The sequence below is a fragment of the Saimiri boliviensis genome, chromosome 5 (genome assembly GCF_048565385.1).
Source record: "Saimiri boliviensis isolate mSaiBol1 chromosome 5, mSaiBol1.pri, whole genome shotgun sequence".
Lineage (NCBI taxonomy): Eukaryota > Metazoa > Chordata > Mammalia > Primates > Cebidae > Saimiri > Saimiri boliviensis.
Window position 1 is genome coordinate 7,649,306 of NC_133453.1, and position 109,793 is coordinate 7,759,098.

Here is a 109,793-nt window from a genome sequence, read left to right on the forward strand (position 1 = left end):
GGTTAACTTCATGTGTCAACTCGGCTGGGTCATGGGGTGTCCAGATACGTGGTTAAGCATTATTTCTGGGTGTGTCTGTGGGGGTGTTTCAGGATGAGATTAGCATTTGGACTGGTGGACTCAATACAGCAGATCCCTCCCAGGTGTGGATGGGCACCACTCAATCCACTGAGGTCCTGAATAGAACAAAAGGGCTGAGGAAGGCTGAACTCTCTATCTCTGCCTGACTGTTTGAGCTGAGACATTGATCTTCTACCCTTGGACTGGGAGTTGCACCGTCAGTGGTTCTCAAGCCTTTGGACTCAGATTAAAAATACACACTGCCATCTTTCCTGGGTCTCCAACTTGCAGATGACAGACTGTGGGACTTCATAGCCTCCATCATCATGTGAGCCAGTTCCTCATAATAAGTCTCCTGTTGTTACTGTTTCTCTGGAGTCCCCTATGCCATGACCATTATACCTATTAGACAGGCTACAGGGACTGCAGTCAAGTTTATAAACTGGGGTCTGTCCTCACATGGGGCAGGACTGGTGGCCTCTGCCTGGGTTGCATGGAAAGGATGCAATGGTGCTTAATTAGGGATGAGCAGTATTTCAACCAGACAAGAAAGGAGAAGGAATGTGAATAAAGAAATCATATAGCACTTTGGAGAATGGTGAAGAATAGTTCGATTCAACCACATAAATATCCCATCCAACTCCTGCAACAGACCAGGCACTGTCTGGGTGTAATGAGTTAAATAAACCAGTAGAAGTCTCTTCCCTCAAGAACTCCCCAGTCCAGCAAGGGAGGGAGACACAGAAACAGATCATTATGGGATTTGGTAACCACGACTGCCTGACCATGAATTGGCTACATGAATGTCAAGGCACTGAGCCACTAAGTAAGACCTGGCCGGGGCCTATGACCAAGAGAAGTCCTTGTCCAGGTGACCTACAAGTTCTTCTATTTTCTGCACATGCCATGAGTGGGAGAAATAGTCAGGAAGCCCTCACAAGACATAGCTGCCAGAGGTTGCTCTGGGAGCAGAGGATCAAGGCAGGCTTTCAGGAAGAGGTGATTCCTATTTGGTCCTGGATGGTAAAATAAGAGTTTGCCAGAGAGACAGGTGGAAGAGACATTAGCCAGAGAGAACAGTTGAAAATGATGCTGATGGGGACAGCTAACATTCACTGAGAAGTTTTAAAGGGCCAGCCCTGGATCTAAGGACTCCTCAAGTTATCTCATGGAATCCTTCCAGCCCTCTGAGAAAGGGGGGTCATTTTACAGATGCATAAATCAAGGCACAGAAAGCTCATGTAACCTTTTCAAAGTCACAGAGCTTTTGAACAATGATGCACACTTGTCCTACAGTTCTGAAGTAGAAAACTACGCTGCCTCCTTTTAGAAAACCTCCATAGGAATAAAACAAAGGCGAGAGGAAAACCACGGGGAAGAGTGATCAACACAAGTGGTTCGGTTTCCCCCGGCACAGAGTGCTGGGCAGTAGGTGGTAGGAAGGGCCAAAGGGGGACACAGCACTCAGCTCAGGACAGGAGGGCCATACGGCCAGTTGGCATGGAGTCTGTGCCCAGATGGCTGTCCTTGAAGTTTGGAAACTAGGCAGGGAGGACCATATGATGCATCTGCAGAGGTCAGTAAGGACCAGGCTGCCCCATTTTAGGAGTTTGGCAGGGGTTATCACCTAGGGAGCCTCTGAAGACTTGTGAGCAGGGAATGGTCAGCTCCATCCTGCCTTTCAGAAAGATAGCCACAGAGCAATGTCAAGAATCAATGGGAGATGTGAGAATTTGGAAAGGTGTTTGAAAGATCTTTCTGCAATCTAGCATGATGGGGGCTGTGGGGGGCTCACAGGCATGCCATGGTCCATGTTCTAGAAGGTCACAGGTGTTCTGATTATTCCGGTGCTTTGATTTGTGTATTTCTTTTCTGAAGATTTGTACCATCCCATGGAAGGGGTCCCCAAAACACACTCCCCCTAACACATTCCTCTAGCCTGCCTCTTTTCACTGTTCTTATTCTCCCTGAATCCTCCTCAATATTTTCTCAGCGACTTCAAATGCATCCCCTTTGCCTAATGCAGAGCAGTTACTGACCGTGTGCAGCTGCCTGTGTGTTGCCCTCTACCTTGAGGAGTTTCTTGGGGCATTTCTGCTCTACAAATACAAGATTGGTTTCCTTGGGAGGAGTTCGAGAGAAGTCAACATTCTCCGTCTTATTGCATAAGCAAAGATGAGTGTCCCCAGCTACTTCTCTCATCCTCTACCTCACACAGGAGAATCTCCGTATTCTGCATGTGGATCTGCAAACTAAGGAGATACACATGCACTTGGCACTCTGCTTTGTAGTGTTAATTTCATTTCTTAAATTAACTACTCAAACAGATCTTAAGATGATGGAAGGCACAGACCGCCAGTCCTTTTCATTTATTTTGTACCATTCTTATCACCAAAGAAGTGCCCCAAGTCAAATTTAGTGACAACAGATTACACATATAAAGGAAAGAAGGGAATTTCTTTCTGTCAGACAAGACTTCTGCAGGAGAAAAACTGGTTTTAAAAATGTGATGTTGTAAATGTATACATGCAGTCCCCCAAACCCCAGCTGACACCTACTAAATTAATTGTGGTTCAGAGATGTCTGTTTGGGTCTGATAAACAAATGAGGCAGGCCAGCAGCCACTGTCTCTTTTCCCACAAAGATTTCTATCTGCAGGGGAATAAAGGCTTGCTCACTCGTGCAGGGCTGGGGTTGGGAAAGGCGGTGGGATGTGTGCTTCCCATATCCAGCACCAGCTCAGCCCTAAATTCCGAGCCTTTTATTTTGAGACTGAGGCTGCAGCCAGCTACTGTATCCATGACAACAACACACTTCAGTCCCCAGGTGGACCAAGAAGCAGCAGCATGGGAAAAGAGGCATTTCCCAGATTCTTCCTGGAACGAATATGTGTTTGGAGCAGGAGGACCCAGGAATACTCTGGAGACAGACAATACCTACAACAAGGAAATCATGTCGTTTGCTGGGCCCGAAGCTCCATCGTCAAGTGGTTTGTGGACAACCGACAACCATGCTGGTCCCAAGAAACAGCAGGAGCTCCTGTTTGTGAGCCCACGTGAGGCCTCAAAAAAGACCCAAGACACATCGGGGTGGCTCTGAGTCAATGAATCTGCCCCCAGGGCAGATGGGTGCCTGACTTGGGGGAGACCAAAAAGTGGGCCACAGAACCAGAGTGGGAATTCATCTGCTTGCATTTAATCCGAATGCTCTAGTCATCTGCTTAGAGAAGTCAGCTCATGTAACTCTGGGAACCAAATCCCTACAGAAGTGAATCTGACCAAATTAAGGAATTTTATTTCTTCACTCTCAGTAGAATGACAAAAGCAACACATGGCAATTCTTCCATTATTTATTTCATGAACACACTCATTAAACCAAGCTGCAGGATTCTCAGTTGTGCACAAGTACCCAGGACACATTCAGTGCCATACACAAGGACGTAGCACCTTTGATTAGAGGTATGTTCAATGCATTATTGTGAACGACACTAAAAATATGATTTTTCATAAGCAAAATACTCAGAGCAACCTGCAAAAACATCCACCAGATGAACTGGGTTGAAAACATTTAATGGTTCCCTCTCTACAGCAGGTTTTCTGTCTTTAGTGTCAATGGGAGGATTTCTTCTGCAGCTGATACCAATGTGCTCACAGGCCTATTTCTGAAGCTAACAGAAACAGTCAATGGAAATAGGAATTTAAGGACAAATTCATTCAAAGGGCATCATCAAATAGGTTATGCTAAGTATGCCTTCTGGAACATTTTAAATTTAATTTACTGGTTTTATTCAAATTTCCTATTTGAATTGAGAGTAAGAGGTTGAGGCTGTTGTTCCTGCACAATCTTATGTACAGCCAAAGACTTTATTTTTTCCAGTCAGTGTGGAGATGACATTACCCTCTTCTGGTTTCAGAAAAGGCAGACATTTTAGTTGCTATGGCAAAGTGAAAGTGGCATTCTCTCACTAATAGAGAAATTTTGAATATTTCATTCATTGATGATTTTTGTCATGTAAATTTTGCCCATCCACTGTCAGCATCTGAAACCATGGATCGATTGGCCTGATAAAAAAAAATTCCCTTTTAGGTCATTATTGGAGCGTAAGTAAAAAGACATCTTTATTTGGGTTAATTCCCTGTAAACATTGTGAATGTTGTGAGTACTCATTTTCACTACTGCACAGACAAAAGGAAAATAAATTTTTTTAAGTTCATGCTTTTGTAGTTTTTCTAATTAGATCTTTTAGTAGCTTCCATCTAAAATTTCCTCCTTCAGCCACTGAGCTTATAGCATATTCAAAGCTGAAAAACTAATTATGGGCATTTAAATTGCCTTGCATACGTATATCCTGCTCAAATGCCACCACTCCCAGAGAAAGCTGGAACTATGAGTGTTCAGTAAGATAATCTCTCCAATTCTATACTGCTGCCTTCACCACCCATAATATTTATTTATTTATTTACTTATTTATTTTTAGTTGGAGTCTCAGTCTGCCACCCAGGCTGGAGTGCAGTGGTGCAATCTCGGTTCACTGCAACCTCTGCCTCCCAGGTTGAAGCAATTCTTGTGCCTCAGACTTCTGAGAAGCTAGGATTGCAGGAGTGCACCACGACCACCCAGCTAATTTTTCTATTTTTAGTAGAGACGTGGTTTCGCCATGTTGGCCAGGCTGGTCTCAAACTCCTGACCTCAAGTGATCTGCCCGCCATCATAATATCTGAATAAGCATATTGACTTCTTCTTAAACTAAGGGTTAAATATAATCTTTTATTTTAATAGTTTAGGTTCATGTATCTCATATCTTATGCTCACATTAATGATTCCTATTTGCTATACATTTATGGAAAAAACCTTATAAATGGTTTAATAATAAATAGATATTTCTTGGAATCTAATCTTGGAAAATTTTCCCAAATACAGCAAAAAGATTCATGCACAAAGATGCTCATCCCAATGATCAATTGGAAATAGCCTTCGATGAGCAAAATTATGGAAATCACTAGAGGCTGCATACTATGCAATTATTGATATAAGTTTAAGAAGGCTATGAATATACTAAAAACATCTTTGATAAAATATTAAGTGAAAAAGTTTACATAAAAGTATATATGTGGTATAATGACATTCTGTGAAATTTTAAAAGAGAATTGACACATGCACAGAAAAACATAGACTTGAAAAAACATCCAGAAATTGTTAGCAGTGATTACCTTTAGGCAGTGGGGGACAATTTATGTTCTTTCTACATCTCTATGTGGTCTAAATTTTCTATAATAGCAGCTATTATTCTAGTGGAAAAATAACAAACAAGAGGAGAAAGGGGAGTATGCAATGAGAACCAAGTCAAGAGTGTCTTTTAAGGTTGCATTTTGGGAGACTTTTTACGTATTTAGGAATAGGGATGGTTCTTCAATAGGAGCCCGATGAGTCCAAGAGAGCAATAGACTGCCTCATCACCTCCTCTGACAGGTAAGAAGCATCCTGAGAAATGAAAACGCGTCTCCTGAAGAGAGTAATGTCCTCTTGCTATAGCATGTTTTAGAATCTGGCCTAATTTGGGAGACCTTTAACAATATGCCAACTAACTAGTCACATAATACAAAAACGGGGAAAAGTAGAGAATCCATTGGAAATAAACAAAACAATTCAGGAGTGAAGCGTGACCAGGTTCTTATTCATAGAGAGATGTTCTCTTATAATACGCATTCATCACAAATAAGATTGAAGGATAAAGGAGGTGGGAAGAACAAACTTAAGCTATCAACCTCCAGTCCCAGACATTGAGACACAGAGAGAAACAGGCACCATTCTGCACAAACTCATAAGGGAAATGTTCTTCCTTTATATCCGTCTTCCCATGTGAAACAAATCACACACTTTATTCTCAAGGTTTCACCACACTAGGGTGATTAAAAATCATCCACCATGTACCCAGGGGCCTGAAAATTTCTCATTTAGTAGTCGATAGCAAAATTGTTCATCAGCATTCTTTAATATGATCTGTGAAAACAAAGAAAGAACACTATGTTAAGAATAGATTTCCCACTTCCATTCTCAGGCAGGATATGGTTTGCTTCAAAATATACTGGGAATATACTGGGAATAAGTCCAAATATACCACCAAAGTTGAGAGGTTTTTTTGTTTGTTTTCGTTTTTGTTTTTGTTTTGTTTTGTTTTGTTTTGTTTTTGGTGTAGAAGCAGCTCTGAGAATGTTTTTTCTCTTAAAGATGTGTGTTCTGACCAGTTTGTCAGTGTGAGATGCGTGACTAAGATTGAATGATAAAAGCTCAACTCATTCAATCTAGGTTAAAACCCACAACATTTCTGAGCATTTTATTTCCTCAGTGGTTTCTGCATAAATTTTAAAAAAAGAATTAAAAACTAAAGTAACTTATAAAAACGTGGGTTTCTGATTCCCCAAAAACAACCTACCTTCTTTTAATGAACTAGAATGTAAGGGTAGCAAATGCAGAATCAACAGATTATTATGCAGGAAATGAACAATTTCCAGGGACCTTCCTTAAGGTAAGGTTGATTCCCATCGTCCTCAGGGAGGATGCCCAATCCTTAAGTATAAAGATAGGAGAAAACAAATGGCTTGCACTTACCCTGGATTCTTATTTCCTTTCAATTTTGGTGTAGGAGAAGGGGAAAAAAAATAGGCAATTATCTGTTTATTTCATCCCAAGTTCCTGGATCAAAGGCTGATTCAGGGATGGAGATGGAGAATCAGTGAAGACTTGCCCCCAGGGTCAGCTCCCCACCTACCTCAGTGGTTGCCAGCTCACTCCCACAAGAGGCTGATACTCTCTTCACTACCCCAGGGAAAGATTATCCTCACACTTCTAGAGAAAGAAGCCTAAGAAGGCACAGGCAAAGTATACCTAGCTGGTTGTCTATAAATATTTTCAGTGACATTCTTAAAGATATAACAAACACACCATTCAAAAGAAGATCTTATATCTAGAAGTAAAAAGCATACAAAAAATTGGACATGCCAAATTTGTTGTCTCTAAGGCCACCAGTGGTTCTGAATTCTGGGGGCACGTGTTTTCTCATGGGCTCTTTTGCTTCTCTTTTTTTCTTTGTAGTGCAAATATCTATACCCACACACGTGCACGCGCGCGCACGCACACACACACACACACACACACAAGTAATGACCTTCTCTTAGTTCCTTTTCATTCATCAATTACTTACTTCTCAATATGTTAATAAAAGTTTAAGGTTAAACAAAGGGCAAGTTGATAGAAAATCTGTCTGTCTGCCCGTTTTACTCAAAGTCAGCACACCTGAGAAAGAATGAAGACGAGAAGTTTGGAGATTTAAGAGGGGGATGTTCGTGTTTGAATCTGACTGTCTTTTGATTATTACAACTCTTAATCACTTTTAGATTTGTACCATTTTAGTTGTTTTATCTGTTGGCGATTTTTTTTTCTATATTTCAACTGATAAATTAAACAAAATGGCATGTGTTTAAAAATCTAAATTGTAATTTATTATAAGGTTTAATAGTGTTTTCATTAAACACTATTATGAAAGAGTTGAAATAAGTTCTTTAATATGGAAGGCTTATTTTCTTGAGCACAGCAGGAAGCTGTACCTCCCTTTCAGATTACATTGAATGTGTACCAGTCTTTCCCTAACAAAGCCCTTTAAAATACAGTGCTTTTTATATGAGCTATCACTGTCAGAACCCAAGGAAAAGTACTCTGAGACCAGAAAGACTGAAAGAAACCTGATGCAACATGATTTCCCCCACAGCACAATCACCCCATGAATAGAAATTCTGCAGCTTAAGTACTTAATGCATGGATAGTGGTCAGTGTATGAGGTCAGTGCCAGGGCCAGCACAGTTCAGAGCATGGAGCAGGCACTCAATAAATACTGATGGAAGGAAGGGAAGAGAGAAAAGAGAAGAGAGAATTCTTACTTGTGTTTCCATTCCTTGCCATTTGCTTTCTCAAAAAAAAAAAAAAAAAAAAAAAAGTCTAATCCAATGGAATGCCTACGGCTGTTCTTTCCTAACTCAACATGTCCCTAAAAACATTTTTAACATTTGGTTTGAAGATTTGGGCAAGTAATGAGAAAACATAACAAAAGCAAATGGTAAGGCCAGGGAACAAAGTCTTGGGTTACATTTTGCTAGTTAATTGAATTACATTTTTATTGTGCAAAAGAGCTGTTGTTAAAAACCTGAAATGCCACACCAAAACATTTTTTGTTAGTAAAAAGATGATTAACATATTTGTATATCCATAGTAATAAATATAATATTATGAGAATAAGACATTTTGGGGTGCTGATCTGTGAACACATCCATGATACAGAATTAAGGAAGATTTAAAAATGGCAGATCTTGGAACAGTGTGACCTTGTTTCAATTTATGTCAAAATAGCTGCATAGGCTGCAAGTGTTTTAAAAGGTCTTACAGGACAGGATACTTATACCCTGCCCCTAGCAATGCTAACCCCCGGTGTGGGGGTAAAATGAGGAGGAACTTCTACTTGTTTCTTTCTCTAATTCTGTATTGCTTTTTTTTTTTCCACAATACATTATTTTCAAATTTGGTAATATATGGAAATAAAATAACTGAGAAAAAAAATCATGATTTTAAATTAGTCTTAAAAGATGCACATTTTCAGAGCAAAGTAAAAAGCCATTAGAATGACTCACCTTGCTATAATTAGATTTTTCTCCATTAGAGTTCATACAGTTTTATTTGATTTTATTAGCAATCTCTTTCAGAAGACCCTTGAGATCGTTAAGCTTGGAAAGAGAAAAAAAAATAGAACTGGTCTTAAGATACATTTTCCAACTTTCATTTTTAAATTAGCGCTCCATGCCTTTTCTAAGAAACAGGCATGTCTACTAAACAAGAAGTATGGTACATCTGAATAAGGCAGAATGAGAGCGGCATGTGCTATTTCAGATCCTGAGCAATGCTTACTTTCTGAAATCATATCACCAGCAATTAGTAACCAACTAGTAAACCAATTAATATTATCTTTACTCAAATGTAAATCATTAGTGGCTCCCAAACAGAGAAAATAGATTGCAATAGTACAAACCAGTAATATGTAAAAATAATAATGTTCTATGTAACTAATGTTAATAAAATTACAAGATACTAATTAAGTTTTGCTTTGGTAAAAGTATAATACTAATAAAAATGTGATACTAATAAATGAAATTTTTGAAATTAAAAGATATCCCTACACACACAAAAACAGCACACAATTTAAGTAAAAGGCATAATGAAAGTATTCTTGATCCATGCACATTTCACAAATTTATTACACAAGATACATGAAACTCATTTTAAATTACATGTCATATTAGCACATTTGATAAAAGCAATTTCTGTACAGTTTGGTTTCTAATTTGCTGCATCACTCACTCAAGAAAAAAAAATTCTGAATTTAAGTTGAGCTTAATTCCAGTAGTAACCTTTTTCTTTTAACTTTTTTAAAATAAAAGAACAAAATGAAACTATAGGTGTTAAGGGCTTTCTAAAATAAATAAGGCACAGTAAGATCCATTGTTACAGACTTAAGGTAAATTGTGAATAACGTTGTTTTCTGGTAGTGAGATAGAGAATTTTTTTATTCCCTATGGGAACTTTTGAGAGAATCTTGTATTTGTTAGCAGTAAAATGACTTTAGTAAGCTGCTTAAAGTAGAGCATAAGCCTTCAAGAGCAAAACGCATTTAAAAAAAAGAAAGAGAATCGAAAAACAATGGGGAAGAAATCATTGAAAGTAAGAGTTGGTTTTTTGAAAAGATAAACAAAATCAACAAACCTTTTAAGAAGAGGAAGAAGACACAAATAAATACAATCAGAAGCGAGAAAGGCAACCTTACAACAGAGGGCATAGAAATGAAAAGGATAGGAAGGGGCTAGTATGAACAATTATATGCAAAGAAATTGGATGACCTAGAAGAAATGAAAATATCCCAAAAATGTACAACTTAAAAAAACCTGAATCAAGATAAAATGCAAAGCCTAAATAGACGAACAACAAATGGAGAAAAGAAAGTCAGCGATCAGAAAGCTTTCAACAAAGAGAAGCCCAAAATCAGATGGATCACTGGTAAATTCTACCAGACGGCCAAAGAAGAACCAATGCCAAACCTTAGACTCTTCCAGAAAACAGAAAAGGGAACACATACAAACTCATTGTATGAGGCCAGCATTATTCTTTTACCAAAGCCATAAAAAGGTAACACACGAAAAGAAAACTATAGGCCAATGTTCCTGAGGAACGTAGATACAGAAATCTCAATAAATTCTAGCAAACTGAATTTCAGAGCATATCAAAAGAATCCGTGGAGACACCACCACCCAGTGGTATTTATCACTGGGATGCAAGGGTGGTTCAATATATGAAGATTAATCAGTGGGATACATTGCATTAACAGAATGAAAGACAAAAACCACATGATCATCTCGACAGATGCAGGAAACGAAACTGACAAAATTCAAGGTCTTTTAAGGGATTTAAAAAAAAAGAAAAAAGAAAAAAAAAAGGCCCTCAACAAAATAGGTATAGAAAGAACTTACCACAAAATCCCCAACTAACATCATATTTAATGAGGTAAAACTGAAAGCTTTTCTCTAAGATCTAGAGCAAGGCAAGGATGCCCATTCTTACCACTGCTATTTAACATAGCGTGAGAAGCTCTAGCCAGAGAAATCAGACAAGAAAAAAAGAAAAGAAAAGGCATCTAAATCAAAAAGAAAAAAGTAAAATTATCTCTGTTTGCCAATATCATAAACTTATACGTAGAAAATCCTAAAGCCACATACACGTGCGCACACACACACACACAGTTAGAACTAATAAACAAATTCAGTAAACTTGCAGGATACAAAGTGAAAATACAAAAATTCATGGCATTTCTATACATTAACCAAGAGCTATCTTTGTTTAATTTAGTCAGTTTAGATTAAACTGATTAAAAAGTGCACAAGAACTTAAATACACACTTCTCAAAAGAAGAAATTCAAATGTCAGGCAGGTATATAAAAAGGTACTCAACACTTAATCATCAGGGAAATGCAAATCAAAACCACAGTGAGACAGCACCTCACACCTGTTAAGGTAGTTATTATCAAAAAGGCAAATGATAAGTGTTGGCAAGGAGGTAGGAAAAGAACTCTTGTACACCGTTGGTGGGAAGGTAAGTTGATATAGCTATATGGAAAACAGTACAGAAGTTCCTTAAAAAAAAAAAAATATATATATATATATATATATATATATATATATATATATATATATATATACAATTACCATATGATCCAGCAATCCCACCTCTGGGTTTATATCCAAAGGAATTGAAATCAGGATCACAAAGAGATATCTGCACTCCCACATTAACTGCAGCATGATTCACATTAGCCAAAATACGGAAACCACTTAATGTCCATCAGGAGATCAATGGATAAAGAAAATGTGGTCCATAATGGAATATTTTTCAGACTTAAAATAAGGAAAGAAATCCTGCCATTTTCCACAGCATAAGTAGAGCTGGAGGACATTATGCTAAACAAATAAGCCAGACACAGAAAGAGAAATACTGCGTGATCTCACTTACATGTGACATCTAAAAGAGTCACACCCATCGAGGCAGAAAGTAGCACAATGGTTGCCAGGGGCTAAGAAGAATGGGGCAAATACGGTGGTATCGGTCAAAGGGCAGAAGGTTTCTGTTATGCAAGATAAATAAATTCTAGAGATCGACTGTACAGCGTGGTGACAATACTTAACAATACTGTCTTATACCCATGAAATTTGCCAGGAGGAGACATTTTAAGTTAATCTCACTCCCTCACACATACATACAACACTCACAGATGGTAAATATGAAGAAGCAGTAAGATGTTAATTAGCTGGGCTGGGTTGTAGTGATCATTTTGCAATGCATACATGCATCAAAACATCAAATTGTACACTTTAAATATAATTTGATATGTCCATTGACATAGCTTAATAAACCTGTTAAAAAATAAATTTTTAAAACTCCAGAAGCTTTCTTGAGAAACAAACGATGATCCCTAAAATTCTATGTGAGTAAAAAGGAGGGGTTTTTTTTGTTGTTGTTGTTCAGGCGCGGAGGTAAGAGGACAGAGGAGGGAATTTAAAGAGAGAGAGAGAGACGGAGGGCAGGAAGAATGGGAGGAGGGCAGCGAGGCGGTGGGCCCTCCTGCCTGACGGCCGAGGCTCTGTGCTGCACAGGGGAGGTGGAGGCTGCCGAGCATCCTGGACCCTGGGAGTCAGGTTGGCTGGTCCTGTATCCACAATTCTACCTCTTCTCCTTTGACCTAGGGCCCAGGCTAGAGCCAAGGCTCCCACTCTGTCCATCTCTTCCTGCATCCGCTGTCGCTGCCCTCCTCTGTCACTCGCTGCCTGTCCCACAGCAGGGTCAGGACCAAGATGTGGCTTGGGGAGGCTTTGGCCTAAACCCTGAGATGGCTTTCCATTAGCTCCCTCCAAAGTCACCCCAAATAAACTCGCAAGTGAAAAACAAAACGACAAAACTAACTAAAACAGACTATTTTCTCTACAAACACACCACAGAAGAGTTCCTAACACAACTAACTTCTCAAGCCAAGTGCTGGCGCCTCCATGACCATTCGGGTCACTCAGGGAGCACTTGGAAAGGAAGATTCCAAATAGGTTCCTCTTGAGTGTTAAAGCTCCCCAAACCTTTCCTTGCATGAGAATAAAACCCAACTTATAAAGAGGCAAGCCAGTTCCCAGGCAGGATGACCCAGACCCACGTCTTCTTCCCGCTCGGCTCTCTCTTGGTTCATGCTGCCCCTCATTTCAGCTGCTTAGAACAATCCAGAGTTCTCTAGACTTACAGCCTTCGCAGCTGCCACTACTGCCTAAATTTTTTTAAATGTTGGGGGTAAATAACCCATAAATAAATAAACAAGAAACTGTAAAGAGATAAATTCTCATATGGAAGCTCAGCTAAGGACCCCTTTTGTTCATTTATTCATTCGACAAACATTTATTAAGGCTCTACTGTGGACAAGGTACTGGGTGCTGGAGATTTTGCCAAACCAGATGAGATCTTGTCTACCCACCAAACAGCCACGATACTGGGAGGTCTATGAATGTCATCATCCAGGATGCCATTCTCAAAATAATGTGGTAGGATACCAAATATCATCTGCTCTCCAGAGCCTGGCAGGGATCTAGCATTTGTGAATGGAATGTGATTTCTGATTGTGATTTGAACCTGATTATAATTTCAGCTACCCCGCTCAGAGTGAGCGCAGACACACTCTGTCTAAGCCTGGTGTTCATATGCGTACTCACACATTTGCAATGCCCTCCAAATAAAACAGGCAACAAATCGGAGTGGCTGCAAAGGCTAGCATCCAGGCACACAGGCTTCCAGAAAGCTCTTTTGAGCCTTCTCTATGTTCCCTATAATTGCAAGCATCTTCACCTGCCTCCACAGCTAAAAGAAAGAGAAGAGGCTCTGACTCAGATAAGACAGAAAAGATTTTAGATATCATGGAAGTGGGACTTCAAGACTATTCCCTGGGAGATGCTTAGAGCATGAGAAGCAATTCCATTCCAGCACCCAGCTCTTAGACAGTGAATTAAGAAGGTTGAATGTAACTTCTTTTATTTTCTGACCATTAACTACTGGCCTCTAGCTGAAAGCTCAAAAATATTAGTCACCGAAAAAAAAAAAAATCCAAACTACTAACAGAACCATACCTTGGTGTCCAGTTGTCTAAATCGATGCCTCATTCTGCAAGGAAGTTAAAGAAAAAGAAAGTAAACAAGAGAAAAAGAGATTGAGAGAGGGCTATTAGGTTCCATTTTGCAGTCTTTTAAAGTACAGAATACAAGTCATTGTCACTCAGCTAAATCAAGACTCAGCTGCATTTACCTTTCTTTCTGACTTTCTTCCTAGTACCCAAACAAAACAGAACCCTCTCACATCACAATTAGAAGCCCAGCACACAAATGCTATCTCTGTTGGTGGGGTGGTGAAAAATAATTTGTAAGGTCTGTCTCTCCCTTACAAAACCAAGATCTCAGAGTCTAGGGACAGAGGAGAGCTTACGGCACCACGTCTGTTGTTAAAAGAGAATGAGCATCCCATGCTTCTTTCAATGGCTGTATTGAATCCAGCAAAGGTATTCGTTGTGCTTATATATACTCATACTTTGTTAGAGTAAAACTTGAGGTGTTGAACACTCAGGAAGAGTGACAGCTGTCAGTGAAGAACGTTAACCTTTACATAAGAGCATCCGTCTATAGACTTCACAACATATTACTTGTGAGCCACCTACAGACTTAGCTATTGCTTATCTATTTCTATAGGATGTTTAATCAATGAATTTATTAATCACAAGGATTTTTATAACAGCTTCATGCGATTCGTAAATGAGTTCGGGATTTTTTTAGGGGCAGCCTGTAACAGAGCAAAAAAATGGCTTATCTCTCTTCCAATCTCTGTACTTCTTCACCACAAAGGTGAATAGGTGTGTGGCACTTGCAAGATAACCCCAATGGCCCATGACCTGTGAGTCTTACCAGAACCCGCCTCTGTAGCTGTAGCAGGGGACCCACACTCTCATCACCTATTTCCACAGCCCTGCACTGCAGGCTCCAAATACCTCTTTCTCCCGCAGGACCTTCAAGGACAATTGAGATAGTAGGTGGGCGGCTTTTTTTGTTCCCTTCTCCAAAGCCTGGCACACACTTCTGTGTTTGTCATCTTTAATTGCCCGGGTAATATCTTTGTGATGGTATTGCTCTCTGTTGAAAATGCTCTTTACTGAGTTTGCTCAAATAAGCTGCCTACGTTCCTTGGGCTCATGCCTACAAAGGGAGCCTCGCAAAGCAGAAAGGGGTGTCTGACATACTCCTCTGAGGTGTCGTTGGCTTTCGTGTTGATCTTGACGAGGTAATTTTCCTTCATGACACCCTCCCACGCCAGAGTCTCGTTGTCCTCATTTTTGAAACCTTGAATAATGAGAAAAAGAAAATATTCAAATTGTTTCATTTTCCCCTTGCTTCCTAAATTGGGATCCTCTAGGCATTTTGTGAGACTCTGGAACTCAGAATGCAATTCGTCCCGCAGAGGCTGGTCTGACTAATGCTACTTCCTAGTGGCAGCATCCGAGTGATGGAATAGTAATGGCTTTCTCTGTAACAATGAGGAATCGGAGCTGCCTGCGTGAAATAGGAATGCAATCCTTATTCTAAATAGACATCGATCCAAATCCTATCTGTGTGTTTTGTGACTTAGCAAAATCATTCCACTAATGAAATTAGTTCTCACATTTGATATGTGTTTTTCTTCCATCTTGATGACACAAAAATGTGAAACCATTCAGCTGGATAATTGCTGATGAACTGTATACTTACTCTTTACCTAAAACTGGGCTAGGAGCTCTGTAGGAAAGGAAAATAAGCCCAAAGCATTGTTTCTGTCCTTCTGAAACATGAGATGTGGCCCTCAAAAAGAATTCACCTAAGATAGGGCGAGCTGTAAGATTGGTCTGGGATATATGCCAGTAAGATTCTTAGTTCAATTTCTTATGGTGCCTGAGCATTTCAGATGACAGGAAAAAAAGAAAAAAGAACAGATCCTCATGTCACCTATATTTCAGGTATGAATGCAATGGACAGCAAACCTCCATGCAAATTCATGGGGACAGGAGAGTACATATGCTCACACAGGTGTCCACTTGGAATAAATGTACATAGTTTTTAACTTTTGCATTGCCATTTAAATGTATTCATCAACGTGTTAGAGTTTAGGAATAATTATAAGATTTCTCCAGATTGAAAAAGAATTAGTTGGGGGTCAAAGACAGAAACAATACCCACGTGGTTGAATTTAAGCATCTTCTTTTTTCTTTTTTCTTCTTTTTTTTTTTTTTTTTTTTTTTTTTTTTGCTGGAGATGGAGTTTTGCTCTTGTCGCCCAGGCTGGAGTGCAGTGGCACAATCTCAGTTAACTGCAACCTCCGCCTCCTAGGTTCAAGTAATTCTCCTGCCTCAGCCTCCCGAGTACCTGGGACTACAAGTGCATACCACCACACCCAGCTAATTTTTGTATTCTTAGTAGAGATGGGGTTTCACCATGCTGGCCAGGCTCGTCTCGAACTCCTGACCTCAAGTGGTCTGCCTGCCTTGGCCTCCCGAGTTCTGGGATTACAGGCTTAAGACACCATGCCCAGCCTAAATTTAAGCAAATTCTACATAGCAAATATGGATTTATTTTTAAGTGTGGTTATTCACTTTACAAAATAATTCTTAACTAATTTTTTTAATTGTATTTTTTCCAACAAAGAAGTTTCAATGTCTTTTCTTCAAACAAAATCAATGAGGGAGTTCAAAAGGAGTGCTTAAAAATCAGCATGGAAAGGGTAGACACTCCGGGACACAGTCAGAGGGCAAGGATGACGAATTACCAAAAAAATAAAAATAAAAAATGACCAACCTCTGTAACAAAGAAATGCTGATTGAAATGATGAAATAGCATTTTCAATAACCATACTGGAAAATCAGCAGCAAAATAATGATTATATCCTGTGTTGGCAAGAACATAGAGAACAGGTCTCCCATACCACAGGAAAAATCTATCCGTTGTTGCTGCCTTAGGGTAATGGGGGACCAGAAGGTGGAGGAGGAGGAACAGGCAATATACAGAGACTTCAGAGGTGCATACCCTTTATTTAGAAATTTCTCTTTAGAAAGAACTCAAAGGAAAAAAGTATTAATGTGCTCAAAAACAAATGCATAGAACTCTTATAGCATTATATGCTAACAAAAGCAATCTACATGTTTAATAAGGAGCTGATTAATTATGGTGCATCCATAAGCTGAAATACTACTCCACAGTTGAAGGTTGTCATATACATTAGATTGTTATTTGTGGATATGGAAAAAGTTTGCAATGTATTATTAAACAAACAAGTTAGATTATGGATGTGTGTGCATAGAGCAATCCAATTACTATACACCCACACAAGAATGATATAATAAACACCAGTGTGTTGACAATATTTACCTCTGGATGGTGGGTTACATGTATATCACATGCTCTTAATCTTTATTTGTGCTTTTCTATATTTTCCAAATGTCCTATTATGAATATGGGTTGCTTTCCAAACCATACAAAAATAATACATTTTATGAAAAAGTAATTAATGGATAGTATAGTTTTTTATTAATTGAAGATGTCACCAAAAAAGTACCAAAGGTGAAACTTTGGATTCTATTTTTCTGAAAGTCATTTGAAAAATCCTGCATTTTTTCTCCAAAGAAGAACAATGTCAAAATTAAACCCATGACGTCCCTATCGTTTGGAAGCAAAGCAAAGTACATTTGGGAAATGAATTGCCAACGAGAGGCTCTGGCAACTGCCGAGTGCTGTGGTTTCAGGCATTAGTCATCTCCAAGGAGAAGCGAATGAGCAGGCAGTGACCAGGCACCCTGGAGAGTCTGCAGTTAGTAAGTGGAGCTCTTGGCTCTCTCTGTCCCATTAGCACCACACCATCTGAGGGTGGAGAAAGATCCTGTCCTTCTGCCGTCTCCTAATCTCGCTGTGTCTTCGTTTATTCCCGAGAATAAAAACTGTCTGAAGAGGGATAATATCAACAGTTACACCATTTCTCTGATTATTATGAGATTGCCACCCTTCCAGGGGCCCACTTGGGAGACAGGTCCCAATTCATTCATTCACATCTGATTTATATGGTGGCTTCCTTGAGCTGAAGCCCCTTTTCATTTGCTGGCTAAATTGGGGGATTTGCTTCCATTTTATGTTCATATTGTGCTTAATCATTAAATAAGTTTTAGGGGAATATAATGAATATTTTCCTGCCTTCTCAACCCCATCCCTCATCTGGAGTGCTGATTTGTCCTTACTTAGACACTGAATTTCCTGATTCCCGTGATCCTGGACTGAGTACAGTGTATCTTTGGAGAATGGACCTTTATCCCATACAGCCTCAGCCCCTCCTCCCACACATCTCCAACCTGAATCCCACTAGCGATGGGCAGTTAACTAATTCCACAGAGTAATTAATCTCATTTCCAGAAAGCCCACACTGTTAGACATTATTCTTTTTACAGAATCAAAATCTTCCTCACTGCAACTTTTATCCATTGTTTGTCATTTCCCTGAATCATTCAGAAAGAAGTATGATGCTCGTAGGGCTTCTGTTACATGAAGGCACAGAATGGCCCCCTAAGCCTTCTTCCAGATCCTGTAGCCACCAGCCATGACATGGCTTCAACACAGAACCGAAGAGAGTCCTGAGGCATGTCATTAAGTGTTTCTAGTACTTGGGTGCCATTTTTGAGTACAAATTCCACATCTGAACTTCCAAATCCTATGCCTGATATAAAGACTTTTGTGCTTTTAGTTAGAATCAGCTCACTTCATCTTTCAAGGCAAAACGATGGGAAGAAAGACGGCAACTTATCCAAATTGTCAAAACACTTTCTTCATTAAGAACGGCAATTACGCATGTGTGATCGTTAATGACATCCCCAAAGTGACATTTAACATTCTTAAAATAATGCTGTTAAAAGACTTGACTATGATAATTCTTTAAGGTGTGACAGGAGTTGGGGGTTGTGAATACATTTATATTCTGAAAGCCAGACTTTAGGGCTCATAGCTATAGGGAGAGCACAGAAATATGTTATGATCAATATTTAAAGTAGTATTTATGAGTACTTTGTCTCCATTTCTAAGTAAAGAACCCCACAAAAAAAGATGGTTCTTGGCAAGTTAAATGTTTCTTAATTGCCACCAATTACCATGTCTAGGTTAGCAAAATTTATATTTTTACTTTCTGAATCTTCAAAATATTTGAGATTACACTGAAGGCACAGGCATAATCAGCCCCCTGTGGAACATGAATCCAGTGGTGGCAGTCAGTGACCATTTTGTCAAATACCCTGCGGATAAAAACAGAGGGCAACACCTGTCCAGCAGCCACTGGAAGACACAACACCTGTGAACAGTAGAAAGAGGATTCAAAAAGCAGAGAGAAGAACCACCTAACCCTGTTCCTTTAGTCACGTGTACTGAATTCATCCTTAGATTTTCCACTTCCAAATTGCTCTTGACTCCAAATTTCCTATCTAACAGTGACTTTTCTTTTTTCAGTAGTGTTCCAGGTTGGGGGTGTGGGGCACATCTCGCCACCCTCCCCTTCTCCAGCATCTTCCCCTTCAGTCACAGGAGTGAGCATCAGGACCTGTGAAGCCTAATTCCACGTGGTGATCTGTGAGTCTCCCCAAACCGGCCCTGGGAGCTTCTTTGGTCACTTCTGCCTCAAGGGAAACAAGTCCAATCATCAAAGAGGTATCATGAGGTATGTTTCATGGTTCATGTCACCGTTTCTTGCACTGTCATGTCTCTTGTCTACATTTTTTCCTTCCTCTGGGATTCAGGATGGCACATTGTAACTTGGTGGGCTGGGGACGGGGTGGGGGAGGAGGAGGACTGTATGGAGCCAAAACTCAGCTGTAGGATACAGCCCAAGCCTTACATTCATCTCCTACAATCCTCAGTCCTGAGGACTCCTCTCTCCTGTCCTCCTACCTCTCTCAACTCCCTCCTCCCTCCGCCCACTCCTCGCTCTGTGGCACCATCTCAGCCTCTGTCCCTTGGCCTGTCTAATTCCAATTCATCTTTTGGGTCTCAGCTTGAGTATTCCCTTCCTCCATAAATCTTCCCTGATGCACTCTAGTCAAGGGTTTAAATGTCTTCTATGTGGCCATCACAACCCCTGCACATTCTCTAAAATTACTGTCTCCCACACTTTTTAATTAAGGCTTTTTGACTTTCATTCTCTGCTCCCCACTACCCCAGATGATGAGCCCTGATCGAGGGCACAGATAGCTTCTATCTTATTTAGCACCATATCCACAGGGCCCACTATCATGTGACAAGCTCTTGGCACACATTTATTGAACCACCTCTCCCAGACCCCCTCACTTCCTGCACCACAGGCTCTCTGTGAAGTTATCTACCTCACCTCTGGACCAGCTCCCACTGAATCATGGCCCCCAACCCAAGCCCATATGCCTTTGTTCATGGCGGCATCCCCAGAACTGAGAGTTGATATTTGTGCAGGACTGACCCCCTCCTGCAAGAGGACTGCTTTTACACTATTTATTTTTATAGGTGCTAAGGTGGGAGGGGGAGATGCTGTTTTCATGCTGGCCTTTTCTGGCCTATGCACAATTTCCACCCATCCTTGTGCTCACTCAGTTTTCCAATTTAGATCTGTGGGTAGTGTGGGGTGCATTTTACAAAACTCTGCCAAAGTGGACTGTGGCAGGAAATGAGGTTGGTAGGTTTTGCTTTTGAAATTTACCAGAACTCAGTGATGTTCCTCTCTTTTATTCCCCTACTTAGACATTTTATGAGAACTTTTTACTGGTTTCTGGGGTCTGTCCAAAATATAAGTGATGATAGGGTTTAGGACACACTACCCCAAAATATGGCACCATGGCATATTGAATATTTTAAACTGAAAGAATTGGAGAAAAGCATAGAATCAGGAAGGTTTCTCTGATCTGGCTTTTCCCTGACCCTCTCCCCTGAAGCAGATCATATCACCTAGGAAAAATTTTCTGACTTTCCCCTACAGCAGGTCATAGGATCCTTATGTGAGAGGCACCCTCCTTATACCCAGAGGAAAAGAGTGTCCTCATCTCCAGAGACACAGGTGCAGAAAGAAATGTGAATCCATGGGCCATGCTGTTTCCCAGTTTATTACCATGGGATCATACTCTGTTTGCCCTGTCCTATTTCTCCACAACCCTCCGCTCTTCAATAAACCTACTATTAAAAATGCTCAAATTTGACTGGGAACCGTAGCTAATGCCTGTAATCCCAGAATTTCGGGAGGCTGAGGTGGGCAGATCACTTGAAGTCAGGAGTTTGAAACCAGCCTGGCCAACAAGGGGAAACCCTGTCTCTACTAAAAATACAAAAATTAGCCTGGCGTGTTGGTGCACACCTGTAATCCCAGCTACTCAGGAGACTGAGGCAGGGGAATCGCTTGAACTCAGGAGGTGGAGGATTCAGTGAGCCAAGATTGCACCACTGCACACTGCAGCCTGGGGGACAAAGCAAGACTCCATTTCAAAAAAAAAAAAAAAAAGTTGTTTCTTTGGATCTTCCTTTCCTTACGAAGGCGCCTATGTCACATAAAACTTATAATAAATTTCTATGCTTTCCTCCTGTTACTCTGTCTTTTGCTATAGGAATCTCAGTTGTGAGCCTAAGATGGGTAGAGAAAAAGATATTTTTCCTCCTCTATGGTAACAAGATAACTGAATAATTTATAAATATCAAGGAAACCATTTCGATCCCAAATTAACAAAGGTTACTTTCTGGAGCCATGTTTATGCATTTTCAAAACATCCGCATAGGGACGGGCACAGTGGCTCACACCTGTAATACCAGCACTTTGGGAAGCTGAGGCTGTGGATCACGAGGTCAGGAGTTCAAGACCAACCTGGCCAACATAGTGAAACCCCATCTCTTCTAAAAATACAAAAATTAGGCAGGCATGGTGGCAGGCACCCGCAGTCCCAACTAGCTCCTCTTCAAGGAGCACAGGCAGCCAGCCCAACACAGCCCTGCCCTATCCTGCCCCAGGAGGGACCCACAGGATCATGGGCAAATAAATGGTGGGTGTTTCAGGTCACCAAGTTTCAAGGTGACAATAATATATAACTGATCCACTTAGAGACCCAAAATGGCCCTCCTTTTTTTTTTTTTTTTTTTTTTTCATGAGAAGGAAACTGAAAATGAAAATTGTGAAGGTACCAAAGTGTGGTCCAACCTGAGTCATTAACTCTACAACACTTAGCACACAGAGCCTCGTTAAGACTAGAAGGGTGACCAGCAGTCCCTGAAACAAAGGAGGTTCTTAGAAGATAGACATTTCTGTTACAATTGGGATAGTCCTGGGAAAATGGGCACAAACTGCTCACCCTAACTGGATGGGCACAGGCTGCTCACCCTAACTGGATGGGCACAAGCTAGCACCCTAACTGGATGGGTGCAGGCTACTCACTCTAACCGCATAGGCACAGGCTGCTCACCTAACTGGAAGGGCACAGGCACCCTAACTGGATGGGCACAAGCTGGCACCCTAACTGGATACCAGGATGCAGGACTCTCAGTACTAAGATGAGGAAGTCTTGGGCAGACCACAATGAAATGATCACCCTAGGCCCTAGGCACATTTGCCATTCTGAGTCCTTTACTTCAGAAAAATATATTAAAAATATTTTATGACTTAGTTTGTATAAAACAAATATATTAATATATATGAGAACACTTTCTTTAATCTAAAAGCTCATTTTTTTCTTCTGGTTTTTAAAGAAAATTTGAAGATGTTCAGGAGCCCCTGAGGTCCTGTGGGCCCTGGTACTGTGCCTGATGGAGGAGCAGGCCCCACAGCTGCCTCCCCGCCCCAGAAATGGATGCTTGGGTTAGGTCTGAGGTTAAGGGGTGAGGAAAAAATCCCAGGGTGCCCATTCTATCTTCACTTTTCTGTCCAAACATCCAGACAAATAAAAGCAGGTCTCTTCCTCCCTGCATGCTAAATCTGGTTGAGGTGTAACTGGGAGCCAGAAAGACTGTCTGGCTTATTGGCTTGGGAGAAATGCAAGCCTGATGTGGGTTCCTACAGGCCCAGGAAGACAGCTGGGTGCCAGTTCCCTTCATTCAAAGGACATACGGCTGATAGCTGCTCCACTTCTGGGGTAGGGAGAAGCAGCTGGGTGCTGCAGTTTGTGAGGGCTAAGAAGGCAGGTGACCACACAAGAGAGAGAATGATCCACAGTCCAATGTGTGGATGGGTGGACACCTGCCTTCCTGAAGAGGTTAGTATGTGGAATGTGTGGGGTGGATCTCTGGGATGGGGGACAGAGGCTGGGGTGGGGGACATCCATCAGAGAAAGCATAGCCAAGTTCTAGGAGTTGGGGTCAGAGGGGACAGCCAAGGACTCTCTGAAGGACCCTTTTATGCCCACACAATCAGGATCAGTTTCAAACATGTACCAAGCCAGGAGACACGGAGAAGCCCAGAACAGCATCGCTAAAAAGGGGCTTTCGGCTCCCTTTTCCATCCTGTCTCTCTGTGCTTCAGCTGTGAGCGTCAGTCCCCACAGAGAGAAGGGAGGCACCAGAAGAAGGAACAGCCCACTGCCCATCCTTCCTGGCAGCTCTGCCAGCTGGGAGGGGTAAGGCGGAGGGGAGTCTCAGCTCTGAATAGCAATTAATAGGCTGGTTAATACACTGAACTGCACATTCCTATTTCTAAACTGACATAACGTTTTCTCAAGCAAAACAATTGTAAGATTTTCTGTTCCTAAGCAGAGTCACAAACCCTCCTGGAATCAGGTTTAAAGGTTCCTAGAGAATGAAATTCATGGGAACAATGAAAAACAAAAACAAAGTCATGATCGGACCCTAACCCATGAATTCTGCCTGTTCAACATACCATTTACATTATTATTACATCATTTGTCCAAAAGTCGTTCATTCTCCACAAATCAGAATACCCAGTAGATCTACAGGCTTTCTTTATCTACAATTTCTCTAGAGCAATTCATTGGTTGGTCTGATGACTGATCTTTACAGATGTACAGATACGAACAGTGGAATAACTGTGAATACTTCCTTCCTATTGAGAGACAGACCAGGCATCCTTCCCTGAAATTAATCACTGCTTCTGATCCCATGCACACATGGATGAACCACTCACAGCAGACAGAAGACTCCACGTTTTTCTCCTTGCAGCAACACTTGAAGCACTTCTTCACCACCATGTAGAAGTAAGCGAAGACGACAAAGGGGAAGGGGATATTGAGGCGGCTGCAGTACTCCTGCACCAGGAAGTACCTCTGGAACTTCCAGACCTGGTCATTGTTCTCCTGGACGGTGCCCACCGTGTAGCTGATGAGGGAAAAGAGAAGACCAAAACTTAGCATTCCACATGCCTTATGACTGAATGGCCAAGTATGGCAATAGTGGTATCAAGCTATTATTGCAGTAGCTTAAGTCCACACAGGAGAGAAGAATCCAGACTGATACAAGAGCCAAAACGACTCAGCAGCAAGTGAAAGTGATCTTCAGTTCGTGCTGGGCCAAAATATGTCTGGCTTTTGGTGGGTTTTTTTTTTTTTTTTAATCACAAAAAAGTGCTCAACATACTTTAAAATTATTTTATTTCAAGATCTTTCAATGATTCTTTTTTGTTGTTGTTCATTGCTTATGATGGTAGATACAAAGTGGTGCAAAATATCAACAGTCATAGGACTAGCATGGCAGCCGTCATCCATGTCTAAGTGTAAACAGCCTGGCAGGAAAGCAGCTCATTAGTGTTTATCAAGAGCCTTAAGAATGCTCAGCCCTTTGACCTGGTGACTTTACTCCTGGGGGTTTACCCTAAGAATAAGGAAATACTAAGAAAAAACGCATATGTAAATGAATATATATACGTGTCTGTTGGCCACTAGCACCACAGGTAACAGCTGCTGCCACCCCTACTCAAAGAGAAGGGAAGAAACTACACATTCATCACTAAGAAAATGTGTCACACATTATGGTTCATCAATATGATTACATTATGCAGCTATTAAAATTATGAATAATTGTACTTTGGGGAAATGCTTATCATATATGTTATATGAAAATAATTAGGCTCAAACTTGTACTTACAATATGGTTTCACTACGCAAATCTCAATTCACAAAGAGAAACAGATCAACCATGTATGGTGGTCACCTCGGGCATCACATCTTGGGTGCTGTTTATTCATTCTTTTCCATTTGCTTTCCAGCATGGTGCAATGAGTATGAATTATTTCCATAATTATTAAAATGTTTATTTTGTGTCCTACTCCAAAACTGATTTTTCTGTTACAAATTAAACCCAAATTATAAAATAGCTAACATTTATTATATGCCACTGTTTTAAGCAGTTTGCTTAAATTAATTGTCTTAGTCTACAGACAACTCTCTGATGTATGTCTATCATCTAAAATGTCTATTATCGTCTACTGAACAGATCACAATGGAGAAACAATAAAAGTAAGTAAATTGTCCGAGTCCCCCGGTTAGGAAGCGTTGAATCCAAGATTTGGACTCTGCAATCCAGCCCCACGTCTACTTGCTTCACTGCTACACGATACCACCTCACAGAGGGGAGTGGAAAATGTTTTAAGCAATGCTCTGTTTCAAAAAAGGGGTTTGAGATGTGCTTCATTTCAAAAGGTTTTTATTGGGCTACTTGCCACCTTAGCATTTTAGATAACTACAAAGTATATTACAATTTGTGAAGTTCAACCACCCAAGACATTTTTATTGCTAATATCAAATGATCCCTTCAAGAGCCAAAGAAGCTGCAATGAAGCATTTGAAGGCTATGAGCAAATCCTGATGGGAGGAGCATTAAATTCTCCAAATTCTGGGGAACATCCTAAATGAGGAGACCAGGAAGAAAAATAGATTACATATGTTGTAAGGCCTCATTCTTGCACCTTAATACATTATATTTTATTACATTAGACTTAAATATCTTAAGCTAAAAAAAAACAGACACCTACACAAAACACTGTAAAATATCAGATACTATGCATAACACCATGGTTATGGCTTTGCTTAAAGTTTAGCTTTGTTTATTTTGGTGTTTAATGATGAATGGGACACCTCTGCCATCTACACTAGGGTCCGGATCCTGTGTAAGGCAGACTTGTAGCAAGTGGCTCTTGAACAGGGTGAGATCTTTCAAGGGAAATGATTCATGTTTATTGAACATCTTCTATACGTAAGCTCTTATACTAGGCATGTAAAATGGTTACTTGACTGATCCTTACATCAGCCCTGAGTGATGGATTGCTTAGGTGAAAAGCAGCCACGACTGGGATGTATTATAATGCAGCAAATCGAATCTAGCAGCCAGCCTGGCATTTCTTCCAAATGTAGGTCAGCTTGCTTTGAGGCTAATACCAAGCATCATTATCCACCCTCCCTAGTCCCCAGCTGGTTCTGTTGCCTACAAAATGCACTGCGTGCTTCTGCTGCTGCAACGAGACAGGTGTGCCTGCAACAGCCCCAGATTAGAGAAGTGCAGGCTAAGAACTTGCCAGAAATCACAGTTTATGACGTGGGCCAGAACAACTATTACCGTTCAAAATATTGTCCCTGGAAGCAACTTGAAATCTTAGAACCGGGGAAATTTAACCTAAAAATAAGAAGCGATGAACACGAAACATTTTAAGCAATGTTGTATTTCAAAAAAGAAATAGATGCTCTATTTCAAAAAAAGAAATAGAAAACTTTGACTATATATCTAGTCAAAAATGGATTATACTGACTTCCCAAAACTCTAACAGCTAAGAAAAAAAATCACAACAACTGCATCCATTTTCACGCATTGATGTTGTTTTCCGAGATATTATTCAAAAGCAAGTCATAAGTCCTGTGGAAAGGAGAAGCTTCCAGGATGCTCAGAGAAAGGGAAGGCATTCTCTCTGGCAAGTGGGCCTCCCCTCTTCCTCAGAGAGCTTGGCGTGGAAACGCAGCCCAGAAGAATTCAAGTAAGAAGAGATTTATTGCACCATGGCTTACGTGCAAAAAAAAAAAAGAAAGATAATTTAATGAGGAGACTTGTTCCAGAATAAATAAGGAAAACTTTAATATCCTTCCTATATACCAAAAAGTAGCCACTCAGAGTCAAGGAAATATGTATCTTCTAGATCATCCAAAGTAGGGATTAGAACACTGCAACTTGGAGGCCAAGCCCCCAACCTGTTTTTGTACAGCCCATGAGCTAAAAATGGCTTTTACAAAGCAGGGTGGTATGGGTGGGTACAGCATTGGTGAATACTGCTTCTTTCGACACAGCTGACCAAAGAGCCTAGCTGGCCCTTACAGAGAAAATCTGCGATCCCTGCGCTACAGTGCATGCAGGCCAGTGCCCACGAATAAGGCCTTGTGTTTATATTATTCCCTGCTTTAAAGAGCTCTGCCTCGTATGTCACTGATCATTTGTTCCTCAGGACAACCGCGTTGACTACACGGGTCCTCCTGCTGGAAGGGCAGATTCCTCTGTACTTCAAGGGCAAAGGTAGATCCAGTGAGCAGCAATGCTTTCCCAGACAAACAGCAAGAACCCTTATGGGCATCCCAGGGGGGCATGAGTGAGCCAGCTGATAACTGGACATTAATACCTAAAAGCTGCTTTGCATAAATAATGCATATTCATGATCGGCCAGGCTGAGGTTTATTTATACACCAAGGTCCACCTTACCCGGACGGCAGCAGCTTCCAAAATGTTCTTTTTCTCTCAAGTCAGTCCGGGCCTCAGCCAAATAGACATGAGGGTTCTCCGGGGGGGGCTCCTAAATGGAACGATGCTTCCACCTGCTTTCCTAAAATAACGTTTATATTCTGTAGTCATTGTTTTTGAACTCTGTGAAGGAGAGACTGAACTCTGCAGTAAAGGACTTTCTGGGCCAGCACATGCACACCCCCTCAGCATAGCCAGCATTGGAGTGGCTTAGAAACCATCTCTCGTGCCCAGGGTCTCACCCGCCCCAACTCAGATGGTTCTTGAAGTCTCCTTGACAACCAGTGGCCATCTGGTGTCGTCCCTGAGAGAATTCTGCAATTGTCCCTGTGTGCATCTCCAGTACTATCTTGTGCCCTTGGCGTCCCGTCCCTGGCAAACATCCAGCTGGCTGGAGATTTGCAATGACAGCTGAGGTCCATCTCCTAAAACTGAGCACCTTCAGCTGAGCAGGAGAGGAGGAGGAAGGGAGAAAGGGGCAGCAGTTCAGAAACTCACCGAGAGTGGAAATAGTCCTAAGAGGGAACAGACATTTAGAATTCAGATAGCTTTGTACATAAATGAAGTCTAGAAGTATGTCAAAAGAATAATACACCGTGACCATGGGATAGGCTGGCTAAATATTAAGAACATTTATATCATTCATCATTTGTACAATGCATCACAATACTAGATCAAAAGGAAACATAGCATTTCAATAGTTGCTAGAAAGTCTTCTGGCAATGTATAACAACCTTTTCTGATTAGGGGAAAAAAAGAGAGAAAGGGAGAGGAGCTTAATAAACAAAAAAGAGGAGGAACCTTCTACGACATGATAAAAAGAAAAAAAAAAGGAGAAAGATAATTTAGTAAGGAGACTTGTTCCAGAATAAATAAGAAAAACTTTAATATCCTTCCTATATACCAAAAAGTAGTCACTGAAAAAACATAATAGTAAAAGTACCTTACTGTTTTTAAGTGTCTGGAAATAAATTAACAAGAAATCTTCCAGATCCATATGAAAAAGACCATAAAACTTTACTGGGAAATTATATGTGTCTGAATAGATGAAAATCATACCATTTCTTCCAGATAGTAAGATGCCAAATTCTCTTAAATGATTCTACAAAACTAACATCATCACAATAAAATTCACAAGAATTTTTGGGGAAAGGAGAAAGATAAAAAATTCCCAAGTTAAGCCTTAGGCTCCTCTGTACAATTAAATATACAAGAACAGCCAGGAAAGTTTTGAGTAAGAATAATGAGGAAAACTTGTACAACAGATGTTAAAATAATTTTTTTAAAAAAACTTCAGTAATCAAAGCCATTTGGTAGTAAAAACCAAAATACAAAGACAGATCCACAGAACAGAATGCAAAGCCTGCAAAAAAATTCACAAAGAAAAAGTAGATTCTAAAACAATGGCAGAATTTTCAAATGCATTGAAATAGGAGAAACTTGTCAGCTAGCTCTCTATCTGACGGACACCTCCTTTAAACTTTGCATAGGTGTCTTACTTTTTCCTTTATCACTCCTTCCCTGGCACACAGGCAATACCTAACCAGTACTGCCCCATGGCCCATGGTGACACTGACTTTTTGCTCTCTCTGATGCGCCAGTGTGTATGTTAAACTGTGTAACACATCCTGGTTCCCCTCTCATTCTGCAACATCGAAAAAGCAGGCACAAAGCCAACAACAGCCAACAGTAAGACATGACCAGCGGTTGGATCACACTGATTTGGGGAGTGATCATTCAGGTTAGCATATTGCTAACAGGGTAACCAACAAAGGCTGTGCCATATACCTGCACAAAGACGCATGGCATTCTTCTTCACCTTCAGGAAAATGTCCAAATTCTTTAATATGCCATAAAAGACCACACCCTAGCCCCTGCCTAACTTTCTACCCTCCCCGGCTGTTGATTCCTCCCCAGACTAACATTATCTCCCTCCCTTCTCCTTCTCCTACCAACACTCGCAGCTCTAGGTACATGATCCTCCAGGCAAACATCACCTCCATCTACCAACTGCTGCAGACCCTAGTCACCCCTGGCCAACACTCTCACAATTAATAACGCCCTCCTCTGCAAATAGCCTCTCCATGCTGCTTATATTATATATATTATGCTCACACGTTTCCATGTCATCTCTTCCCTCAACAGCAGGGACTTAACCTTTCTCTGCCTCCAACTCCTTATGTGTAAAATGGCAATAAGGCTGCACCTGAGGCAGGTTAGATGAGGTGGTCAGAGCTTCCCTTGACAGGAAACAAGAAACTTGTCAAATTGATGAAGAGAAAAAACCGCCTAACAGTGCACAGCTCGCATCCTGAGCTCGTGATTAGAACATACTACAGCAAAAAGGCAGGAGCAGAAGGGAAAAATCTCCACATTTGTACAAGCACAGAAACCCCTGCTTAGTGTCCCTGAGCTGACCTAAGCTCATTGTAATAGTAAAAAACACACCCCTGGGTAGAGATTTAAAATGCTCATGAGACACGATAGATGTACTAGCATGTATACCCACTGCACACGTGGGCCCAAGAAACCACTCATAATATGCTTAAGCAACATCCCTTCTACCCCTTCGTGAATAATCATGCAAATTTCCCATTAAGGGAGATCCCCTAGTATCAGACGCGCTGTCTTGCCTTTGAGCAGCCCGTTCTGACTGGCTGCCAGAGTGTGCTTCGGCTTTGCAATCAACTCTTCTGCTTGCTTTTACTTTTGACTCACTTTCAAATTATTTTCTGTCCTCAAGTCAAGAACCTGAACTAGCCCACCAGCTACACACCTACACAAAAATGAGTAATCATTAAATGAGGTGACCCCTGTAAGGCACTTGAACCTGTGCCCAGCATGGGAAAGCTTCAATAAATATTAGCTATTGTTACTATAACAATTATCTGCACTCTTCTTTTTATTCTTTTCACCCCAATTCAGTAACCTCCCTTAGACTGTTCACACAGCACTCAACCCTTTAGTTTGTATTGGGTCGTTATATTCTTCTTTCCACTTTTCTGCATGTTTATATTATTCCTAAGATTAAAAAACATTGTTAGAAATTATTCTACATCAAGATATGTTTGACAAGTCCTTTTTGGAACTGCATGGGGTAAACTGATCTTAAGGATACAATGCTTGTAATTGCCCTAGCTGCTGGTAGGTAGACCTGGAGTCATTTGCTGACTTTAAGTTCACTTCCTGACTCTGATAAGCCACACAGGGCCTGTGATCGATAATTTTAGTGTAGAATAATCACAGATGTTCACATCCATTTCCTTTCTCTGTTGAATACCATCTAGAGAGCACTCCAATACTCCCTCAGAATTCCCAAGAGTGCATTTGCATTGCAGTTAATAAGGTTGCCATTGTGTACGGTTAAGCTTTTAAATGAATATTTTGATGTGGTGCCAGGGAAGGGTCAAGCCTGGGCCATCTGCTTGCAGAGTAAGCCCTGAACAACTTTAACAATGATCAGAAATGGTGCTCCAAGGATTTAACCCAAGGATCACAACGCAGCGTCTCTTGCTGTTCTGGAGTTAGCAAGGAAAGGGCCTCTGGTTTAAGCTGGGGCTAATCGAGGAGGCTCCCCAAGGGAAGGGGTGTCACAAGTTGTCACACTTAAGCACCGAATGGGACAACAGTGGGATGTGATGCAGTGGCTCTGGCCTCATGAGGAAGAGACCCGAGTTAAGCCAGATAACACATGGCCAGGACCACAGACGCTGAGCTGTTGGAACTTCATCTCCTTCATCTGAAAGTGACAGATGAGGCTCCCATCCCGCTCAGCTCCCAATTCAATCATTTCATGATCCAAATGCAGGTAATGGATTACAAAAGTACCACAGCTTCGGACAGCTCACAGTGCATCGATTGAAGACAGCTCTAAATATTCTACCATGTACCTTGCTGAGATGTATTAAGTCAGCATAGCTCAAAGGCCATGGCTTTAGGAGCTGTTGGTCTTTTTGTCTAATGTCTGTAAATATAGTTGGTGATAAGTTCTTACAGGAATTTCCAGCATAGCTATGATATCTTATCACCATAAAGTAAGGCCTGCAGCCATCCCATGTCCCCCTCGCCTTTGCTTCATGTTTCGGGATTGGTGTGCTTTTTCTCCCTCTCATGTGGAAACACGATCACCCCTCACCTGCTGCTTCTCTCTGCAGCTCAGTTGTTGGCCTCCTCTGATGTTTGGATACCATTTGGACATCATGACATTGGCCGGCTGCCTGTGAGTCACACAGGCTTCTGGATCCCCAAGTCCTGGCCACCAACCCAGTGATGAGGGAGATAGTTTCACCTTCCCTCTGTAGGGCCACATGGAACTAGCACCCACATAATCTTCATGGCCCAGGCACCTGGCACACAGCAGATGTTAAACATTTACCTGATGATTCTCTTACTGATATGTTACTCGCCATTGATGCGTCTCAGTATACAATACACTAGAAAGCTAAGCTCATAACTAATAACTAAACAATGAACTAAACATGGATGAGAATCCATTTTTTTAATTCTTTGAATAAACCCACAAAGTGCCAGGTGCTGATCTTCATCCTCCAGAGTTCACCGTCCGCAAGGAGAGAAGATTGTCACTATGCAAGTTAAAGAATGTCACGTGGGCTCAAAGAGTCTCTACGTGAACTGGGGAGGCCATCAGGTACCACTTTGGCAAAAGGCGATCCTTGGATCTGTAAAGAGCAAGCAGGAACTGGGCAGGAGGAGAAGTTTGGGATGGAACAGGCAATCCAGATGGAGGACAAGTACGTGCAAAGCATCAGGCATAACGCGTCACCCTGTTTAAGGACGAACATATCGAAGTCCTGCCAGGCGACAGAGGGCAGGGGATGAAGACGGTAGGAAGCTGAGAAGCCTGAAACTTATCCAGAATGCTGTAGGGAAATACTGAAATCCTTCCAGAATTTTAAGCAGAACAATAACTGTATTCGTCCATTTTCATGCTGATAATAAAAACATACCCAAAAACTGGGCAATTCACAAAAGAAAGAGGTTTTAATGGACTCACAGTTCCACGTGACTGAGGAGGTCTCACAATCATGACAGAAGGCAAGGAGGAGCAAATCGCCTCTTACATGGATGGCAGCAGGCAAAGAGAATGAGAGCCAAGCAAAACCATCAGATCTCGTAAGACTCACTACCATGAGAACAGAATGGGGGAAACCTCCCCCATGATTCACTTATCCCCCACTAGGTCCCTCCCACAACACAAGGGAATTATGGGAGCTACAATTCAATATGAGGTTTGGGTGGGGACACAGCTAAACCGTCATAGTAATGTTTTAGAAACATCACTTTTGGTCACAGTGTAGAGAAGACTGGAGTGGACTAGAGAAGGACGTCTCTGGACAGTGGGAGACCAGATGGCCACACACTGCTCAGTCTGTTTGACATGTGAGGTTCCCCAGAGGTATGTGCTTTCACACAGCCCTGCTCAGAGGGAGGCCACAGGCCAAATAAGGCAGGTGACCCCCATCTGTAGACCTTGGGCATCTAGGAATATCAGGGCTCTATTTGACAATTGTCTTTCCTTATATTCTTTTCTTAATTATGAATATAATGTGTGATCATTGTAACCACTGAAATATATACTTGATTTTTATTATGTTCTTGTTTTTCTTGTTAGAAAACAATATTATACCATAAAATTAATTTGCAATTTCCTTTTTTTTTTTTTTTTTTTTTTTTTTTGAGCTAGAGTCTTGCTCTGTCTCCCAGGCTGGAGTGCAGTGATGCAATCTTGGTTCACTACAACCTCTGCCTCCTGAATTCTCCTGCCTCAGCCTCCTGAATAGCTGGGACTACAGGCATGCACCACCATGCCTGGCTAATTTTTGTATTTGTTTTTTAATAGACACAGGCTTTCACCATGTTGGCCAGGCTGGTCTCAAACTCCTGACCTCAGGTGATCCACCCACTTTGGCCTTCCAAAGTGCTGGAATTACAGGTGTGAGCCACCACACTTGGCCATGAAATTTGCTTTTTATATTTAACAAATATCAGCCTTTCAAGTTAATAAATATAGATCATACTTTGTCTCTTTAAGAGCTGCATAATATTCCATACTGTGGATATACCACACTTTCTTTTTTTTTTTTTTTTTTTTTTTGAGACAGAGTTTCGCTCTTGTTACCCAGGCTGGAGTGCAATGGCGCGATCTCGGCTCACCGCAACCTCCGCTTCCTGGGTTCAGGCAATTCTCCTGCCTCAGCCTCCTGAGTAGCTGGGATTATAGGCACGCGCCACCATGCCCAGCTAATTTTTTGTGTTTTTAGTAGAGACGGGGTTTCACCATGTTGACCAGGTTGGTCTCGATCTCTCGACCTTGTGATCCACCCGCCTCGGCCTCCCAAAGTGCTGGGATTACAGGCTTGAGCCACCGCGCCTGGCCCAGATATACCACACTTTCTTTGACCATTCCCTTGTGATAGACATCAAACAGTAATCCAATAAACATCTTCCTATATACATCGTGAGGATAGATTCCCAGATGTGAAAGAGTTTGACAAAGGTTTGCATCACTATTTTCAAATTACTTTCCTAAGAATGGGAGGCAATTCAGGTTCCCAGTAGCCATGTCCATTTTCCAGCATCATCCCAATATCAGAGACTCCCTTTAACTTTCGCTCATCTCCTGGGCTCAGAACAGCATTTCATTGTTTCAATCTGAACTTGCCTATCTACAAGATTGAGAGTCCTTCTTATATGATTATTGGCCATTTGACGTTTCTTTCTCTCAATTGTTTGTTCGTTTTCTCTGACAAGTTTTCTACAGGGTTGTCTTTTTCTTGTAAACTTGGAGGAGCTCTTTCTGTATTAGGAAATAAAAGCCTTTGTTCGTCATATGCAAAATTGCAAATATTTCCCCTGATTTATGATTTATTTTATTTGACTTCATTAGAGGTATATCTTACCTTAAAAATTGTTTTATATAATCAAATATGTTTATCTTCTCATTCAGCGCTATCCTCCCACCCCAAGATTTAACAAATTCTCTCTTAAATGTGCATATTTGTTGGTTAATTGTCTTTCTGACTGCGATGGGATTCATGTACTTAAAATGCTGATATACTTTAAAGGAACAATATAAAACTAAGGCTCTCCAACTACCACCGGGGCTCTTTGAAACCCTCCTAAGAAACATGGAGAGGAAATGAAAAACTTCATTTTCTAAATACATAAGGAGAATTACCAAAGCCAATAAACATATTTTAAAGTCATCATATTATTCCCTCCAACCTCATTAGGCGTGAGCCCTAAAGGAGAGTCACTCTCCAATCTCTGCTCTTCGTATTTTAATTTAAACTGAAAATTTTAAACTAACTAAAGTCTGAGTCCTGTAAATCCCAGAATCCATAACACTGAGCCCCATAACATATAAGGCACCTTGGAGATGAGTTGAACTATGTTTCTGTCACCAATGGGTGATATTGTCACCAACATCATGGAACTCCAAAGAGCTTGCCAAATGGATGTCAAATATGCAGTCTGCATTTGATGGAGATTGTCACAGATGCTTGTCTTCAGGGTCAAAAACTCAATGCACAGCTTACAGGCACACCCTGTATTTTTAATATGATCCCTTTAAAAAGGTCCCACCCTAGGCGGGGTGCAGTGTTCAGACCTGTAATCACAGCACTTTGGGAGGCCGAGGTGAGCAGATCACAAGGTCAAGAGATCAAAACCATCCTGGACAACATGGTGAAACCGCATCTCTACTAAAAATACAAAAATTCGCTGGGTGTGGTGGCATGTGCCTGTAGTCCCAGCTACTCAGGAGGCTGAGGCAGGAGAATCGCTTGAACCCAAGAGGCGGAGGTTGCAGTGAGCCGAGATTGTGCCACTGCACTCTAGCCTCGCCAAAAGAGCGAGACTCTGTTGCAAAAAAAAAGAAAAGAAGTCCCACCCCCTCTAGTCTACCAATCCCCAAAAGACCTCTAAAGTGTGTTCCTCAAGGATAAGACCATTGCTGCTATGCTCACAGCACCTCCAGCCTGTCATGGGGCCTGGCCCAGGGTGGACATCAGTGAACACGTGACTGAGCACATACCCAAACATGGCGACCAGCAGGTTAACCAGCAGGATGTTGGTGGATAGCATGTAGATGCACACCAGGGGGATTGTGATCCACTCAGGGAACCGGGGCAGGTTGTGCTCATCCAGCTCCACGCACAGCGGCTTGGACTCGTTCCCAGTGAAGGTGCAGTGGGCAAAGTCATACGTGGTACCTGAGAATGTAGAAAGAAACCAAGAGGCAAAGTGAGGACCCTGTAGAGGTGTGAGAGCAATGGCATCCCCAGGGCCACAAGCAGCCTGGTCTCGAACTCCTGATCTCAAGGTGATCCGCCTGCCTCAACCTCCCAAAGTGCTGGGATTAAAGGCATGAGCTGCCATGCCTGGCCTACTTTTAAAATCTTTACACTGAAGAGATAGGAGGCGATGAGGCTGGGTTGTTTTTTTTTTTATGCATTTTAGGTTTGGGGGTACATGTGAAAGACATACAAGATTGTTGAATAGGTACACACATGGCAGTGTGATTTGCTGCCTTCCTCCCCATCACCTATATCTGGCATTTCCCCCCATGCTATCTCTCCCCAACTCCCCACCCCCTGCTGTCCCTCCCCTCTTTCCCCCCGACAGACTGGACATGAGGCTGTTTTAAGCAGAGGAATGACACATTAGATTTCCTTTACCAAAGAATCGTGCTGGCTGCAGCACAGATCAGAAGGGGCCCGAGGGGAGGGAAGGTAAGGAGGTCATGCCTAAGATTCAGGCAGGCGAGCGATGAGGATGGCTTCGGGGGGTGGCAGTGGTGATGGAAAAAGAGCAGATTTCAAAAAAAAAAGAAATGTTAGGAGATAAAAATAAACAAAACTAGTGGATGAATTGAACAGGAGGGAATGAAATCCAAGGTGTTAACGGTGCTAAAGATGACATTGAGGCTTCTGACAGCTGTGTTCACACAACTGAGTGGATGATGGCAGCAGACCCTCACAAGGGGACACTGGGGGGAGTCTGGGTCTGGAAGGGGCATCAAGACTCTTTTATTAGGATGTGCCAAGGTGTGTCTGAGAAGTCTCAGAGGACAGGGCAGTGGGTACAAACATCTGGCCTCAGAGACCTTCTCTGTGCCAGAGATCCTCATCTGAGCACGTGTGGGGTCACGCCAGCCAGTGAGAGACCCTGTAGAGAAGACGGTGTGTTCTCAGTTTTGCCCATGAAACAGAGACAGCAAGGTGGAGTCTCTTCCTGGGGGCACACAGCACCTGAGTGGCTACCCTGGCTCTGAACCCCGCATGCCACTTCCTCTTTAGATCCCCGTGAGACTAAAACTGTGGATGTGGAGGGCTGTCATGAGGATGAAATGCATCTGTTTCTGTAAAGTGACAGGCATGGTGTGCAGACTGGGTGTGATAATACCAAGGTGCCTTTCCACTGCTGCAGGGGAAAATAGCTGTTTCTAAGGTCTTGGAAAGCGCTTCAGCAGATGGGGCCAGAGAGACTTATGAGGCCAGGAAGATAACAGAGAAAACAACAGGAACAGAGAAATGTGACCAAGAGAAGCAGGCTCTGGCTCAAGGAAACCATCAGGATGGTTTTATCACGGCAGGATAGGAAATGACAAGCCATGACTATTGTCAGCATCTGAAGATGCTTCAGCTGGTCCACCCAAAACACACCCAATTTACATAGCCCCTCACTTTCCTTATGCAAATTGGGTGTGAGCAAATTAAAGCCATCTGTGCCACCATCAGCCTCCCTCCAAAAACCAGTTGGCAGTGGGCTAACTAATGCTGGAAGTCTAAATTCCAGGTTCCAATGTGGATTTTCCAATGTTGCTCTTTTTGAAAGAAATGGGAAACCAGTCACTCTGTTATATCAGTGAGTACAACTCAAAATTCTCATTTCTAAACTAGTAAATCTTGTTGCCCTCAATTGCCACATTGCTACTGAAAATATCAGAATCACTCGTTTTAAAAAGATTTAAAAATTGAAATCTTAGTCACCATCTGCAAGGCTGATGTAAAATCTTGCCTAAGGGCAAAGAAGAGGTGTCCAGGAGTTCGTTTTTACTCTGTGGCATTGGGCTGTTTCACATGCATGCTTCTGAAGTGTGGTCTCCGGGGCAGCCCTGGACGTTGGTCCAGGGAGCAACTGCCTCCTCCCAACTGTTTCCACCTGAGCCAAGTCAGGCTTACCGTCCACATCACTCGGCACCTGGCCGAACATGGCTAGGTAGGGCTCGTAGATGACCGAGCGGAATATCCACCTCCAGCGCTGCTCATTCTGCCTGAGGATCCCTTGCCTGGCCACACCAAAGGCCACCATCCACACCGCAAAGAGGAACAGGAAGAAGAACACATCGATCAGCTGTTAGGGGAAGACAGGAGAGCAGAGTCAGGACTGCAGCCACAGTCAGGAGTCCCCCGGCCTGGCCATCCTCAGTGGACCATGGAGAAGGGCGGCAGTTCCAGGGCTCAGAGCATCTAAGTCACCCAGAGTTCACGGACTAATTGACAAAAGTGGTCATCATCCTCTTTGGATCTTAAGACATCTGTCCTCCAGACTTAAAACCAGTTTGGTGCGTTTTTGCCTGCTGTTCTCCAAACCAGCCCAGCAACAGCAGCTTTCTGAGTGGGAGGCCAGCTCTAGAGCAAAGGAGGAATCTAAGTTTTGGAGGACCTCTCGGTCTCTATATCTCATGATTTTAATGCCCTTGTAACCCCTAAATTATTTTTGTTGTTTGTTTGTTGGGTAAATAAAAGCTATCCTTACTAGACAAGAAAAGACAGTTTAATTTTTTTTTTTAATTTTGTGCACACATAGCATGACTTCATGGTGACTGGATGTCCCAGAAATGCTTTGAATTAAAACCACAAACTCAATCTCAGTGTTGGAAAAGAGCTTCCAGATGAGCTCATCCAAACGCCCATCTGATTTAAAGGCAGAAACAGTGGTGGTTTGAGTCATCTGGAAAACAAGTTCAGGAAAGCAACACCATCGGTATGTAATTCTTTCTATTACATGTATATAACAAGCCTGCTATAGCCTTTCCCTATGTCTATATTACATGGTTGCATAATTCGGGTTCCAATCATCCCTATGCATCTAGCTCACTGCTTTTCTCAAGACAAGCATAGTCCTCCTTGGACTCAACTGTCCCCACGTATAAAATTGGTATGAAAATCCATTCCCTGCCTACACTCTTAGCAAACTGTCAAGACTCAAATGAAAGTATGCTGTGAAGTGTAAAATCCAAATAAGTGTGAGGTTATTTGTTAGCAATGCACCGAATGACAATGTTTGCTCCTCACAACCATCTTTCATTAAATTTTAACCTGGGAGAGGCCCCTGATGAAATACATCAAAGAAAGTAAATGTTACCGATTGTGAAATGCAACAGTCATTCTAAGGACAAAATCCTCCTATCAACAACTGAAGGAACTCTGGGCCCAGCAAGAAAAATGATGACTACAAATATTCTTGACTCTTACCATCCTCTGCAGCATTATAATCTTGGGTCCTAAATTTCTGCTTACAGTAAAAATGTGGATCAATCTTAGAGTGAAAATAATATAGTCCAGACAGAAAATGACTCGTCCAGAATACAAAGAGCTTTTATTAGAAGAGTGGAGCCTAGGGAAAAAGAGGGAACAGAATTCATGAGATATTAACAAAACATTCCAAAGTTTGGTTTTTAAATATAACCAAATTTCAAGAAACAGGCAAGAGCTGGAAGGTTGAGTGAGTGAAAATAGGCCAGAAATGCCACCCAGCAAAGGCCAAGATCTTCTGCTTTCATGGACTCAAGGACAGTCAAGGACATGAAAAGACATGAAAAGCAAAGACAGCTCACCAAACTGAGCTCTCAGAAGTTCCCATCTCTTTAGCCTGCCATCTTCATACACTGCTGCAGGAACCTAATTGCATTATTGCTAACTTCCCTGGCTCACAAGGCTTCTATAACGATGCCAATCCCCAGCCCACCCCCATGACCACTTGGGACTTCACCCTGCCAGCTTTCCCCTAATGAAACTTACCTCATTTGCACCAGATCATTTGACTAGCTAACCACCTGCTAATGTGCTCATTGAAAGCCATATGTGCTTTCTAACTGGAATGGTCTAGAATTGTGTCCAACCAACTGTGGCTCAAATGTTGGAACCTTAAACCCAACCAGAAAGGGGGGTTCTCTGAAGAGGAAATTGACATTTTTACCCCATTCAAATTGGAGCATGAACACTCATTGTAAATCATCTCATTCTGCATAAGTGTAAATATGAATGGTTAAGCTTCTTTACAAAGTGATGCCACCTGAAAGTACTACTCATATATAATCGCTAGCTTTATCTTTAATAAAACATTAAAACAGGGTCTCACTATGTTGCTCAGGCTGGTCTCGAACTCCTAGGCTCAAGCGATCCTCCCACCTCAGCCTCCTAAAGTGTTGAGATTACAGGTATAAGCCACCATGCCCAGTTGCTAGCTTTATCTTAAAAGCTATCTGGGGAACACAGGCCAGTTGGGATGCAGGCTAAGCAATGCAAGCCATGGTTTGGGGCATACCCTAATCTCTATGATGAGCAATACACATTGGTTTTTTGGTGGTAATTTGGGATTGGCTTTCCTAATCCCACACTCTGGCTGTGACATTGAGGAAATATTCTTGTAACTGGAAAGGCAGACTCCACAGCCAGCATTCAAATCAAAGTTAAATGCATATTAGAAAATCATATGGCCCAACATGAAACAATACTGTATGATATTTAACATTCTCAGCATCCTCTCCTCTCTTCAATCTTTCCTTTTTTAAAATAGTTTCAACTACCATTCAAGCCAGCAATCCCATTATTGAGTACATACCTAAAGAAAATAAGTTGTTCTACCAAAAAGACACATGCATTCATATGTACATTGCAACACTATTCACAATAGCAAAGACACGAAACCAACCTAGATGCCCATCAATGGTAGACTGGATAAAGAAACTGTGATACATACGCTCTGTGGAATACTACACAGCCCTAAAAAAGAACATGGATGCAGAACATAATGCAGCCATTATGCTAAGTGAATTAATGCAGGAACAGGAAACCAAATACCACATACAAGTGGAAGGTAAACACTGAGTACATATGGACATAAAGATGGGAATAATAAACACTGGGAACTCCAAAAGGGGGAAAAGAGAAAGACATGGCTACCTACTGGGTAGGCTCACTGCCTATTGGGTACTATGCTCGCTACCGGGTTGGTTCAACATATGCAAATCAAAATTGTGATTCACTACATAAACAGAATTAAAAACAAAATCTATATGATCACCTCAATAGATGCAGAAAAAGCTTTCAATAAAAGCCAACATCCTTTCACGATTTAAAAAAAAACAAGTGATGCCACCTGAAAGTACTACTCATATATAATCGCTAGCTTTATCTTTAATAAAACATTAAAACAGGGTCTCACTATGTTGCTCAGGCTGGTCTCGAACTCCTGGGCTCAAGCGATCCTCCCACCTCAGCCTCCCAAAGTGTTGAGATTACAGGTATAAGCCACCATGCCCACCTCAACAAACTAAGCGTTGAAGGAACAGATTTCAAAATAATAAAAACCATCTATGACAAATTCACAGCCAATGTCATATTGAATGGGCAAAAGCTGGAAGCATTCCCCTTAATAAATGGAACAAGACAAGGATGTCCACTCTCACCACCCCTATTCAACATAGTACTGGAAGTCCTAGCCAGAGGAATCAGACGAGAGAAAGAAATAGAAGGTGTCCAAATAGGAAAAGAAGTCAAATTACCTCTCTTCATCAATAATATGATTCTATACCTAGAAAATTTTGAAGACTCTGTCCAAAGACTCCTGGAACTGATAAACAACTTCAGTAAAGTCTCAGGATACAAAATCAATATACACTAATCAGTAGCATTTCTCAATTTCTATTTATATCTCCCCATGACCAGGTGCAGTGGCTCATGCCTGTAATCCCAGCATTTTGGGAGGCTGAGGTAGGTGGATTGCTTGAGCCCAGGCATTTGAAATCAACCTGGGCAACATGATGAAACCTCATCTCTACTTAAAAATTTTTAAAAAAAAATTATCCCCAAAGTCCATAAGAACAAAGAGAAAAATCATGCATGACCCCTTTAAATTACATATCACTGGGAGGGGAAAGAGAGGAGACTCAACTTCATGCCAACCAAGCTGTAGCTCTAAAAAGCAGACACAATGGCCTTCTATAATAATCCCTAGTGAGGAAGCAAAACAAAATAGGGTTCCCTTGGGTTTGAAATGTCTGCAGAGCTTTTCTCCACTTTTATACTCAAAACACCAAAAATTAAGAAAAGCGATGAGACTACTTACCGAAATACAATTCCTGCTATGAAGTAAAAAAGCCCCAGTGTGTCCATGACATTCCACAGGTCAGTAAAATAATTCACCCCATTGATGTACCACTGCGTACAGAAAGGGACAGAGAGGGACATCAGTGCTCGGAAACTTCAACCACTTCCAGGTTTTTCAATGTCCACTCATTTTCTTCCAGGTCCTTTTTGAGCCAATGACGTGTTTGTTTATTCTTTCATATGCCAAGTGAGCCCTACCACGTGCTCCATGCTAATCCAGGAGGATTGGAAAGTAGGTTGCCTACTGGCTGTTCTGTTCTTCATGTCTTACTGGCAAAGTCAAGAAAAATGACTGATGTATCCTCACTGCTTTCCAAAGCAGAACCCCACAGGTGAGTACAACCTCTGTAGGCAAATGTAGACTGTCCGGCCACCATGTACAATGGTACAGGCTGTGCGCTACACAATCCTAGAGGGTATTACTCATATTGTTGTCATCATAGATTTATATAATTACGGTAACACTTTTCTGGCACATGGCAGTAAAACATCTTGATTAAAAAAATCTTTTTTTTTTTTTTGAAGTGCACATAGGTACTGTATATAACATCTATGAGAACAGATGTGGTCACAGAAATGACTGACAGGAACAGCGTGCCTCAGGGACCCATTTGTATATGTACCAGTCATGATTTTTCGGAAGAAAGTATGTCAGGAAAACACTGAAACAGACAGAGTATCCTTTCTCTTTTCTCATTTTCCTGAAGAGGGAAAGAAGACCATGTCTAGATGGCTCCTATTTCAATCCATAAACTAGATTTGGGTCATTCCAGGGTGGCCAGCTAATCCTTTCATTTGTCCATCCATCCAAAATATATTTACTGAGGGCACATGGAATTCCAAACACCTGTGCCAGGCTCCCAGAGCACAGAAACATTGGATTAGGTGCAATGCTGATTCTCAAGGAATCTACTGTCTCATGGGAAAGACAGATGTCAAACACATTTAGAAGAAATGTCATGAAGACTGGCATGAGGATAAGACCAAGGCCCCAAGTGAATTCAAGTAAGGAAACCACCACCTGTGCAAGGCAGAAGAAACACCACCAAAGAAATGCCACTAAAGCAACATGGTACTTCTTAACTTTACTAAATGAACTCACCAACAGGAGCCCATCTGATATTCAGATATCAGATTTCCTACTTTGCTGTTGAAACCACGGCCTAGGGAGGCCAAGGAACTTGCTCAGCAAGTGGCAGACCTCACGGTTCTGAGCCTGAGTCAGTTGCTTCTCCCCACATCACTCTGCTTCAGAGCCCACAGAAATGCTACAATCTCAGATGTGGAAGGGATTCAAGACACATCATTAATTTCTCAAGAAGCATTTCCTTTCCTTCATTTGTAAATTCGAATAGCAAGTTGAGTAGGCCAAGAGGGTGAGGGCACTATGAAATCAAGTACCCAGGAAATGTGAAAATCCTCCAGGTGGGAGCAGTGCCATGGGGTGTGTCAACAGCCCACTCACTGTGTAAAGACTAAACTCTTTTTTAAAAATCAGTGTATAAGATATCTATTGCAGCACTTCTGTTGCAGGGAAAAGCATAATCTAGAAAAAAGATGTAGTCTATCATTAAAGGAATATTAAATATATTACAATCATGTTTTTGAAAAGGAACAGAGTGATGTCAGTTTCTTGGAGAGATTTCCACAAAGTAAAAGAAAAAGCAAAATGCAGAAATGTATGGGAAACAGAATCTTGTTTTTGTAAAACAAAGAATGAAGGAAAAAGCTCCCAAACATACATATGCCTACCCTATTTCATTAAATCTCAGGTTGTAAGAAATTGCAGTTTCAGAGATGTTAAAATGTGAAAAAAAAAAATGACGTCTCAGATCTGATGTAACACAGTGTGTGCATAGTACATGGGCAAAATAAAAGCAGAAAGAGACACAGAAGTTTATTAACACCCCTTGAGAGGCCTTGTCTTTACAGTAAAGAATGAGAAAGTCTGTAGAGAGACTAACAAAAAAGGAAAAAAGGCTGAACTTAAAAAGCACACACACACATACACACACACACACACACACACACACACACACACAATATAATATTCCATTTCTGTGAAATACGTGTCTTTACAAGAAACTAGGCTAAAAAAGTGATCTATGTCTAAGATTAACTTGTAGGAAAGCCCATGAGAAATTCTGGGGAAAAAAAAGCAAATTGTAGGGTGATGAACACAGTATGATTCTATTTGGATTAAAACAAAACACCTGCATACGTTCATAACTTTCTGAGCATGAAGAAGGTTGTGGAAGATTTTAATCTAGATTGGGCATGATAATTCTTTATATAGTCCCACTTGTGACAATCTTTTTTACTTTGTGATTTTAAAAAATGAATAAAGTAAAAATGGACAAAAATTGAGGTGAAACAGAGACATCTTGCCATATAGCTAAAATGCATTGGATATTTTTATTTGTATTACAATGGTCTCTGCCAATAACCATTCTTATCACCTCAGGACAGTAACAAGAGATCTGCTAATTCCTCGGTGATCAATGACAAAATTCAACTAAGGAGTTCACCTGGTTTATATCCCTTAATGTATTGTCAACATTCTTGTCACCGTAATTACTAAGTTCAAACATTCTGCCTAGGCTCAGAAACCAAGGCAGGCTCCCTGGGGAAGGCCACAGGAACTGTCCGCTTGGCTGGTGCTAGCAGCCCCAACTACCACTCGCCAACAACCATTTATTCTTCTGGTGCCTGGTAAGATGTGGGGGATTGGGAAAGGCCCCCCTGCTGCTAGCTCCGCACTTAATGCCCTGGTCTGGGAGGCAGGTAGGCACTGGGAGACTGGCACTTCCCTCAGCCCAACCTCAGCCCAGACCTTCAGAAGCCTAGCCTACGCGAAGAGAGACATCTGAGATAGGTCAGTTCTGAGCCTCCAAGGTGCCATCACAAGAAGAACACATGTTTTTAAGGGGAAAGAAGCCTCTTCTCTGAGCGGAATGCCAGCGATAGGCTGCATTCACAAAATCCCAGGACCGTGTTTGAACATATCTGTCAGGATGTGGGGATTTGACATGCCTGAAGACTGAGAGGTGCCCTCCGTGAAGGCATGATGGGACTTGTCCCATTTTCAATAAACATCCCCAATGTCTATTTAACAGACCCAAGCATGATTTAGCAACTGTGTGTGCACTTATTGACTGCCTCGTTTCAAAATTCCGCAGCAGCATTTCGACATCTGCATTCAGGCAAAGGGACGACACCGGCACACATGAAAGAGCGCGGCTTTTTGACACCCAGACACAATCTAAACCAGGTAACACCCTGCTTGGGTTTTTTTTCCTAGCGAGTGTGAACTAGGTTAATTAAGACAGCACCAGGCCAGCAGAACGGTTTCTTAGAGGAAAACAATCCCATTTAGGATGTCAAATGCATGAGTGTGAAGACCAGAAGAGAAACAGCGACCCCGAGTGTCAGATTCTCTTAACGATGAGAATCTCCATGGTTATGTTCTACAGACCTGTTCATGTCGCAGAATCCGCACTGTAAGGCTGGTAAAGCCCTCGAATACCAAGCCACCCTGGAACACAGGGTGACCCTGAGCACAGGGTGCTTCCCATACTGTTGCTTTCATACCCAGAATTGCTGAATTAAAAGTGGCCCATTCTTTTTTTTTTAATTGCATTTTAGGTTTTGGGGTACATGTGAAGAACATGCAAGATTGTTGCATAGGTACACACATGGCAGTGTGATTTGCTGCCTTCCTTCCCCTCAGCTGTATCTGTCATTTCTCCCCATGCTATCTCTCCCCACCTCCCCACCCCCTCATCCCTCCCCCATTTCCCCCTAATGGACCCCAGTGTGTAGTGCTCCCCTCAAAAAATAATAATAATTATTATTATTATTATTATTTTGGTAAAATATATCACTACAATTTTTTAAAAAAGTGGCCCATTCAAAGATAGTTGTTAAAAAGAGCAAAAGGAGATACTGAGTAAGCATCCCCCCATATCCAGTGCCACCCATGATAAAGGCAGACAGATGAGGTGGGGGCTCAGCCAGACCCAATGATCATCCCTTCCTCCCACAGGCCCCAGGAATTACAGCCCAGAGTCCTTCCCAGTGCTCCTGTGCCCCTCCCCCCATCTACTCCCACTCCCTGTCCCTGCCCTGTGCCCTCCCTGAGCAAAAACACCTCATGCTAACCCTGCCCAGGACCTTTCTCCAAGGAAAATGTACCTCTCCTGAGTCCCCTCCTGCATGACCCGAACAGATGACTTAGGAGCTAAATGCACATAGGAAATTGGTACAGAGATGTCTGTGATTTACAGACTTCAGATTTTACTGTTGCAAGTCCTCTGGGCCAACCTCCCACTAAATGTTAGACTCGCCCACTTAGTGCTGCTTGCTGATGCTCATCTCCTCTCCTTGAAAGCTCCCGGAAATCATCACAAACTGGTAGAATTCTCCATAGGGGAAGAGATCTTTGTCTGTTTGGTCCATTGCTGTCTAGAACAGTGTGTGGCACAAAGTAGGGGTGAAATATCTCTTCAGAGGAAGAATGCAGGAATGAAATATTTGGATGAAGCCAAGACAAATCTCCCTGCAGCTTCCATCCAGGCCAAGGTCTGCCTTCCAAAGCAACCCAGGACAAGTCCTCTCTCTCGGCTTCCTGGTTTCTTTTCTTTTCTTTTTTTTTTTTTTTTTTTTTTTTTTTTTTTTTTTTTAAGAAGGAGTCTCGCTCTGTCACCCAGGCTGGAGTGCAGTGGTGCGATCTCAGCTCACTGCAACCTCTGCCTCCAGAGTTCAAATGATTCTACTGCCTCAGCCTCCAGAGTAGCTGGGATTACAGGCGCACACCACCATGCCTGGCTAATTTTTGTATTTTGAGTAGAGACGAGGTTTCGCCATGTTGACCAGGCTGGTCTCGAACTCCTGACCTTATGTGATCCACTTGCTTCGGCCTCCCAAAGTGCTGGGATAGCAGGCGTGAGCCACTGTACCAGGCCCCTGGTTTCTTTCGATGCCTGAAGGAGTCACTGTCTGGCACAGCAGCGGCTTCTGTGCCTTCATGCAGCATGGGGGGCAGGGGCAGGGACAGGTAGAGAAATGTTTGGGAGCGTGAGGGGTAAAAAGTAGCAGAAAAAAAGACTTTGGACTTTTCACCAATCATTCTGAGAAGAGGCCAAAAAAGAGCCCTCTGCCCCAGAGAACACCCTTGAGCACCTGCATGTGGGGTGGTGGGCAGGCTTCCTCTCCAGCTCCCCAGCACTGGTCTCCTGAGTGTTACCATGGCCATCCCAGGGCACACAGCTCTTGGGTTGAATTATGAAGACCTTGCTTTATCAACGCATTTACTAAAAACACACAGGCTTGTCAGAAGCATGTCAGTGCCAGCTCCTGTGCTAGCCCCTGGGGACCAAATGAATAAGAAATAAACATCTAAATCAAATCATTCCCATGCCACATAATTCTGAGCAAGAACAGAGTATGTGTTAGGAGGTGGAAAAGCTCAAAGGAACCTCTCAGTGGAGCTGATGCAAGAAGAGAGGCACTAGGGCACCATGCCAGGCCTCCATCCTCTTATTCTCTAAATAACCTATTGCAGGTCATAAAAATTCAGTAATTTACTACTGTACCAGCCATGTGCAATTCCGGCTGGTCTTTTTCTCCCTCCCCACCTCCACATTTCTCTCCTCTGTCTCTCTCCGTCTCTGTCTCTCTCTGTTTCTCTCTCTCTCTCTCTCTCTCTCTCTCTCTCTCTCTCTCTCTCTCTCTCACTTATTTGTGCTCATGACTCATTTCCCCACCAGGCTATGAATCCATTGTCACTCCATTCTATTCGTTGGCTACCTTTGAGATGTCAGGCTGGTCACCTGAGTCATGCAGTGTGCTGCTCCATTTCCTACAGACCCCGTGCCTCTTCTGGCAAACTCTGCTGCCCCCATAGAGCTCAGGTTCCTGCCTGTGAGTCACCACCAAGGGCTGGAGGCCTATGTGACCTCCCGGGTGGTCCAGCTGCCTCTCCAGTGGGCTGTGCCAGAAAAGGCCTGCCAACCAGCGGGCCGCCCTCCAAGGCTACCAATTTCCACAGACCAGTCAAAACCTGTTGGCACTTACTCCACTCTTGGGGCAGGCACTGTCCCAGTCTTTCCCAGTCTGTGACAAGACATCGGCCAGCCTCTCAGAGGGGATAAGAGGTGGAGTGCTGGGGCTCTTCCCTGTCCAGCACCACGAAGCTCCCGATCTTACTCTTTCAGCCCTCCCTCTTGCAAAAGCTAAACTGAGGATGCTGTCTTTTTCTCCGTGAAGTGCCTTTGAAAAGGGTCTCAGTCGTGGTCTCAAGTGAGAGTGGAGGAAACCATGCCAGTTCAGGAAAAGGGAAAACGAGAGACCTCATCCAGGGTGAGCACCCGGACCGTGGCGCCAAGGCTCCTAGCTGGTTGAGGGTTGCTCCCCTCACTTTCTCACTCTGGTCTGGGCCTACGCTTTTTTTAAATGCTGAATCTCCTTCAGTCTTTCTCTGCTTCCCTCAAATAGAATATTTCCATCCCCTCACTGCTGCTGACACATACATAGCAAGCCAAAACACAGAGGTAGGAAGTAGAAGATGGCAGCTAAAAGAAAGAGATTCGTTGTAGGTTAAATTGTGTCCCTGAAAATTCAAACGTGGAAATCCTAACCCCCAGTACCTTGCATATGACACTGTTCAGAAACAGGGTCATTGCATATATAACGAATTAAGTAAAGAGGAAGTCATGCTGAAGTAGACTGGCCCTTGATCCAGTACAACCAATGTCCCCAGGAAGAGAGGAAATTTGGACACAATCACTCATGCGGGAGTCACACATGAGGACAGGGACCAGTGATGCATTGACAAGCCAAGGAACAGTGAAGCATGCCAGCCGGCTGCCAGAAGCCAGAGGAGAGGCCAGGACAGTCTCCTGCACAGCCTTCAGAGGAAGCCAGCTCTGCCGACAGCTTGATCTCAGACGTCTGGCCTCTAGAATCATAAGGCAATGAATTTCTGTTATTTAAGCCTCGTGGTCTATGATGCTTCATCATGGCAGCCCTGCAGACTAATCCTGAGGGCATGGCCTGGGCGGGGCAGTGACTTACCAGGGCAGTGTGTGGACTCTCATGGGGCTGATCCGAAGTCAGGGAAATCCCTTGCACATAGCCAGGCCCTGTCCTTGGGGAAGAGTTGCTGGTAGGTAAAGGTCTGATAATCCTGCTGTTCAACTCTCACATGAGTCATTTAACTTATGCTTCCTCCACCTCCACCCCAGCTCCATTCCCCATCTGCACCTCAGACCTACTGGGCAAGGAAAGGCAGCTACAGGGCACCGGTCCAGGACTTTTCCCACAGGCCACACCCACGGCAGACATCACTAATCGATCAAAACACTCCCACTAAGGACAGACAGACCCTTGGAATCTTTCTCAACCAGGACTGCTAGAAGTCACCAAAAAAATGTCTGTCAGCGTTGGCATGAAAGTTTAAGAGAACTTAGGATTCTTGTAAGAGTCAGTGACTCTGTAAGGGCAAGAACAGCATGATGTGTCCCCCAGATCTCTTGTAGCATATGGTGTTGTACCTTGGAAACTGTAAGTACCAAGCACACACTTGCTGAGTTGATATATTTTTGCGTTTAGGCTCAGAGGGGACAATAGTGACAGCAACAGCAGTTCTGAAACCATTTATAAACTGCTAAGTGTGAAAGGATTTCCTGGGATGACTTTTCATAATGGTTTAGGGATAACAGCACCTTCACGATCAACATTGGTTTCTTCAACAATTACGAATCATGCACCTGCTACACATGAGGTCTGATAAAGTTATGGATTCAACGGTAGAGAGAGGATGCCAAAAAATGAAGGTCCAAGAAACTGCAGAAAAGCACCATGAATTATTGACACTAGCTCCCTGAAACCCACAGGGAGTTACATGACTTAAAGCACTGTCACTCTGACACGCTGTGCCTTAAGATGCTCTTAGCTCAAAAGTCCTGCCAGCTCCCTGCCACTCACCACGGTCACAGCAGGAACACAAACCACTCCTGACGACGGCACTGGGTTTACCATCCAGGGTCTGTCTTCTCTTCAAACACAACCCCATTCCTGACTAATTCATCTCTATCAATCAGCATTCATGAGAGAGCAAAGAGTAAACTTGGTACTAGATCTTATTGAATTACTGAGGGTGTGAAAATGCACCTTCATCCTCATGGACTGGCACCTACCTAGAACATTTATTTTGGGGAAATGATGACTTTTGAACTTCAGAAGCAACTTCCACTCCTCTCAGCTTTAAAAAGATGCCTCCCACAGAGGAAGCAAGGGGGTTCCCACTGTCATGGCCGTCCTACCTGTCTCACTTCATCACAGAAGAGGACAAAGACCAGCGCATACAGGACCAGCTCAGGGGGGTGTGGCACCGAATGGAAATCCATGAGCAGCACATAGGCAAACAGCAGAAGGAAGGCGATGTAGAAGACCACGTTCCAGGAGAAGACCACGAAGGGAGAGGTGAAGAACGCCACGTAGTACCAAAGCAGCTGCTTGTGCTTGTCGACAGGCTTCTTCCTGGACCCAGAGATAAGGGCATCGTCAGCGTCCTTGCAAGCGTGGGACGGGCACAGCTCTCACCTCCTTGCAAACATAGGTAAATGCAGACCCATAGTCAGGAGGAAGACAAGGAATCAAAACCATGTCCTAAGTTGGACCCAACCCCAGTTCAATCCTTGGCATTTTGCAATTAACAAATCCAAATTCTGCCCCAGATATTAAAGACACAGCCCCACCTCTACCCACTTAAGAGGAAATCCAGGAAAAGTCAGGGGAGATACCAGAAGAAATTCATAGGCACCAATGTGAGCATCGTAAGTTCCAGGCTTTGTAATCATTTACACAAGAGCACACACATGTGGATGCACATACACACACTGGCACACACACTCACACACAATTATGTGCCTTGGTTTGTACCTAAATGATACAAAGCCACAGCCCACCAAGGGTATAATAAACAGACACAGGATAATCTTCCAATTCTTGGTGTCTCTGGAAATCTCTCCATACCATTGCTTAGAAAGAAAATTCTACAGGGAAACAAAGACAGAGAACAAGGTCCTTATTAACACAATTATATGCAGGATGGCATGCAAACTTTCTCCCCTGCCCCACACTTTCCCCAAAATATATAGCTTTTGAACTAAGTTCCTTATTTTTTTATACCCACTGCCTGCATTTTAAGGGGCAGTGATAAAAACAATTCAAAACTTGGTTGTATTTTAAGTCTTTTTCTGAGTTGGATTATGTGCGCTTTATAGTAATAGTTGTATATGTTCAAATTCAATTAGCCTAGTTTATCCAACTCGCATTTTTATTACAGAAGTTTAAACAAGTAATCTTTCTGGCTCCTTTGTCTTCAGAGATCACAAATTCACAGGCACAGCCAATCAATACTACCTGTAGGGTCCCCAAGGATTCATTTCTGGAGAAAGACAGGTGATGCTTTTGTCAGGAAACTAAAAGGAAGATGGGAAGGGGGAGACTGCTGGTGTCTTGACATCAATTCAGGCTGAAATGCATGAAAAAGCTCTCCCCAGACTGTATCAACCCTTGACATTGACACAGAAGAGACTTCCACGAAGGTGGCAATTAGAAAACTCACAGCAGCTCTGAGAGCCAGCAGGGGAGCATAGACCCAACCACATCAAAGGACCCATATCTCTCAAAAAATAGCCCGTCAAGCAGACGGAGGTTAGTGTTTCTCAGGAGCAGAGGAAAAGGGAAATCCAAGGCCTTCTCGGTGCTGGCTGTGAGGGCTGGGACTGGCATGAACCCCTCCAGCCCTGGGCACCTGCCCTGCCCCTTGGAGGAGGACCCCCGCCTGGAGCCACTTCAGTCAAGCACATGCTTGGCCCATGAGGACTAGCATCCTGGAACAGGGCGCCCAGGAACAGCTTTCAACGAACAACCAATTGCAGCTGGGGGGTCAATGGCCGACTGCCTTGCACTGGGCCGGACAACACTGAAGCCTGTTCTAGTTTCCCAGAGGTCCCTGGCGGGTCAAGCCTGGGCTGCCCACAGTGGCAACCTCATCATCAGCACATCGTGTCTGTCCCTGTCCCTTCCCTGTCTCACTGGCGCCTCCTGTGCTTCCCAGGTTCACCTCCAGAATAAACTCCTGGCATTAAAATCCTCACTTTGGGGTCTGCTTCTTGGGAGGGGGTGCAGGGATTGTGGGCAACAGACAGGTGGTGCTTGGTCTTCCTCACTCTCCTATTCTTCTGAGGTGATGCACACGCCAGGCCATCACTGAGTGTCACTGACAGGCCTCAGTCACAGAAAGTAACAGCACAGGATTGGGTTCCATGGTTACCGGCAGCATTCTGATCACCCACTGCAGCCTGACTCTAGGAAACTCCCTGGCTGTCCGCTGATGGATGGACCTGGATGGTCCTGTGGCCTGGTAGTGAGATTTTCAGTGAAATGAATGACCTGACATCTGTTTGAAATGATCTATGAACTGGACAGGAGTAAAAGCCAGCCTCCACAGCACCCCAAGTTCTGGGACACAGGCAAGATGGAGTTTGGGGCCCAGGAAGCCATGAGCATGGTGTGGCCCACCTGGACAGCCAGCCCAGCCTCCCAGGCACACCCCGGCCCCAGCACCAGCCTTACTACATCACACTGCCCTACCCACATACCCACTACACTGCAGCAGAGGCTAAAACCAAGCAATAGCAAGACCCTCTCTGTGTGCTCCTTGTCACAGATCACTGCTCGCATTCAATCTGGCTTAGCTGCAGTAGCAAATGGATTTTGTTCATAAACACTTTGCTGTATGACATAATGGAAAGCCCATGACATGAAAGTTGCGGGTAATCAACATGAGATCCAATCCCAGTGCTGCTACTTCCCAGCAATGCAAGCTGGAAGGATATTCCAGAACCTCTCTGAGCTCCTGTATCCTCCTTGGTGAAATGGAATAACGCCCATTGCCACATGTGCTGTGAAGATGAAACGTGGCCTTGTGGGTAACAGATGTGGCTGACAAGCGTTGGTCCCTTCATCGCTTCCCATCCCCCTCCCTTTCTCATGTCCACATTTCTACCACTGGAACTGAGGGTGAAAAGCTCCCCACTGTAGGGTGAGACACCAGGTGCAAACTGCATTTCGTTCAATTCAGTGCAGAAACCTCTAGACTGGTTTTACCCATTTCACAAGAGTTTTTCTACTGCTGTCACTAATAATAACTGCAATAGTAATAGCTAAATAAAGGACCAACACCTTTCACATCTAATCTCCTTAAATCCTCACAATAGCCCTTTATCTGCTACCTTCCTATTTTACAGATGAGGAAACTGAGACTCAGAGAGCTCATGTAACTTTGCCCATCATCACACACTTCATTAGGGGCACAGCAGATGGAGACCCAGGCAGTGGGGTCCAGAGGCACAGCTCATAATTATGATGCTGTGATGTTTGCTAAGTGGAAACTCCAAGAATATTCTTTGTCCTGCACCATCTCTTAAAGCAAGGCTTTCAACCAACGCCTATGCTCTGCCATCTCCCACATCATCACCAAACAACTCCTTCTATGGCTTTTATATTGGAGAATAAGGTTCATTTTTAATATTTTTTAATGCTGCTAGTAGCATCTGACATAAAAGGCCCATTTCTGAGCATGTGATTTGGTGGCTGAGCATGTTTTACCTGGACCCCAGGCTGGGAGATGAAATGCTGGTCTGTGGCCTCCACCGCCAGCTCCAGACAGTTGCTTCCACCCCAAGCTTCACAGGAATAGACCAGCAGCTGTTCTGCCAAGTCTTCATCACTGCTGTAACACTCGGTGAACAGCTCTACAGCGACATCAGCACAGAGAGAAGCTGGCGTCAGGGCTGCACATGCCTGAAACTGTCCTGCTTCCGCCCCCAGCCAACCCCTGAATCTAAGAATAGCCTGGGTATGAGTCCATTCTTATAAAAGGCATAAAAAATGCCATCACAACACAATGCCTTACTGAATAAGAGGATGTTTTAAAAGCACAACAAACCCAGCAGAGCTCCTGATGACAGCAGGTGACAATAACTGCTCATTGAATTGAGCTGCACTGGACACAGGGAGACCCTCTCTTTAGTGGGCTTCTGTCTGGGCTCAGGCAGAAGAGACTCAGCCACTGAGAAGGGATCTAGACCCTCTGCACCCCCATCCCCACTCCCCCATAACCATAGCAGCCCTTCCTCCATCTCATTTGAATTCTATGCCATCTTGGCAAGCTTGCTTTGCAGATAAGGCACCGAGAGGGAAAAGAAGGTGTAAGAAACACTGACCTATTGCATTAGTGTGTGCTTACATTTCATGACCTAATGACAAAGAAATTGCAGTGTAGATCCTCAGAGGAAATTTTTTCTAAGTAAAAATATTAGGAGCCTTTGCCTAATTGAGGTCATCCAGAAATGAACTGCTTTGAATTTTTAATAAATTAAAAGAAATAATTAGACACCTTTTCCCAAAACAGAGAAGCTAAACTCATCAGCATGTTTACATTCGATAAGACCCTGAACAAACAAACCTGGATGCAAATACCACGTTGCAAACTAAAAACTGTCAAGTGAAAATGGAAAAAAAGTGAGCAGGCCTGAAACTCTCTGTTGTTTAGAGGCAATCGGTTCCGGATTTCTCACCTTCCTTAATGATCGGGGCCTCTGGACAAAGGGCATTGACAAGCTTTGTTTGAGGACCGAATAGCAAACAGCAGTCAGGCATCCTGAGACATGCTAGGAGAGTAATGTTTAGTGGAGTATCATCCACTCCAGGCAATAAGTAATCTCAGCTGCAACCCTGATAGAAACTCCTTGTCTCCTAACTTCAGGGCGCTACAGGGCAACCTGTATTCGAGCTATCCCTTGGGAACCGAGGCAAGGGGGAGCAACCCAAGATGCTAGCTACTCAGGCTGCTGCCTTTCCCATAAAAAACCATGAGTGTCGCAGACCCAGGGGCTGGGTCCTCTGGCAGTGTGTGCATATGAAACAGGCAGGCTAACTGGCTAGGGTGCAAGTCAGGTAAAATTTCAGCCCTGTCACAGTGTTGTAACAGCATCCAAAAAAAACCCCAAACAACAACAAAAAAAAAACCTCCAATGCTCCCTGAGTTGCTTAGCACTTGGCCTGCGTGTGGTCCTGGGTGGCCATGGGATCAGAGAGCCCAAAATGTCCCATGTTCATTCTTGGAAAATTTCATATGTGCCAGGACCAAGAAGCTTGTGGCTTCTGCTATGGCCTGTGCACCCAGAACTGTGGTCTGTGATCTGCAGCCCTCCATCAGGCAGGGGAGCTTGGGCATGCCACAGGCCTCCACCACCCAGCCTGTGAGTGCCGCTGGCAATGTCTGTGCCATATGGCAGACCCACACCCACCAAGGCATCCTAGCACTGGGGACTCACCGACCGCCCGGGTCTCATACTCATTAGCCAGCTCCTCGGACTCCCCAGCAGCATTGATGTCATTCTTCACTTTGGCCAGAGTCTTCAGAAGCTTGCTGGCTCCCAGGGCTGCCAGAGTGCAGCCCCTAGTCTTTTTTGGGGGAGGGATGGAAAATTTTAAGGTTTATTCTTAATCCCCTGAAGTGGTCAAGTCAACGTTAATGTCTGACAAGAATGTATTCATGGCAAAGCAGGAAACAGAATGTATTTTCTGGACGGGGTTAGAGCATGCGGTCAGCATGTACAAATGGAAATTGCTCTGGAGTCAAGAAGCCCTAAACCCAACCTAGGAACTATTCATAATGATTCAAAGTAAAATTTTTAATGAGCACAAAATAACTTGGAACCTGAATATGTTCACAGTCTTGAACATAGGATTAGCATATAAAAATATTAAGATAAATGCCATGAAAAACTGACAGTAAGACCATGATAGTGGGAGGTCTAATTCACTCTCATACTGGAATAGCTCAAAGGTTGAGGAAGGCCTGGACAAGAACACAGAAGACCTGACCATTGTCACTTTAACATTGAGTGTGTGAATTCAATATTCAATATCTAAGCTTTCCTCTAAAAATAATGTGAGTGTCCATAAATCATTTACAAAATATCTTACATGCTAAATCACAAGGAAAATTCTCAATAAACTTTCCAAAGCAGAATTTTTACAGGTCCTACTTCCTGTCCATAATGCGATAAAGCTGGAAATTAATTTTTAAAATCAAACTTCAGAGCTTCTGTGCAGCAAAAGAAACAATCATTAGAGCAAGCCAACAACCAACAGAACGGGAGAAAATTTTTGTGATCTATTCATCTGTCAAAGGGCTAATATCCAGAATCTACAAAGATCTAAAACAGATATACAAGAAAAAAACAAACAAACCCATTCAAAAGTGGGCAAAGAATATGAACAGACACTTTTCAAAAGAAGACATATTTAAGGCCAACAAACCTATGAAAAAATGTTCATCATCACTGGTCATTAGAGAAATGCAAATCAAAACCACATTGAGGTATCATCTCATGCTAGTTAGAATGGCAATCATTAAAAAATCTGCAGACAGCAGATGCTGGAGAGGATGTGGAGAAATAGGAACACTTTTACAGTGTTGGTGGGAGTGTTCAACCATTGTGGAAGACAGTGTGGTGATTTCTCAAGGATCTAGACATAGAAATTTCATTTGGCCTAGCAATGCCATTACTGGGTATATACCCAAAGGATTATAAATTGTTCTATTATAAAGACACATGCACAGATATGTTCATTGTGGCCCTGTGTACAATAGCAAAGACCTGGAACCAACCCAAATGCCCATCAATGATAGAATGGACAAAGAAAATGTGGCACATATACACCATGGAATACTACGCAGCCATAAAAAATGATGAGTTCATGTCCTTTGTAGGGACTTAGATGAATCTGGAAACCGTCATTCTCAGCAAACTGACACAAGAACAGAAAACTAAACACTGCATGTTCTCACTCATAGGCAGGTGTTGAACAATGAGAACACATGGACACAGGGAGAGGAGCGTCATGCACTGGGGGCAGAGGCGGGGGGAGGGATAACATGGGGAAAAATGCCAGATATAGATGAAGAGGGAATAGAGGCAGCAAACCACCTGGTTATGTATGCACCTATGCCACAACCCTGCATGACCTGCACATGTACCCCAGAACCTAAAGTAAAATTTAAAAAAAATCAAAAATGAATACCTCATCCACTTGGAAAACAATCACACACCCACACACACCTGAGAAGCAGGTGCCTGCTGGACTGCCCACCAAGCCCGACTGTTCTCCAGGGACTGCCCTTCCCAAGCACTCCTTCACCAACATGGAACAGAAGCACGGCCATGTTCATCTAACATCAGACATCCCATTTCACTGGTGATGTTTTATATTAGGCATGTGAATTTTGAGAGGATCAGAACGGTTATAACAAAGCATACATTTGATGTAAATCTGGTGTGGGCTTGGGCACTTACCTGCTCCCAAATGACTTTGGACAGTTCCTTCTTGTTCTGGAGAATGGCCCAGATGAAGAGAGCTTGCAGGGGGTGCCGAGTAATAGGAGACACGTCCTGGGGGGTTAGAGCATGTGATCAGCATGTGCAAATGGAAATTGTTCTGGGATCAGGAAGCCCTAGGAATTAGCGTCTGGAGGGCTCTGTGGCTTTGTGCATGACTCCATTTTCACAGTGCAGTGATATGATTTTCATCTCTGCAACTCATTGAGTGGTCTAATTTTGACACCAAATCTTTTATCTGTCATAAAAGACAAAGTACAACTAGATGAAAATGTATAAAGGGTGAAAAAAGTATTGAGAGCAATTTGAAAACTGAATGACTCCTGACAGGCTGAGAGAAAGCGATTCCTTCTCATCATATAACTCTTTCTCTTCTAGAAAAAAATTCTTCAAACTAGGTTCCAACTTTCCTATGGCTTAAGTTCAATTATCCCAATATAAAACTGTGGCTTATTTCTTTGGACTGTTATTCAAAGATTCAATGCCTAACATATCAATTAGATTCCCAGCTTCTGGCCGGGTGCAATGGCTCACGCCCATAATCCCAGCACTTTGGGAGGCCAAGGCAGGCAGATCACGAGGTCAAGAGATTGAGACCATCCTGGCCAACATGGTGAAAACCTGTCTCTACTAAAATACAAAAAATTAGCCAGGCATAGTAGTGTATGCCTGTAGTCCCAGCTACTCGGGAGGCTGAGGCAGGGGAATCACTTGAACCCAGGAGGCAGAGAATACAGCGAGTAGAGATCGCACCACTGCAATCCAGCCTGGGCAACAGAGTAAGACTCTGTCTGGAAAAAAAAAAAAAATTCCCAGCTCCTATTCAGCATTCTGTATCTTTCAAGAGAAAATTTTCAGATAAAAAACAACTAAGTGCTTATATATAATATATTCCTTTTCAACATCTTTACAGGTTTTACCAAGGTGTAGAATGCATGAGGCATATTATGCATGTTGCGGAGAAATCTAACATGAATATAGTTGAACAGAGGCTCTTTAAACACTTCCAAGTCCTGCAAACATCTAGTGCGTTTAGATTTTTGCAGCACACATACACTCCAAAAATCCCATAATTACAAAAGATAATGACCTAGTTTGGGTTTCCCCAGAAGAAATCTGAGACAAGGATTTGAGGCAAGTAGTTTATGTGGGACATGATCTCAAGAAAACCAATAGAGAAGTGAGGAAATGATAACAGAAAAATGGGAACCCAATATAAGGTGCATTATCAAGCAAATTATCTTGGTGGATAACTAGAGAACAGCCCCACTAGCCAACTCTAGGAGCCAGAGTAGAACACAAAGCTTAAAGTCAGCTCCTTCAAGTGGGGGTATATATACACTACCTTCTGACAGTCACTGGGCTCTGATCAGGACAAACATTCAGTGAAGAGTTGCAGATGCTGCCAACTGGAAACTAGGGCTTCCTATACTTAAAATGAGAAGTCCTGCAGGATTATAGGTGTTACAGCCACAAAATTGTCTCAAGTGAATATCCAGATTAAGCCCTTCAGAAATATGCACTTCCTCCTTTACTCACAAAAGAAGCCTTGTCAGTTCTTCATTCCTTCACATGCATGGGCAGCAAGCTATTTTAAGCAGATCATGGCCAGTGGTCTATGACATGAGCATGCAGCCATATGTTTACCCCTATTCCCTGTTGGATACCTTCAGAAAGTACACCACACCAAGTTCTGCAAATAAGAAAAACTGAGGCCGGGCATGGTGGTTCATGCCTGTAATCCCAACTCTTGGGAGGCTGAGGTGGGCAAATCACCTGGGGTCAGGAGCTCAAACCAGCCTGGCCAACATGGTGAAACTGCATCTCTGCTATAAATACAAAAATTAGCCAGGCATAGTGGCGCACACCTGTAATCCCTGCTACTCAGAAGGCTGAGGCAGGAGAATTGTGCGAACCCAGGAGGCAGAGGTTATAGTGAGCTGAGATTGGGCCACTGCACTCCAGCATGGGTGACAGAGAGAGACTCCATCTCAAAAAGAAAAAGAAAAAAGAAAAATTGCAACTAGTCTGAAATATACTAAAGTATAGAGCATAAAGCAAGACATTAGAAATAGCAGAGATTCACCCTATAGACAGATGCCTTATCTTAAGTAAAGGGAGTTGAAAAAATGAACAATGTCAACGTGTTAAGTACTTTATGGCAATAAGATAGGGAGTAGGGAAAATGGAGATATCTTATGAGAGAAGCCTCAAAATATCCGAGAATTCAAGCAGGCAACTCTCCCAGTACCTACATGGAATTCTATGTCCATCTCATCCCGGCTATTTCTGTCTTCCTTCCGGAAGCCTCTTCGGAAGTTTGCAACCAGTTTCCAGACAAACGTGAGAAGGGCATCATTATAGGAATTCTTGGCGATCTGCAGATTCCGGTACACAAGCGTGCTGAAGTGGTTGGAGAAGAGCTCAGTGAGGACATCGTGGGTGAGAAACTTCCGCAGGTTCAAGCCATTCTCCAGAAAGAGGCGGACAAACTTGGGTCTGTCCTTTATGAGAGCCGTAAACATGACTTCTTGAAGGTCAGCCGACTAAGGAGAAAGAACAGTGAGAGTACTGACAATACTACCAAAATATAGTAAGGGAAACACTAGGCATCTTTCTTCCTCAGCTGCACCATATTTCCAGCCACAGAGTAATATCTTCAACTGCTCTTTCAATCCTGGCTTCAGAATGAAGCTTATCTTTTTTTCCATTTTAACACAACAGAGGATTATGACATGATGGAGCTGAAAAACACAGCACAAGAACTTGGTGAAGCATACACAAGTTTCAATAGCCAAACTGATCAAGCAGAAGAAAGGGTATCAGAGACTGAAGATCGACTCAATGAAATAAAGAGAGAAGGCAAGATTAGAGAAAAAAGAGTGAAATGAAATGAACAAAGCCTCCAGAAAATATGGGACTATGTGAAAAGACCAAATCTACATTTGATGGGTGTACCTGAAAGTGACAAGGAGAATGAAACCAGATTGGAAAACACTCTTCAGGACATTATCCCAGAGAACTTCCCCAAACTAGCAAGGCAGGCCAACATTCAAATACAGGAAACACAGAGAATACCACAAAGATACTCCTCAAGGAGAGCAACCCCAAGGCACATAATCGTCAGATTCACCAGGGTTGAAATGAAGGAAAAAATGCTAAGGACAGCCAGAGAGAATGGTCAAGTTAGCCACAAAGGAAAGCCCTTCAGACTCACAGCAGATCTCTCGGCAGAAACCCTACAAGCCAGAAGAGAGTGGGGGCCAATATTCAACATCCTAAAAGAAAAGAATTTTCAACTCAGAATTTCATATCCAGCCAAACGAAGCTTCATAAGTGAAGGAGAAATAAAATCCTTTGCGGACAAGCAACTGCTGAGAGATTTCGTCACCACCAGGCCTGTCCTACAAGAGTTCCTGAAGGAAGGACTAAACATGGAAAGGAACAACCAGTACCAGCCACTGCAAAAACATACCGAATTGTGAAGACCATCGACACTATGAAGGAACTGCATCAACTAATGGGCAAAGCAACCAGCTAGCATCAAAATGGCAGGATCAAATTCACACATAACTATATTAGCCTTAAATGTAAATGGGCTAAATGCCCCAATCAAAAGACACAGACTGGCAAACTGGATAAAAAGTCAAGCCCCATCGATACGCTGTGTTCAGGAAACACATCTCGTGCAAAGACACACACAGGCTCAAAATAAAGGGATGGAGGAAGATTCACCAAGAAAATGGAGAGCAAAAAAAAGCAGGGTTTGCAATCCTAGTCTCTGATAAAAGAGGCTTTAAACCAACAAAGATCAAAAGAGACAAAGAAGGGTATTACATAATGGTAAAGGGATCAATGCAACAAGAAGAGCTAACTATCCTAAATATATATGCACCCAATACAGGAGCACCCAGACACATAAAGCAAGTTCTTAATGACCTGCAAAGAGATTTAGACCCCCCACACAATAGTAGTGGGAGACTTTAACCTTCCATTGTCGATATTAGACAGATCAACAAGACAGAAAATTAACAAGGATATCCAGGACCTGAACTCAGATCTGGACCAAGCTGACCTAATAGACGTCTACAGAACTCTCCACCCTAAAACCACAGAACATACATTCTTCTCAGCACCACATCACACTTACTCTAACATTGACCACATAACTGGAAGTAAATCACTGCTCAGCAAATGCAAAAGAATGGAAATCATAACAAACAGTCTCTCGGACCACAGTCCAATCAAATTAGAACTCAGGATTAAGAAACTCACTCAAAAACTGCACACCTACATGGTAACTAAACAACTTGCTCCTGAATGACTACTGGATAAATAATGAAATGAAGGCAGAAATAAAGATGTTCTCTGAAATGAATAAGAACAAAGACACAATGTACCAGAATCTCTGAGACACATTTAAAGCAGTGTCTACAGTTCAAACTTCTAAACAGGGATGGCATGGTGAAATCTTTATCATCAGCTAGACATGAACTTGAATGTGACTTAGCCCCTTGCTAAAGTGGAGATAAATACACCCACGTAGAGATGACATTGGTCAAAAATTTTCCCCAGTATCAGGCATGGAGGAAGCAATCAGGGGGTGGGGGTGCAGGGATAGTAGTACCATTGGAACCACCTCTCCGAAGTTGATAATAGTCACCATTTAGGACCCAGCCACCAGTGTTGTCTGTATGCTGCACTGTGGGATCTTCTCCCCTTCATAGATGCCCAGGAACCTTCTATTATGGTGACTGCATTCTGATATACAGATGTTAAAATGGAATGCATCAAACTATAGGCAAACCACATGCCACCAAGCCAATGTCTGGTCATGTTACTACCAGTAAGTCACTGGAACACTTGACAATTATACTTCATTATTATCTATCTCTAGCTCTACTTTCTGGGCTTCTGACAAAACTTAGCCCCTAGGAACTTACTGAGAATCTTAAGAAAGACCATAAGCATTTTGGGAGGTCAAGGAGGGCAAACCACTTGAGGTCAGGAGTTCAAGACCAGCCTGGCCAACAGGGTGAAACTGTCTCCACTAAAAAAATTAAAATAAAAAATTAGCCAGGTGTGGTGGCACACACCTGTAGTATCAGCTACTTGGGAGGCTGAGGCACAAGAATTGCTTGAACCCAGGAGGCAGAGGTTGCCGTGAGCCAAGATCACACCACTGCACTCCAGCCTGGGTGACAGAACAAGACCTATCTCAAGGAAAAAAAAAAAAAAAAGATCATTAATGTTTACTTCAGACACAACCTAGTGGACTACAGGCCACTCCAGCTCTCAGATGTTTTCTGTGTGTCCTCCATAGCATTTCTTACAATTTTATTCCAAATGTTTATTGCCAACATTTAAAAATTACAAAGTTCATCAAAATCTACATTTCCAGCATTAAAATCCTAAAGAGTTAAAAGTAAAAACTGTCGATGTGGCAGCTCTCCCCTATAATCCCAGCACTTCTGGAGGCCGAGCTGGGTGGATCACTTGAGGTCAGAGTTCAAGACCAGCCTGGCCAACATGGTGAAACCTCATGTCTACTAAAAATACAAAAATTAGCTGGTTGTGGTGGCAAGTGCCTATAATCCCAGCTGCTTGGGAGGCTGAGGCAGGAGTATCACTTGAACCTTGGAGGCAGAGGTTGCAGTGAGCCAAGATTGCACCACTGCATTCTAGCTTGGGAGCAGAGCGAGACTCTGTCTCAAAAAAAAAAAAAAAAAAAAAAAAGAGTAAAAACCAACAACTTTGACAACATGGAAACCACCAGCGTAAGCCAAGGGGCAGCTGCTTCCCGGAGCCTGGGATCTCCTGCTCCCCACAGTCCCACTGCTCCTCCCTAGGACCCACCGGCCGACTCACTCTCTTACATTGTGTGCCTGATCGCTGGTCTAAATGGATGTCTTCTGCCCACAGCAGCATTCATGAGTTTTGTTCTGCCTAATGTTGGTCTCATGGGGATCACACATTGCCTAGAGAAGGCATTGTCATGGGTCCCTTGGGTTCCCAAATTGTGGATGCAGCAAGGCTCAGCAGGGGAAGAGAGGGCTACCCCTCGCAAGATGGCAGCTATGCTTTCTCCTCTGTCCTCAGAGGAGGTGTTCTTCATATTCACTTTTCTTTCTAAATCCATTGGCCGGCCAGGCGCGGTGGCTCAAGCCTGTAATCCCAGCACTTTGGGAGGCTGAGGTGGGTGGATCACGAGGTCAAGAGATCGAGACCATCCTGGTCAACATGGTGAAACCCCGTCTCTACTAAAAATACAAAAAAAAAATTAGCTGGGCATGGTGGCGCGTGCCTGTAATCCCAGCTACTCAGGAGGCTGAGGCAGGAGAATTGCTTGAATCCAGGAGACGGAGGTTGCGGTGAGCCAAGATCGCGCCATTGCACTCCAGCCTGGGTAACAAGAGCGAAACTCCGTCTCAAAAAAATAAAATAAAAAATAAATCCATTGGCCTTTCCACTGGTCACACACTTGCTAGCGTAGGGCAGTGGTTCTCAAACTTCAATCAGAACCACATGGAGAGCCCAGTAAATGCAGATTGCTGGGAGTCAACAGCAGAATTTCTGCAAGTCTGAGGTGGAGCCTGGTGATTTGCAAGGTAACAAGTGCCCATGTTATTCCCAGGCTGCCGCTAATCCAGGACCCACATCTGGAGAACCACCAGCATATGGGGAAAGGCTTTCCTGTCAGTCACATCTTTGCTTTCAAAACTTGATTCTTCCATTTTCTAGCCATGTAACCTGGAATATTGTGTCTCTGAGACTCAGTTTGCTCTTCTAAGAGGTAGATGGTTACGAGGATGAAATAAGCTAACACCGGTCAAGATCCTCTCAGAGATTCAAGTTCACAGCAGGTCCTCAAAAATCTATCAGCAACTCCCCCTGCCATGACATCCATGAAGCCCTGATTTAATAAGCATGAATGGGATCATCCATGCTGTGGATTGGTGTAATGGGCAAGTAAACTAACACAGGGAAACTGCCTGGTGCCCTGTCAAAGATCACAGAAATATTATCAGTATTCCAGAGATTTTTATTTTTAAACAAATAATGCTTCATATGTGCCAATGTTGTAAGCACTTTAGAAACATTATCTGATTTCATCGTCGTTAACAGCCCAAAGAGATAAATACGGCTATTTTCGCCTCTCCGCTTTCAGATGAGCTGTTGAGTGCCGGTAAACACTGAACCACTGGCTCTCTCAAAGAAAACAGAAGCCCTCATTTGTAGTGCTGGATGATTCCTATGGTGTAGATACTCCCATTGTGGCCAAGTTTCAGCTGCCAATGTGGCATCACTAAACACGGAATCGGGAAGAGATGTGGAGTGGCTCACCCTTGAATAGCGTCTCCAGCTTCCAGGTAGAATACGCACCATTGGCCTTCAGAGCAAAGGTAATAGTAAATGTAGCCAAAGAATTAGAAAATGATATGTTTTGATTACTTATTACCTTTGCAGTTCTATAGAATTATATAAAATCTATGTAATTCTGAATTTAAATAATTAATACTTTTTCATTTTTTGGGTTTGTTTTTTCTTCTTGAGACACAATCTGGCTTTGTTGTGCAGGCTGGAGAGCAGTGGTGTGATCTCAGTTCACTGCAACCTTTACCTCCTGGGCTCAAGCGATCCTCCCACCTCATCCCCCCAAGCAGCCTGGACGATGTGTTTCTGCCACCACACCCAGCTAATTTTTGTATTTTTTTTTTTTTCATAGAGATGGGTTTTTGCCCTGTTGTCCAGGCTGATTTCAAACTCCTGAACTCAAGCAATCCTCTCACCTTGGCCTCAGAGTGCTGAGATTACAAGCATGAGCTGCCATGACTAGCCAAGTATAACTGATTAATAATGACTGTATTTAACAACCAGCTCACACAATCTCTAAAAATTTACCAGTCAGCTCTTGCAAGCAAGTACAAACTGGCTCTAACAGGCCACTGCAGGAGGAAACCGAGGCATAGGGAGGTTAAGTAATTTGCTCAAAGTCATGGAAATGGGCTGGCCCCAGAGTCCATTCTCTTAGCCATTATGCCCTTCACCCTTAACCATCTTTAGCTGAGTTAATAAAATTAAATGTACCATTCACGATGTGCCTAAGCTCATTTGTACCCTCTGACCTCACTTAAGTAGAACATTTCACACACAGTAATTCATTTATGAATCAACTGACTAGAGCTACTTAGAGTTCCCCTTCCCCTCCACAAATTAAAGCCTTGCAATGTGCAGTAGGGTTCATTGTACTGCAAACACCATACATAACGTAATGTTCGCTAAAGAAATGAATAATTTAAAAATTCATAAGCCATTACTTTATTTATGCTGCACTCATTAAAATTGATCACGTGTTAATGTAAATCAAGTCTTAGTCTTTGATTGTATGACAACAGGCCTGAAAGTGTTTTCTGACCCTGTCTACCAAGACCGCAAGTTATGAAATATATACACCTTCAAATCTATACATACATGTATAAAATTATGTATATTCTCACAGCCCCCTAATGACTTAAATTAATTTGGAAATGCTGAAAACAAAGAAGCAGCCTTATAAAAGTGAGTGTGATGGTTCATAATTGTTTTCACTGAACAAGCCTCCTAGGGCTGACTGCACTTTACTTGTACACAGGAGGATACTGCTGGAAAATGCAATCCTAAAACACTAATCACATTGAAAAGTGAGAAAATGCAGTCTGCTGGAAAATAAAGAACAGTTTTTATTGTATGCGCAACTTCCATGCTAAAGATGCTCATCTGGTGAGGAGAGATCTGAGTTTCTAGCTGGAAGGGAGCAGTCACCAATCTTTTGGGCACCAGAGGCCAGTTTCCTGGAAGACATTTTTTCCATGGACCAGGTTGGGGAGATGGTTTAGGGATGATTCAAGAGCATAACATTTATTGTGCACTTTATTTCTATTATTATTAAATTGTAATATATAATTAAACAATTATACTACTCACCATGAGGTAGAATTAGTGGAAACCCTGAGCTTGTTTCCTACAACTGGACAGTCCCATCTAGGGGTGACTGGAGACAGTGACAAATCATCAGGCATTAGATTCTCATAAGGAGCACAGGACCTAGATCCCTCGCACACGCAGTTCACAATAGGATTCGTGCTCCTGTGAGAATCTAATGCCACTGCTGATCAGATGAAGGTGGAGGTCAGCCGGTAATGCAAGTGACGGAGCTGGTGTAAATAGAGATGAAGCTTCGCTCGCTCACCCACGGCTCGCTTCCGGCTGCGCAGCCCAGTTCCTCACAGGCCATGGGCCCCTGCTCTAACACATTCACTGGGTAGTGTCAGTATTCTATTTGTCTCCCATGCATCTTACTATGGACAGTTCTCTAATCAGAATTTGGCTAGCCAGGCGGGGGCAAGAAGCAAAAAGAATGCCGCTGTCTTGATTTGTAGCCGAGCTACTTTCAATCACCATATACTTTTCCCATATATTTCACCCACCGTATATTTTTCCCATACTTCTGCCCACGCACATCCAGGAGGGGATCTGCATCTCTGCCCCCAGATGTGGAATCACCCTCACATTGTGGCTGAAGGCCTTGTGGAGTTGTTATTATTTTACACCATTTATTTTTATTATCTCTTCACAACAAACCTACTAAGTCAAGGTTATGATCCGATGCTGCAGACAAGAAAATGAAGGCTCAGCAATCCTGATACTCCAGAACAGAACAATCCTTTAAGAGATTCAGTATTGTAGACCTTCATGGAAAGGGACCAGCTATCGCCCAGACCAATGTCCAGACCCAACACTGGAATAACCCAGGAGAGTTTCTTGCTTACCTCCCACCGGCGGTCATTGGTGAAAATCTCATCATTGGCTAAGTCCAGCTGGTTCCACTCCAGTAGAAGCTTCAGCTGCCCGTTCCAGTTATCCTTATCTTGCTCATTGGTGCTAAAGGCTGTAACAAGGCAGGAAAAGAATCAACTCACCAAAGGCCCAGAAATAAGAGTGAGAACCACTCAGTGTGGCCAATTATCAGAGCTATTTTCAAAGGTGATATTGAGCATGTTCTCATAAATTCAGACACTCCAACTGTCATTCACTCAGTCTTCACTCTTTTTTTTTCTTTTTTTTTTTTCTTTTTTTTTTTTTTTGAGAAGGAGTCTCACTCCGTTGCCAGGCTAGAGTGCAGTGGCACAATTTCAGCTCACTGCAACCTCTGCCTCCCGGATTCAAGCCATTCTCCTGCCTCAGCCTCCCGAGTAGCTGGGACTACAAGCATCTGCCAACACGCCCAGCTAATTTTTGTATTTTTAGTAGTGACGGGGTTTCACCGTGTTGGCCAGGATGGTCTTGATCTCTTGACCTTGTGATCTGCCCTCCTTGGCCTCCCAAAGTGCTGGGATTACAGGAGTGACCCACCATGCCTGGCCCTAAGCCACCGTGTCCTGCCCCACTCATTCTTAATCACATCCTGAATGGCCCAAAGTTTATAATGGGGATGGACTCAAGCTACAGTAATGTCTTTCCATTGCATAGCCTAACAATGTAATAATGGTATCTTAAGGATTTTTCCATAGATTCAGATTCCATGGCATTATATTTCAAAGCCATATCTGATTTATGCTATATCTAAATCTATGAAACAATAGCCTACATTACAACAATGTTATTCTCGTCTTTTTCAGAGCTGATATTTTCTGCATCTATGTATCTGTTCAGACATAATTCCATTTCAATAAATATTTTTATAACCAAATTTCTGGCACGTATAATAAGAATGATTCTAATAGATTGCTAATGTTTAAATTGCACTTCCAATGTGCCTAGCTCTGCTCTAGCTAATTTACATTTATCAGCCACACAATTCAAGTCTAGACAGCCAAGGGTCTATTTACTATGGGTAACATTCACTTTGTGAAATTCTAAAGCAGCAAAGATCATGAATGAGAATTTTTTAACCTGAGGTTCATTCATAAACTTCAGGGAATTTTTAAATCCTGAAATTAAATGCAAAATTACCTATGTGTGTGAAATACATGTGCATGTGTGTACAAATGTATAGAATGCGAGGACAAAGATCCATAGTTTTGTCACATTCTCAAAAGAATCTGAGGCCCAATTTAAAAATTTATTTAAACCACTGTTAGAAATAGCTCTTTGGAGACTACTGTGATTGTGTTTAACCAGAATTTTAATGACAAAAATTCTTATTCAGTCAAATAGATATGACCAAGGAGATTCACTTCACCAGGGCGAAAGCAGTTATTCTAGCGTCCAATCTAGGATCGTCAAAATTAAGCACAAGCTTGTATTTCAGTAAAGCTGTTTTATAAAAGAAATGTATGTCATGAAAAGCCACAGAAGGCAACACATAGCTGACACTTCAAAGGGAGCTATTTTTACTCACCTTTGTATAGAGCGTAGGAGATGGCATTGCTCACAATCTCATCCCCAGCTTCGTCCATTTTAATAACTGTTAATAGGTGAGAACTTTCAAGAATTTCTTTGAGCTGGCAAAAGTTAAAGAACAAAGTTATCAGCCAACAGATTTTACACATGAGGAGCACAAACTTCTTTCTTTTTGTGAGGGATCTTTTTTAAAAAGACCACCTATAGTGGAGTTCCAGATCATAGCTTCTAATTTCTGGATTGTAATAATAATGAGTCCTTGACTACAGTGAGAATAAAGTACCAGTTATACCAGGGCACACATATCAAAAAGCCCCTATCAAAAAGGTGAGAGCCTCATTTGACTAGAAATGTGTGCGTGTGTGTGTGTGTGTGTGTGTGTGTGTGTGTCACAAAGCCTGACACACAGCAGATGCTCAGTTATTAAATGAGCAAGTAAATAAAGGACAATAGAAGACCATAGGCACCATCCAAATGTGGCCATAAAGACTTAAAACAATAGGAAATAAACACTCAAATGCAAACAGGAAAGAAGACTTGGAAAGCGCAGAAAGAGATTAAGAATGTTCTATATTGTCCTTTCTGTAACGTTTAATTTTAAGACATTTTAAAAAGAAAAAGAAATCCCTAATTCCAAGGTTACGAGCACTGGGGAGCCCAGCAGGAGCTTGGTGAGAAAGGGCCCCTTCTAGCTCAGGAAGCAAATCTGGTTTCCATTAGATTGAGTTCAAGGTGATGGCAGGTTTCCCTGACAACATTTGGAAATGAGGATCTGGAACGGCAGAGGCTCCGCCAGCTGGGAGACAAAGTCTCAGGGTCCGGCTGTTTGAAGGTGGAAACAAGAGCCCTTGGATTTGGAAATTAGAAGGTGAGCTTTGAGAGAGGCTGCAGTTGCCTGGGAAAGGTGGTGATGGAGGTCTTAGTTCAAAGCACCCAGGTAGGTGACGAGGAAATGAATGAAAACGGCAGGAAAAGACAAACCATGGGGATTCTGAAGCAGAGGGTGGGGGAGGATGACAGCAAGAAGAAAAGGCCCTCTTCGTGTCTGCAGCCTTTGTTCAGGCTGAAGAATAGGGGTCCAGCTAGGACTGACACAAGGTGGGGAGAGGCGAAGCTCCCAAAATTCTGCAGCACAAGTGGAGGTGGGTAGTACCAAAGGGTTATTTTTATTTTCCCTTGAAATAAAAAGGAAGAAAAAGAAAATGAATATGGCTACCGAGTAAACTGATGGGCCCCAGAGATGGCCACAGGGGCCTCCTAGCTGGGACTCCATCCCACACACTCATGCCTCCTCCATCCTCTGCCCCACTGCTGCCAGAGTAAGCTCTCCTGAATACAACTCTTAACACGTTTTCTCCCTGCTTCAAACCTTTTAACAATATCCCATTACACTTGAACAAGACCAAACAGGGTTCAGGGAGCCTCCTGGGCTGGGACCTCACAAGTTCTTGAGCTCCCACACACCATATCCACCGTCACTGCCATCTTTCACTCCTCAGGCATGCCTCCCACCCCAGGATCTTTGCACATGCTATTCCCACCACTGCAACCCCAGCCCCCACCTCATTAACTCTCTCCATCTTTCAGATCTTGGCTCCCATATCACTTCCTCCAGGAATCCTTCCAGAAAGCCCCACACCAGACCAAGCTCCCTCAGCACCCACCGTTCTATATCCATGTCACCTTTGTTTCAAATACCCATTTCGCTTCCAACGACACAATGAACTGTACTGTCATCACTAAGCATAAAACTTTTTTTCAACTCCTGTTTCCTCTATGAGGACACAGACTGTTTCTGTTGTGTACATAATTCTTTCTGAAATGCCTGTTTCAGAACCTGGCATGCAGTATGTGCTCAACAAATACCTACTGAATAAATTAATAAATGAAAGTTAAAGATGAATAAACGAATGATATCTACATTGGTTGTTAGATTGGGAGACTATGGAGGGTCAAGTTCTCAATAAGTTGAGGAACAGGCATGGGGGAATAACCATGATGGCTTTTAGGAGAGGAAGGTGTGAGCCCCGTGGGAGAGGTATAAGGTATTGCTCAGAGTGGTCAAGAAACTGTGAGTCCAGGTTTTGGGGCTGGGTATCCACAGAGTCAGTGAGGTCACCCAGGACTGCCCTGGAAGGTTGCCTAATTAATATTTGACTGAATGTATACATTCATTAATAATCCCACTCTTGAGCTTGGTCTTTTGGGAAATCTGTACCAAGTGCAAAACCCTATATGAGTGCTTAATTAAAATTCCAGACTGATTTTTACTATTGATGTATGTCTTCTGATTGATGTGACTGTAATTATGATATATCATTAGCATATTCAATATGAATATGAATTCGCTATGAATTGCAGAAAGGATAATATAATCAAAGAAGGTAGAATGTGCCTTTTACCCTAAATCAAATGAGTTGCCTGTAACAGTCTTCATGAAGCAGAAATCAAAATCCCTTAGAAAGGGTATGGTAACCCTTCAGGTGGCCTTTATTCTTTGCACATGGCCTGGTCAAGGTCCAGCAAGCCAACTTGTACAGAGAGTAAGAGGAAAGTCACTGAAGTGGACCTGGGGCCATCTTTGGTGGATGAATTAAGAGTTGTTGGCAGGGCACAGTGGCTCACAGCCACTGTGAGCCAGCACTTTGGGAGGCAGAAGTGGGCAGATCACGAGGTCAGGAGTTTGACACTAGCCTGACCAACATGGTGAAACCCCTTCTCTACTAAAAATACAAAAAAAAAAAAAAATTAGCCGGGCACGATGGCATGCACGAGGCTGAGGCAGGAGAATCACTTGAACCCGGGAGGCAGAGGTTGCAGTGAGCCAAGATCACACCACTGCACTCCAGCTTGGGCAACAGAGCAAGACTCTGTCTCAAAAACAAAACAAAAAAAAGAGTTGTCTGTTCCTTCCTCTGTGGGAATCCCTGAACTGGCCATTGAATTTTTTTCATCCATCACAGGAAATTACATTGGGAGTGGTAATCAATATGTAGTGTCTTACTTTGATATGTATACTCTGGGACTGACCTATTAATATGCTATTTTTTTTGACTGTTTTTGTTTTTCTTGAAATGTAATCTCACTATGTCACCTAGACTAGAGTGCAATGGCCCCATCACAGCTCACTGCAGCTTCAAATTCCCTGGTTCAAGTGATTCTCCCACCTCAGCCTACCAAGTAGCTGGTACTACAGTCATGTGTCAGCATGCCTGGCTAATTTTTGTTTGTAGGGATGGGGGTCTCACTACCTTGCCCAGGTGTGTCCTGAACTCCTGGCCTCAAGTGATCTTCCCACCTTAGCGTCCCAAAGGGTTGGGATTACAGCCATGAGTCACTGCACCCAGACAAGTTTATATGTTCAGAATTGACTCATAGTAGTTAGATATGAATGCTTAGCTCAGCAATGTATAAGCACTTTGGAAAGGGAGTGCTTCTTTCCCCAACCAATGGATTTCCATGAATTCCAGTGGAATTCCACCAGAATTAGCCACCTGGTCAATCTCCACTCTTTCACTTACCCCTATTCAGGGTTGAGGAGCCATATTGGCCTGCCCAGCCAGCCCTCTCCTTCTGCCCTCATGGGCTTTTCAAGGAGCAAAGTGCCCTGGTCTCCAGCTGCCATGCCTAACCCAGCAGGGAGGTCAGCAGATGTCCGGGGCTGCCTGTGTCAGGATGGGCTCATCTGTCTTATTCTGAGACTTAGCATACTCAGACCCAATGTTCTGCACCTCAAGCCACCTCTTTTGACTTTGCCCTCATCATCAGTAAGGCTGATACGGTTATCTCCTTTTGCCAGATTCTTGTGTCTATCTCTCTCCTGAACTTGAACAAGATATTACAACTTCCTAGTAAGAACATTCATATAAAACCATCAGTTTTCCCTTTTTCAGTAAACTCTAAAAAATGCAATATCTCAAGTAGGAATATCATACACTTGGTGGGTGAGTCACATAACTTATTGAACTTCAGTTTCCAGCAAGACACCTGTTGAGGCTCAAAGTCACGGAGAAAGCGTGGAATACCTGCAGCTGCCGATGGAGCTGGGCGTTTAAGTCATTCTCCCTTCTCACAAATTTGGCTTCTTTTCTCAGCCCTCAGACATGGTCCCGACAACTCACCCATTTGATCCAACTCTCAGTCTCCTCCTCAGGCAGCCGGGACACAGTGCGGGGTAAAAAGCGTACCAGCTTCTCCTTGACGGCGGAAGACGTCAGTGCATCCTCCACCTCCACCAGGCTGGCGATCACATCAGCGATCTGGCCCGAGCCTTCCACCACCACACAAGGAATTTTACTTTTGATGGAGGTATTGATGGCCTGAGGGAAGGAGACAGAGTCAGGCAGATCTAAGAGACCTTGGTCCACAGAACCCAGCTCCCGACTAAGGTTCTGAGCCAAGCCGGTGAAAACACAGGGACACATCCTTACGCTTTTCCTTTGGGGCTTTTATTTTAAATCAGAAGCAAATCGAATGTTGGCAACTGCTTTATGAATGAGAAATGTAATCTGCTGTATGAAATCTTGTGCCCATAACAAGTTCCATAATAAGAACACAGATGACTAGCTTATGTCTTCCATACGTAAGTGCTTTAAAATATCCCTGCATACAAAATTGATCATTCCAAGTGCTGACATAATACATTTGAGTGACACATATTAGGACGTTGTATTAGTGACATGTCGCAATTTTTTAAATTTTTGGTGATCACCTTGGTGATGACCTTGAGCAGTAGGATATAAATAATTCCCACACATTCCAATAACGGAACACTAGGCATAAAAAGGTTTTGATATACTGATAATCACACACTGAAAAAAAATCTTTATTTTGATGTTTCCCGGAAGATTTTTATTTAACCACGGTCTCAATAGTAAATCTCATAGTGGGCACTCAATAAATATTTGCTGAATGAATGAAGAAAAAGATGATTGTTACATAAAAAAAGAGAGAGAGAGAAGTACTAGATGATGATTACAGATAATGTTGCCAGCACTTAGTTTTAGCTCTAGGGATTTACTCTGATGAAGAGAGGGGAGAAGATCAAGGGTCAAGGGTATTTTCAATCTACTCCCTGTCTTAGAGGTAAAATAGAAGGAGTAAAAGGATGAATATGCAAATCATTGTGGAAATTCATGAAAAAGATGAGTTAAAAATGACTTTCTTGTAATGTGCTATTCCTAGAAAAATGAGCTTTTGAAAATAGTTTACACTACATACTAAAATACAGTCACGCTGACTCATTTTTTAAGAAGTCAAACAGAAGCCTGGCTGCAGGCATGATGAACTCGGTAGTGAATCTACACAGCTTGGCTGGGAAGTCAAATTCTTGCTCAGTCACTCAGTGTTGCAGATGCAGAGACATTCAAGAAGTTTCTATGGTCTCAGAATCACTTAGGGTTTGGGATTCTATTATGTGACATATCTGCATCCTCAGGTGGCATATAAATGGGCCTTAGATGGTCTGGAAACACCTGATTTGGGGGTAATTTGCGTGTGTATGATCACATCTCATCTTAGTGCAGATGGGGTGACCATAGCTTTCTAATATATATGCTGGTTACAATCTTTAAGTCTCCCAAGTTAATGTCAACTCATCTCTTTGGCAGGTTGACTGTCAAGGCCAATACTAAGTACACAGATTATTCATGTCACTGCAAATTCTCCTCTCAAATCTTCTTGACTGAGGAACAACTGGAGTTTGTTAGGGGAACAGTATGTGGAGGTAAAACACTACCTACTTGCTGCAGCAAAATAAATTAGTCAGGTTAGATCAGATGAGCCCAAATCCCTGAAAATACAAATTTGTTGGATAGGCTGATTAGCCAGCCTTCTAGAAAACTAAATCAGGACTCACTTTCAAAGTTTCTCTTCCACCTCCTTGGGCAAAACACACAATGGGGATCTTGCCACCATAGTTGGAATCTGTAAAACATAAAAAGTAAAGTGAATTTTGAGTTCATTGGAAATACTCACCTACCTCTGTGAAAAGGTGGATCATGAGCTTCTGCCCTGTGAGCCTAGGGTGTGGGGAGATAGCGTCACATCTCATGCACTTGAATTTTATCTACTCGTTAAAGATGGATGGGTCTTTTTGCCCCACACTAGTAATAGCATGATATGGGTCATGTTGCAATCTGTCATTGATATTTAAAATACATATTTAAATACTTAAAGTCTGTGCATGATTTATCTTTGCACCTATAAATTAAACTAGGTTTAAATTTATTCTTATGATTCTCTCACTCATTTGCATAATCCTATGTTTTCTGGAGTGAGTGAGAATTTTTTATAACTAGTGGTCTCCCAACAGAGTTTACTGCATATACAGTGTCTTTTTTCATGTATGTCTGATTGTGAAAGGAAAAGAATTGAGAACATCTCCAACAAGTTCCTGTCATTATGTATATCACCAAATCACAAGGTAATCTTGTTCCACAGCAGGACACATCTCAATATCCTGTCCATGGGAAGAGAGAAGGTGCATGTCACTTAACCATGCAAATAATGGCTTTCACTCAACTGTTGCATTCTTCTCTTGAAACCAGTTTCTCTTACTTAGAAGTGGACAAAATTCAAAAAAAGGAAGCCATTGTTAAACTAGTAGATTGGTTTTATATTTACTATTCTAGCTAATTGCATTGTTTCATAAACTTATATTTGTCATCGCAGATCGAATTTGTTCTTAAATGGTATCTAGCAGAAGACAGCCAGCATTCTATACTGACAAACCATAGTTGAAGAAGGCCGCATTTATCATTGCCTTTAGCATGTTGAAGGGTACATATCATAGTGACCCTGGCAGAAGCACTCCTGGTGTGTTGAAACAAGAAGAGAAATAACAGTTCTTTGGCAATAAAAATACCTGATCAGGTGTGTTTACCATGTGTCACTCAATAGTAGCGATTGTTGTTGGTGCTGTGGCTGCTGTTGTTACTGTACATGTCTAGAGTCCTACTTCCTAACTACTGACCTTGAATAGTGCGCTCAGAGATGTACTTCTCTAGCTGATTCCGCAGCTTTGCTTCCACGGTAGGATGTCCATGACAACCATTGTCCACGAGCAGCAGATGGGTGTGGTTGTTGTCCAGGATATACAGAGGGTCTCTCGTGAAGTCATCCATAGGGTATTGGGCTGAAAAATAGCCCTGCAAAGTACAGGGAAACTTGTCTTTGAGATTGTGCCTAACAGTCAAGATACATGATGATATTTTTATATATTCATATGAAAGCTAATGCTTTGGATTCAGTTATATTATGCCTTCCCCCCCAAATTCCTAAATTCAAAAGGATCTTGGCAATCTTGTAGTACAGACTTCCTTTTAAATATGAGGAAATGGAAGTTCAAAATGGTTGTGCTCCTTGCTCATTTTCTCATAAATGGTCAGTGACAGTGTAAGGATCAGATTCCCAGTCCAATTCTTGGTTCATTGCCCTGTGCTTTTTTGCATAAACTCAGTGAAATTGAAATTCAGCATTCAGGAAATTGTGTATGTGTGTGTGTGTGTGTACATATTTGTGTGTGTCTAGATACAAGTAGAAGCAGACATTGAAATGCACACACACATAGTTGTCTGGTATCTGTCATATGCTGGGACCCATGTCAGGATCTAGGGATTAGAAAATGAATGAAATACAGTGTTTGAACTTGAGAAGTGTGTAGTAACAGGACCACAAAAAGAAACAATTAAATGGATACTTCGTCCCCAAAATACCAAAGAATGAAAAGCTGCTACAGGAACATAAAGACGGGAATCCTTACTGAAAAGATTCTTCACTCTCAAGCTCCATCCAAAGACACTTAGGTTTGAAAGTATCAGGGTTGCATTAAAAGGCATTTCATTCTTAACTCCAAGAATAGAATTGAATAAGTTTGAAAATAATATTACCAGCAAAACTCAAAGAGAACAGAAAGAAAAACTAGTATTCAGACAAAATTTAGAGTTTTGCTGGTGATATTATTATTCAAATCTATTAACATGAATACTGTAGTGGTTAAAAGATTGTGCACCATGGATCTGCCACTAACTAAACATGTGCGTTAAGAAAGTTTCTTACTTTCTGTATTCCTCACTTTTCTCATCTATAATGAGAGGGGAATAGTAGTACTTACCTCATGGTTTTGTTATGAAGATCAGGTGAATTAATATATGTAAAACACTTAGAATAGAACCTAGCACATAACAAGTGCTATTATATAATGTTTGGTTTTGTTATTATGATTAATGGATTATTTATTAACTTTTTGATATACTAATAAAGGTATATGGCTATGCATTTCACTTTGAGTGCAGCTTTGGCCATACTGACATATTAACATATATTATTCCTAATATGTAATGTGTTCATTTGCATTACTTTCTAAGTTATCTGATATTACATTTTTGAAAGATAATTCTAGATCCGACATTTATTACCCAGATGGTTGAGTGGTTGGTTGTTTCTTAATTTCCAAATGATTGGCACTTTCTTCAATCTTTACATATTCATTTCAAGTTTTACTTGTTGCTAGAAAATGGGCCCTATAGACAGCCTCCAGGGAGATTTTGAAGTCTTTTCTCATTCCCATTAAGGGATAAAAATACTTATTCAATAAGGTTTTTTTGTGAGTCTGTGAATTCACATATGCCCTGCATCTAGCATGGGGATAATTATACAACACTACATTGGCTCCCATGCCCATTACAAATATTGCTAATCGATAATGGTATTCTTTCCCACTGAGCCTGCCACTGCCCTCAAAAGCCTGCTCTGAGCCACTCTCATCCTGAAGTTGGCATTTGATGTGAAACCATTTTGCCATCTCTTGTTGAGCATCTAATAATAAAAATAGAAGCTACCATTCACTCTGCACAATTAGATGAATCAGTCCCATAACAATACAGGTTATTATTATAAAAACTTGAAGAAGGGAACTGGCTCCAGTCTATGCAGCTAGAAAAGGAATGATTACTCCAACCCAGACTTCTCTGTCTTCAAAACACATCCTCTTTCCCATCCACCATGCTTCCTCCTTGAAGATGCACAGAAAAAACACCTCCCAGCTCTCCTCTGCCCCTTACATGTCTCAAAAATGGTAACCAAGAAGCAAAAATAAAATAATTCTAAAAGAAGACTCACAGCAATTCCAAAAATCCTTAACATTTGCTGCCTAAACTTCTAAGGAGCCCAGATTGGAGAAGGTGTAGCTTTAATGTGAATTTCTGAACATTTGGTCCAAAGCTTCTGGGCAGAGAACACCTGTTGCTTAAGAAGGTCCTCAATTACTAGAAATGTTGTTTTAAAAATTCCACACTTGATACAAGACCCCATATGTCTACCTTGTAATTTCAATATGAAATGCTCATTACTCTCTAAATATGTTCACAGGAAACATTTTGGTGGAGGGGGGTGTCTCACAGCCTTCTTAATGCCAAATTAACCAAGGACAGTAGCCATTGATTTGAATTCCTGTGAGTGTAGCCAAGCAATCAAGATACTACCTCCAGGCTTGAGCCCTCCTGAGATGGATCTAAACCACAGTTATAAAGAGTAAAGACTGTGACATGAGATTGCTGAGTACACATTTTAATGAACAAAACACATTCATTGTTAACCCCTTCCCAGCAGTTAATTAGGTACGTCATCCTTGTTTTTAATTCCTTTACAGTCCCAAAGGCACCCCTTGAAAGGCAGACTTCCCCATGATCTGGCTCCATCACAAAGCCTCAGGTTCAGGCCACAGGCCCATGCCATGGTCTTTCTTCCAGGTGACCTAGCAGATCTCCTCCTGTCCCACCCGTACCTCAGCATCGCAATTCCTGATGAGGGTGTCCCGGTTGGAGACCATGCCCCAAGCTGCTATGCCAATGGCCACAATATTCTCCTCTGAACTTCTGCTGATGGTGTTATCTCTCACCACCTCCCCGATGTATTTCATCAGGCCATAATGGGTGCCTCCTGTGAGAATCCAAGCACCTGTCAACAAATGGGAAGAGTAAATGGTCAACTGGCACCGGGTAGTTTCCATGATGGGCTCACAGACCCCTAAAAAGAAGGCCCCATTCCTGTAGGCATCAGGACAGAGCACTGGCAGCTATGTCATATGGAAAGAAAGAAGGAGAGGACTTCAGACATAGAGATGTTCTCTTAAAAATACAAATTCTTGATCCTATTTCAAATCTACCTCATCAGACTGTCTGAGAAGTGTGTCTGGGGAATCTGTATCTTTTAACCAGCCTCTAGAGGGCTCTTATGGACAATGAATGCCTAACCAGAGCCTCTCAGCAAGTTAGCCATGCCACCATGTAAAGTCGGGCACTCTTCTCTCGGACACTCATATTGGTTGGATTCAAGTTTCCTTGGCTGACCTTTGTGTCAACAACTTCACTTTGCTTATAAAACACAATTTTGCACACTGGCCTTTTTAAGGTTTAGAACTGACGATCTTCTCAATGCTAAAGGTTATACAGGGTTTTATTGAGGGGGAAAAGTAGAATAAATATGATAACTACAAAAATATTATTTCGCATAAAACTAGAATCTGAAGTTGAAAATGATATATTTTCAACTAGTATAATATGCTGCCCATGTAGGAATCTACCCTCCGAGTGGTCACTGGCCTCTTTGGATTAGCTCTTGTAAGAGAAGCGTCAGGAGTTGAGAGGCAGCTGCCTCTTCCAATTGTTAGAAAGCCCCTTTTCTATCTCCGTTCTCTAATTTTACTACGGTCTTCAGCAAGGAGGAATAATTTTACATATCTCCACATCAAAGTCCTTCCAATATCCTTAGAAGTTTTATACCTACTTCTTTTAACCAGTTCTCATGGGGCATAAATCCAGCTTCTCAGAACCCAGTCTCCTTCCTCTAGACAGATTTTGAAACCGAGAGCTAACCTGATTAAGCCCACCAAACTTCACCTGCCTTGCTTGCTTTTAATTTCTTCCTTCTAGTTGATTTTAAAACCTGTATAGCAAAAAGTCATGTAGCCTAACAATATGTAACTAAATTCCACTAGTTTCCTTATAGATAACATCGCTGACAAATACATCACTATGATAATGGTTGATTAAAGTTGTTTTTCAGGAACTAGGGAGCTGCTCGGAGCCAGCTCAAAACAGTTGAGACCATTGACTATACAACTGAGTGTGTGCAATTGCCCAAGAGATGATCTTTTCATGTCAGACGGCCAAAACTCCTCCCTCGGATCATGCTAACACTGCCATTATCTGAACAGGTGTCCTATGAAGAGCCATGAACCCCCATTACACCTGCACAAACCACCAATTACCTCATTCCTTCTCCACTGCCGATCACCTTTCCCCACGCCGTAGAATACCTGCTTCTTTACTTCTTCAATATCCCTAATCCTTATCTTTGAGGAAGCAGATTTGACAGCTGTTCTCCCATCTCCTCACTGGGCAACCCTGTGAATAAATCTTTTCTCTTTTGCAAAACCCATGCTCACAGTGGTTGACTTACTGCATGCAGGCACATAGAGTGGGTATGGCTTCATATCAATTTCAGCCATTAACATTCCCTTTAAAAATGAGACAATGGGGAGTGACGGTAGCACTCCAAGTGGACAAACAGCAACAATGAAACTATTCAACTTTCTCATTGCTTCACTTCATCTATATAGAAATATGTGCCCCAGCCCGGGGATTTTTTTGGTCCATTTTGTTCTGCTATATTCCTAGCACATAAAACAATCTCTGGCACATCATAGGCATCCAATAAGTATTTGTTTAATGAATGAATAAGGTGTGTTCAGAATTGAGTAGCAAGAAAGCTGAGTTACTCAATTTTATAACGAAGTGACAACCTGCAGTATCCCCTTTGGTTGGTCAGGAAACTGAGAAAAATGAATGGGAAAAAGAAAACAAAACATCTCAGTTTCTTCCTGGCATCAAGAAAAAAAATCACATCTAGATTAGGACATGTTTCTTTAGCTGTTTCAGTCAATGTTAATTATTCATAAAATAAGTTTTTTAAATGTTAAGATTAAATAAACTGAATCTAATCATGGGGAAACCTCAACCAAATCCACATCTACAAAGCAATTGGCCTATAGTTTAAAAAAAAAAAAAAAAGTAATGAAAGGCAAGAAAAGGCTAAGAACCAGTTCCAGATGTAAGAAAAGTAAATACAATTTTTTAAAAAGACAAAAGCTAAATCGATTTGGAATACAAATTGAGAAAAAAGAATGTTTGCTCTAAAGGACTTCGTTGAGATAATTAGCAAAATTTGAGTATAAACTGTTAGAGCAGTATTGGTCCATGGTAACCATTCGGGTTTGAAAATTGTATTGGGTTACATGAGAAAACCCCCTGTTCTCAGGAGGGGCATGTTCATGTACTTGGGGGTTAAGGATCATGATTCCTGCAACCTGCTTTCAATGGTTCCCCCAAAAAATCGTCTGTAGATATTTATGGAACAAGATAAGGCAAATGTGGGAAAATGTTAAAAACTGGTGAATCTAGGCGAAGAATATACAGATGTTCATTGCATTATTCTTGCAACTTTTTTGTAGATTCAAATTTTTTTAGAAAAATAAAGTTAGAAAGAAAATACTGTTTGAAGTAACAAAGCCTTGGTTGCTTTGACCTCAATCCGACACTTACAGGGTGCTTACCATTTCTCAGGCACGGTCACTGCTTTCAAAAGCATATCACCAATCTCACAAGAACAGGCCAAGCAAATCACAACTGTCCTTTTCAATTCGCCCAGCAATTTTACCCGAAAAAATTCTGGGTAAAATGTTACGTGTGTTAATAACAAAGTGAAAATCTTAACGAGATTTTAAAAATTTCCCCTAAGGAAGCACCTTAACGCTGATTTAAAGAGTTAACTTTGTGAGGCTCCCCCGCTATCTGCCAGACTTCCCCATCCATTCATTCGAGGATACTGCTTTCAATAAAATAATGATTAATCAGCTCCAGCAGCATCCGGATTCTCCGGAATGGCACACGGGGCCTCCCTTCTCGGCTCCCCAAACTTGGCGCGGCCGGAAGGGAAGAAGCAGGCCGCTGCCCTTGGCCGTGGGGCAGCCTGCCACCTGCACCTTTGGACTGCGCGATGTAGATGAGCCGGCTGAAGATCTTGCGCATGCGCGGCTTCAGGGCGAAGTTCTTGGCACCCCCGGTCACAGAAATGACCAGGTTGGGCGTCTTCAGGTGCCAGTGCTGGGTCAGCAGCTCGTAGAGGATTTCCGCGTCCGTGTCGCAGGATAGACGGATATACTATGGGGGAAGAGGGAGAAGCATCAGAATGGGCCTCGCCTTTGGAGAGAGGCTAATCAGAAACTCAAGAGATGTCCCTTACACAGTTAATAAATCTACTTGCTAATTCACTTACATACTGAAAAGGGTCTCAGCTGGGTCTGTGGGTACAGTGGCTTCATAAAAGAGCTCTCAGCATCCATAGGAATATTTTACATGCTTTACATTTTAAATTTGGTATTTTGAGAGAAGACTATGTGATCCAAAATAATTTTATTGTATTTAATATGTATTTGGTCCTTTTGGAACCACTACAGAGCTGAATGTTGTATCATTATACGGTTATTATAAAATGTACACTTTACTCATCAATAAAACCAATTTTGCTTTAAAAAAAAAAAAAAAAGGCCAGGCGCGGTGGCTCAAGCCTGTAATCCCAGCACTTTGAGAGGCCGAGGCGGGTGGATCACGAGGTCAAGAGATCGAGACCATACTGGTCAACAAGGTGAAACCCCGTCTCTACCAAAAATACAAAAAAATTAGCTGGGCATGGTGGCACGTGCCTGTAATCCCAGCTACTCAGGAGGCTGAGGCAGGAGAATCGCCAGGAGGCGGAGGTTGCGGTGAGCCGAGATCACACCATGGCACTCCAGCCTAGGTAACAAGAGTGAAACTCCATCTCAAAAAAAAAAAAAAAAAAAAAAAAAAGAATGCAACCGTCCTCTCCTATCTACCTATGACCTGGAAGCCCCCTCCCCACTTCCAGTTGTCCCACCTTTCCGGACGGAACCAGTGTTCATCTTACCTGGGCTGATTGATGTCTCATGTCTCCCTAAAATGTATGAAAGCAAGCTGTGCTCTGACCACCTGTGGCACATGTCAGGTCCTCCTGAGACTGTGTCACAGGTGTGAGTCCTCAATGTTGGCAAAATAAACTTTCTAAAGTAACGGATACCTGTCTCAGATATTCAGGATTCACAGAAGGAAAGCAGACTGGAGGGCTCTGGGGGCCCTGAAAAGCCAGGTGGAGAACTTGGGACTTAAGAGGGGTACCCTGAGGTGTTTGAAGCAGGGTAGTAACAGGGTGGGCTTTGCATTTAGAGAGTCCTCGGCAGCCCTGCCGACGCCACAGGGAGGTGGGCAGAGCTGTGGGCAGCAAGAGAGGGTGCTGTCCCATTCTGGGGCAGAGGCCCTGGGAGGAGTCAGCAGTGGATGGGGCTGGGTCACCTCCCAGGGCAGCCATGGGGAGCTCAGGGAGGAGAAGCCCCGCTCCTGCAGAAGCAGCCTGTGGGCGGTGCTCTCATTGAGACTGAGAGCACGGAAGATGTAGGAGAGGCTGTTTCTGATCATTAAACATCTTTGCAAAACCTTGCTGGAGAGCTTGCACAGTGAATGTGGAGGGAATGCAGATTCCAGGCGTTATGTAACTCAGGAGTGCACAGAGCTAAGCAATCGGGTTCACAAAAGCATTCATGGGGCTTTCTGTAATAGTGGGGCTCAAGGTGGATGTCATCTGGATGCCTGCCTTGTGTGTGGACACAGGAGGCTAGGTGATAATCCAAACCTTCCCCGTCAGGTTTTCCAGTTGAGCACAGTCTAATCACTGCTTTTTGACTTTTACAAGATGTATCTTTTCCTGCAATCATTTTTGGTGTTTACTACCATCTCTCCTGCCTCCATCCGATTAGACAATTACAGGTAAATCAAGGTAGCCCAAACCACTTGGGCCTATGAACTAACTGCCAAAGTAAAAGAGCATCGCTTACCTTCCCTTTCTTCCCCAGTGTCTCAAACTGAATATCCCCAAAGGCGTCCGTGGGAAACTCCTTGGTGTGTTTCTTGTAGTTCCATTTCTCATTTTGGTTGATCTGGGTGCCTTCCACGTGCTGGCTCTGGGGATAGCCACACTTGCACACATTTTCCCTGATAAGCACAATGGTGTGGACAGGAAGGAAGGAGTTCATTGAGACTACTTATGAAAACTGGCATTGTTAGCTTAAATAGACACACAAAGAAGTGATACCTTCAAGTCTTATTTTCAGACTGTTTTCGTAATCTCAGTCAGTTCCACAGAAACTAGTTTGATGTGGCTGGGCTCAGTGGCTCATGCCTATAATCCTAGCACTTTGAGAGGCTGAGGTGGGCAGATCACTTGAGGTCAGGAGTTCAAGACCAGCCTGGCCAACATGGTGACACCTTATCTCTATTAAAATACAAAAATTATCCAGGCTTGGTGACATGCACCTGTAGTCTCTGCTGTTCAGGAGGCTGAGGCAGGAGAATCACCTGAACCAAGGAGGTGGGGGTTGCAGTGAGCTGAGATCACACCACTGCACTCCAACCTGGGTGACAGAGCAAGACTCCCTCTCCAAAAAAATAAAAAATAAATAAAAATAAATAAAGAGAGAAAACAAAAGAAACCAGATCTGCTGTTTTATCCCTGATGTTTATCATTCCTTCACCAACAAGTTAACTCCATGCTGATAGAACAGAAACGAGCCCTGCCCTCATGGAATCTAGCTTCCGTCCATGGGGCTGTTATGAGACTGAGTTTCAGAAATCTGAAAACTTTATTCAGCTTCTCACACAGTTCATAACACACAGGAGCCTCAGCGCCTCAGCACCAACCCTGTCGTTTCGCCCATCCAGTCAGGCTCTTCTGAAGGGAAGTGAGACATCCTTCCCATGGGCTGAACTCGCTGGGGAGATACATTCCCTTGGCAGAGACCCAAACTGTTCCAGACTCTAGAGTGATCATCCTTTCCTCATTAGACATTAGCTATTAGACAGACTTTCAAGAACTTGGGCTAGAGGAGGACAAACTGGCGGTAAATGAACACGAATTCTTCCCGTTAAAAGTGCGATGGAACTAAATTCATTCATTAGGGGACACAGAGACATAACAGGAAACTGGAATAGGATAGAAAGATACAGTGAGTGGTAAATCCTCTCCCCTATGCCTTCGCCAACATACCCCAGTCACCCAACAGATACTATTGAAAATCCGCTCTGATTCAGCCCCGGGCTGAGCTTCACAGCAGCTCAAGAAGAGCCGGGTGTCATTCCTGCTCGTAAGTTGATCTCTCGGGAATAACTTCACATGACACCTGGCAAAGTGCAGAGGAACAAACAAAACACCTTTGATTCTTGCACAGCCCCTCTCCTGTCCTGGCTTGCCGTTAGGGCCGGAAATGACGCAGAGTACTTTGCTGGAGCTGCAATGTGGTACCCGCTCCATTAAGGTGACTTAAGTTATGATGGTGTCATACATGCAAATCAAGGATTAAGGAAGGCAGTGGCAACAGAAAAGAAGCACAAATGCAGTTTTTAAAAAATCGGCCAGGTGCGGCAGCTCACTCCTGTAATCTCAGCACTTTGAAAGGCCAAGGCAGGCGGATCATAAGGTCAAGAGATCAAAATGATCGTGGCCAACATGGTGAAACCCCTTCTCTACTAAAAATACAAAAATTAGCCAGGCGTGGTGGTACACGCTTATAGTCCCAGCTACTCGAGAGGCCGAAGCAGAAGAATCACTTGAACCGGAGGGTGGAGGTTGCAGTGAGCTAAGATCATGCCACTGCACTCCAACCTCGTGTCAAAGCAAGACTCCATCAAAAAAAATTAAAACCCTCCAAAAATACTTTCCATGACCATTTGACCTCTCTATCCAGAGCACCCTGAGAGTAGTGGTCTCCAGAGACATGAACAACAACAACCAAGATTCCCATTTGGCCAAAAGCAACTCCCCCCGAGTGGGCTCTGTTCACCTCCTCCCAGCTTCTTTCTGCCTGCCCCATCCACTTGGTTCTCCATCTCTCTCTGCTGTCTTTCTGATCCATCTTTGGACAAGACATAGAGGTGCTAGGAATTCAAGGGGGCCATGGCCAGTGGAGGAGGAGAACAGAGAGTTCTGTCCTGAGAAGGCTAGAGGTAGCAAAGTGGGAGACATGTTTGGTCACTAAAACAGGCCCTAAGGGCACAGCTCTCCTTTTACCAGTGGGTGACTCAGTGTCCTCATTTGCCCAGGACAGTCCAAGTTTACACCTGTTGCCCAAGTCCTGGTAGGATCAGTGCCTCCCTCACTCTTATCCAGGTCCTAGACCCCACGATAAAGTCTGGGGTCGCCCGTTCACCACTAACCTACCAGAAAAGGCATCTCCCTCTGGCAGATGTGGGCCAGTACCAGAATGCAGGGTCAGATAACAAGATTCAGCCCCATTCACCCCCAGCATCCTTGTGCAGTGCACAGCCCAGGCAACCATACATGGCGACCATGGAGCAAGGATTCCCTGCACAGGCTGAGCCAAATAAAGATATACAAACTGAGGAAATCCTGTTAGGGTTTACTTCCAGCTGGACTCTTTATCTTATATTCTCTGTCCGCATGTTTCTGGCACATCAGGGCATTTAGCAGATGTCCTTTAAATGAATGAACAAGTGAGTGAATAAATACACTGATTGGTCTTCTTTTAAATAGTTTGCATCCTCAATGATCTTTGTAAAGTAGGCTTGTTTCCTTTCCAGAATACAAGCTGTATTTTCAGGGTCTTCTTCACTGTTCACCCTATTTAACATATGGCAAAATGATAGGGTTAATTCTAAAAGCACTCCATGGCAGGAGGTCACATTTTCATTTACAAGATGGTAATAGTGGTATATATTTCTATGACTGTTTCTAAAAACACAATAGCAGCAGAAAGGAGTTGCTTAATGGGCAAATTTTATGACCACTCCAGAAGCAGATGAATTCCCAGCCAAATTGTTACCAAGTTTCTGCTGCCTGGAAGTAATTGGCTTCAACTGGAGTTGCTCTGCTAATAGCAATCTTTTTGAAGTACTGGAAGCCCAGGGTAACTACCAAAGCCACTCAACAAAGCGATTCTACAATGAGGAACAAACGCTTCTCAGCAGCAAACCTCACGAGCAGCTTGCTCTCCTAGGGGGTGGGAATGCTGCTGCAGGTGCCTGCTAGATACGGCGCATTGACATTGACCCCAGTGAGACTGTCCCTTCTCTCCAACCTCGTCTACACAGTAGGATCAAGATGAGTCTGTTCATATAACTGAATTATGGAAATGTCCACGATTGACAGGCCCAAGGATGGGAAGTTAATCCGGGATTGACATAGGTGTCCCTTTCATAAGAATTTGTAATTAGGACCAAAAGAGCTGCTCCCATCTCTCTCTAAGTCTAGGCCTGTGACATGGAAGATCAGACACCACAACACAATTGTAGCTTCTCTGAAAAAGAAGACAGCAGGTGTGCAGGAAGAGGTGGAGGCAGGGGTGAGCAGAGGGGACCTACTGAGTCCCCCTTGTCAGTCACTGTTTCTAACCACTCCAGAGGCCTGGCCGCCCTCTACTCTTAGGTGGCATTTCTTTTTCCTTAGAGCAAATCCCCTCTTCAGGTTAAGGTAGTTGAGCTCCTTGTAACCAAAAGTCTTAATCACCACACAATATGTAAATGATCCCTCTCCAAAGTATTTCTCAAAGCAGTTAATATTTTCTGAAGCTATAAAAATTGAGCTAGGGACTGGATCCAACATTGCCCTCCAGCAGCAGCCTCACCTCTGTTTTGGAACAGTTCCCAGGGCATCACTCAATGTGGCCCCAAAAAAGTCAACAAGAATTGAACACATTTTTCTCAGCCCTCTCTCTTCCTAAGTGTTAGGGCACTTCCTGAGCCCAGTCTGCTTCCCAGTGTTCCTCTTCTCTCTCCACAGCTGTCACTGTTCCACTCTCTTTTGGGATCTGTCCACCCACCCAAGCTCATTGCAGAATGGGGGTGAGAATTCCCTGCCCCACCTGTTGTTGTTATAACCAAAAAAAGACCGTTGAGCCCTTTTGCCTGTCACAGGTGGCAGCTGCCTGGAAGCTCTTGTCTATGGGCTGGTATCACTCCAAGCATCAATTTGCATGAATTGGTTTACAAATGGAGAAGAGGGCTTGCCAGGAAGGCATTAGGAGTGCAGATACCTGGAGGAGGAATAGGGATGACAGGTAGGAGAGATGAAGAGGACAGGGTAGCATCAGGACCCTAGTTCTACCCCCTTGGACCAAGTCCGAATACTGTAGAATGACACTGTCCATTGCGGTAGCCACTGACCCACGTGGCCATTTAATTTTATATTTAAATTAAGTGAAATTAAATTAAGTTGAAAGCGTTCCTTGGTTGTACTAGCCACATTTCAAATGGTCAATAGCCAGATGTGGCTAGTGGCTACCATATTGGATGGCACAGACATAGAATACTTCCACCATGGCAGAAAGTTCTGTTGCACAGTGCTGCTGTTGTGGAAGTAGCGTTCTTTCCATTTCTACCTGGAACCCAGCATGGCCAAGGAAGTAAGAAGTGACTAGAACAAACCCAGACCTAGAAGCTTACTACCCATGGTGTGCCAGAAGGCGACCCCTAAGCCGGCAGCATGTCTCAGAGGACACACAGCAGCAGGAGTGAAGGCATGGCATCACCTTGCAGTAACATCCACAAGAGGTTAGAGTGGAAAGACAGGGTGGGTTGGGCTTAGCACAAGGGTGGCAATCTTGGGAACTCTTGGGAGCTTATGTCATCTCATGTGGCAAGTAACAGCAAAACCAGGGTATTGATGTCATTAATCATCACGTCATCTGATGCCCTTGCCTGATGGGTAACTTAGATTACATGGAGTGTTCCTACTACCTATGGAGAGATAGAAATAATACATATGGGGAATTCAAAGATTATAGAACTTTGCATCCCTTCTGAGAGGGGAACTGGAAGACCCTGAGATGTTCCTATGCTCTGCTTATGTTGCTTAGGACGGTGGCTGCTCACTACATCTTCCTTCATTTTGGCTCAGACTTGAGGTGTAATCAAGCACTATAATGTGGACAGCCATAGGCTTCCCTGACCTGCATCTACTTCCCCTTCTGCTGGTAAGTGAGCCCTGATTTTCCTTTGAGGAATCATCCTTTTCTGCCGAGTTCACCCGGACACATTGCCCAAGCCTGGCCAATCAGCATATTCCACCATCCAACTCAACTAATCCACCCTCCAGCCCAGGGACTAGTTCAGAGATGGGCACATGGCCCAAGCCAGATCATTAAGAGCCATGAACATCAGCCCAGGACTTTTGATGGAATTGCTAGGAGCAAGGCCCTCTTTGCTCTAACTGGCAAATGGAAAGCTGATTATGCACAACCAATTTACCTCCATTTTACCTCCATTTGTGAAAAGCCTGTCAACCAGAGAGGGGCAGAAACAACAGGTGGAAAGAGACAGAGTCTTGGTGACATTGTTCAAGCCCTGGATCTGGTTGCACTTTTCAGCCACAACATCCCGTTATCATACCCCACAGAATCCCTCCTCCGTCTTCCACTTATGCCAGTTAGACTGGACATCTGTAACTGAGAATGTGTTGATGAATTTGGTCTGCCTGAAGCAATGTCATTCTTAGAAAGGGAGGCAACTGAGGGTATAGAGAAGACACAACCTTGGAATCAGAAAACCTGGGTTCGAATCCCTCATCTGTCTTCCACTGGCCATGTGACTGTGGGTAAAATACTGAACGTCTCTGGGTCTCACTTGCCTTAACAATAATAACAACTTCCTTGCAAGGAGGTTGTAGTATTAGCAATCAAGTATGTAAGTCCTGTTAGTGAAACGTACAGGGGATAAATAGCTGACATACAAAGCATATACTTTGTCAGAATGACTGATGATGCATAAGTTTATACCGGTGACAGAGCAGAGGTCTTTTCCGCTGTTCATTTTCTGATTCACATGAAGAATTATGCTCTAAAGCATTATGGTAAGCATTTTATGTGCTACCTCATTGAATACCACAACCCATGAGGTATATTTTTGCTAGATTTTTAGGATAAAGGAATTGGCTTCAGAAAAGGGAATAATTGGCTCAAGGCCATACAGTGAGGAGGCAGCCAAGTCAAGGTTAAAACCAAAGCTGGTTCTAAAGCCTTTTTCTTTGTTACTACAGCCTTCCTTTGTTCATTGCCTCTGTTCAACAGAAGTTCTTTTCATTTTAAATGACAGCAGAAACTTCCACTCAGTTCATAGCTAGACTTTTTCTTGCATTGCCAGTCAGCAAAAAAGAAGGGACAGAGAGAAATAAGAAGACTGGGGTAGGATTAAGATTGTTTAATTAGATTCAAACGCATCTTCTACACAAAGGGTGAGCACTAGTCAATCCATTCATTCCCTCACTTGCTCATCAACATTTACTGAAGACCTCCTGTGGGCTGAGCTGGTGAGGCTTGCTTTTGTAACCTGGGCTGAATGTTCCACAACACATGAGACTTAGAGTAGATTAACATCCAGTTAGAAGGAAAGACCCAAAGTCAACAGCAGGGAAGAAAAGCCTGACAGAGGAGCCAGTAAGATGGAAATATGCCCACATGCATGGTATTGCCTGACAACTTCCTTGTTAACAACTTTCATTACCAAGGTCACTCAGGTGGGTTTCCATTTTCATGGGAATACTGAAGAGAGTGACAGCCTCTCTCAGTAACTTTTCCAACTATTGCCAAAGCTGAAACTATCAAATGAAATCGTACAGCTCTAAGCAACAAATACAAGCTCCTTGCCAGGTCTTTCCTGCTCACACAACATTTCTGAGAATTACAAGACGAAGACGTCTTTAATAATGAACCAGTGAGCATTTCTTTGTTTGTTGTAATGGTGGTTGATTTTTTTTTTAATGTGGAAAGCAAAAATGGAGAGAAAGTAGTAGCTTACGTGGCCTTGGAATCTTTGGTAAAGAAGACACATTCTCGTTTCTTAAAATTTGCTTGAATAAAATTCGCCAAGTCCTTTGGAGAGAGAGCATTGAATAACACATTACTAATTTATTCTCACGTCTTGCTGATATTAATGAATGCTAAATATGATGTAACCCTACTTCATATGCTTTAAGAACTTACTGCATATTCATAACATCCAGCCTTTGTTCATGCCTTCACAGAACACAGTTTTTTTTTAAGATGCATACATTAAAATTTTTATAACTAAATGGAAAATTTTTCTAAAAATGATTTGGGCTTATCTTGTATATAAACAGCATTATATACATATAAATTATGTTTTTCCACCTCTAAGGCTACAAGGAAGAACATAGGCATTGGATGATAGTTTTTCATAAATAATATATCAATGCAGATTCCCATTTCTCTTATACTTGCCATTTAAAAGAAGACATATTCCAGGTCTTAGCTATTGTAAACAGTGCTGCAATGAACATTCGTGTGCACGTGTCCTTATAGTAGAATGATTTATAATCCTTTGGATATATACCCAGTAATGGGATTGCTGGGTCAAATGGGATTTCTATTTTTAGGTCCTTGAGGAATCGCCACACTGTCTTCCACAATGGTTGAATTAATTTACATTCCCACCAACAGTGTAAAAGTGTTCCTATTTCTCCACATCCTCTCCAGCATCTGTTGTTTCCAGATTTTTTAATGATCGCCATTCTAACTGGCGTGAGGTGGTATCTCAATGTGGTTTTGATTTGCATTTCTCTGATGACCAGTGATGATGAGCATTTTTTCATATGTTTGTTGGCCTCCTGTATGTCTTCTTTTGTAAAGTATCTGTTCATATCCTTCACCAACCCAAATGCCCAACGATGATAGACTGGATAGGGAAAATGTGGTACATATACACCATGGAATATTACACAGCCATCAAAAATGATGAGTTCATGTCCTTTGTAGGGACATGGATGAACCTGGAAACCATCATTCTCAGCAAACTGACACAAGAGCAGAAAATCAAACACCGTATATTCTCACTCATAGGCGGGTGTTGAACAATGAGAACACATGGACACAGGGAGGGGAGCACTACACACTGGGGTCTGTTGGGGGGAAATGGGGGAGGGACAGGGGGGTGGGGAGGTGGGAAGAGATAGCATGGGGAGAAATGACAGATACAGGTGAGGGGACGGAAGACAGCAAACCACACTGCCAAGTGTGTACCTATGCAACAATCTTGCATGTTCTTCACATGTACCCCAAAACCTAAAATGCAATAAAAAATATATAAATAAATAAATAAATAAATAAATAAATAAAAGAAGAAGACATATTCCAAAAACCCTTCATAATTGTATTTATCCCTCCATGGGCAAGGTGGTTAGGCACATCTTGGACCTAATTCTGACAAACAGCCAAAGCCTTTATAAACCAAAAGCTTCTTTTAAGTTAGCAGAAGCAAACTATTTGGAAACAAATGAAAAACTCCTTTAAAAATACCTATACTCCTCAAAGAAGGAGCAGGTATTTGCATGATGTATGAAACATCACAGGATTGGTAGTCAGAATATTTAAACACTGTGCATCAATAAGAATAAGGCAGAGAACCCGATGGAAAAAAATGGCCAAAGACAAGAGTAAGCATTCATTGAAAGAAAATAACCCATAAACATATGAAAGGAAGCTCAACCTCATTCAGAATGAGCAAATGCAAAGGAAAACCACAGTGGGATCCCATTTTACAGACACCAGGTTAGCAAAAATATCAAAGGCAATGAACACTCAGCATGAGTGAAGGGAAGGGCAGTGGGCCTCATGCCCACCATGGGTGGGTAAGTGAATGGATGCAACCATTCCTGAATATTGTCCACTACTGCCAGTAAAATTATCTCCCTGAGGAAGAGTCCCTTGTGGAGAAAGGCAGGATTGTCCCATGAATGACCTGCATACTCAGAGTGCCTGGCAAAGCTGCCTGGCAATAAACTTTCAACCTCAGGCGGCTGCCTTGCCCTGGGAAGGTGGGACTGCTGGGAGCTTTCTTTTCCCGGCAGCCCAATGCCACTTCCCTCAGGCCACCAGGTACCGGCAGCTGGAGTTCTCAGATAACCTCACACACAATTGGCCTCATAAGACAGACCACTGGCACTGGAGCCACCCCTAACTTCCTATCCCCACCAGCAAGGCTGTCACCAGCCATACACTGCAAAGAAGGAAGTCTCCTCTCCTGGAATGAAGTTCACTATGTGCCCTCTTCCCTTCTCATCCTCTGCCTCTGCAAGTCTTGAGATATCAGAGAAGGGTGACCATGTGCCTTATCTTCCCAAACCTTTGAACATAAGTTTCCCCGTAAGTCCTGTGTCTTAACCCAGACCCCATGAAAGACAGATGTTTACCTACACCCACACCAAGCCTCAACTCAATGAACATTTTCCAGGTAGACATGGCTTACATATCTAGGAATGTTAAAAGTGGTATTGCTTGTAATAGTAAAGACCAGAAGCCCAAATGCCATCTGTCTTAGGCTGAATAAATAAACATAAGCACACAGTGGGGTGCAGCACAGCCATGAAATAAATCAACAATGGTTACATGTCTCACTGTGGATGAATCTCAAAAACAGTTTTGAGCAAAAAAAAAAAAGAAAAGAAAAGAAAAAGAAAGAAAGAAAGAAAAGAAAAAGAAAAAAGGAACTCACAAAAAATACTTACCATACAATTCCATGTATGTCAAAAACAGAACAAAACTAAATAATGTATTGTTTAGAGAGATACACATACTCAAGTCATAAAATTACAAATAAAATCAAGGAATGGGTAACACAAAACTCATGATAGTGGTTATAACCTCTGACAGGAGAGAGGAAAGCCAACTCATCAGGCTTATGGGGGTAATATGCTATTTCTCAAGCTGGTGGTGGGCACAAGAACATTCATTTCAATATTCTTTTTAAGCTGGAAATTAACATATATACATCCTTTTCTATGTATCTTTCAATACGAACATGTTGAAAGCAAAAGCAATTTCAATGCTCACCTCCACACGACGGTTTTGAAAATCCATGATGCCCATTTTTCCTGTAACTTTTTTATCGACTTAAGTAATTTCAGATCTACTTAACAGGAATGAAGGAAACAGCTATGTAAGCTGTATAACCAATGATCATGACGGAAGGGTGATGATTTCTTAAAAATTACTTTGTGGCTTAAAAAAAAACCCTCTGAGAGTGTACTTCGCAGAGGTGTGCATGTGCTCAGGGGGCAAAAATGACCTCCCCCAGAACTGAGACACTCTTGCGTGGTCTCAGCAGATCTACCCACAGGGGTGCCTGCATCTGGGAGAGGGTGACCCGCAGGGGCTGAGGAGAGGAGACCCATCCAGCAGGAGGTCACAGGAGCAGACACAAGAAAGAGTCAGCCTCTGTCTATCTCCCAGGGCTCCGGCGCTGAGGCCAGGGGGACCCCTCCAGAAGGGCCCTCCCAGAGATGCTTCATCACTGGGCTTGAAGGAGGAGAGCAAAAGGGAAAATACCGGAAAAGTTGCCACCTCCCTTGGCCCACTGTTTGCTTCTCCCATGACCACAACTGAGGTGAGACTGGGGAGCAACTGAAAGGAGGTGCTCAGTTCCCCACCACCTGGGCATGCAAGTGTCGGGGCAGCCACTGAGGGCTGGCACCTCCTTCACTTTCGCATCAGGGGAGGCTCACTTGTCTAGTCCTGGCCCTGGGAGACAGAGCCCAGCTGGGGAAGAGCAGGTTTTTGCATGTTTGTTTGTGTGTGTGTTTTCATACAGCTCAATGATAGATCACAAAGTCAGCCCCCATGGAACCCACGAGTGAAATCAAAATCCTAAACAACACCCCAAAACCGCCCTCCCCAACCACCAATTCCTACTTCCTTCCTTTTTTTCCAAAGCTAGCCGCTCTCCCAAATTGTAACACTGTAGCCCAGGAGAACTGGATTTCAGACTGGAAACTTGTCTTAAGTTCTTGACAAATGAGTGTGTTGGACAGGATCGGAGAGCGAGCGGAAAACCTGTGGAAGGAAATTCCACCTAGTGCTGGCAAAGCCAGGCAGGGAGAGGCAGAGAGGTGCTAAGGACATGCCTCCCACTGGCACCCAACCCCAAGTCCAGCTCACCCAAGAAGCCATGACTGGGCACGTCTGTGTCCTGAAGGCAGCATAGAAGCTGGCTTGGAACCAGGAGAGGCAGTGCCAAGGAATGAAGCGAGGAGGCCATTGCAAGAACAAATGCAGATGGACCCAAACTGAGACCCTGGCCATAGAGCTGGAGAAGGGACTGAGATTCAAAACTCAGACCGGAAGCAAGAGCACTGAGCATTAAGTAGTGAAATTGTAAAGACATGGCATCTAAAATTTCCTTAAAGTCCATTTGCAAATGCATGATTTAATGCCTTATGAATGCTACAGTGATAACCTTTCGAACAGGTGGTGCGCATGACTTACACTTTCACTGTAAGACAAGTCTATGCTCCGAGACGCGCTGGAGTACAGGGTCCGGGTGCTGTCCAGAGTGCCGTTCCTTCTGCTCCTCATGCTGAATCTGGTTCCCCCAAAGGACATCTCTTCTGCGAAGATGGGTGGAGGCGGATAAGTTTGGGTTACAAACCGTAAAAGGGCTTCCTTCAAAGCTTCACCCCCATGCCCCTTTCTCTGCAACCTCTCCCCTTTGCCACGTGCAATGTGCCACGTGCAATGTGCCATGCTCCATTCGGCCCACGAAGGTCATCGTGCCCCTGCCCCTAATTCCTCTTCACCCTACAAGACCCAGGTGGCATTTCCACCCCTCACTCAGCACATCTTCCCTGGCCCCTCACTTCTGAGCCAGGATCCCCTTCTGGGTACTCCCTCTGTGCAGTGGCTGAGGGCATGGCCCCACCCGACCGAGAGCTCTGAAAGGATAGTCTGTACCACATGCCTCACAACGCACTACACCTGAGGGGCTTTCAAGAGCTGCTTGCTAAGTAATGAATTAGGGATGAAGGGAATTTACAGAGCAGACTATGAATAGCAGCCTGTATTATTGGCCAGAGGATTCGGCCCTCGGGCAGAAAAGAAGACTCCTGGCCCTGAAGGGTGGTGGGCAGGGCTTGAGGGTCAGCACGTCCCAGGTCATCCTGAGACTCTAACGCCCAAAACTTCTCTCTCAGGCTCTGGAGCAGACTGCTGGCCTGGGCATTGCAGAACCTTATATGTCATGCAGATGCTTCCTGGGGACCCCACTCTGTTTTTCTCACTCTAAGACGCCCCCATCCCATACTTCAGGAGGCCCCTCTCCCCTTGTCTCCCAAACTCTAACTCATACCCACATCCCAAGCTCCAGACAAAATCCATCAATTCCTACTCAACCTCCAAGTTTGTCCTGCAGACACAGCAAATGAAAGTGCCACCCTTCCTACCCTTCCTGGACACCTGTGTCTCCGTGAATCCCCTCGTCCTGGCTCCAAGCTCCTCCCTGTGTGTTCCATCACATCCCAGCGGCAGTCCTTCCTTCTCATCCCTCACAAGGCTCTTGCATTGCCTGCACTTGCCAAGGGGCCCTGCTGGCCTCCACCTCCCCAGCCTGACTGTACCCACTTCCCTCTCTCTCTGGGCCTGCCTTCCCCATCTGGGGTCCCTCCCTCTGTCCGGAGCCCTGTTCCCCATACCCCTCCAGCTGTCATGTCCTGCTCATCCTCCTTCACTCATCACTTCTTCAGGGAGATGCCCCACAATGCCCAGGTTGGGCAAGAGCTCACCTGCCTCTGCAGCCCCTTCAACCCGCACCAAGCTGTGGGCATCATGATTTGTTTAATAATCTGTTGACCCCTGTTAACATGCTGAGGCCAAGGACTTTATCTTGTTCACCACTAGACTTCCAGATCTGGTACAATGCATAAAGGAGATCTGCATAAATATTTATTAGATGAACAATTTGATTGAATCAGTACTCCCTCACAAATCCTCCTTCGGTTTGCAAACTACTTCCACGTCACCTTCTATAACTCCCGAATGCAGAAATGTCTAAGACACAGAACAGACCCACTACTCAGCCACACTCTGCTCTTGGCCCCTCAGCCCAGTGGCCATGACTCCTCTGTCCAGATCGCCCATCCCAGACCAGCCACAGGCCTCCCACACCGCAGAGACTGGCACTGGTTTAAAACGCACTTGGAATGGTTGATCTAGACTGTTTAAAACACCAAGTGCTTCTTTTACTTCTCTCCCCAGGCATTTTCAAGAGAAGCTGAGAGTATTAATTGGTACTTTACATACGTTATTGCAAAACCACAAATCAATCCTGCAAGGTATTCACTATGATTCCCATACAGCAAATTGCTTCTAAGTAGGGCACCAATGCTTAGGAAGTGACTTCATTTGCCTTGAAATGAAAACTGTTTATTTCGCTGCAACAGAAAGGGGTGTTTTTGCCTTCAAATGGCATTTCCATCAAACCAAACACTGGGAGCCATTTAAGAGGCGCAGCAAATAGCCCTCCTCTGACATTCCGAATGCCTCATTAGCAGCTGGTAGTCTCTTACTGGTTCTCTGAGACTAGCTGATATTCAGGTTGGTTGACTGTGGGTCTTGGCATAGAGCCTTAGATAACAGCTACCTCAGAAGTGCAGGTTTGTAGATCTTCTAGACACATTCTTGCAGGACTTCAGGCTCAGAAGTAAAAGAAGTATTGGAGCTGAGTGCAGCGGCTCATGCCTATAATCCCAGCACTTTGGGAGGCTGAGGCAGGCGGCTCATGAGGTCAAGACATCGAGGACCACCCTGGCCAACATGGTGAAACCCTGTCTCTACTAAAAATACAAAAATTAGCGGGGCATGGTGGCGTGGGCTTGTAGTCCCAGCTACTCGGGAGGCTGAGGCAGTAGAATTGCTCAAACCCAGGAGGCGGAGGTTGCGGTGAGCCAAGATCACGTCACTGCACTCCAGCCTGGTGACACAGCAAGACTGTCTCAAAATAAAAAATAAATAGAAGAAGCACTGGAAGAAGGAACGTAAGTCCTGAGGCCCCAGGGAAGTGATGTGGGAAGAGAGTACCCGGGGCCCTGGGGAGTGAGAGGAGGGGTCTGCAGGGAAGGAGCTGCTCCTGAAGAGTGACTTGGTAAGGCAGGGGGAGAAAGCTGATCCCTTGATTCATGACGTACCAGGGAGAAGTAATAAAATCGCACCACCAGATGCAGCGATGCAAAATTCCCCGGAAAAAAAAAAAAAAGAAATGTGGGCAAAGGGCTGGGATGTCCATTCCTAGCGTGAGTCCTTCTGCTCCTGACTCACCCACCCTGGACTTGTCTGTCAGTGTCAGCAAAAGGTCCCTGGGGATGGTCTGAGGGCAGCAAAGCCGAAGAGGAATCTGTGAGAAGCGTTTCTTCTGTGGGGATGTCTTTTTACTGCATTCAACACTTTGCCACCCAACGCTGTAAAAAGAGTTCTGTTTCCATCAGAGTTTTGAGCTGGTGAAGCAAATCCTGACGGCAGCCTCCCTGCTCTTCCTTCTGCTCAGCATTCTCCCCTTATTCTTAAGTGCTGATATTTTACTGATTCTAACCAGATAATGGTCTAAAATGTTTACATCGATCATAAGCTCTCTTTACACACGAACTCAAGTTTGGCTGTTTTTGTTTTTTCCCCAGCTCTGGATAGTTTGTTGTTGGTGTTGTTTACTGTTTTCTGGTTGCAGCCTCTCCAGGCAGAAGCGAGAGTGAGGTGCCTTCCCAGGCACGGTGGAAGCTGAGGTTAGAAGTCTCAAGATCCACCAGTGAAGTGCTTAATGGACAGTAGTCCTCATTTCTAATGAAACTGGCACCATGATCGGGTGTGGCAAAGACCGGCAGCAACATGTGACCCACTGTCAAACCAGAGAATGTGCTCACGATGTTCGGTGGGTGCCGGCCCATGGAGCCCTGTGTGGTGACCTGGTGCCAGCAGCATTGGGCAGGCAGAGCATGGCAGCAGGGGACACATGGGGTTGTGCCCCCCCCACTTTAACCCACGCCACCGAGGAGGGAAAATCTTGGTACAGCTACACCACACCTGGCTGAAGCCATTGCTGGAGGAGCCTTGGAGAACCCTGGAGATTCATTATGTCAGTTACAGGCCTTTCAGAAGAGAATATCCCACTCATAGGAGATACAGTCATCAAAACATCAACAGAATAAATCTTCCCTGAGATAAAGAAAGATTTGAGTCTTCACAATAAAAATCTTACTGGGTCTGCCAGGCAAAATTAACAGGGCCAGAGGTATCCAGATGAAATTATTTAAGTATAAGAATAAACAAGCCGGGAGTCGTGGTTCATGCCTGTTATCCCAACACTTTGGGAGGCCGAGGTGGGTAGATCACCTGAGGTCAGGAGTTTGAGACCAACCTGGCCAATAGGTGAAACCCTGTCTCTACTAAAAATACAAAAATTAGCCAGGCGTGGTGGCACATGCCTGTAATCCCAGCTACTTGGGAGGCTGAGGTGGGAGAATTGCTTGAACCCAGGAGGCAGAGGTTACAATTAGCCAAGATTGCACCACTGCACTCCAGCCTGGGCAACAGAGTGAGATTCCATCTCAAAAAAAAAAAAAAAAAAGAATAAACATAAAAACATACAAGCAATATAGCAGAAAACAACTACTAAAGAAGAAAAACCAGGCTGGTATAAAACTTCTTCAACACTATAAACTATAAGAAAATGGAACAGCATTTATATTTTTTAAGAGGGAAAATGGATCTAGAAATTGTATCCTGAGCCAAGTCAGCTGTGAGTGCAGTAGAGAGACACTCTCAGGAATGGGGAGTAAGGAAGGAAAACACTCACTTAACTTTAGGTAGTTCAGCAAAGGGAGACAGGGAGGCTGGAGGGAAAAAGTCAGAGCTAAATAATAAGTAGGGACGACATGGTAGAGGTTTTTTTCAGTTTAAATTTTTTTTTTTTCTTTTTTTTTTTTTTTCTTTTTTTTTTTATTGCATTTTAGGTTTTGGGGTACATGTGATGAACATGCAAGATTGTTGCATAGGTACACACATGGCAGTGTGCTTTGCTGCCTTCCGTCCCCTCACCTGTATCTGTCATTTCTCCCCATGCTATCTCTTCCCACCTCCCCACCCCCCGCCCCTCCCCCATTTCCCCCCAACAGACCCCAGTGTGTAGTGCTCCCCTCCCTGTGTCCATGTGTTCTCATTGTTCAACACTCGCCTATGAGCGAGAATATACGGTGTTTGATTTTCTGCTCTTGTGTCAGTTTGCTGAGAATGATGGTTTCCAGGTTCATCCATGTCCCTATAAAGGACGTGAACTCATCGTTTTTGATGGCTGCATAATATTCCATGGTGTATATGTACCACATTTTCCCTATCCAGTCTATCATCGTTGGGCATTTGGGTTGGTTCCAGGTCTTTGCTATTGTAAACAGTGCTGCAATGAACATTCGTGTGCACGTGTCCTTGTAGTAGAATGATTTATAATCCTTTGGATATATACCCAGTAATGGGATTGCTGGGTCAAATGGGATTTCTATTTTTAGGTCCTTGAGGAATCGCCACACTGTCTTCCACAATGGTTGAATTAATTTACATTCCCACCAACAGTGTAAAAGTGTTCCTATTTCTCCACATCCTCTCCAGCATCTGTTGTTTCCCGATTTTTTAATGATCGCCATTCTAACTGGTGTGAGATGGTATCTCAGTGTGGTTTTGATTTGCATTTCTCTGATGACCATTGATGATGAGCATTTTTTCATATGTTTGTTGGCCTCCTGTATGACTTCATGACCAAAACGCCAAAAGCAATGGCAACAAAAGCCAAAATAGACAAATGGGACCTAATCAAACTCCACAGCTTCTGCACGGCAAAAGAAACAGTCAGTAGAGTGAATCGGCAACCAACAGAATGGGAAAAAATTTTTGCAGTCTACCCATCTGACAAGGGGCTGATATCCAGAATTTACAAAGAACTAAAGCAGATCTACAAGAAAAAAACAAACAAGCCCATTCAAAAATGGGCAAAGGATATGAACAGATACTTTACAAAAGTTTAAATTTTTATACTTTATCTCAGTGCACAAAGAATTGAAGAAACGTACTTAAATATCACATAAAACAAAGAAACCAAAGAGAAAGAAGTGAGCTGAGGATAAAATAAGAGAAAGAGACTGGTTAGGTCAGGGGCTTATCCAGCCTCGGGGGAAGCCAATTCCAAGGTCCTCAAGTTGCAATAGAAATCATGCTCTAAACTTACTAATGGCTGAAGCAAAAGGATTGTAAAAAGAAAATAAAATGTTAAGACCTTTGAGGTTTATTATGCCAAGGGAAAAAGTGAAGCTCTGAAAACAGACTCACATAACACGGCTGTTTTTGCACAACCCTTGCTGACTGACCTTCTCAAGGGTTGTGAAAAACCAGATGGAGATGTTATACCTTAACTGGACTCCCTATCCTTCATTCTAACCTAGACTTACTGATGTTGGAGACAGAGAGCCTCATGACAGTAACCTCTTTACCACATAATGTTAAGCAGCCTCCTTAGAGTATAAGCAATAGTAGTCAGTCAAACCTTACAACTGTGCAGCAGCCTTAGTACAGAAAATGTGTTTCTGGCCAGGCATGGTGGCTCACACCTGTAATCCTACCACTTTGGGAGGCGAAAGCAGGCGGATCACTTGAGGTCAGGAGTTTGAGACCAGCCTGTACAACATGGTGAAACTCCATCTCTACTAAAAATAAAAAATAAAAATAAAAACAATTTTAAAAGATAGCCAGGTGTGGTGGCAGGCATCTGCAATCACAGCTACTCGGGAGGCTGAGGCACAAGAATCTCTTGAACCTGGGAGGTGGAATTTGCAGTGAGCCAAGATCATGCCACTGTGCTCCAGCCTAGGTGACAGAGTGAGACTGCATCTCAAAAAAATAAATAAATAAATAAACGTGTTTCTGTTCAGCACCGCTGGTTTTGCCTGTATAAACGATCCTCCCTTTTCCCCATCCTAGGAGCAGCGATCACCATCCTTTGCTGTCATTCTGCTGTCTGGATGGCTGCCCTCATCTTTGCAGTTGAACACCCTCTTTCAGTTGAGTCCTGAGGCTTTTGATTATTTTAGGTTGACAGAATGAACATAGTCAGCTACAAGCTTCACGGCATTCATAAAGTAACTTCAAAGCACATTCTCTGATACAGAGGCCAGGGTGAAAAGGACTCCTGCATTTGGAGACAGGTAGAATGGGGAGGGTGGGGTGATTATAAAGGGGCAGAATGAAGGGGTTTTTCTAGTGATGTAACAGTTGCAAAATTTGGTTTTGGCGATAGTTATACAAATCTACTCATGTGGTAAAATTGCATTAAACTATACACATATGAGGCCGGGCGCGGTGGCTCAAGCTTGTAATCCCAGCACTTTGGGAGGCCGAGGCGGCTGGATCACAAGGTTGAGAGATCGAGACCATCCTGGTCAACATGGTGAAACCCCGTCTCTACTAAAAAAATACAAAAAATTAGCTGGGCATGGTGGCACGTGCCTGTAATCCCAGCTACTCGGGAGGCTGAGGCAGGAGAATTGCCTGAACCCAGGAGGCGGAGGTTGCGGTGAGCCGAGATCGCGCCATTGCACTCCAGCCTGGGTAACAAGAGCGAAACTCCGTCTCAAAAAAAAAAAAAAAAAAAAAAAAAAACTATACACATATGAATGAATGCATGTCAACATGGTGAAATCTGGGACCAGGTGCCGTGGCTCATGCCTGTAATCTCAACACTTTGGGATGCCAAGGCAGGCAGATCACCTGAGGTCCGGAGTTTGAGACCAGCCTGGCTAACATGGTGAAACCCCTTCTCTACTAAAAAAAAAAAAAAAAAAAAAAAAATACCAATAAAAATCCCAGCTACTTCAGAGGCTGAGACAGGAGAATTGCTTGAGCACAGGAGGTGGAGGTCGCAGTGAGTCAAGATCGTCCCATTACACTCCAGACTGGGCAACAAGAGCAAGACTTTGTCTCAAAAGAAAGAAAAAGGTGAAATCCAAATAAAGCTTTTGCATTGTGCCAATGTCACTTCCCTGGCATTAAGCTCGTATGATAGTTATGTGTGAAGTCACCACTGAGGGGAACTGGGTGAAGAGAACACAGACCCTCTCCACACTATTTTTTCCTCTCCGACTTCCTGTGAAGCTATAATTATCTCAAAATAATAAGTTAAAAAAAATTCCTATGCCAAAGGCACAGCAGGCCACATAGTGAAAAACACCCCTGCACAGCCATGCAATACTTACAGCACTAAACTTCCTGTGGCTATTTCTTAAATGTCCTGAACGCAAGTGGAAGCTATGCCGTTAAAGTAAAATTCAGGCTAAGCGTGGTGACTCACACCTGTAATCTCAGCACTTTGGGAGGCCGAGGTAAGCAGATCATGAGGTCAGAAGTTCAAGACCAGCCTGGCCAATATGACGAAACCCCGTCTCTATGAAAAATACAAAAAATAGCTGGGCATGGTGGTGTGTGCCTGTAATCCCAGCTACTCAAGAAACTGAGGCAGGAGAATTGCTTGAACCAGGACCCGGGAGGTGGAGGTTGCAGTAAGCCGAGATCAGACCATTGCACTCCAGCCTGGGCTATAGAGCAAGACTCCATCTCAAAAACAACAACAACAACAACAAAAAAAAAAAAAAAAAAAAAAAAAAAAAAAAAACTAAAATCCAGTGGAATTACCTCAGTGGCAGACCCAAATGATGGAACCTCCATAGAGAGATATCCAAGGGTTTGTCAAGTTCTAGGATTTACTTTTTAAACTACGTAAAACTTTGCTTTCGTGTTTTTAATCAATAATCTCAATTATTCCATGTATGCTTTTTACTCTGAAAAATTTCAAATGGGTATGATGAACCTAATGGAATCTTAATGCCCACCCTAGAGGTTACCTCGGTAAAAATTAAAATCAAAGTGGATTCTTGAAACACCGTTCACATTTTTCAAAACTTCACAATAAACCTACATACCTATCAGTAGAGAAAGCAGTTCCAAACTAAGGATCAACAGTTTCTACAGTTTCCCACACAGGAAACTATCAGCCACCCTGCAAGCTGACTCACTGGACTCATTAAAACCCAGAGTGCTGGGCCCCACCTCAAGAGCATGATACGTCTGGGGTGAGCCCCAGATTCTACATCTCTAGCCTCTCCCGGGTGCTGATGAGGTGGCCTTGAGATCACATTTAGAGGACCACTGGGCTACACATCACACCAAGGATCCTATCACTCTTAGACTGCAATAAAATGTTTCCAGAGCATGTAATCAGATCTTTTCAAAAACACATGCATGTAATTGATGGGATCTTCAAGAGGCAGTATCATGTCAATTTTGGCTTTGTGTTCTTCCGTAGTCACAACCTGAACATCAATGTCCAGGGTGTGTTTGCGGAGGGTCTTGACTACCAGGCGTGGCCAGCGCTAGCATCCCGACTGCCTCCCGACTCCTCCGTGGAGGAGCTGCGGTCGCCCTGGTGCCTGCTGTCCCCCTCCTTCCCTGGGCTCAACCCTGGATCCCTCAGGCGCCTGTCCCCAGCCCCAATCCCACCCGTGCCCTATTGTTCTCCCAGACAAATGAAACCATGCTGCGCTTCTGATGCCCTCGCTTGCCGTTTAATGGTTCAGCTAATCCTGTGGCGAGACGGGCGCTCGCTCCCTCGGAGGAGCCAGGCACCTGGGCCTTCCTGAACTACAGCCAGCTCTGTCCTTCCCCCCAAGAAACACATGTTCATTTGTGCAATCATGTATAGACCTCAGAACGGAAGATAGGACTGTATATAATTGTAATAACCAATTGCCACTAAAAAAAAAAAAAAAAAAAAAAATCACACAATTCTCCTGTTATTAAATAAAGCTGCAGGTATAAGACGGCCTCGGGAAAAAAAAAATTCAGATCCTTTTTTTATTTCCAAATTTAAATGAAATATAATTATTGTGGAGAACTTTACATTTTTTTCCTTGAGCTATTATTTTCTTTTCATAGGAGTCTTTTTCTTGATAGGGAAAAAAAACCTTAATTAGCATAAATCCTGGATGGACTTGCACTATAAATAGGCAATTCAGATTGTAGTCTTAATCCCAAAATAAATTTCTGTCAATGGCAAAAAAAAAAAAAAAAAAAAAGAACCATTACAATTTGTCCTGCTTGCACATGAAACATACACCTCCATCAGACCAGGAACACCATCCAAATGTCAGTAATAAATAACTGCTATGTTTGTGTCATGTCTATTATGCACCAGGCACTGTACTTATAATAAAACAATAATCCCCATAATTCATGGGAAGATCGATCCATGTAAAGAGTATTCATGTGAAGAGTGTTGACATAGATCCATCTTCCCATGAGTTATATGGATTATTATTTTCTTCTTTAAATAGATGAGCAAACCAAGACACAGAGAGGTTAAGTAACTTTCCCAGAGTCACACAGTTGATAAGTAGAGGATGCAAAATTCAAAATCAAGCAGGCTTGCCTGAGAGCCCAATCTTAGGCATTAAGGTAATTTGCATCACATTAATTCAGCTTTGGGAAGAAATAGATCGTCATTTTAACAACATTAGTACGCTGCCAAAACTTAAAGGATTACAAACCTCATTTTGTTTGTTGAGGGAAGAAGTTGGCCATAGTACTATTTTTGTTATCAGTGGCCATGAATAATTTTACACAGCCTAGAAGTCACCCATGAACAACAGAATATTCATGCATTTCTTTGAACCCAATGCCAAAAAAAAAGAGTCTGCTATGTTATTGTCCTAATTTAAAAAATAAAAAGGGACATCTGATATGTTTTATAAGTTACTTTTTAGCCTACCTATCACCATGGTCAAATCAGTCCTAAAATGTCATTTTCAAGCAGGATTGTCTAGTTCTCAATCTCTTTATGATTAAAAAAAAAATGGGGGGGCACAAGACATTCTCCTTTGCACACTGAATTAGAGAGGAAAAACTTGTTCATGCTCTAAAGAAAAGCGCTCCAAAAGGCCCCACACCAAACTCCAGCCATCTCCACTCTTTGAGTCATCAATTATTCACAGAAATCGTGAGTATGACACTTGCAGAGGCTTCAAATGTAAAGGGCACAATCCAGAGAGATCTCCTCCACTCTCATTTTGGCAGGGGCATGGCAGCGATGCACACAAGGGTTATAACAACCTGCAAGGGTCACTAGGCACTGGGTCACTAGGTGCCTCCATGTCTGGGTCACCTCCTGGAGAGAGATGAGATTTATTTTGTTACAGGCATTATCCCGTTTTTCTAATTGCCTCTATCAGCCAATTTTTTTAAGTTTGAATAGATGTATGAAAACTAGGAAAATGGCAAAAGCCAGTGGAGGCTCCCAAAGTCATTGACCCCAAGTTATCCTGCTCCAAAAGGTAGAAGAAACAGGAGGTAGATACAGGCAGCAGGTGATGCTCCAAGATGCTATTTGCTGAGAGCCTCTTAGAATAAGAGGAAAGGCCGGGGTCCCTATGGAGCCTGGACCCCTACTATCTTCACAGGTGCCAAGAATGATATCAGTTTTTAGGCAAAACAAAGATAATAATATTGTTATAATTATTATAAATTATAATAATTTATAATATAATTATATTATTTCTATAATAATTATATTATCTGCAATATAATTATAGACATATTAATAATAATAAACAGCTTTGTTCCAAATCATAAAGAAATATGCATCCAAAGTCACAACCTTGGAAGTAAGTCCTTTGCACTACCAAGATTTTGACAAGCTAAAACTTCTATCATAATAATTATCTTTGTATTAGCACACATAGAACAAATTTAAGGATCATTTTCTTACTTTCAACTCAGGAATCCTAACACTGAAAAAGTCAGCATTGGCAATAATGGATTCAAAATTAAATGGAAATAAAACCTTTAATTATTCATCCAGCCCTTCAGTGTTTCTCTCCTGCCTCTAAATAATACAAATGATGAGCATGTTTCAACAGGCTGGAAGAATAGAAGGAAACACAGTGTATAAAAACAAGCCAAATATACCCTCTCCTTTCACTATCAAAGAATATTTACTATTTGAATGCATTCTTTCTTGATGTTAGTTTACATTTTACCATAGTCTTGATTCAAGAAAAATTTGTTTTATTATGTTCCCAATAGGACTGCCTCAGATAGTCAGTTGTAGAGGTCAGATGCCAGTGAATTTTTCACTAAAGCTCATTTAGGGAGTTTCTAACTCTATCAGAAAAAGAAAACTTTAGTTCTATTTAAAGTCATTCAAAAATCTAGCAAAGATTTCATTTCTAAATAAATCTGAGTGAGGATTAGATGTATTTGTGAAATAGCATTTTGCTTATGGCCACATCTCTTTGAGAAATTTAAATTTTTGTCTTCCTTTGGTTTCAAATCTTCACAGAAAACTAATTGTTGCCCCTCCCAGAGTCACAAATGCATATTATTCTACAAGGTACAGCAATGGCAACATTTAAGGAGAAGCAAAAAGCAAAAGTTGATGACATACCGTGAGTGATGGTTTTTATCTAGCAGGATTTTCTCTCACTCAAGGATTCCGCTGATCTCTTCACACAGGAGGAGGAAAGCTTTTATAACTGGAATCTTCTCAGCCCCGCCTTCTTCTCTGAGGTTCTTTTAAGCAGAGGAACAAAAATCTTAAGCCACTGAGGTTGCAAGAAGACTCCTAAAGCCTCTGCTCACAGTGGCAATTTAGCAATGGAATACAAGTGGGGAATGGATAATTAGCCAACATGGTATTTTAAATGCTAATTAAGAAATGATACCAAATTTCCACTCTTAGCTTGACAATAATACCATAGTGTGAAATCATACTGAGATTTAATTTCTGCAATTAGTGGCACATTTTAAAAACCACAAATGAAATGGGAAATGCTTATTATAGAAAGTGATGACAAGATTAATTGATAAATTAAAAGCTCTTAGTTAAGATTAGGAAAAAAATTCTTAAATAGAGAAAATTTAATCAACATTGCTTTTTCTCAGATTTTGTGAACTTTCCTCACACCAACTTAAATGCAGCATTGGGACAGGCAAGCGGGCATCACGGAGGTGAGCAAATCTAGCTTTATTAATTTACAGCTACTTTCTGTCCCCTTTCAACTATACTTTATAAGAACTCTCCTAGAAGAAATAAGTAATAATTGCCAGTGGGCAACTTTCCATCATTTTACTTAAATCATGTGCCACAAACATAACAGTTATCTCATACTAATATTCCTTTGTGTTGGCCATTATTTCTATTATATTATTTACATATGAAGCATATATCATAGAGAAATAGAAATAGGATAGTGTATTTTAGGAACCGATTACACAAGACATATAAATGCAAAACAGAGATGAAAGAGAAGGAGTGTGAAGGGGTTTTTTTGCAAAGGCAGAGAGAGTTGAACAAGGTCTGAAAGGAAGGACAGGATTGTAGTGATAACTTCTGCACAAGGCATGTTCAATTCAGGAAGAAAACCCTTCGACAAAGAGAGACAAAGGACTTCAGACAGAGGTCTCAAACTCAAATATTCCAAGGTTCAGATGAAAGGAGTAGCTACGTATAAGGCAGTAGGGAAGGGTGGGGGCTGTGGAAAACAGGAAATGATAGATTCCACATTTGAATGAGGACCCATGTGAGAAGAGATCCAGCCAGAAATGGAGAGAGAGAATCAAAGAAATCCTGGAATTACTCTAAATATGGGTCCTAGGACAAAACACTCCCGTCCCCAAGCACATCTATAGCACTGCACAGGGGAGCAGGTTCATCTGAGGAGTGGAGCAGCAAAATTAGCTTTTTATCTGTTAGAAATACTGAGCCAGTCGGGCACAGTGGCTCATGCCTGTAATCTCAGCACTTTGGGAAACTGAGGTGGGTGGATCGCTTGAGGTCAGGGGTTCAAGACCCCTTGCAACATGGCAAAACCCCATCTCTACTAAAAATACAAATATTAGCCAGGCATGGTGGCATGTACCTGTAATCCAGCTACTTGGGAGGCTTAGACATAAGAATTGCTCCAACCTGGGAGGTGGAGGTTGTAGTGAGCTAATATCATGCCACTGCACTCCAACTCGGGTGATAGAGTAAGATTCTGTCTTAAGAAAAAAGAGAGAGGGAGAGAGAGAGAGAGAGAGAGAGAGAGAGAGAGAGAGAGAGAGAGAGAAATATTGAGCCAATTAATTAAACTCATGTAGACTTCTCTCATTCATTGTCTGGTTATTAAACAAGTTTTTTTGTTCCATCTCAATTTAATTGCAAATTTGTTTTATCCACAATAGATAATGTATAATCTGGCCTGAACAAGTTGTATTCAAATATCTTCAGCAAGTCCTTAAAATAATCTGTGAATATGTCCTTGCTGTAACAAGTAAGCATCTTCCTGAAACGGGAGCAAGGGAGATGGAGATAGAAAAGTATAAAGTAAAGGTGTAGGTATATAATCTACAGATTTATAGATGCAACAAAATGTCCAATTTATCTAGCAAGGTAGATATAAATGGTTTTGGTTTTTTCTTAAAAAGATTTTTTTTTAGATGCCGGATTGTTGTACTATCTTTCAATGCCAGAAGGTGGCTTCCCTGAGCAACCTTGGTCACGCAGAGATGTTTTCAGCCACCTACTAAGCAGACTTCAAAGGTGAATTAATGGCACTGTCCTTGCTCGTCCCTGCAGACCTTTCTCCCCCACTAAGATGAGAAGAGCCATGCTGCATGCTTCCAACTAAACGTGTAGACTCAGATTCTCAGCTCGGCTACTCTATTTTTTGTGCCCTGAGAAAACATCAAAACTGAGCAAACTAGATGGATGATGATGATGGTTACAGAGCAACGCAAATGCATTGATGCCACTGACGCTGCACTTATAAATGGCTAAGACAGCAAATTTTATGTTATGTGTATTTTATCACAATTAAAAATAATTTTAAAAAATATTCAGTGAAACCGGCTCTGAATTTGAACATGGGCTCTGACACTTGGCTACCTATGGGACCTCCAGCAAACTCCTCACCCCAGCCCCCAGCTCAGTAAAACAGGACCCTACCACCTGTTAGGATTTTATGGGGGGAATCCTGAAAGGACCGGCCACGGTGGATGTACCAACCCAATTAGAATCCTTCCTCCCTCCAA

At 42.8% G+C, this 109,793-nt stretch overlaps 1 protein-coding gene across 1 annotated transcript; it reads right to left on the reverse strand.

Annotated features, from left to right (window-relative positions):
* Positions 1-5,973: 5,973 nt before the first annotated feature.
* TRPM8 (transient receptor potential cation channel subfamily M member 8) lies at positions 5,974-107,228 on the reverse strand. The gene is made up of 26 exons (XM_010347219.3): positions 107,167-107,228; positions 95,136-95,257; positions 90,655-90,728; positions 83,688-83,844; positions 81,765-81,942; positions 78,507-78,679; positions 75,696-75,870; positions 74,580-74,647; positions 72,844-73,041; positions 68,721-68,823; positions 67,150-67,268; positions 59,596-59,886; positions 57,299-57,394; positions 55,271-55,400; positions 53,541-53,686; positions 50,805-50,917; positions 50,186-50,402; positions 41,821-41,912; positions 38,946-39,087; positions 37,650-37,821; positions 35,501-35,678; positions 23,858-24,048; positions 14,964-15,063; positions 13,807-13,840; positions 8,739-8,831; positions 5,974-6,060 (listed from the first exon to the last, which is right to left on the reverse strand). The coding sequence occupies exons 2-25, from the start codon at positions 95,250-95,252 to the stop codon at positions 8,781-8,783; spliced, it is 3,315 nt and encodes a 1,104-aa protein (XP_010345521.2). The 5' UTR covers positions 95,253-95,257; positions 107,167-107,228; the 3' UTR covers positions 5,974-6,060; positions 8,739-8,780.
* Positions 107,229-109,793: the final 2,565 nt, after the last annotated feature.

What these genes read in the sequence shown, in the direction of transcription:
- TRPM8 (XM_010347219.3), bottom strand. Translation starts at nt 95,252, where the DNA reads ATGTCCTTTGGGGGAACCAGATTCAGCATGAGGAGCAGAAGGAACGGC. An exon ending in GTATGAGACCCGGGCGGTCG is followed by an intron (nt 53,687 to 55,270) that starts GTGAGTCCCCAG and finishes ATGTCGCTGTAG; the next exon opens with AGCTGTTCACCGAGTGTTAC. An exon ending in TGTGGCTTTGTATCATTTAG is followed by an intron (nt 50,403 to 50,804) that starts GTACAAACCAAG and finishes CTCTGGGTCCAG; the next exon opens with GAAGAAGCCTGTCGACAAGC.